The 144,179-nt window shown below is 34.2% G+C and overlaps 1 protein-coding gene across 7 annotated transcripts; it reads left to right on the top strand.

Moving 5' to 3' along the window:
• The first annotated feature begins 41,724 nt into the window (after window positions 1-41,724).
• TRIQK (triple QxxK/R motif containing) lies at window positions 41,725-135,360 on the top strand. Of its 7 annotated transcripts, none has more exons than XM_053559277.1 (6): window positions 41,725-41,838; window positions 46,824-46,907; window positions 54,088-54,246; window positions 99,456-99,537; window positions 124,174-124,259; window positions 131,814-135,360. In XM_053559277.1, the coding sequence occupies exons 4-6, from the start codon at window positions 99,477-99,479 to the stop codon at window positions 131,925-131,927; spliced, it is 261 nt and encodes an 86-aa protein (XP_053415252.1). In that variant the 5' UTR covers window positions 41,725-41,838; window positions 46,824-46,907; window positions 54,088-54,246; window positions 99,456-99,476; the 3' UTR covers window positions 131,928-135,360. The 7 variants fall into 7 exon arrangements, with proteins under 7 accessions (XP_053415252.1, XP_053415254.1, XP_053415253.1 ...); XM_053559279.1 differs by lacking the exon at window positions 41,725-41,838 and adding an exon at window positions 42,639-42,692; XM_053559278.1 differs by lacking the exon at window positions 41,725-41,838 and adding an exon at window positions 42,825-42,844.
• The last annotated feature ends 8,819 nt before the right edge of the window (window positions 135,361-144,179 follow it).

Here is a 144,179-nt window from a genome sequence, read left to right as displayed (position 1 = left end):
TTTGATGTCCTAGGCAACTCACATACAGGGAGAAAATGTGCTTGGTTAAGAAGAGAAATGTATCTAGTGCCCTTAACAATTTTTTTTTTTTTTTTTTGAGGCAGAGTCTCCCTTTGTTGCCTGGGCCAGAGTGCAACCTCAAATTCCTGGGCTCAAACAATCTTGTGCCCTAGCCTCCCCAGTAACTGGTATTACAGGCTGCTGCCAGCTACCATGCCTGGAGAATTTTTAAGATTTTTTGTAGAATGTGGGTCTCACTATTGCCCAAGATGCTCGTGACCCTTGGTTTAAAGTATCTTCCCACCTTGGCCTCTTACATTACTAAGATTACAGATATGAGCCACCATACCTGGTCAACAATTTAAATAAGTCATTATAAATTAAGTTCATGCTTTTGGCTTTATTTATCAGTATTTATTATAGCTGTGACAGTATGTGGGAGAATATTGGATATTTCATGATATTAGTAAAAAGACACATCAAGTTTCTTAGCCTGTAATTATGAAGGGTTTTAACCTGGCTACCTCAATGTTTTTTTCTTAGCCAGAGATCGGACACAGAATCTGTAACACAGTTCCTTAACAACTACGACAACTCATTTACAAATATTTCCTTGAGTACCAAGCATGTTTTTGGCCAAGTTTGCCAGAGCATTTCATGATGACTAGGCTTGTTGAATATGTCAGATATGCACAAACAGTAAGAACAGAGATTAAATGTCAGTTGTTGGCTTCCTACAGGAGATGCCAATGAAAAATATAGTGAAGCTAAATTTCTTGTAATGTCTCTTAATTAGGCTATCCCCCTAGTTGTTTTTTTTTGTACCAGAAATAAAAATGATCGCTAATTTTACCTACAACTTATTGTATAGTAGCTAAGTAATCAAAAAGAAAAGTGGAAGAAGAAACAGTGGATAGAATCTAAAAGTGACGAGGAGCACATATCATGAGGAATGGAGACATTTTCACGGCTACTAGCTAAATTCTCTTTCGCTCTGTCTTTCTCACACACACACACCAAACCTCACTTTTAAGATAAAAAAGGTATATATTTAAGCTATGTATTCAAGAAATGGTCTCAAACAAGCTTTATGAACAACAACGGTCATTTAAAATCAATCACAGGGTCAGTTCACTTTGAAACAAAGAAAGCTGAAACAAACATATAGAAGTATCTGACTTGAGTCTAGGAAAAAAATTAAGAAAATGAATTTATTATCCTTTTAATACATCATAGGCTACAAGAAAATTGTCATGATAATTCTAAAGTAACACATTTATTTAGATAGAATTTAGCTCAACTAGAGGTAACAAATGCTGCATTATACATAAGAGTCGAATATTCCTTTTTGTAGTTTCCAGATTTTGCAGAATATAAAAATATACAAAATGTGTACATAGCCAAGAAAACTTGCAGAAAAATAATGAAGAAAATGGGGCAAAAGGAGAGAAAAAATCAAAATGGAAAATAAAAGAGAAGAGAGAAATAAAATAATGATTTTCAGCCTACCCAGTTCCTCATAGAACTGGCACATCTTCTGTTTTACATGAAAAACTATTTGATCTTAAATTTCCATTTAGATAATTAAGAATGGGGTTTTAAATGTTAAGTGATGACTTACTGCAAAGGAAATATGTTTGAAAGGTAGACAAATGTCTGTGACAAAACAAAAAGCAAACTAAGTAATTAAGTTCTCTTTTAAGTTATTTGATAAAGAATTAGCTTAAGTAAGATGCTACCTTTAGCATTTTTATTCTCATACCTAAATACTGTTCATGACCAATTAAACTCTCTAATTTCAGATTCCTTCCCAACCTGGCCTCTGAAAACCATTTTTCTACCTTCATATAATCTTAATCTTTATCTTCCAAATTCTTGGTACAAATGTATTGGTAGGATCCTGTCCACTGTGATGACTTCTTTTTTATATCATAACCTATTTGGACACTGTCAGTATAAGAAAGTGTTAACTAAACATAGATTACAGGTGTATAACACATGTGAAAGGCAAATATATATCTGAAATTTAAACAGGATTATTTGCACAGAGATGCTAATAGATTTGATGAAGACAAGACAGAGTGGTAATGGGACGTCAAGTCACTATTATAATACTTTTTCAGCCAATCTTTCATTAGTAAAAAAAAATGCCTCATTTTCCTAAATTACAAAAATATTTTCATGTAATATCTCAATTAAAATTTTTATTTTTTTTCTGATTTAGATGAATAGACATTTTTCAGATACTTGAAACTTGGACAAGTCCATCACTAAACTCAGATTTGCTGATGTGAATTGATTAGTAAATTGTAAACAATTCTCATGTTTATACTTCACTTTAAGCAAAAAGTGGATATTTATTTTAAAGACCACAGGAGAGGAGAGCAATAAAACTTAAGTCAGGAAACTGAAAAGTTCAGTAGATTTCCATCCCTTTTCCAGGCATCTGATCAAACTGCATCTGTGGAGGAAAAAATGCTACGTGTTTACCAAACAGTTTTCTTTTCACCCTGAGCACTCAGATCACATCTCCATACCTTCTCTCCCCCAGCAGACAAGACCATGTTACTGAGTTTGTTTGTTTTTTTATTTTTTATTTTTGACATAGAGTCTCACTTTGTCCCCCTGGGTAGAAGGCTGTGGCATCATAGCTCACAGCAACCTCAAACTCTTGGCTCAAGCGGTCTCCTTTCCTCAGCTTCCCAGGTAGCTGGGCATACAGGCCCCCTGCCACAATACCCATCTATTTTTAGAAATTGGGTCTTGCTCTAGCTCAAACTGGTCTCAAACTCCTGAGCTCAAGCAATCTACCCACTTTGGCCTCCCAGAGTGTTAGGATTACAGGTGTGAGCCACTGCACCTGCCCTTAATTTATGTATTTCTGGATATTTTGAAAATGAGGCTTCATTAAATTGTCCATAATAGACAATCTAAGTTGTTATTTTCATATGGAAAAAGAATGCCTTTGCAATGTCACAATAAGTGTATTAATAAGCTACAGAGTCTAAAAACACCAGTATGCACTAGGATCAACATGGTATACCAGACACACTGAACCTTCCTTCTGTTCCCATCTCCTGGGGTTGATATTAAAAATATATATTTTAAATATTCATGATTGCACTGGAAAAGAAGAAAGGATATCTCTTTTTGGTCTAGAAAATAAGATACTTTAAGAGACCCAAATCAAACTGAATTCAACGGCAGTAGAAAAGGTTACCTTAATCAAAGTGATGCAGAAATATTGGAGTAGAAAAACAAATTAAAACATAAGCCAGAAGACTGCTTTAAAAAATATAGTAATATTGGGGGAGGGAGCAAGATGGCAACTGAGTAACAGCTTCTTTGCAACTGGGCGCAGTGAGATTGGGGAGAGAGGACTTCAGGTGTCTCTGGCTTGTGGGCTTTGCCCAGAAACATCCCTTTGCGGATGCAGGGAGAGAGCAAGAGACTTCTGGACCCTAGAAGGAGAACAAAAGCAGTGGAGAAGTGGCAAGAGATTGCGTTCATTCCATCTGAGGCTGTGGCTGCTGCAGCTGTAACTGCTGCCACAGCTATAACAGCAGTGAGATTACAAACAGGGAAGGCCTTCACTGTGAGTGTTTTGTTTTTTGGACTTGGACACTCAGTTGAACTACCTTGGGAGAACTTGGGTGAGAATGCGGATGACTTTAAGTGTTGTCTAGGGCCCTGGACTGAGCCCATGAGCCTTAACGGAGCTAATATTGTTTGGCTGTGGGCCTCGCACAGTCAATATAGGAGAACTGCCCCTGTAGGCTCCACCCTCAGGGTCTCCTCCCAGAGACCTTGGGCAAGTGAGCTAGTGACTGAGCAGTGCCAAAGGCAGGGACTGAGATACTGGGGAAGAATGGAGCTTTCACTGTTTGGCAGTAGAAGGGCTGCCTTGCAGCCTTGGCCCTTGGGGGCATAGAGTGAGACTGATTTGGTACACTGGATAAGCCAGTAGCCACTTCAGGAGTCATCCTAGTGACAAGTGCTTTCCTGAGAAAGCATCTGCGTAGCCAACGTTAACAATGTCTTTTAAGCGGTTGAGGAGAGATTTAGGCTCTCAACCCTATGGAACTTGAGAAATAAGCAGAGGCCTCCAGTATACATCTCATACAGCTATATCAGCATTGTGATTAACACCTCATACCCCAGAAGATCCACCTGTTGCCCAAACAATATTTAGCAAGATATATATATATTGCTTTTTTTTTTTGTTTGTTTTGTTTTTTTGTAGAGACAGAGTCTCACTGTACTGCCCTCGGGTAGAGTGCCGTGGCGTCACACGGCTCACAGCAACCTCTAGCTCTTGGGCTTCAGCGATTCTCTTGCCTCAGCCTCCCGAGCAGCTGGGACTACAGAATCCCGCCACCAAGCCTGGCTATTTTTTTTTTTTTTGTTGCAGTTTGGCTGGGGCTGGGTTTGAACCCGCCACCCTCGGCATATGGGGCCGGCGCCCTACTCACTGAGCCACAGGCGCCGCCCTATATTGCTTTTTTTAATTTCAACATTTTCCCTCTAGATTTTCTATCTTTTTTCTTCTTTTCTTTCTTCATTTTTCTAGTTTTTAATATAATTTTCCATTGTTGCCTTCTTTAATAATAAGAACTTCATTTTTGCTAGTGTTTCTGCCCCTATTATTTGGTTTATTCCTCAATTTTATCCCCTAAGGTTTTTTGTTTACTTGTTTTGGTATGCATTATAGTATTTTTGTCTTTCCTCTCTATTTGGTGGAGGTGGGGTACCGTGTCTGCTCAGGCTGGCAAAGAGCTGCTGACCTCAAGGGAACCACCCAACTCAATACCCCCAGAGGTTAGGGGTTTTTAAGGTTGGATCAAGGTACCCTGCTGTACACCTTTATTATTCCTGTCTCCCTCTTTCTGTGCCTCTTTTCTTTTTGTCAATACTCCTTTTTACTCACCCCCTTTTCTCCTTTTTCTTTCTTTTTAAATCTTTTTTTCCTCTTCTTGCTCTTCAATCTTTTCATCCTTTTGGTCTTGTACCAAAAGGACTCATCAAAACCTTAGGACAGAGGCAGGGTAACTTAAAGAGCAAAAGGAAGTGAATGGTCAATTAGGGCAAGGAAACAGATAAAGGAAACACTCATGACAAAGAATCAGCAAAAAATCCCTGGCAACATGAGAAACCAGTTCAGAGCACCCCCTTCCCCCCACAGGGACTGTGCGGTACCTACTGCAGAGGATTCCACCTATAAAAAAATGTTAAAAATGACAGAAGGGGAATTTAAAATACAGATGATGAAAACAAGGAAGGAAATTGCTGAGAAAGTGGAAAATAAGCAAAAGGAAATGCAAAAAAGGAATCAAATAAAAGATGAATGACATGAAGAATATAGAAAGGATATCGCAGAGCTGAAGGAATTGAAGAAATTCGGGAACTTAAAGATGCAATAGAAAGTATCATCAACAGATTAGACCATGCAGAACAAAAATCTCAGAGGTAGAGGCCAAAGCTCTTGAGATAACTCAGATAGTGAAAGAGGCAGAAAAGAAGAGAGAGAAAGCTGAACATTCACTGACAGAATTATAGGACTTTATGAAGCATTCAAACATATGTGTTATAGGTATCCCAGAACAGAAAGAAGAATGCTCCAGAGGAATGGAAGCCATACTAGAGAATATTTTAAATGAAAATTTCCCAAATATTACCAAATATTCTGACACACTCCTTTCAGTGGGATATCAGACCCCAAGTCACTTTAACTCTAATAGAGCTTCTCCAAGACACCTTGTAATGAACCTGTCCAAAGTCAAGACAAAAGAAACGATTTTGCAAGCTGCTAGGAGTAAGTGCCTATTGACCTACAGGGGCAAATTCATCAGGATGACTGCAGACTTCTCTAATGAAACTTTTCAAGCCAGAAGACAATGGTCATCTACCTTGAATTTCCTTAAACAAAACAATTTTCAACCTGTAATTCTATATCCTGCTAAGCTAAGCTTTAAATTTGATGGAGAAATCAAATCTTTTACTGATATGCAAACATTGAGGAAATTTGCCAGAACACCAGCTCTACAAGAAATACTTCAGCCTGTTCTACACCCTGACCATTACAATGGACCACCAGCAAAGTAAGCACCGGAATTTAAAGGACAGAACCTAGCTTCCACAATGATTCAAAAGACAAAACTAAGCAACGGACTTTCACAAAATAAGATGAATACAATGCTACCACACTTATCAATTATCTCAATAAATGTTAATGGCTTGAATTCCCCACTGAAGTGGCACAGATTGGCTGATTGGATTAAAAAAACACAAACCATCCATTTGCTGTCTACAGGAAACACACATAGCTTCAAAAGACAAAATAAAACTCAGAATTAAGGGTTGGAAGACAATTTTTCAAGCAAACGGAATTCAGAAGAAAAGAGGCATTGTAATCTTATTTTCAGATACATGTGAATTTAAAGCAACTAAAGTCAAAAAAGACAAAGATTGTCACTTCATATTGGTCAAGGGAAAAATACAAAAGGAAGACATTTCAATTCTAAATATTTACGAACCCAACTTAAATGCTCCCAGATTCTTGAAACAGACCTTAATTAGTCTGAGCAATGATATCCTATACCACCATAATAATAGGGGACTTTAACACTCCTCTTACAGAGCTGGACAGATCCTCTAAACAGAAATTTAACAAAGATTTAAGGGATTTAAATCCCTATAACAACTGTGCTTGATAGACATATATAGAAAATTTCATCCCAAAGCTAAAGAACATAAATTCTTCTCATTGGCCAATGGAACATTTTCTAAAATTGATATCCTAGGACACAAACAACCTGAACAGAATTAAAAGAATTGAAATTTTACCTTGTATCTTCTCAGACCACAAGGCACTACAGGTGGAACTCAACTCCAACAAAAACGTTCAACCCCACACAAAGGCATGGGAATTAAACAACCTTATGCTGAATGACGGTTGCAGGAAGAAATAAAAGAGGAAATTATTAACTTCCTTGAGCATAACAACAATGAAGACACAAGCTACCAAAATATGTGGGATATAGCAAAAGCAGTCCTGAGAGGAAAATTTATCACTTGTTGCCTACATTCGAAAAACAGAAAGAGAGCACATCAACAAACTCACAAGCAATGTTATGGAATTGGAAAAAGAAGAACAATCTAAGCTGAAACCCAGCAGAAGAGAAAAATATTCAAAATTAAATCAAAGATTAATGAAATTGAAAACAAAAGAATCATTTAGAAAATTAATGAAAAAAGGAGTTGGTTTTTTAAAAAATAAACAAACTAGATAAGCCTTTGACCAGAATAACTAGAAACAGAAAAATAAAATCTCTAGTAACCTCAATCAGAAATGATAAAGGGGAAATAACAACAGATGCCACAGAGAAATAAGAGATTATCTCTGAATACTACAAGAAACACTTTGCCCAGAAATTTGACAATGTGAAGGAAATGGATCAACATTTGGAATCACACCCTCTCCCTAGACTTAGCCAGGAAGAAATAGATCTTCTGAACAGATCAGTTTCAAGCACTGAGATGAAAGAAACAATAAAAAAATTTCCCAACAAGAAAATGCCCTGGTCCAGATGGCTTCACACCTGAATTCTATCAAACCTTCAAGGAAGAGCTTATTCCTACGCTGCAGAAATTATTCTAAAAAATCGAGGAGAAAGGAATCTTCCCCAACATGGGAGTGCGGTGGGAGAAGGGAAGAGCAGAGAGAGAGGGAAGGAGGGATGGAGGTGGGGTCTTGGTGTGTGACACACCTTTTGGGGGCAAGACACAATTATAAGAGGGACTTTACCTAACAAATATAATCAGTGTATCCTGGTTTTTTGTACTGTCAATGAATCCCCCAACAATAAAAAAAGAAGGAAAAAAATATAGTAATATTGATATTCAACAAAATAGAATTTATAGTAAGCAGCATTAAAAGGAGCAAAATTGATGTTTCCTATTAATTTAGTATCATATAGGAATTTTAATAATGTATAGTAGTTATGGTTCTTCATGCAACCATCAGCATACTTACAATATGTATAATGTGAAACTAAAAGATACACAAAAATTGATAAATCCACAATCCTAATGAAAACCTTTAATATGTACTTTTAGAAATAGTGGATTTGTTGATATATAAAATATATAACACATAAAATATTTATGTTTGAATAAAACACAATTGATTTAATAAATACACATAGAATTTTATAGAAGTTTATTATAACTGAGAATTTAGTACAAACGGGAGAGCAGAAGAAAAAAGAAATGGTTTGCTAAACCACACACACACACACACACACACACACAAAAACACTCAAAAAGCTATCCAAGACTGATCTCATACAGGCCATATTCACTGAAGGTGTTGCAAGAAAATAAAAAATTAACCACAAAAATAAGCACTTCTCCAAGGCTCCTTTCAAATTCATAAACCAGTCAATTAAAGAAAATGATTCTAAATAATGATTTGTTAAAAAAAAAAGAGATACATTAATTGCATACTATATTAAAAGCATAAAAAGTGATTCTGGTTATTAAACCTTTATTAGATGCATGGCAGGCAAATATTTTCTTCTATTCTGTCGGTTGTGTATTTGCCCTGATGATTGTTTCCTTGGCTGTGCAGAAGCTTTTTAATTTAATCAAGCACTACTTACTTATTTCTATTGTTGATCTGACTGTCTTTAGGGTGTTCTTCATAAATTCTTTGCCTGAGCTAATATCTACAAGAGTTTTCCAACATTTTTTCCCCCTAGAATTCTTAGGGTTTCATGTCTTAGATTTAAGTCCATAATCTGTCTTGAATTAATTTTAGATATAGGCCCCATTTCAATCTTCTACAAGTGGCTATCCAATTTTCCCAGCACCATTTATGGAATAGGAATTCTTTTCCCCATCGTATATTGCTCTCTACTTTTTCAAAGGTCAGATGGCAATATGTGGTTGGTTTTATATTAAAATATCTATATTCTCTGTCCTGACTCTATTTTTATGCTTGCACTATGCTGTTCTTTTACTATAGCCTTATAGTTTGAATTCTAGTAATGGGTTGCCTCCCAGTTTGTTACTTTTGCTTAAGGTCGTATGTGCTATTCAGGCTTTTTTATTATTTCGGACAAAGTGTAGAATTATTTGTCTAGATCTGTGAAAAAATGACATTGTATTTTGAGGGGTAATGCATTGAATCTGTAAATCACTTTGGGTAGTATGGACTTTTGAAACAGCTAAGAAATTAAAGAAAGTTAAATTGGTGAATAAAAGATGAAAAAACAAAAATCAGTAAGTTTTCCACAAACCAGTAATAACCAATTAGAAGATTTTATAGAATGTAGTAGATGTCATTCATGAACTATGAATACTGTGATATTAAAAAAAAAACTTAAAAAGAAATATACATGACCTGAATGGAAAAAAATATGGAACTTTAGTTAATGAGATAGGAAAAGACTAGTAATGTGTATATTTAAGAATAAGAACACTCAATATTGCAAAAAAAATTTAAAAATCAATAATGAATGCCGGTACAATACCCATCAATAATACAAATTTTAACAGAAACTTAAAAACTGATTCTAAAATACATACATATATATACATATATATATAGTTCATGAAGAACCATAACTACTATACATTATTAAAGTTCCTATATGATACTAAATTAATAGGAAACATCACTTTTACTCCTTTTAATGTTGCTTACTATAGATTCTATTTGGTCGAATATCAATATTAGTATATTTTTTTCCTTATTTTTTTATTGTTAGGGGAATTCATTGAGGGTACATGAAACCAGGATACACTGTTGATGCTCTCTCTTTATAAAGTTGAGAGTTCCACATCTGGTAATATTATTAAGCCTAAATATCCAGATTGATCTTTGTAATTCTACACAGTGAATTCTTCATGGTGAAGACAACTAAAAATGTTGAATATATGAAAAAATATGAGAGAATATGATAAACTATTTTCCAAACATTGCCACAGCAATTTCTTCCACTTCACAGATCTTATATAATGTGACCTTATTAATGTTGCAAGAATTCCAAGCCACACTGAGAAGTTATGTACAGGCCCTCCTGTTAACAGTCTCAGCTAAGCACAACTAAGCTTTCACCTCATACCCAAGGTACCAGACATTTGTGTGAAAGAGCTTGGAGATGATTCCAACTTCCAGCCATTTGAGTCATTCCCCAGCAGTTCAGACTTGCCAGATAAGATGAGGGATATTGTGGAACAGACAAGCACTTTGTGTTGAGACCTGCCCAAATTTCTAACCCACAAGATTTTCTATCAAAGTAAAATTATTATCATTTTATACCACTAGATTTGTGGTGGTGTTTTGCAGTAATAGTTAATTGGAAAAGCTGTATTTCAACAAGTAGTAGGAATATTGAATCTTCTTATGCTCTGGGGGTGTATGTCAAAGCTGGTAACTTCAGTGGTTTTCACAGCTGTTAGAGACCAGAGCCCCCTCAAGTTGGGAAATTTAGTAAGAAATGCTCAAACATTCATCTGGGAACCTCAATGTCAGGGGGAACTAAAAAATAAAAAATAAATATATTCACGCTTCTATTATTAAAGGACTATGGTTGCACTGACTCTGAAAGGAAAAATAAAAATGCCCGAGAAATAGTAACTGCAAGTTAGAGTTTGCCAATGTTTTCAGTCAAAATCTGAGATCCTGGGCCAGGAGTGCTGGCTCACACCTATAATCTTAGCACTCTGAGATGCTTACGCAGGTGGATTACCTGAGCTCAGGAGCTGGAGACCAACTTAAACAAGAGTAAGACCCTGTTTCTAAAAATAGCTGGGTGTTGTGGCAGGCACCAATAGTCTCAGCTAAAGGGAGGCTGAGGCAAGAAGATTGCTTGAGCCGAAGAGTTTGAGGTTGCTGTGAGCCATGACATTACAGCACTCTATCCTGGGGTGAGAGAGTGAGACTCTGTTTGAAAAAACAAAACAAAACATTGAGGTCCTTAGACTTTAATTTCAAAGTGATTCTTCATTCTTGCTGCTGTCATGTGATTATAGTGGTAACACAAATCATCGGGTTATACATGAGCATACCTCCTAAACCCCAAAATTTAGATAAAAACTTTCAAATAAAATTGAGAAGCTCAAAACTTCCACTCTCAGCCACAATGAAATTACAAACATCAGCTCTAACCTTCACTTGAAATCACTAAAAATTTAGACAGCATTTATTGATGTTTTTGAGATGCTGAATATACCTCATTCCTAAGGTAAGAAAACAAATGATGTGAACACTCTGAATGCCTCAACCTAAAGGCTGGACAAAGTTTCCTGGCCACAGAACATGTAGAGGAATGCCAGGCAGAGCCTGCTGGTGTCCCAGAGTTAAGAAGCTGTAGTTGGAAGTCCAGCAAGTCAAAGCAGTTATGATTCGCAGGGAAAGATGACAGGAGAGAACTGCAGATTCCCTCTTGATAGGTTAACTGAGTCTTGATCAGTGAATATTCAGAAATAATCTGAGTTCAAGAAATGAATCACCTGGAAGGAGCAGAGTGAAAAATTTGTGGGACTAACACTGGGTCAGGAATAATTTGTGTTTACAACACCACAAATGAAAATACATCATAATTTAAAGGGAATTGATTAGAATAACTCTAACTGTATTAGGTCAGTATTGAAGAAAAATTAATAGACTAAAGGCTGTTTTGGACTTGCCTAACAAACTTTTTAAGCCTCAAAAGGATTAAATTGTTTCTAGTTAACAACTAACTGCATTCCAGAACAAAGCTCAAGAACATTTCTAAGAATTTGCAAATATCCAATACCAAATAAGGTAAAATTCAAAATGTCTGGCATTCAACATACCCCACAAATGCATAAATGTATTCATGATCTATGTGTATATGCAAAATAAAATAAAATAAAATAAAATCCACATCAGAAAAAAATTTTTTACAGGCATGAAAAGACATAGGAAAATATTGCCTGCATGATGAAAACAAAATTCAATCAGTGGTAAGAGACCTAGAGATGACAAAGATGATAGAATTAGTACATAAGTATGATGAACAATTATAACTATCGCCCAAATATTCAAGAAGGTAGAAAAAAAGGATAAATATGTTAAAGAAAGACATGGATGATATTAAAAAAGTCTCAATTCAAATTTCTACTTATAGGAAAACTGACATAAAAAATACACTCTATAGAATAAACAGCACAAAACATTAAGTGAACTTGAAAATAATGTATATAGCAATAAAGCAATGAAAACTATGTAAAATTATATATCAATGGAAAAAATAGAAAAATATGGATATGCCAAGTAGACCAATGAATATGTACTTGGATCCCAAATGAGATGAAAGGGGGAAGGTAGAAAAAAATATATGAAAATTTTTCCAATTTCATGAGAACTATAAACCCATATATCTAAGAAAGTCAACAAACCCCAAACAGAAGAGAAATGAAGAAATCTACACCATGCCATAAAATAAGAAAAATTATAAAAGTGACTGATAAAGGGAAAAATCTTAAAAGCAACCAGAGGAAAAAGATTACTTACAGAGAAATAAACATACAAAATGGCAGGCATATTGTTGGGAAAAATGGAAAGCAGAAAGGAGGTGGAGTACCTATAATAGTACTAAAATAAAAACTGTCAACCTAGAATTCTATACCCTGTATAGAAATAATGATTTATTCAGACATAAAATGAGTGAAAAAATTCAACACTAGTAGCTATATAGTATATGAATGTTCAAGGAAGTCTTTTAAGCAGAAGAAAAATAATACTAGATGACAATGCAGATCTACACAAAGGAACAAAAAGCAATACACATAGTAAATATGTGTGTTAATTTTTTTTCATATTTTAAGAAATCTCCTTAAAACAAAACTGAATTTTTAAGGCAAAAGTAACCACATATCTTGGGGTTATGAAATGTTGAAATAAAATACATGGCAATAGCACAAAAATTAGAGAAATGGAAGTACACTATGTCAAATTATGAAATGTATATGATATTGTACAATGAAATAATACTGCTTAAAGATAGATAGTTGTAAGTTAAACATGTATACTATAATCCATAAAAAACCCAATCATTAAAAATTTTAACTACTAATCAAAGGAAATAAAATAGATTTGTAAAACTATTCTGTAATACAAAAATAAGCATAACAAGAAAGAAGAGAACAAAGAAGAGACTGAACCTATAGATCACAAATAGCAAGGTGGCACATTTAAATCCAACCATATCAATAATCAAAATAAATGGTCTAACATCTCAACTATAAAGCACATATTGTCAAATTAGATTTGTTTTATTATTAAACCATAGCTGTGTACATTAATGCAATCATGGGGAACCATGTGCTGATTTTAGATACAATTTGACATATTTTCATCACACCAGTTAACATAGCCATCCTGGCATTTTGCTAGTTTTTGTGTTAAGACATTTATATTTTACATTTAGTAAGTTTCACAAGTACTGTTGTCAGATGCACCATAGGTGTGGTCGCACCAATCACCCTCCCTCCACCCTCCCTCCACACCTTGTCCTCACCTCCCTTTATAATCTTGGGCTATAATTGAATTATAGCTTTCATACAAAAGCTATAAATTAGTTTCATAGTAGGGCTGAGTACATTGGATACTTTTTCTTCCATTCTTGAGATACTTTGCTAAGAATATGTTCCAGCTCCATCCATGTAAATGTGAAAGAGGTAAAGTCTCCATCATTCTTTAAGGCTGCATAATATTCCATGGTGTACAACATATATCAAAATTTATTAATCCATTTGTGGGTCAATGGGCACTTGGGCTTCTTCCATGATTTAGCAAGTATGAATTGGGCTGCAATACACATTCTGGTACAAATATCTTTGTTATAATGTGATTTTTGGTCTTCTGGATATATACCTAGTAGAGGAATTGTAGGATCAAATGGCAGGTCTATTTTTAGATCTCTAAGTGTTCTCCAAACATCTTTCCAAAAAGAATGTATTACTTTGCATTCCACCAGCAGTGTAGAAGTGTGCCTTTTTCTCCACATCCTCGCCAACATCTCTGGTTTTGTGATTTTGTGATATGGGCTAATCTTACTGGAGTTAGATGATATCTCAAAGTAGTTTTAATTTGCATTTCTCTGATGATTAAGGATGATGAGCATTTGTTTCATGTGTCTGTAGGCTGTGCACCTGTCTTCTTCAGAGAAGTTTCTCTTCAAGTCCCTTGCCCAGTCTGAGATAGGATCACCTCTTCTTTTCTTGCTAATAAATTTGAGTTCTCTGTAGATTCTGGTTATTAAACTTCTGTCAGAGACATAAGCCGCAAATATCTTCTCCCATTCTGAGGACTGTCTGCTTGCTTTACTTACTGTGTTCTTGGCTGTGCAGAAGCTTTTTAGTTTGGTCAGGTCCCAGTAGTGTATATTTGATGCTGCTTCAATTGTGCAGGGGGTCCTCCTGATAAAATAGTCTACCAGGGCGATTTCTTCAAGAGTTTTCCCTGCACTTACTTATAGCATTTTTTTTATTATTTTAACTCATAGCTGTGTACATTAATGCAATCATAGGGCACCATACATTGGTTGTATAAACAGTTTGACACATTTTCATCACACCGGTTAATATAGCCTTCCTGGAATTTTCTTAGTTACTGTGTTAAGACAGTCATATTCTACATTTACTAAGTTTCACGTGTACCCTTGTAAGATGCACTGCAGGTGTAATCCCACCTATCACCCTCCCTCCGCCCATCCTCCCCCTCCCACGGTTCCCTCTTCCCATTCCCCAAATTCTTAGGTTATAACTGGGTTATAGCTTTCATATGAAAGCCAAAAATTAGTTTCATAGTAGGCCTGAGTACATTGGATACTTTTTCTTCCATTCTTGAGATACTTTACTAAGAATATGTTCAACCTCCATCCATGTAAACATGAACGAGGTAAAGTTTCCATCTTTCTTTATGGCTCCATAATATTCCATGGTGTACATATGCCACAATTTATTAATCCATTCATGGATTGATAGGCACTTGGGCTTTTTCTATGACTTAGCAATTATGAATAGGGCTGCAGTAAACATTCTGGTACAAATATCTTTGTTATGATGTAATTTTTGGTCTTCTGGCTATGTACCTAGTAGAGGAATTATAGGATTGAATGGCAGATCTATTTTTAGATCTCTACGTGTTCTCCAAACATATTTCCAAAAGGAATGTATTAATTTGCAATCCCACCAGCAGTGCCAAAGTGTTCCTTATTCTCTACATCCATGCCAACATCTCTGGTCTTGGGATTTTGTGATATGGGCTAATCTTACTGGAGTTTGATGATATCTCAAAGTAGTTTTGATTCGCATTTCTCTGGTGATTAAAGATGATGAGCATTTTTTCATATGTCTGTAGGCTGTGTACCTGTCTTCTTCAGAGAAGTTTCTCTTCAAGTCCCTTGCCCAGCCTGCGATGGGATCACTTGTTTTTCTTTTGCTTATACGTTTCAGTTCTCTGTGGATTCTGGTTATTAAAACTGTGTCAGAGACATAACCTGCAAATATCTTCTCCCATTCAGAGGGCTGTCTGCTTGCTTTACTTACTGTGTTCTTGGCTGTGCAGAAGCTTTTTAGTTTGATCAAGTCCCAGTAGTGTATTTTTGAAGCTGCTTCAATTGCCCGGGGGATCCTCTTCATAAAATACTCGCCCAGACCAATTTCTTCAAGGGTTTTCCCTGCACTCTCTTCTAGTATTTTTATAGTCTCATGTCTTAAGTTTAAATCTTTAATCCAGTGAGAGTCTATGTTAGTTAATGGTGAAAGGTGTGGGTCCAGTTTCAGTCTTCTACAAGTTGCCAGCCAGTTCACCCAGCACCATTTGTTCAATAGGGAATCTTTTCCCCACTGAATGTTTTTAATTGGCTTGTCAAAGATTAAATAATGGTAAGTAGCTGGATTCATCTCTTGGTTCTCTATTCTGTTCCAGACATCTACTTCTCTGTTTTTGTGCCAGTACCATGCTGTTTTGATCACTATCGATTTATAGTATAGTAGGAGGTCTGGTAGCGTAATTCCTCCTGCTTTGTTTTTATTTCTGAGTAATGTCTTGGCTATTCGAGGTTTTTTCTGATTCCATATAAAACTAAGTATTATTTTTACAAGATCTTTAAAGTATGACAGTGGGGCTTTAATAGGGATTGCATTAAAATTGTATATTGCTTTGGGCAGTATGGACATTTTAACAATGTCGATTCTTCCCAGCCATGAGCATGGTATGTTTTTCGATTTGTTGACCTTTTCAGCTATTTCTGTTCTTAGAGTTTCATAGATCTCTTTATAGAGATCTTTCACGTCCTTTGTTAGATAAACTCCCAAATATTTCATCTTCTTTGGCACTACTGTGAATGGAATAGAATCCTTAACTGTTTTTTCAGCTTGACTATTGTTGGTGTATATATAAAGGCTACCAATTTATGAATGTTGATTTTGTAACGTGAGACACTGCTGTATTCCTTGATCACTTCTAAGAGTTTTGTAGTAGAATCCCTGGTGTTTTCCAGATATATAATCATATCATCTGCGTAGAGTGAAAGTTTGATCTCTTCTGACCCTATATGGATACCCTTGATCGCCTTTTCTTCCCTAATTGTGATGGCTAAAACTTCCATCACAGTGTTAAAGAGCAATAGAGACTATGGACAGCCTTGTCTAGTTCCTGATCTGAGTGAAAATGATTTTAGTTTAACTCCATTCAACACAATATTGGTCGTGGCTTTGCTGTAGATGGACTCCATCAGTTTAAGAAATGTCCCTTCTATACCAATTTTCTTAAGTGTTCTGATCATGAAGGGATGCTGGATATTATCAAAAGCTTTTTCTGCATCAATTGAGAGAATCACATGGTCTTTGTTTTTTAATTTGTTTATGTGCTGAATTATACTTACAGATTTACATATATTAAACAAGACCCTGGAATAAAACCGACTTGGTCATGATGTATAATTTGTTTGATATGTTGCTGGATTCTGTTTGTTAGGATCTTGTTGAATATTTTTGCATCTATATTCATTAGTGATATTGGTCTATAATTTTCTTTTCTTATTGGGTCTTTTCCTGGTTTGGGGATGAGGGTGATGTTTGCTTAATAGAAACTGTTGGGTAGTCTTCCATCTTTTTCTACATTTTGGAACAAGTTGAGTAATATAGGAATTAGTTCCTCTTTAAAGGTTTGGTAGAATTCTGATGTGAAGCCATCTGGTCCCTGGCTTTTCTTTTTAGGGAGATCTCGTATGGTTGATGCTATTTCAGAACTTGATATTACATGTTCAACATTTCCACTTGATTCTGGCTAAGTCTTGGAAGGTGACGTACTTCCAAGTATTGGTCAATTTTTTTCAGATTTTCATATTTCTGAGAATAAAGTTTCTTATATATTCATTAAGGATTTTTTGAATTTCTAAGGAGTCTGTTGTTATTTTGTCTTTGTCATTTCTGATTGATGAAATTAGAGATTTTACTCTTTTTTTACTGGTTAGGTTAGCCAAAGGTTTATCTATTTTTTTGAGTTTTTCAAAAACCAACTTTTTGATTTATTGATCTGTTGTATAGTTCTTGTTTTCAATTTCATTTAATTCTACTCTCATTTTGGTTATTTCTTTTCTTCTACTGGGTTTGGCTCTGGAATGTTCTTCCTTTTCCAGTTGCTTGAGATGTCCCATTAAGTTGTTAACTTCCTCTCTTTCCGTTCTCTTGAGGAAGGCTTGGAGTGCTATAAATTTCCCTCTTAGGACTGCCTTTGCGGTATCCCTGAGCATCTGATAATTCGTGTCTTCATTGTCGTTTTGTTGCAAAAATTTGTCGATTTCCTTCTTAATCTCATCTCTGACCCAGCTATGATTCAGCATAAGGTTATTTAACTTCCATGTTTCTGTATGAGTGTGAAGATTCCTGATGTTACTGAGTTCTACTTTTATTCCATGGTGGTACGAGAGGATGCATGGAATAATTTATTTAAATTTACTGAGGTTAGACTTATGACCTAAGATGTGATTAATTTTGGAGTATGTTCCATGGGCTGATGAGAAGTATGTGTATTCAGTTTTGTTGGGGTGAAATGTTCTGTAGATATCTACTAAATCCAAATGTTGGATGGTTAGGTTTAAATCTAAAGTTTCTTTGCTCAGCTTCTTATTGGAGGATCTATCCAACACTGCCAGAAGTGTGTTGAAATCTCTGACTATTATGGAGCTAGAGGAATTCAAGTTTTTCATGTCTGTTAGAGTTTCTTTTATAAATTGAGGCACATTCTGGTTGGGTGCATAAATATTCATAATTCAAATCTCATCATATTGAGTATTACCCTTAACAAATATTTAGTGACCATTCTTATCTTTTTTTACTTTTGTTGGTTTAAAGCCTATTGTGTCAGCAAATAAAATTGTAACATTTGCTTTTTTCTGATTGTCATTTGCCTGAAATATGGACCACCATCCTTTCACCAGAAGTCTATATTTATCTTTTAAGGTAAGATGTGATTCTTGTATGCAGCAGATATCTAGCCTGAGCTTTTGTATCCAGTCAGCTAACCTGTGCCTCTTTAGAGGACAGTTTAACCTGTTGACATTAATGGAGAATATTGATAGATATGGTAAAATTTTGGGTATCGGGTTTTTCAAAAGTCCATTGGACAATTTTAAAATCCTTTCGCCATTGTGGAAGTTGGAGTTTGATCAAAAGTTTCTGAGTGAGTTTATTTTGTGGTAGTGGATTGTTGTGGTCATTATGGAGGATAGGTCTGAGAATATCCTGGAGAACTGGTTTGGTTATGGCAAATTTCTTCAACATATGAATGTCATTAAAGTATTGAATTTCTCCATCATAAATAAAACTCAGTTTAGCTGAATACAGGATCCAGGGTTGAAAGTTATTTTGCTTTAGGGCATTAAAAGTCTATGACCACCCTCTTCTGGCTTGAAATATTTCAGCAGAGAGATCTGCAGTCATTCTAATGTTCTTCCCTTCGTAGGTAATAGATTTCTTGTGTCTAGCTGCTTTCAAGGTTTCTCCTTCATATTGACACTGGTGAAGTTAATTATGATATGCCTGGGGGATGTCTTATTCAGATTGAGTCATTCTGGGGTTCTGAAACTGTCTGCTACCTGGATTTCAGAATCTCTTGATATATCTGGAAAATTTTCTTTCATAATTTCATGTAGAAGGGCCTCTGTGCCTTGCGAGGGCACTTCATCACTTTCAGGGATTCCAATGAGGCAGATATTAACCTTCTTCGATTTATTCCAGAGCTCTCTGAGAGAATGATCCGTTTTCCTTTCCATTTCTCTTCTTCTTTGAGTGTTTGGGAACGTTCAAACGCCTTGTCTTCAATGTCAGAAATACTTTCTTCTGCCTGCTCCACTCTGTTACTGAGGGATTCTACTGTGTTTTTCAAATCTTTGAGGGCTTCAAATTCTTGTTTCAGTGCATCAAAATCTTTGGTGGTTTTGTCTTTAAATTTTTTTTTTTTTATGGCCCTCGGTAGAGTGCCGTGGCCTCACACAGCTCACAGCAACCTCCAACTCCTCTGCTTAAGCAATTCTCTTGCCTCAGCCTCCCGAGTAGCTGGGACTACAGGCGCCCGCCACAACGCCCGGCTATTTTTTGGTTGCAGTTCTGCCGGGGCTGGGTTTGAACCCGCCACCCTCGGTATATGGGGCCAGCACCTTACCGACTGAGCCACAGGCGCCTCCCTGTCTTTAAATTTGTTAAATTCTTGAGACAATTTTTGAATTTCTCCTCGAATTTCTAATTCTGACTTTTTAAATGCTCTTTGGATTTCTAATTCCAAATTTTCCTCCATTCTGTTAATCTTGTTTGCAATCCAAATTCTGAATTCGATTTCTGACATCTCAGCCAGAAGTTTATGAATGGGATCTTTAGTTACATCTGCCATATTTTTCCTTGTGGGGGTTTACCTAATCTGGTTATTTGTGTTACCAGAGTTTTTTCGCTGATTGTGCCCCATGATTACTTTACAACGTTTGATTTTTCCCCTGGAGACTTGTCGAGGACCTGTACATTGCTACGGCCTGAGATGTTTGGGACCTATTTGATATGCTGGGGCTAAGTGGTTCTGTCTTGTTTTCAGCTGGTCTCTGTTCACCCCTAATGAAACAGTTACTCTGGGTTGAAGTATCAGCTGTGGAGAAATACCAGCAATTAAGTCTCCCAGCCCCCACAGGCAACAATTGGAAAAGGAAAATCAAACCTTCCTACAACTACACACCCAGGGCAGCATTTGAATTGTCCTTAGGCGATTGGCTCAGTTTGAAAGGTCCAAGTCAATTGTCTCAGTCAGCACCTGTCTCAGGTGGGAAAGTTTAAAATGTCTCTGGCAACTGGAATGCAGGGGTCTGGTGACAACTCGAATATGACATACTCTGGGGCTCTGTGAAATCCGGGGGACCCACCCAGCAAATAGATTAGTCTGGGAAGGTTGATGCCTCCTTCACCACCTTGGAGCTCTGTCACACCCAGTCACCGCTAGCCCCACAGGGCTGTGATTCAGTCAGTTGTCTCCAGTCAGCAGATACTCCAGAAGTTTGCACCTGCCTAAATCACAAGGAGGTCTGGATCTGCTCATCCAGGCTGCTACTCTCTGCCCCTTTCTAGCAGGGGGCGGTTAGGCCTGTGTACCTTGGGTGCTTGAATGAGGGTAGGGTGGTATTCACTCAGTCCTAGCCCTGCCCTTGATTGATGTCACTGGCAGAACAGAACAACCCTGTGGGAGTTTGTTTCTGATCCTGCTAAATTCATCTGCAGAAGAGGGGCTGCTTTGAGTTCCCAGAACCTGTGCCTCAGGCCCTGTCTTTACTCCTGCAGGTTTGTATACGCAGCATGGTTATTTGTCAGCTCTAGACTCCTATCCTTTTTTGTCTAAAGGCTGACTATCCCCTGAGGGCTGGGTGCGTCTTTGACTCAATAAAGCAGTTCTCTGGGTCAGCCCCACCCTGGGAGTTTCCCGGCTCTGCTCGTGCGTTTTCTAGTCCCTGTGTTCCAACCAGGCCAGTACCGCCTCAGGAAAACCCTTTACTCACGGGGCCTGTGTTTCAGTCCCAGGTCTGTTCCTCAGTGGTTGCCATCTGAGAAGATGCCGGCCTCCTCTGGTTGCCCAGGGAGACAGGGGGAATGGCTTCAGGATATCGGGGGTGGACCTTGTTATTGCTAAAGTTGGCTGCTGCTCTGCACCTTGGGGTACTGCCACTCTGGCATGATTCCCTGTCAGCCGACCGTCGTCTCCTCACTCCCGTGCTGCAGAATCAGCATTGTCCAGCTGAAGTTCAGGTCTTGTCTATAGCTCTTGAGAAATCACCCAAGAATCTGGACTCCTGGGGGAAAGGCCTCCAGACCTCAGAGTGATAGTGGAGGGGAGTGCTGGGAGCTCAGAATTGCAGGTTGTAACACCAAGCTCATTGAGACCAAATGAGCAAATAAACATATACAAAGGCTACCAGACACACAAGCCCATAGATGCACGGACGGAGACACATAGACATATAGAAAACACCCACGACAACAACAACGAAAAACAACTACAATAAAAATAGGGATAATCGTCAAATAATTGAAAAAAAGAAAAAATAGGGTGTTCATAAAAAAGTTAAAAGAGAAGAAAGGAGAAATTAAAAATAGAAGAAAATGGAAATAAAAAAAATCTAAAAAAATAATAAAAAATAAACCATAGATCCTCCAAGAAAATGGTGAGGAAAAAACAGAAAAAAAAAAAAAGAAAGAAAGAAAAAAGAAAAAGAGAAAAGAAAAAAAAGGCACCAACCATAAAAATATAATTTTTGTATATATGTATAAATGTACATCTGTATGTATGACGTAGAGATCAATTTTCGTAGGAATATATTTATAATGCAATATACTTTCTGGACACTAGGTGGTCCTGTGAGTGATTCCCAGGCTTATACCTGATTCACAGTTTATACTGTTACCATGGTAACCACCCTCCTTAGCCCATCACCATTTTGGAGTTTCTGTAAAAGTTTGTCACTTAACTATTGTGCAACCTCAGGTATTCTACTCCAGACAGTCTACTCAGTCTTCGTCTGACCTCCCCCCTTAGTGCAGGGGTCCACGCTTCACAAATCTTTCCACTCTGCTCCCACATTCTCCTGCAAACTGGCAACTGCAATCGGCTGTGTGGGAGGGTGCTGCTGCCGGCTCACTTGGTTGCTGGTGGCTCGCGTGGTTGCTGGCGGGTCCTGCGGCTGCAGTCGGTTCCTGCGGCTGGAGCGCTCGGGGACCTTATTCTGAGTTTTATGGTTTAGAGTTTCCCTTTTGAATGGGGACCCACCAGTTCACCACGCAGCCTGAACCACCAACCCCCTCCAACATTCCCTTCCAGGAAAGCTCCTGTCTATTCAATCACTCCTGTTGTTCTGGGGGAAGGTGCCCGCCATTGCTGATAGTTCAAAATGTCTTTTCCTGGGCAGGATCCCCTCCCTTCAATTTTCCATAGGGTGCCCAGCTCCCCATGATTTTGAGTGGCTCTCCTTTCGAATGCCACCCTTGGTTCAGGAATAAATACTTGTCAATTGGGTTTTGTCAGCATTTGCAAGCTGCTGTCGGCCTTGCTGAGGGTCCTGTCTGCCAGCATGGCCAAGCAGGGAAAAATCTCTATAACAGAGTCCGTGGTTTTAAATTACCCCTCATATACAGCAACCCGCCAATTCGCTGAGCATCTCCAGCTGTCCGTTCACACCAATAATCCACGCATGGGAAAGGTCCAGACCCCTTTTCCTCTCACCTGATGACTTGGGAGAGGTGGGCTGCACATCCATCCTGTCTGCCATCATGGTCAGCCTCTCTTCTAGTATTTTTATAGTTTTATGTCTTAAGTTTAAATCTATAATCCAGTGAGAGTCTATCTTAGTTAATGGTGAAAGGCATGGGTCCAATTTCAGTCTTCTACAGGTCGCCAGCCAGTTCACCCAGCACCATTTGTTCAATAGGGAATCTTTTCCCCACTGAATGTTTTTAATTGGCTTGTCAAAGATCAAATAATGGTAAGTAGCTGGATTCATCTCTTGGTTCTCTATTCTATTCCATACATCTACCTCTCTGTTTTTGTGCCAGTACCATGCTGTTTTGTTTGCTATTGATTTATAGTATAGTCTGAGGTCTGGTAGTGTGATTCCTCCTGCTTTGTTTTTATTTCTGAGGTATGTCTTGGCTATTCAAGTTTTTTCTGCTTCCATATAAAACAAAGCATTATTTTTTTGAGATCTTTGAAGTATGACAGTGGAGCTTTAGTAGGGATTGCATTAAAATTGTATATTGCTTTGGGTAGTATGGACATTTTAACAATGTTGATTCTTCCCAGCCATGAATATGGTATGTTTTTCGATTTGTTGACCTTTTCAGCTATTTCTTTTCTTAGAGTTTCATAGTTCTCTTTATAGAGATCTTTCACGTGCTTTGTTAGATAAACTCCCAAATATTTCATCTTCTTTGGCGCTACTGTGAATGGAATAGAGTCCTTGATTGTTTTTTCAGCTTGACCATTGTTGGTATATATAAAGGCTACCGATTTATGAATGTTGATTTTGTAACATGAGACACTGCTGTATTCCTTGATCACTTCTAAGAGTTTTGTAGTAGAATCCCTGGTATTTTCCAGATAAACAATCATATCATTTGTGAAGAGTGAAAGTTTGATCTCTTCTGACTCTATATGGATATCCTTGATCACCTTTTCTTCCCTAATTGTGATGGCTAAAACTTCCATTACAATGTTAAAGAGCAGTGGAGACAAGGGGCAACCTTGCCTGGTTCCTGATCTGAGTAGAAATGATTTCAATTTACCTTCATTCAACATGATATTGGCTGTGGGTTTACTGTAGATGGCCTCTATCAGTTTAAGAAATGTCCCTTCTATACCATTTTCCTTGAGTGTTCTGATCATGAAGGGATGCTGGATATTATCAAAAGCTTTTTCTGTATCCATTGAGAGAATCATATGGTCTTTGTTTTTTAATTTGTTTATGTGCTGAATTATATTTATAGATTTATATATATTGAACCAGACTTGAGACTCTGGGATAAGACTCACTTGGTCATGGTGTATAATTTGTTTGATATGTTGCTGGATTCTGTTCATTAGGATCTTGTTGAATATTTTGTGTCAGTATTCATTAGTGATATTGGTCTATAATTTTCTTTTCTTGTTGGGTCTTTTCCTGGTTTGGGGATCTAGGTGATGTTTGTTTCTTAGAATGTGTTGGGTAGTATTGCTTTTTTTTTTTTTATATTTTGGAAAAGGTTGAGTAATATAGGTACTAGTTCCTCTTTAAAGTTTTGGTAGAATTCTGACATGAAGCCATCTGTTCCCAGGCTTTGCTTTTTAGGGAGATTTTGTATAGCTGATCCTATTTTAGAACTTGATATGGGCCTGTTCAAAATTTCCATTTCATTCTGATTAAGTCTTGGAAGGTGGTGCACTTCCAAGTATTGGTCAATGTCCTTCTGATTTTTATATTTCTGAGAATAAATTTTTTTGTTCTATTCATTAAGGATTTTTTTCCTGAGGAGTCTGTTGTTATTTTGTCTTTATCATTTCTGATTCATGAAATTAGAGATTTTACTCTTTTTTTCCTGGTTAGATTAGCCAATGGTTTATCTATTTTATTGACTTTTCAGAAAAGCAACCTTTTGATTCATTGATCTGTTGTATAATCCTTTTGTTTTCAATTTCATTTAATTCTGCTCCAATTTTGGTTATTTCTTTTTTTCTACTGGGTTTGGGGTTGGAATGTTCTTCCTTTTCTAGTTGCTTGAGATATCCCATTAAGTTGTTAACTTCTTCTTTTTCCATTTTCTTGAGGAAGGCTTGCAGTATTGTAAATTTCTCTTAGAAGTGCCTTTGTAGTATCCCAGAGGTTCTGGTAATTTTTGTCTTCATTATTATTTTGTTCCAAAATTTGGTAATATCCTTCTTAATCTCATCTATGACCCAGCTATCATTCAACATAAGGTCATTTAACTTCCATGTTTTTGTATGAGTATGCAGATTTCTGTTTGTGCTGAGTTCAACTTTTATTCCATGGTGGTCTGAGAAGATGCAAGGAATAATTTATTCCTTTAAATTTACTGAGGTTATACTTGTGACCTAAGATGTGATCATTTTGGAGTATGTTCTGTGAGCTGATGAAAAGAATGTATATTCAGTTTTGTTGGGATGAAATGTTTTATAGATGTCTGTTAAATCCAAATGTGGAATGGTTAAGATTAAATCTAATATTCTTTGCTCAGCTTCGTATTGGAAGATCTATCCAACACTGCCAAAGGAGTGTTAAAATCTCCAACTATATGGAGCTGGAGGAAATGAAGTTACTCTTGTCTGTTAGCGTTTCTCTTATAAATTGAGGTAGATTCTGGTTGGGTGCATAAATATTAATAATTGAAATCACATCTTATTATTACCCTTAAGTAATATGTAGTGACCATCCTAATCCTTCCTTACTTTTGTTGGTTTAAAGCTTATCGTATCTGTGAATAGAATTGCAATACCTGTTTTTTTCTCCTTTCCATTTGCCTGGAATACAGATGACCATCCCTTCATCCTGAGTCTTTATTTACCTTTTAAGGTAAGACAAGATTCTTGTATGAAGCAGATGTCTGGCCTGAGTTATTGTATCCAGTCAGCCAACCTGTGCTTCTTTAGATGACGATTTAAGCATTCTCATAAATTGAGAGTATTGATAGGCCTGGTAGAATTTTGGGTATCAAGTTTTTTGAAAGTCCATTGGAAATTATTAATCTTTTCACCACTGTAGAAGTTGGAATTTGATCAAAAGTTTCTGAATAAGTTTACTTTTGTGGTGGAGAATTGTGCAGTTCATTTTGGAGGATAGGTCTGGGAATATCCTGGAGAGGTGGTTTAGTTATGGCAAATTTGTTCAACATGTGAATATCATTCAAGTATTCAATTTGTCCATCATAAATAAAACTCAGTTTCGCTGGGTACAGGATCTTGGTTGAAAGTAATATTTTTTTTAGGAGATTAAATGTTGATGTCCACCCTGTTCTAGCTTGAAAGGTTTCAGCAGAGAGATCTGCAGTCATTCTAATATTTTTCCCCTTGTAAGTTATGGTTTTCTTATGTTGGGCTGCTTTCAGAATTTTCTCCTTCATATTAACTTTAGTGAAGTTAGTTATGATGTGCCTGGGGGAATGTCTTCGGGTTGAATTGTGCTGGGGTTCTGTAACTGTCTGCTATCTGAATTTCAGAATCTCTTGGCTTTTCAGGAAAGTTCTCTTTCATAATCTCATGAAAATAGTCTGTGTGCCTTGTGAATCAACTTCGTCGCCTTCAGGGATTCCTATGAGGCGAATATTCATTTTCGTTGAATTATCCCAGAGCTCTCTAAGGGAATGATCTGTTTTTGCTCTCCATTTCTCTTCCTCTTTGAGAGTTTGGCAGCATTCTAAAGGTTTGTCTTCAATGTCAGAAATTCTTTCTTCGGCTTACTCCATTCTGTTACGTAGGGTTTCTACTGTATTTTTCATATCGTGGAGGGCTGCAAATTCTTTTCTTAATGTGTCAAAATCTTTGGTGATTTTGTCTTTGAATTCATTGAATCTTGAGGCAACTTTTGAATTGCTCCTTGAATTTCTAATTCCAACTTTTCCTCTATTCTATTTATCTTGTTTGCAATCCAAGTTCTGAATTCGATTTCTGACATCTCAGCCATCTGTTTATTAATGGGATCTTCAGTTATGTCTGCATATATTTCCTTGGGTATGGGGGATTGATCTACTCTAGTTATTCATGTTACCGAAGTTTTTCTGCTGATTCCACCCCCTGATTATTTTACACCATGTGACTAGATGAGCAGATAAAGAGAAGCTGGGTTGGGGCCTTCAGGAGTAGTGATTAACCAGCACTTTGCCCAAAATCTGGGACTGGTGTTTATACCTTTTCCTCTAGAGCTTTTTCAAGGACCTGTACGGTGCTACAACTTGAGAAAATGGGGACCTGCTTGGTATGGTGGGGTTATGTGGCTCTGTCTTGTTTTCAGCTGGTCTCTGTCCTACCCTAGTGAATCAGTTACTCTGGGTTGAAGTCTCAGCTGTAGAGAAATACCAGAAATTAAGTCACCCTGCCCCCCACAGGCAACAATCGGAAAAGGAAAATCAAACCTTCTTACAACCACACACCCAGGGTACCACTTGGATAGTCCTCAGGTGATGGCCCAGTTTAAGAGTTCCAAATCAATTGTCTCAGTCAGCCCTGGTCTCAGGTGGGAGAGTTCAAAAGGTCTCTGGCAAGTAGATAGCAAGGGTCTGCTGGCAGCTCAATTGTGATTCGCTCGGGTGCTCCATGAGGTCAGATGGATCCACCCAGCAAATAGATTAGTCTGGGAATGTTGATGCCTCCTTCCCCATCTTGTACCTCTGTCACAACCAGTCACTGGTTATCCCACAGGTCTGTGACCTAGTTCCCTCCAATGAGCAGACACTCCAGGAGTTTGCACCTGCCCGAATCAAAGAAGATCTATGTCTCCTCAGCCAGGCCACTGCTCTCTGCCACTATCCGGAAGGGGCAGGTGAGGCCTGACAACCTCAGGTGCTTAAAGAAGGCTGGGGTGGTTAACTCAGTTCTAGCCCCGTCCCTGATTAATGTTGCTGACAGAACAGAATAACTTTGCAGAATTAGTTTCTGTCCTGGCTATGTTCCCCTGCAGATCAGATGCTGTTTGAATTCACAGAAGTGCAACTCCAGCCCCTGTCGGTGCCACTTCCCGGTCTTGGCTGCAGTTTTGTGTTGGTTTGGGCAGGTTAGAGCTCACACTTAGCTGTCAGTTCCAGCCTCTGCCTGCCCTCCTTTGACTTAGCTATGATCCCCTGAGGGCCAGTTGCATCTTTGGCTCAGTAAAGTGGTCCTCTGTATGAGCCCTACCCTGGGAGTCTGCTGCCTCTGCACATGTGTATTCTATTCCCTGGGCTCCACCCAAGCAGGTACTACTTCAGGCATACCCTTAACTCATGGGGCCTGAGTTTGTGTCCCAGATGTGTTCTTCCAGTGGCTAACACAGAAAATCCCCAGTCTCCTCTGGTTGCCCAGAGAGACAGGGGATGTGACTCTGGAATATCTCCAGGGGTGTGAACTCTATTATTCCTGCAGCTGCGGCTGCTGCTCTGTGCCTTGGGGGACCACCTCTCCTGTATGGTTCCCTCTCAGTTGACCATCGTCTCCTAATTCCCGTGCTGCAGAATGAGCACTGACCAGTAGCAGTACATGCCCTGTCCATACATCTTAAGAAAATACCCCCAAATCTGGACTCCATGGGGGACAGGCTTCCAGACCTCGGGGTGAGAGTGGAGGAGAGTGCTGGGAGTTCAGAATTGCACATAGTGAATATATACAGTTTTATACTGTATTATGCCCATCAGGAGAGTGCCATGGCACCCTAGTAGGAGAAAGAGGTCCGGTTTTTAGAGGGTCTCTCTCATGGGATAAAATAGGAGGATATTTGAACTCTGCTCACTTGTTTGTAGAAAGTGTGCTGCAAGCCATTCTCATGGGGGAGGGGACATACGTCTGCTTGGCAATGGATTTTGTATCTTTTGTTTGTATCCTTGGGGTCGCAGCTTGCCTTAGCAGGGTTGATGTGTGTTCTTCAACCTTCTCTCTTGGCTCAGCTCCAAGCCACTTGCTTACTTGCTTAACTTCTGTCCTTTTCTTCTTCTTCTGGATGGGAGCCTCTATGGAAAGCTGGCTCCAGTCAGTCATCTTGCGTCCGCCCTGTCAAATTAGATTTTTAAAAAGCAAGACTCAACTGTACGTTGTCTATAAAAACAACACTTTAAAACATAAAGACAAAAAATTTATTACAATTTTGGAAAATAAAACAATGTTAACATAGATCAAAAGAAAGCTGACATTATGTTATATCAGCCCAAGTATATTTCAGAGCAAAGAATACCATCAGGGATAAAGAACATCACTTCATAAGGATAAAGGAGTCCTTTAATCTCAGAAGACATAACATATGCATATAATGACAGAGCTTTAAAATACATGGACCAAAAATTTGAAAAAAAACTTCAAGAAGAAATAGACAAATCCATAATTTTTGTAGGACAGCTAAACACCTGTCTCATAACTAATTGTTAAAACAAGTGGTTGAATAATCAGTAAAGATATACAAAATATGAACCACTCTATTAACCAAATAGACAAAGTACTTCAGAGTATGTATTCTTTACAAATGCATATGGAATATTTACCAATATAACCTGTATACTTGGCCATAAATTAAGTTTCTATTAAATTAATTTAAATGCAAGGATAACTTTCTTTTAAATTTCAGACTATTGGGGGTACACATGTTTTGTTTACATACTTTGGTTTTGTACAGATTGGGTCAAAATTACAAGTGTGCCCTTCAACCAGATAGTGTGCACTCTACCATATAGGTGTTAATTTGCCCATCCATTTCCCCTCCCATCTCTCAGGTTTATTTTCATTGAGATTTACTTCCATAAATGCACATAAGTGTTTATCAATTAGTTCCAATTTAGTATTGAGTACATGTGTTTGTTTCTCCATTCTTGTGATGTTTCACTTAGTGAAGCTAGATGTTTCCATTTCTACCTAGGTTGTCACAAAAAATACTAGATCATAATTTTATATGGCTAAGTAGTACTCCATGGTATGCACATTTTAAATCCATTCTTGTAGTGCTAGGCACTTGGGTTGTTTCTACGTCTTTGAGATTGTGAATTGCTCTGCTACAAATATTTGAGTGCAGGTGTCCTTTATATTAAATGACCTTTCTTCCTCTGGGTATACTTGTATACCCAGTAGTGAGATTGCTGGATCAAATTATAGGTCTTCTTTAAGTTTTTTGAGATGTCTACATAAAACTTTTCTTAGAGGCTCTACACACACTAGTTTGTAGTCCCATCAACAGTATGTAAGTGGTCCTTTCTCTCCACATTCACACCAACAATTGTTTATTTGAAACTTTTTGACAGGAGCCATTCTCACTGGAGTTAAGTGATATCTCATTGTGGTTTTGATTTGCATTTCCCTAATGATTAGAGATATTGAGCATTTTTCATGTATTTCTTGGGCATTAGACTACCTTTCTTTGAAAAGCTTCTGTTCATGCCTTTTTGCCTACTTTTGAAAGGGGTTGTTTGATTTTTTTCTTGCTGATTTGCTTGAGTTCTTTGTAGATTCTGGTTATCAGACCTTTATCAAATATATAGCATGCAAATATTTTCATCCCATTCTGTGAGCTATTTACTTACTTGATTGTGTCCTTGGCTGTGCAGAATCTTTTTAATTTGATCAGGTACACTTCTTTATTTTCGTTTTTGCTATGATTGTTTTTGAGGTCTTCTTCATAAAATCTTTCCCAAGGAACTATCTGTAAATATTTTTCCAGTATTTTCTTCTAGAATTCTTATAGTTTCATACCTTAGGCTTAAGTCTTTTATCCATGGAGAATTAATTTTTGTGAGTGGAAAGACATATGGATCCTGTTTCAGTCTTTTACATTTGGCTATACAGTTTTCCCAGCACTATTTATTGAATAAGGATTTTTTTCCTCAGTGTACACTTTTATCTGCTTTGTCAAAAATCAGATGGGAATATGGTATAATCTCTGGGTTCTCTGTTCTGATCTATAGATCTATCTTCCTGTTTTTGTGCCAGTACCATGCTGTTTTGGTTACCATAGCCTTGTAGTATAGCTTGAAATCTGGTAAAGTGATATCCTATGCTTTGTTCTTATGATATATGGTTGCATAGGCTATTAGGGTCTTTTCTGGTTCTCTAGGAGGTACATGATCTAGATCTGTGAAAAATAGCATTGGGATTTTATTGGAGATTTCATTGAATCCATTAAACATTTTGGGTTGTAGGGCCTTTTTAAGAATGTTGATTCTACTGATCCACGAATATAATATATTTTTCCATATGTTTATGTCCTCTGCAATTTGTTCTTCAGTGTTTCATAGCCTGAGAAAATTTACTGAGTTTTTATTCCAAATCCAGCAGTCTCTTGGTTGAATCTTTTGGATTTTCTAGACATAGCATTATGTTGTCAGCAAAAAGCAATAATTTGGTCTCTTCTTTCTCCATTTGGATATATTTGATATCCTGCTCTTACTTGATTTCTCTAGCTGGGACTTCTAGAACTATGTTGAACAGAAGTGGAGATGGGAGAGAATCTCGTCTGGTTCCAGTTAAGCAGAGATACTTTCAATTATTCCCTGTTCAATATGATGTTGGCTGTCAGTTTGTCCTATGACTCATATATGGCCATTATAATTTTGAGGTAAGTCCCATCTGTACCTATTTTACTAAGCATTCTTTTCATAAAAGGCTGCTGAACTTTGTCAAATGCTTTTTCTGTGTCTATTGAAAGGATCATATGGTCCCGATCAATTATTTCTCTTTGATGTGCAGCTGAATTTAGTTTGCTAAGTTTGCTAAGATTTTATTGATAATTTTTGCATCTATAGTCATAAGGAATATTGGTGTACAGTTTTCTTTCTTAGATGTATCCTTTGACTTTGGTTTCAAAGTGATACTGGCTTTATAGAACTAATTATCTATTAATTTTAAATTAAAAAAATCATATTAAATGTATACTTTAGTCAATCACAGATCAATAACAGAAAAATTTCTGGCAAAACCACAAATATTTGAAAAGTAAATGTATAAATGATATGTTCTAAGTAATCCATTAGTCATACTAGAAATCCCTTTTTCACAATTTTTGTGAAATTGACAAATTATTCAAAAGGCATACAGTAGGAAAATATCTTTAGGAAGAAACAATGTGATTGTCTGTACAGGACAAGTTGGAAGCCAGCAGCAGGATATGGAGGGAACAGCTTCCCAACCAGTGATATCATAAGATAAATATACCACAGTGGTGTGGCTTTGAGCAAGGCTTATACATAGTGGTGGTCATTTGAGTTCCTCTTTGGGTAAAGAACAGAGTGCTTTAGGGGAACAAAATGTACTGTGAGACTCAACTCTGTAGCATTCTCCCGAACTATTTCTCTTCCTTCTCCTTCTCCCCTCTTGCTCCAGAAATATTATCCTTACTTAGTTGGGACTTTAGAAACTGTATCATTGGAGTTAACTTTATAAGGTTAACTTTATAAATCTTTCTTTTTCTTTTTATTAAATCACAGCTGTGTAAATTAATGAAATCATGGGGTACAATGTGCTGGTTTTATATACAATGTGAAATATTTGCATCAAACTGGTTAACATAGCATTCATGGCATTTTCTTAGTTATTGTGTTAAGACATTTATATTCTACATTTAATAAATTTCACATGTACCCTTGGTCCCACCAATAACCCCTCCACCCATATTCCCCATATTCTTGAGCTATAATTGTGTTATATCTTTCGCATGAAAGCTATAAATTAGTTTAGGGAGGGCTGAGTACATTGGATACTTTTTCATCCATTCCTGAGATACTTTGCTAAGAAGAATATGTTCCAGCTCTATCCATGTAAACATGAAAGAGGTAAAGTCTCCATCTTTCTTTAAGGCTTATAGTATTAAAATGGTGTCAGGGCAAGCTACATATTTTATAGAGCCCAGAGCAAAATGAGAATGTGTAGCCCATTATAAAAGAAAAAGTACCACTGAAGGTAATAAAAAACTTTTTGCTTTTCTTCCATGATCTCAACTTATCATGGTGTTTTATATTTGCCATTTAATAGCATTCTAAATAAAGAAACAAGTACAAATTTGCATTATTAGCAGGATGTTATCATTCATCTTGATATTGTGTGATGCCAATTTTAAATGAAAATATAAAAGAATTTACTAATATGTAGAATCACTGAAATTATACAATTCATATATCTCATATATACATATTTCATAGCTCACATATATGTAGCTCTTAAAAATGTTTCCACTGTTTCATGGTTCTTACTAAAATCACTTTATTCACAATTTGCGTTATTTGCATTATTTGCATTTAATCTAAGAATGAATTCAATTGTTCCTATTTCACTAATTGATATGCAGACATTCTACCAATACTATATGGAAGCTAGTGACTTCCATTGCACATCTACCTCACTTTTGCATTGAGTATCATGGAACTCCCTTGCATCATGAATCCACCAGAATTCTTTGCTCACGGATCATCATGAACTCTATATGTAAGTAGGATAACAAGGAATGGTAGTGAATGTGCATCTATTATGCATCTATCTCTTCTCTGTGCATGCACGTGCTCCATCATCCCATTAGACTTCATGTAAAAAAGACAAGTTCAAAGATAAAATTATTAAAAGTTTCAAGACGCCAATAGTGGAGTATTAACCAAACATGGGGGACCTTCTGAGTATGGAGTCCTGTGTGCCTGGAGAGTTTTCACACCCTGTGAGGCAGGTCCTGGGAGCCACTAAAGATCAGGTGGGAAGTTTTGCATTTTAAGGGGTCAGCATTATTTACATTTTCACTTGGCGGGAACAGCCTTATCTGCTCCAATACTTCACTTTCATGTTTCCTTGGCTCAGATATATAAAATGATGTTGTCAGCCTCCTAGTTAGTGTTATGCTATGTGGCTTAATGCTGAGGTTATAGAAAATAGTCTAGATCCCAATGACCCACTGAAGCCCAGTATACTGGCAACTGTTCACCTGGGTCTCCAGCCAGAGATTCAATAGCACCTGGTGAGATTGTGGAAGAATGCCGGGCATATTTTACCATTGGAAAAATATTAATCTAATTTGTCATATTGATAGAATAAAGTAAAAAAAGATCATTTTCAAATATGCAGAAAAAGACTTGATAAAACTTACATTCACTAAAATTAAAAAAAATCTTTGAAAACAAAATACAAAGAATACCAATTACATGTAAATATCTACTATCAAATATCTACAGATCCTTAACCTAGTAAAGAATATCATCAAAAAATTCACTGCCAAGAAATTCTTAATAATAAACATTTAAGGCTTTTCCTTTAAGAATAAATAAAAGATAAGAATGCCTGTCATCAAGACTTCTATTCATTATTGTACAGAAGTTTGTAGCATGAAAATAAAATGTTGAAAGGCAAAAATATATATCATTATGTATAGATGACCTGACTGTGTAGAAAGTAAAATAATATTTTAAAAAGCTTAGCAGAATTGTGAGACACAAAACAAAAATTCAAATATAAATATGGACTTCTGCTTTATGCTGTGATAGGGTAGTTGGTACCACATTAGCTTTTCTACCTAAAGTACTAGACAAGATAAAAGAGGCAATATTTTTCAGGCATTGAATAATAGCACATAACTGTGATCCCTGAGAGGAGAGAAACACTTGACATGAGCCCCAGGTTCATTGTGCCTCTCTGTCTGGGAAAGACAGCTCTTTCCTGGTCACAGCATAAAGAGCTAGAAAACAAGCAAAGTACATTAATCCCACAGATCTGTGGAGGCAGATTTCAGAGTTCGAAGCTATCAAAATAGCTAGAGTCTGCCAGGTAAATTGTTGAAGAGAAGAAAAATACATGTAACAGGGAGTCCAAAATTTTGTTTACAAGTGCCCTACAACTCCTTGGCCTAGGCTGTGCACTTAAGAACAAAGAGACTTTGCAAACCTTACCAAAGACTGGCTGCTACAAGACTGGAATAATAATAATAATAATAAAAAAAAATTGGCCAAGATCAAGAGATCAAACTCCAGCCCAGGCAGAGCAAAGAAACCAGAGTAACACTTCACGAATAAAACTTAGACACCAGAAAAGACATAGCTTAGGTGCAAGGACCACACCCTAGCATAAGATCTACTCTCTAGACATATACTAACAAAGCTTAAAATCAAGAACAGAAGGGAAAACAGAGTTTGGAATTTGAGTATAACACATGTAAATGGTTTTGGAAACACTCTGGAATTTTCACAAATCCACCTTGTAACAGCATAAAATCAAGCTTTACAGAAATGCAAAGGATACTGACATAATCGAATTTGTCATTAGGGAAAAAATATCCCACCATCAATTATTAGAAGAATACAGCATAATTAAGTTCCTTCAACATGTCATTCATAATATACAATATATAACAATAGATTGTCAGACATGTAAAAAAAAAAAAAAGAATAAAAACATGATTAATAGCCCAGAAACATAGCAGTCAATGGAAACTGGCCTTAAGAAAGCCTCTATGTTTTAATTATCAAGTGAAATGTTTAAACTGGCTACAATAAACATGTTTGAAGACTTAAAGAGAAATTTGCCTTGAGAAATGAAGAATTGGAGAATCTCAGTGGGGAATGAGAAATAAACACTTAAATGGAAATCCTAGAAATTTACAGTAATTGTATTGAAACGTTTACCAAATAAGGCTAAAAGCAGATTAAAGAGAGCTGAAGTAGGGATCCAATCTGAAGAAAAGAAAACGAAAACTTGAAAAGAAAACAGAAAACTCCTCAGTTATCTGGGAGAAACATTATCATTCGAATAATAGGAATTCCAGAATGAGATGAAAATTATAATGAGCCAGAAAAATTATTTGAAAAAAAAAAAATAACCAAACAAATAAAAACATCACAAATAATATAAATAAAGCATTGGCTCATAAACTGAATTCAGCAAAATCAAAGTAATATAAACAAAAGGAAAAACACACACATAGTCACTTGATAATCACACTGCTGAAAACTAAAGATAAAATCTTGAAAACACTCAGATGTGGAAAGAAAAATAGAGTACAGAGAAACAGAAAGATAAATGATGATAAAATTTACAATAGAAACATGGATCAAAAAAACAATTACACGACATATTTAAAGTACTCAAAAAAGAACTTTTAACTATGAATTCTAAGTAACTTTCAAAGAAGAGAGGGAATAGAGACATTTTCAGCCAAATGGAAACTGACAGAAAATATCACCAACACACCAGGACTCTTATTGTACCCTCAATGAATCCCCAACAATTAAAAAAAAAAACAACTACTAACTTGGCAATATGAAGGAAAGTGATACCATTGAAATGCAGAGGAACAAAATGCAGAGGAAATGGTAAATATAAAAGATAATTCTTTCAATTTCCTTTAAAAAGCTGACCATTTAAGTCAAAATTACTTGCATTTTAGTTGAGGTTTCATAATTTAAAACAGACATACACTCCAAATAATACAAGACAAAGGAGCAAAAAAATGGAATTATACATACAAGATTCTTAGATTTGTGAAGTTTGACATACGTAAGGGAAGTTCAAAGTGTTGTGTGTGAAATGTGAAACTATGATTTCCAGCTTTGGATGTTGGAGTTGGGAGGAAAAGTTGAGGGGTGGTATGAAGGAGCAGTATAGGTAGATTATTTTTATCAATGTAATATTAAATGGTTAAAGCACTGATGAATCTCAGCAATGATTTAAGAATACACATTGTTAATCCGATTTTTATTAGTGTTTATTAAACTAAACAAATACAGCTAAAAGGCCATTAGAAGAAAAGAAAAACTGGAAGACTAAACATAAAATGAAAGCAAGAAAAAAAATAGAGGAGAAATATTAGAACTGAAAAATAGAAACAACATAGAAAGATGGTGAATTTAAACCTTCTATATTAATAATTATATAAAATATAAATGAAACAAACATTTTTATAAAAAATCAAAGATTGTCAAACTGGATAAAAAAAGCAAACTCAATATGTTGTCTATATGAGATAGGTTGAAAATATAAGACAGTTTAAAAGTAAAGGTATAGAAAAGGATCTAGTAGAAGCAATAAGCATAATAAACCTAGTTTTACTTTATCAGTTTTAGGAAAAGTTGATTTCAAGACAAAAAGTGTTATCAGAGGTTAAAAAAAAAAAAAGAGAAGAAGTCATATTGATAAAGGGTTGATTCATTGGTAAGCCCCAATAATCCTAAATGTGTATTAGCCTAACAACTGCTTCAAAATACATGACAAAATTAACATAATTAAAAAATAAACAAATGCAGAAGCACAGTTGAACATTTAACACTTGTGTTTCAGTAGGTGATAGAATATGTTAAAACATCAGGAAAAATATAGACTATAGTTGAACACTGCGTCTAACAAATGCACAATACACAATTTTTTTTTTCAAGTACTCTGAGAACAATCATCAATATAAAACATATGCTGGGCTATAAAGTAAGTCTCAGTAATCTTCAAAAGTTTGAAATCTTGTAGAGTGTGTTTTCTAACCACAATGGAATTAAATAAAAAGTCAATAATAATATTAGAAGATCTTCAAGTACTTGGAAACTAAAAAACAGATTGTAAATATATAAGCAAATGATAAAAGAAGAAAGAAATTGAAGCACATTTCCAAAGGAATGCTAATTAAAATAACATATTAACATTTATGAGATAACACCAAAGCAATTCTTAGAGGTAGTTTCCTAGCTTTAAATGCCTATATTAGAAATGAATAAAAGTTTAAATTAGCTATTTTAGCTTCTACCTTAAGGACATAACAAAATAAGGACATCAAGTTATTAGGAAAAAAAGGAATAACAACATACGACCATAAATCAATGAAATAAAGAGCAACAAAGTTAGCAAAGCCAAAGTTTGGTTTCTGAAGCTATTAATATGTATGTATCTCATAAACATTTCCATTAGGAGGGTAAAATGGTATAACACTTTGGTAAAACAATTTGGTACTATGTTTTTATTTAAAATATTCACCACTCTGCAAATTTGTAATTCTAATCCTAATTATAAACCAGAGGAAGTCTCAAAATCTTAGAGGAAAGTTAGTAATAAATAGCCCCAAAGCCCTACAACATAGCCCAAAAGCCTGATACCAGAATAGATACATGAACTGAAGTATATGCAAGCACTAGAATATTATAGGGAATTAAAATGAATCAATTATAACTATGCACAATTAATTCATTAAAAAAATCTTTCTTAAGTGTTTATTAGGTGTTCTGCACTGTTCTTGGAACTTGGAATACATCAATTAATAAAATTGACAAGGATCGCCACCCTTAAACATCTTAGATCCTTGAGGTGGAGACACATACCAAGAAATGCACATAATAAATTATTTATTAAGTACTCTAAAAAGAGGTGAATTATTATGCACAGAAGAACAAGTGAAGTATAGAATGCTGGAGTTGGGAAGAAACTCAGGTATAAATATAATGGGGAGCATAGGCATTTAATGTAATTAATGTTGGTGAATCTTAGCAATAATATCAAATGAAGAAAGTACATCTCTGATGATATTCCTCAATTCTTACCTTTGACAGAGGAAAAACCTTATCAGATCCTGTAGTTGCTCTTTTTCACTGACTTGAAGAATGCAAAGGCTTTGTTTTGAGATGGACAAGGCACAAAATCCAAGCAGCTTAGATGACTGAGTCACCACTTGCACATCAGGAGGCTGTCAATTGTAAAACCCATTATTCCTATGTGGACACTAAGGAAGAAAAAGCCATTTCTGAATTATTTGTAAACGGCATCATGATTTTAGAAACATTTTAGAGACACTGAGATATATTAAATGTTCAATATATTGAAAAAACTTAATATTTTCAAGTGGTTACAAGATATGCCTTTTAGCTACATGTCATTTGTTAAAGAAATGGCTGGCAGATACACATTTGAAATTAATATTTGCAGTATGTGACTCCATCTTTCACGTACATGAAATCATTCTCTGTATATGTTCTTACCTCATGTGAAAAATATTTTGAGATAATTTTTTTCAGAGACAATTTTGAATTCAATTAATCAAGAAGCAAATAAACATTGAATTATGCAGTTAATAATGTAGGTTCATTTTTTTCCATGGAGTTCATTCTATACATGTGCCATGGCTACCTGCAAAGTACTATAGTTAAAACAAAGACATTCAAACATAGACTTTGGTGATCCTAAGAATTTCTTAAATGAACTCACATGAAATGCATTTCCTTATATGTTTTGAACAAAATTTGCCCTAATGACTCCTTAAGGTTGTCCTAGAATAATTGCGCAGAAACAGCACCATGTTTGATCTGTAACAAACGATACCAGCTACTTAGAGAGCTAAACTGGATAATTCTTTTGTCTTAAAATTTAAAGCCTAGGACTACTGAAAAGGATTAAGCAATTCTATATTACAATTTTAATTTTAAAATTTTTAATAGACTTCATACATTTTTGATAGATTCATAATTTTTAAAAAATATTTGAGCTTCATGATTACTAAAACTTATTTCTGCAAAGGATTCAAACTGATTCTTTCCAGTTTCAAGTTATATACATAGTCACTTCAGGCCAAACATGTTAGCACATATAATTATTAGATTCTAATTTATATTTCAGCTTACTACAAACAGAAGTAAATATATGTCATGATATGCTAAAGAAATAAGCATATTCATAACAAAGATATGGAAGTTTTGATTTCAGATTAAGCCATTTATTTTTTGTCCAATGTTCCAAAACACATTTATTTATTTTGAAAGTTATGTTCGTTCTTCATGAAGTTTTTTTTTTTTTTTTTTTTTGAGGTTCAGGATGGGCTTATTGAAAGGGACAGTGACTGCCTGTGCAGGGCAAAGATGGTGTCTGCCTCTTCATGATTTTTTCTAATATACATTTGTGCCAATGAGGGAATTTCAAATTATACATGTTGCAAGTTTGGGAGCAGAACATGGAAGTGAAAAATTTATAACCAAAGTGTGAATAGCATGAAACTCTCATACCCCACAAGTTATAAGACATGCCTTGTATATACATGTCATTTTTTGAAGAAATTGCTAGCAGCTACACATAGAAATTATATCCTACTTGGGAGATTAACATTAATTAAAAACTTTAGTTTTTGGTGTTTAATTATTTTAAAAAACACTTGTAAGATTATTTTGCAATAGTTATATTCATGTACTCTATGTTGGTTAGTGCTCATTTTATAGATCAGTAAATTTCTCATAAGGATATATTCATAGAAAATGTAGTGGTAGCGACTCATTATTTGTTGTCGTAACTTTTTTCCTCACAGCAGATACAATTTTAACATGTATTTCTGTGCATATGTAGCACAGCATTTTTTATTGGAAGTTTAATTAGATAACTAAGGTATAGTGTTCCAGGAATTTGAATGTATGCTTCAAACATCTGGAGTCATGTGTAGTACATATGGGGCATATACAGCTGTGTTTATTTCAATGATTACACATTTACACGCATACAATACATTTATCTAAATGTATAATATTCAAACAAATACATTTGCTGTATTTATTTGAATATGCAATTGAAAAGAATTCAAATAAATACATTCACCACTTTTATTTAAATCTTATACTGTTTATTTATATAATATACTTATTAATATATAATCATAACTCCTTCTTTTTAGCCTAAAACCAAATATTTTTAAAAGCTTAAAGAAAATGTGAGTCACACAAATCAAGAAAGTTTTGTAGAGAGTTACTCTTAACAAGCTTTCAGAAGAATTTGGAAATTCAGCGATCAAAGAAAATAAAATCATTTGCAATTGGAATGTGTTTATTTTATTCCAACAATTGTATCACAGTATGGTGGACGTTTTAATTGAATCTCAAAGCACTTTTCTTGAGGTATTTTTTTTTTCCTTGCTACCACTGAATCTGACAAGATAAATACTTCTGGGTTTTGGGTTAATATAGACAGAAAAAGAGTTCCACTATTTTAAAGACACACACACACACACACACATACACACACACAATCTGGTTAAGAGTATTAATATAATCTCTTTTAACTATACCTTTATTTCAGGGAAAGGAACTGGAAACCAGAAAATGATTTAGGAGGACAGAAATAAAATTACATTTTGGATTCAATTCCTGGCCATGATATCTTGGGAGACTTTAGAGAACCTTCTGGTAAGTCTATTTATACTTGTCTCAGTTTTTTTGTATGCTACTTTCTTTTCAAGGACTTTTTTAAAAAGATAGGATGGAGTGGCTTAGAGGAAGGTGACTTATTCCAAAGTAAAGGAAAAATTAATCTGGACGTTGTATAATTTTTTGAAGGAACTGACTTTAAGTAATTAGATTTGTTGACAGACTGAAGAAACTTAATCTAACTTGTGTTTCATTGTTCACAGGCAGTGGATAATAATAACCCTCACTGGGATTTGTAAAGATGACATGAATATAATGTATAAAACATTCAATAGTCAAATGCTTTCCGAATAACTAACATGTTAATATTTCATTCTCCATCTTGCAGATGTGAAAACTGAGTATCTGAACATAGACCTCTAAACCTTGGTTCTTGGTTATGTTGCAACAAACAACTCCCTTTCTTAAATTGATAAATCTCCTGTTAAAAGTTAAAATTAATATAAAAAGGATTTTTTTGTTTTTTGCTGCTTTAGTAGGCAATACATACATTTTGTTTGCACACACCATACTTTCACCTAGGGATGCTTCACTGAGAATGTGGATTGGGAGTGTGTGTTAGGTGGGAACAGTTTAGTAATGAAAATAAGATATATCTGTGTTTTATGTTTATAAAACAAATAACAGTCCTTACTTTTAATACTTTTAATTTCTACCGTTACCTTGGCAGACACATCTCAGAGGTTTGGCAGGCCCCAGGGCCAGTGCTTTCGCGTCCAGGACAGACGCAGAGGCGGGAGAAACTGACCAATCGGAGAGCGTGCTGAGAACTGGTCCCGCCCCTGTCCTTCCAGCCCCGCTTCTGATCCGTCCCGCCCTTCGGGAGCTGGGGTGTGTGGCTGGCTCGTCCCGCCCCTGCCTCTTGAGTGACAGGACCGTGGACATCAACATTTCCAGCCGGACACGAAGTTTGTCGGCCTTTGCCTTGGCAGAGCTGAGGTGTGTGTGTGTGTGTCCGGCGAGTGCGAGGAGGCTGGGGAGACCCTGCCTAGGAATCTCGGGGCCCGGGACTCAAAACGGGCTCACCTCCACAGGGAGCCCCTACATCATTTATGAGACAATCGTTCAGTACCCGGGAGCGGCACTGGGGCGGGCTGGGCGGAGGGAGGCTCTGCAAGAGGAACACGGAGCCGGGGAGACCCAGTAGGTACCAGGATCACTTACCAGCCCCCCTCCAGAGGTGCAGGGCGCTCGCGGTGGGGGAGGGCGACGGCAGGCTAGGGAGTGCGAGGAGGGGGGCGTGGCCGCGGGGTTGCTAAGGAACGCGAGGTTCCCGCCCTGCCAGCGTGTCCGGCGGGCTCTGGGCTTGGAAGCTTTAGTCCCGCCCACCTCCCGAGGCCTTGGTTCCGCTAGGGTTTGGCTCCTTTGTGTAGTCAGATCGTTCCGGGGTGTTTCTTTCACTGTGCAGCGCCTTGGGTTTTGTTGTCCATATTGTATTACGGCCTCCATTTCCTATATTACTCTTCACCGTTTCTCCTGCCTCCTCTTATTAATGAACAAGTATCTGCAGAGCCAAACATTGGTAGAGAAGACCTTCAGACAGCACGGGGCCGCTTTATTGGTGGTGGTGGGGAGGGGCTTGGTGAATCTCTGAACCCTTTTGATATTGGTGTCCACATGGGAAAAGGGAGATTAAGGACCTTGTTTCTTCTACCTAGAATTCTTTTTCTCACTGCTGCCTGTTTGGGTTTAATGAGCTTCCTCAGGACGTTGAAGCAATTTGTTACTGGAGGGACCACAGTAAATGACTCCTCCCCACTTTCAGGCCCTGTTATGGAGAAGTGAGCAAAACTGTAAGCTCTTTTGCTTCCTTGGCCCATATTTAATTATCAACTAGGAGATGGTAACAGTAGATAACCATTTCAAATCTACTCTTGTTTGTTTCTATAATCTAGCCCCAAATGATTCAGCAGAACAAACATTGCAGAGAGAACACGCAAAGGAGGTAAAAATCTTTTACTTCCCTCTGCCAGGTTTGCAGTGTAAATCCCCCGTAAGAAAGCTTGTACTGCTTGTTAACATTGGGAAGAGCATTGGCCTACAAGGCAGAAACCTGGCAGGGTTAGGAAATGGTTGTCGTTGGAAAAAGTAATCTTCATTAACTATTTTCTTATCTGTAAATTGGAGATAATTGTATGTACCCTTCCTTCCTAAAAAGGAAGAGTAATTGTGAAAGTATTAAAATAATGATCTATGCAAATACAAGGTGTTATTGATTACACTTGTAATCTTTGTCTATCTGATCTGAATTTGTAAACACATATAAATATTAACATTCAGCTTAAGGTATTTTTGCATTTCGCTTTTGATTTCATTGGGTTATTTAGAAATGTAGAAGAAACCCACTCATCTATTTCATTATTGATTCTGTGTTGGTTCTGGTTAGGTAGTATCTGAAATGTCTTCTGTTCCCCTCCTCCCCCATTTTGATAACACTAGATTTTTTCGTGTTTGTTCATAGCTTCAAAGGATTGGGAAACATTACCTTTTAATCCAATGATGACTAACTTTTTTGGTGTTATATACCACTTTGAGAAGCCAAAGAAAACTGAACTATTTCCTTCAGAAAGAGGCACAATTAGAAGCATTAGTGGATCCTGGATTAAGACACCTGGTTTCATTCAACTTATGTAGGGATAAGAAAATTATTCTTTCCTCATTGCTTTATCACAAAAAGAGACTAAATTTTACCCAAAGCTACATAGCTGGGAGCTGAGTTGAGTCTTTTTCCTTTCTTCCCGCCTTACGTATTTCAGAATCTTTAGTTGGTCTATCCCTAACCCCCTTGCTTTCATTAACTTTTTAACAAACAGAAACTAACAATGCTTTATAAATTGTTGCTGTTTTACAAAACCATGCAAGCTGTGTTTTTCTCCAAATGCCCTTTGACAATTGTTTCTTAAAGCATATTCTAATATTTAAACAAGTTAAAAGAGAATTTATTGTCAAATATTTTTGAAAAATGTTAAATTGTAATTGGAGATAAACATTAAATACTTAATTTTTCTATCAAAATCTGTTTTGGACAAAGGAAAGCTGATTATCTTTAGTATATGCCACTAGAATATCATTATTTACCTGATTGCTAGAGCTATTTTTTTCACACTAAATTATCTTTTATGGCATTTTAATTTCCTGTGGCTAAAAAATATTGTGGTTGATTTCACTGTGGCTCTTTTTCTGATTTCTATATTCAGATAGAAGTCTGTGAATAGAAGAATTTACTTTCTTTGCTCAAATTACTTACTTAGCTTTCTCAATAAAAGTGGGCATCAGTAGTAGATATAAAAAGTTATCATTAGATAAGGAAAAATTGGAAAGGGAAAGACCTGCTGTTGTAATAAAAGGGAAAGTATGTAGGCGTACCTGTTATTTCTTTAGCACTTACGATTTTAAGTGTTTAGTATTTGAATATTCCCTTACTCCACTCTCTTCATTTCTGATAGAGAAACAGGGATAATGACAAATGGATTAGAAAAGGCATTAAAATGGACTTATAATAAGTCTTTCCTTATTCTTTTGAGTTTGTAAACAGACCTGTAGAATTTGCAATTATGAGCTTCATTACTAATGAGTTGATTGGGGCTAGGACTTTAGATGTGAAACCTAAAATGTGTACTTTTTAACCCCCTTTTCCTCCCAATCTCTTTCTCAGAAGCTGGACTTTAATTCAGCTGAGAGAAAAATTTCACTTTGTAGAACAGACACACTTATACATATTTACTCCTCTGTATGGTCCAGGGCAGAGAGAGAAGTAAAAAAGGGCAAATCTCTAATGTACACTGTCTATAATAGGTTAGTTCTACCCAATGGAATGATGCGGACCAGTGGATTTTAGCCACCAATTAATAATTCTGCTATTGAGAAACTGTGAAAAAGGATGGGATCTGAGGCCAAGACTATTAGTCTGGTGCTCTGGTTTTCCATTCTATGCAATACCTCAGGGCCATTTGTAATATGTGGGGGTGTTTTTAAATTATTACAATGTCTTTAATAATGGTTCTACTTGCTATTGAAACCCTGAAGTTCAGGGATAATAAATATTGTGTAATGTGGAGGTCCACCAGCTCAATGAAAAATTTCCTTCTGTCCAATGCCAAATTCATGTCCTTTGGAATTTCCTTCAAGTAGAAACATGAAACTTAGGCCAAATTTTCTCCTAGTCTATGTTTATGTACATCCATGTTTTTGATATCAGTAGATATGGCTGTAAGTGTGAAGATCTTAACAAGTACTGCTTAAAATACAATATTCTTTTAGGTATTCTTCCAGAATATCTAAAATTATAACCAAGGGAAAATAGTGGTACATATTTCATCATATTTGATATCCTTAAATTTCTTATTGAGCAGATAAAGATCAGACAGTCCTAGAGCTACTTCTTTTTTATGCCTATTACATACATTTGTTCCTCTCTTATAGAGCAAGAAACATTAAGCAACAGTTAAATGAGATAGGTATATATTTTTATGAAAAAGAAATGATTTCTTACCTCACAATTTTGAAATGTTAAACAACAATAAAATTATAAGCACTACAAAGATAAATACTCTGTACTCAGTGGTTTGATAATCTGTTTTGTTGAATCACTAGGTGAATATAGTTCCAGAATTGAGTGACTCCTGTCAATTGCTTGGCTCTTAAGCCACCGAACATGGAGACTGACAGGAGGAATAAAGTAGCTTAACTCTTCTGTAGACATATTATGTAGTGACAGTAGCAAAAATAACAGACCAATTATACTAAACAATTTAAAATTTTCGTAAAAAAAGATGATTTAATCCCAATAACACTTCTTTTACCTACTTTGAATGTTGAAAATGTTGAAATATTACAGGGCATAGAATAACAGATTATATCGTTACTTACGGCAAAGTCCTAATTATAGGAAACAGTTTATAACCTATAGCAAGTGAAAGGTGGGGACGCTGCGCTGAAAGTTTTAGACTTGGCTTCAGCAGAGGTATACTTTGTTGAGTTTTATAACATTTCCAGTTATCAAGTTTATTATCTATGCAGAAATGGTTGAAGATTTGTCATTCTCTACTAGTTTTTTAGGCAATAGGCTTGTGTATTATAACACATAGCCATTATTCACAGTAATTCGGTATAGCGCTGTCTCCAGACAGGGGCATATTAGACTTTTTTTTTTTCAGGATAAGAATGTGTAATTTTAAAAAAGAAACTCCCAGTTTCTGATTCTGCTTTATCCGTGTTTCCAGGGAGTCCGTTTTCTGTCTTCTCTCCTACCATTAACTCCTGTACCCCCTACTCAGAGTTGGAAAATTCTGGACTACGTAGATATGATTTATATAGTTTCTCCCAGTGCCAAAATATTCTGGATTAATTTGGCATTTGAAAATGAATGAGGTAAAACAAAATGTCACACAAAATCAAGGCAAAACAACAACAACAACAACTACAACCAGAAGACTAAGAGGCATACCTGTGAAACTCTAAGAAAAATTCTAAGCTCAGGAAGACTATTTCAGGGAATTCTTTGATATCTAAAACATTCAAGAATACGTGGCCTCTGAGGATAGGAGAACTCTATATAAAAAGAAAAGATAGTGGTCAAGTGACAGTGGAAAATACTAAGGGGAAACAAACAAACAAACAAAAAAGACAAAGAAACCAGAACTGTGAGTATTAGATTGTTTTCTATTACCGTCGTAACACATCACTTTGTGGCTCAAAACAACATATTTATTGTCTTACAGTTCTGTAGTTTAGTAGTTCAACATAGGTCACATTAGGTTTGAATTAAGGTTTGGGCAGAATTATATTCCTTTCCTGAGGTTCTAGGAGAGAATCCTGCTTTCCTTGTCTTTTCTGGTTTTTAAGGCTGCCCATGTTCCTGGGTTTAAGGCCTCTTCCTTCTCTATTCAAAGCCAGTAACATTGCATCTCTCTGTTTTTCTCTAGTTACGTCTCCTGACCACACTTGGGAAAGGCTATCAACGTTTAAAGATCCGTCCAGATAACCCAGGATAATCTCTCCATTTCATGGTTTGTCACTTAGTAATGTCTGTGAAGTCTCTTTTGCCATGTAAGGTAACTTCTTTGCATGTTCTGGAAATTAGGCTTTGTCCATCTTTGGGTTGAGGTGGTATTATTCTGGCCCACCGCAAAAACATTAAAAACCCATATCTGAGGCAGTAACAAGCAGAATTTATATTGTTATAGAAGGTATAGTTAGTATGGAATAGACTTGAAAAGTTCTCCTGGCCAAAAAGTGGAACATTAAAAAAAAAAAAAAAGATATTTGGAGGAGAATGAATTAAGGCTACTATATGGATATTTGGAGTTTCTGAAGAATTACATGAATATATAGATAATTTTTTCCTAAAGAAAAGAAATGAGCACTTGAATGAAAAGTAATAAAAATATAACAGGAAATAAGCTTTTCCTGAGCTGAAAAAGACATATGAAGGGAAAAAGGGCCATTTTTTTATATAATACGTGATACAGTGTTACAAGTTTTTCTAATTATAATGATAAATTATAATCTATAATAAATCCCCTTTCACATAGCTAAGAAGAAAGGGGAAAAAAGCATGTTACTCTCAGGAAATGAAAAGTAGGCTGGCCTCAGACTTCTTTTCTTTAGTATTAAAAGCCAGAAAACAACAGAGCAACATTTTAGAGTTTGAAAATAGTTCCCATGCAGTTTGTATTTCTGATGTAATAGAAAGAGAAAACCACTCAGGGATACAGACAGTCCCCAGTTTATGATGGTTTGGCTTACAGTTTTTCAGCTTTACGATGAGTTTCTTGGTACGGAACCTCTTCGCAAATTGAGGATTCGAGACTTATGATGGTTTGATTACAATCTTTCAACTATACGCTAAACTTATTAGTGTATTACATGCTTTTTGACTTATAATACTTTGACTTACAATATGTTCAACTTGTGATGGATTTATAAAGGTACATTTGAATAACTTTGTGTTGGCTTCTGAGGAAAAAACCCTTGGATACCAGCTTAATATAAGACAATGCAATATGAACACAAAGCCATGTTGTGTATATACATGTGGATGTATATGTATGTGTGTATAAAATTGATGATATGCTCTAAGTTGGTAGAATAGATAAGTGGCTCTAAATAATTATGTTACATCTAGTTAAAAAATGTTAATGTAAAATACTTTTTGCAGGAGATGATATATGTTGTAAAAATTAATTCCAATGGCAATAACCTAGATTTAAACAAAATTTTGTGATTTTTCTGATTTGTCTATACCAGAGGTAAAATTTGGCAATCCAAGAGTATGAATAGATTTTTTTAAATATATCTAAATTATTGATCAAAAACTATGATTGGCAAAATGTGGCTCACTATGTATATCATGACCTGTAAACTTAGAATGGTTTTTACATTTTTAAATGGTGAAAAAAATCAAAAGTATAATGATATTTGTGACATGAAAATTATTTGACATGCAAATCTCATTGTTTATAAATGAAGATTTATTGGAACACGGCCATGCTCATATGTTTACTATTCTTTGTAGCTTCTTCTGCACTATTCTGCAGAATGGAGTAATTGCCACAGAAATGCATGTGTCGTATTTTCATTTTTTTTGGACTGCTTCTCAGTGCACTATAAATGATAACGACCCTAATAAAATTTCATTTTGCCTCTTGGCTTTGAAAGCCTGAAATATTTGTATCTGGAAGATAGAAGTTTTCCAGTTCCCGGCCTGAACTATAAACATTAGTGTATAAGGTAAAACTTTCCTTTCCACTTCAAGCGACCTACGTTTTCCCTATTATTGCCCTTCAGTGTTCTACTTGCCCCATCATCTCTTTGGTCTTACATAGGTAGGGGTTACAGTCAAGAATCTATTTAATGCATTTAATAATTCATCTATTCACATCTCTGTAACTTAAATGAAACACAATTCATGTAAAGATTCTGGAAATTTGTTTCCCAAGACAGAAATTGTTTCATTAATATCCCCATATAATAAGAAATTATGACTACTATTGTATGTCAAAATTCAAAGTGATTATAGAGATAAATATATGTAGTATTTAATAAGTGAGTTATATGTCAATCATATAACCACAGATTTGTTTGGTACTTATAGTTGAATTCTACGGACAAAGTACATAATTGAAACAGGGTCTTGAAGAATGCCTATGAATTCAGGGTACACATGGCTAGGGCTGGGGTAATGTTGAAAGGAGAACAAGATATGTAAAGCTGTTAAGCTGTTAATGGGATCTTGTGGTTGGGAATTGGAAATTTCAGTGGTCAAAATGTAATTTGGAGAAAAGTGGCTGAAGTTGAGGCAATATAAATTTGCTGGCCCAGGTTATGAAGGCTCTTGTATGCCAGGCAAAGCTATTTTGATCTTATAGGCAATTAAGCATCTATTTTAGACATATAGATGGTAAAGCAACATGATGAAGTTGGTGTTTAGCGTAATGGTTGTCAAACTTTATCAAATACTGTACAACACATCCTTGAGGTCTTTAGTTGTATGACTGTACTTTTATAGAATAAAAGTTATTTGGGGGTATTCCTACCTATGTCCTATTTATAACAAAATTTTTCTTGAGGGAAAATATACAAATAATCCCCTAGTTGCTCTAAGTTATGTGGTATGCAAATTTATATGAGCAGGCTGTTACATAGGCTGAAATCATTTTACATTTTGAGAATATTAAGAATTTACTTGTAAGATAAAAAAGGTAATCCATTCTGGTTTCTCCTAGAGAGATAGAACTCCTTAAGAACAAAACTGTATTGTATGTTTACACACTGTGCTACTTCTATGTATGGTTTCTGAAAACTTTCTGAAAGTTCAAGATGAGAGAAGTTTAGTTATGGTTCACTTGAACATATTAGCATTTTTTTCTTTGATAGTTTTAAGATAATGTTTAAACTAATGCTTATTTAATAACATTTATATATTTGTTTTGAATCTGCATAGAATCTGACTCAAACCATATCTCATTTTGAACTTGATTTGCTATAGAATGAAAATAGTTTTTCACAAAGCATTGTCTCACATTTACATAGATGTTTATATTTGACACATTATCTTTATAAAGTGATCTCACTTCATTCTTATTATTTTGCATATGCTTTATATGGATATACCACATCTTGCTTTGCTTACCTGTTCATCTTGAGTTGTTTTCATTTTTTGGCTATTAGAATAATACTGCTATGAACATCTATTACAAGTTTTTGTGTGGAGATAATTTTTCATTTTTCTTGGGTTAATTATGGGGAACCTGTAGGCTTAAGGCTGCATGTAGCCTTGCAGGTCCTTAAGTGCAGCTTTCTGACTAAATCCAAATTTTACAGAACAAATTCTATAATTTTTATTAATACATTTTAATTTGACTTTTATATTTTTATTTTATTTTTTAAATACTGAAGAATAAAATAAGTTTCAATGAAATAATCCTCCCATACTGACCAGCACAATGAGAACATTAGTAAGCCAGAAGGGCTAAATTGACAGCAGCCATGCTCATGATACAGTTCTGACTGTCCGGATTTAACTGGGGACCACTATTACCTGAGGCTGGTTGGTAAGAGTTTCTGGGTATTGAGTATGCTAATATGTTATCAGCTTTTGAAAGTGGTACAGTGTGTTTCTTTTGGAATGAAATTTGTGCATAATTGCACAGCTCGGCAGTATTTTTAATTTTGTCTGCTTAACAGTCCTTCATGTCAAAGAAGACCAAGAGAACACTGAAAGAAGAAAACAGATTTCTTAATAAGGATTCGGAATTGCAATGTTATCTTGTCTACTAATAAGATGATTTGCTTGCTTTGTGATACTGCAATATCAACATCAAAGCTCATTAACATTATAAAGACCACAAATATTTTAAATTGGAGGGAGAGGCACAAAAGGTTGTATTGGAGAAATTAAAAGAAGAAAAGCAAAAGCAATTCTTTCAAGCATCAATAAGAAATGGAAATAATTTCACTGAAGCAGCTTATATACTTGGGGGGAAAAGGGAAGCCATTCAGTGATGTAGAAATTGTGAAAGAATGCACAGTCGAAGTTGTAGGATGCTCAAACTATGATACTTTTAAAAAGTACAAACAACTACCTCTTTCAGAGAGATCCGTAACTTATTAGCAGAGTGAATTGGCCTTCAACTTAATAGAATGAAATATTTAATGGAATATTTCAAAAGGAAAATACATATTATTCAATTGCTTTACAGGGACCGAATGATACTACTGATTCAGTGCACATTTTATACTTCATCTGGGTCATAACAGAAGGTTTTCTTTGCTACCAAGAGTTATTTTGAGCCCTCTTGGGAACAGAATATAGGGAATAGATATCTTCAACAATTTTCAAGATAAATGTTGTGAAGTTGGACTGCATATGGTAAATTTAGTATATATACAGATGGTGCCCTTCCATGACAGGAAAACATGAAGGATTTATTACACACACACAAAAACATAATAACAGATCCACATGCTCTCATTTCTTATCATTGTATCTTGTATCAGCAAAATCTTTGTGGCACAGCTGCTGTTTTAAATGACACTTTGAAACAAGTTAAAAGTATTGGCAACTGTTGATACATTTGTGCAAAGGCAAGGTAGAATCATTAGTTTTGTAAAATATAAAAGTTGAGCAGTGAGGAATTCAGTTAAGATTTGTCATATCATTCTAAAGTGTGTTGGGCATCGCAGGGACAGATATTAGCCAAAATTCTATATCTGTGAGAACATATACCTAAATTTTATGAAGAACAGAATCAGCAATGTGAATTATTAAAAGATGTCTATAGAAATGCAGCATTTCAGTGTGATACCACATCAAATCAAATGACATGAATATTTCTTTGCAAGGTAAAAACTAAGTCTATATATGTTCTGCAAGCATTTCATAAAAGCTATCTTTTTTCAAAACACTTCTTCAAAAGAAAGTTCAGATGAACATTTTCCCCATTTAGAAAATGTCATTGATGAACAGGATGATACACAGGGTGGACATAAAGTTTGTGTGCAATTTAAAATAGTTTAACATAGTAAATTGCACACGAACTTTATGTCTACCGTGTATGTGAATCATTTGAAGAATGTGCAGCTGTTACAGACCTATTATTTGGAGAATACAATGAAAGCTTTCCTGACTTTGAGAATCATAATATCACAGTAAATTAGCATTTCAGCCTCACCTGGTTGATACCACGAAGCCACCTAATTACAGATGGGATTAATTAAGCTCTCAGTAGATGATATTTTAAAGTCATTGTTTATGCTAGGAAAGATCCATTTGAAATGTGGAAAAATGTAGTAGAATACACATACTGTCAGCAACATCCCTCCCCCCCCTTTTTTCTTGCTTTTCAACCACTTAATTGCTGTGAATCTACATTCTCCTATTTAACCGTAATTAAGACATCCTTTAGGTCACAAATGACTGATACCCATCTAGAGAATAAATGGAAACTGCAGACCTCCATGCTGCAGCCAAATTTCAAATGCTTTCCAACAAAAAGTAGACACAAAAAGTCATTAAAAGGTTAATTAACTTTAAAATTAATAAAACTTTTTATTTTTTGAAATTATTACTTGCAAATTAGATTTTTACATGATAATATATATTTTTATGTAACTAAATTAATGTAGCCTTCCACATGAAAAGGTTCCCCATCCCTGTCTTAGGTGTATACCTAGGAATGTTTGGATATTTGAAGAAGTGCCAAGTAGTTTTCCAAAGTGTGACCGCACGATTTTACTTTCCCACCAACAATGTGTGAAAGGTTATGGTTTCTCCACATGTTCTTACCTAGTTTGGTATTATCTCTCCTCCGCTATGGCAGTCCTGGTGGAAGTGAAGAGTGGCAGCTCATTATGGTTTTGATTTGATTTTCCCCAGTGACTGATGATGTTGAGCACTTTTCTTTTTTTTTTCTTTTCTTTTTTTTTTTGTAGAGACAGAGTCTCACTGTACTGCCCTCGGTTAGAGTGCCATGGCGTCATACAGCTCACAGCAACCTCTAACTCTTGGGCTTATGCAATTCTCTTGCCTCAGCCTCCCGAGCAGCTGGGACTACAGGCGCCCGCCACAACGCCCGGCTAGATGTTGAGCACTTTTCACTTGCTTATTGGTAATTTGTATATTTTCTTTGGAAAAATTTCTGTTCAAATACTGTGCCCATTTTGATTATTGAACTTTTTTGTTCTTGAGCTATGAGAATTCTTCAGATATTCTGGGTATAAAACAATTTTCATATATATGATTTACAAATATTTTCTCTGGACAATCTGTGGATTGTCTTCTCACTTTTTTTGATCACGTTCTTTAAAGCACAAGAGTTTTTATTTTGATGAAGTCCAATTATCTCTTTTGTATTTTATTGCTTATACTTTTTGCATTGTATCTAAGAAACTATTATCTAACTCAAAGTCACAAAGTTTTGCTCTTATGTTTTATATAATAGTTTTAGCCTCCATTGACTTCTGTGATATATTTTGAGTTAATTTTTGTTTACGGTGTGAGGTAATGGTCCAACTTTATTCTTTTGCAGCACCATTTGCTAAAAAAGACTTATTTAATTTTATGCGTATTGACTTAGGACTAGACAATGGCTTGGAACCATTTAAATGTGATAATCTTATCTTTATGAAAGCAATTGCAGTGTAAAACTCCAGATAAAATTGGTCCCTGGGGTATATAGTAGATATTCAGTAAATCTTCATTGTAAAAAAATGAATAAATTATGAAATATTTGATTATTGTTCCTTGTTGGTTTTTTAATGGACATTTAGAAGGTAATATATGCTTAAAATTTATGACTGAATAAATAGTTTTTATAAGTCAACTCTATACAAACTAAATAACAGAAAATAATTTCAAATCAATCTTTTTATACTTGCACTTCAGAATAGATGGAACTATTGCCTTTTACTTTTCAGGTCAGTGTTTGGGACACCCAATGGTCAAATAAACTTAAATAGGCTTTTCTGTGATAAGATTTCTCAGAGCCAATATCATGAAAATGTGCCTTGTTAGAGAGGGGCATAATATTAAATATTGCCCCAATATATTTGAGTTGAATGGATAATAGAATTGACAAACTAAGAAACACCTTTTGGAAATGCTCTCATTGTTATTTTATTTTGTGGACAATTGGGACCTTGAGATCATTCATTTACTATTTCCTTATGTTCTATTTTGAATTCTAGTAAGAAAAAACAACGAAGAATTTTATTTTTGGTATCTGGGATTGAGTTTGCCAGTAAACGAGCACAGTTTCCTCAGTAAAAACTGTGCCTTTGGAAACATCCTGCCCCTTGGCAGCTCTCCAGAGTTCAGACTTGGCAGCATCAAGGACACAGCGCAAGGTGTGTTTATTTGATTTAACATTTGGCAAAAGGTGTTTTGATTTGTGGTTTGTTTTCTTTCTCCTTGTTTGTCTTGTTTTGGGTTGTTTGCTTCTGATAATGAACCTGGGTTCCAAACATAGTTGTTCTTACATTGAGGACATGTTTTTCCTTGTATCTATTTTGTGGTATTTGGGCAAATGCAAGTAAATGAAGCAAGACTTATAGAGCTATAAATAGCATATAAATCATATCTGATTTATATGTTAAATTGCTTAGTAGTATTAATTGTCCACTAAGATTAATACATTATTATACTTTGGCACATTGCAATATTTTGGTAATTACATATTGGTTTTAATCACTATTTCTGCATAGTAGTTAGTGAACAGATTAGCATCATCTTAAATATGAGTTATTCAGCATTATTTTTAATAATTCTTGGTTAATTGATATATCCACACTTCTCAGGTATCATGGAGAGAGATGGCATAAAATGAGAGACTATGGACCCTCTATCTCTGACCTCATCCGGTGTGTCCTCTCCCACCCTCATTCTACTCAGAGCCCTTCAGTGGTTTTTCATTCTACACAAGATAAAAACTGAATAAAGCTCATAAACTGGTCTAAATGTCTCCACATATTTGGGCCTTTGCTATTTCTCTAATTTCATCTTTAACTCTTCACATCCTTATTTATTTGCATACTGGTCCCCTTGTTCTTTGAACATGCCAGGCATTTTCCCATCTCAGGATTTGTGTACTTACTGTTCTTTCTGCTGAATTACTTTTTTCCTCAGTATCTGTTTGGCCAATTTCCTTACACTGATTTAGATCTTTATTAAAAGGTCACCTTCTAAATAAGGTGTTATCTAGCCATTATCCCATGCTTTAAATTATTTCTCTACTATATAGCATTTATCACTATCTAATAAACTATATATTTTCTAATTGGCTGATTGTCAGTATCCTTCCTAAGTATATAAGGAATATGAGGGCAGGAATTTTTGTTTTCTCTGTTTTTTTTACTCTCTGTAGCAACTGGAGTAGCCTCTAGCCCTTGTTGAGTGACTATATGAATGAATGTTTAATTCAGTAAACATTTCTAAGCACTTACTATAAGCTGAGCATGATGCTCGGAGGTGAAAATCCAGGGTTAAAGTGCACAGTTGCTGCCTTCACGAGTACAGTGTAAGAAGGGAAATAAATAATTGCAGCAGACGGGTGGCGCCTGTGGCTCAGTCGGTAAGGCACCGGCCCCATATACCGAGGGTGGCGGGTTCAAACCCGGCCCCGGCCGAACTGCAACCAAAAAATAGCCGGGCGTTGTGGCGGGCGCCTGTAGTCCCGGCTGCTCGGGAGGCTGAGACAAGAGAATCGCTTAAGCCCAGGAGTTGGAGGTTGCTGTGAGCTGTGTGAGGCCACGGCACTCTACCGAGGGCCATAAAGTGAGACTCTGTCTCTACAAAAAAAAAAAATAAATAATAAAAAAAAATAAACAATAATAATTGCAGCAGCCATTTTGTTACAGTGTTATGTTATGTTATAATAAAAGCATGAATAGAATGCTATCATCACTGGGGCAATGAATCAGACTATGTTGATCTCATGAAAGGCTTCCTGAAAAAGTAACCCTCTGTATAAGTCAGAATAGTCTAGGTTATGCTAAGAATAAATATTCCCAAATCTTGACGTTGGTTAATATTTGTCACACAAACTACATGCCCAAAATGAGTTAGTAAGAAAGCTCATGGACTCAAGACATCAAAGGACATCGAAGGCTCTTCCCGGGTGCACTTCCATGATCACTTTGGCAGTGGGAAGGGAGTGGTTCATTATGCACTGGCATTTAGAGCTTTATTGGTCAAGGCGAATTGCTTAATTTCAAATGGGGGACTATGATTTGCAATACTGCCTTCAACCCAGAGGGAGAGAGGAATTAATGTTATAATTAATGAGTTGAATTAATGACAGTCATATCTCTCTACTGATTTAAAGGTAGAGTATAAGATATTCAGGTAAAGAATTATTTGAAAGCATTTTCAGAGAAAGGAAGGGCCTGGGCAAAGACAATAAGATGTTATGTGTCATTGTAATTTCAGGGAATTACGTATTATTCAAAATAGTTGGAGAATTGTTTGTGTATGTGGGATAAAGATGGGTAAAAAGATTGGAGAAAAAGCATTTGCTAGGTTATACCAAACTATGGGGTTAGAACTAGAGCTTAAAGGAAACAGGGAGACATTGAATGATGTAATACACTTCAGAGGACTTTCTCTATTAAATTTGAATTGTGAGAGATTACTTATTCTGGAAGCAGTATGGGGTTGGATTTAAGAGGAGAAAGTCTGAAAATAATGAGATCTATTATAATACTAATGCGGTAATGTAAGTGAGGCCCCAGATGGAGGCAAAGGCAAAGGAGAAAGAAAGGAGGAGAGCAAAATGGAAAAAGACAGGGAGATTGCATATGGGTCTAGTCTCCTGTGTACAGAATGCAGGACCCTTACAATACTGAGATCAAAGTGGGGGTACTGATACCAGCAGTATTCGTGTCTGTGGATGTGTGCATGGATTTGTGTGTGTGTATGTTGCTGTGTGTGAGAGAGTGAGTTAGAGCAAGCTTGCTAAGTGTCTGATTCTTCCCTGGTGACCTGTATTCTCTTTGTGACTTGGGAAATAAGCTCATGTACCCAGACTAAAATAAAGGTGGATGAGGAGAGCTGCGTAAGTTGGAATATCTAATTAGTCAAATGGGGAACATAGTAGATTTGGGGCAGAGGGATTATTGGGCAGTGGTAGATGCTTGTAAAAAAACAGATTACTTATTTTACTGCGAAAATTGCTTTGGGACACTCAGTTGCTTTTTCCCTTAAATTGTTTAGAATTCAGTAATAATTTGAAAATATATACCTTGTAAGCATTTTTATATGCCATTTCCATTAGAAGGGCTCATGAGATACAATTTAGCTCCTGGCCAAGAATTTTGGTTAATATGATAATGAAATCTCAATCATTTCATAAAACACAAAAATTTTCTAAAACTAGTAATTATCCCGTACTTTTATAAAATCATTTTTTATAATAGACTTTTAAAAAAGACATTTTAAAGAGCAGTTTTAAATTTACAGTAAAATTGAGAGGACAGTCCAGATATTTCCCACAAACCTTACACCTCGATATATACATAGCTTCACACATTATTAACATCTTCCACCAAAGTAGTTCATTTATTACAGTTTATGAAGCTACACTGCCATCATTAACACCCAAAGTCCATAGATTGCATTAGGGTCCAATGGTGGACCCTGGTGTTGTGTATTCTGTGGGACAAATGTATGATGATAACATGTCTCTACCATTATAGTGTTACAGAGTATTTTCACTGCCCTAAAAGTCTTTTGTGTTCTGTCTATTCATTGTTTTTCTATCTCTTAAACCCTTACAATCCCTGATCTTTTTATTCTCTCCATAGCATTGCCTTTTCCAGAGTGTCATATAGTTGGAATAATACAGTGTGTAGCTTTTCAGACTAGATTCTTTCTCTTGGTAAAATGCATTTCACTTTCTACCGTGTCTCACAGCTTGATACCTCTTTTTTTTTTTTAAGTAGTGAATTTATACTCCATTATTTGTAGGTACCATTGTTCTTTTATTCATTCATCTGCTGAAGGACATCTTGGTTGTTTCCAGGTTTGGGAAATTATGAATAAAGATGCTATAAATATCCATGTGTATGTTTTAGTGTAGACGTAAGTTTTCAGTACCTTTGGGTAACTACCAAAAAGCACAATTACTGTATCATATGGTAAGAATATCGTTAGTTTTGTAAGAACTCTCTAAACTGTCTTCCATAATGGCTTTACAATTTTGCATTCCCACCAACAGTGAACGACAGTTCCTGTTGCTCCATGCCTTTGACAGCATTTGACGTTGTCAGTATTCTGGATTTTGGCCATTCTAACATTTTGGTGTGTAGTGGTATCTCAGTGGTATTTGCACTTTTCCAATGACATAATGATGTGGGACATTTTTTCGCATGACATTTTCCATCAGTATGTTTTAATGTTTACCAAATCTGTTACTACTTTTTATTTTTTGCCATTGTCTTTGTTCTAACTTTTGTCTTCCATTCTTTTTCTGCCTTTTAAATTTTTAATTGAGCATTTTACAGGATTTCATTTTCTCTCCTTTCTTATCATATTCATTGTACTTGTTTTTTTACCTTTTTAGTGGTTTCCCTGGGATTTTTATTATACATTTGCAAATAATCCAACTCCACATTCAAATAACACTGTACCACTTCACAGGTAGTATGAGTCTCTCAAAGTAATACAAAACCCCCATTCCTCCCTTTCTGTCCCTGAATCATTACTGTCACTTATTTCCTTTATACATAATTATATAAATATAAGCTTAGATATTAATATAATATATGAATGTATTGTTGCCATTATTATTTTGAACAAACCATTAATCTCTTAGATGAATTATCTTTAAGAAAAATAAAAGTTTTTGTGTTTTCTGTTGTTTCTTTTTCTTTGATGCTCCTCATTTCTATATGTAGATCCAAAGTTTTGATATAGTATTTTCCTTTTCTCTAGAGAATTTCTTCTAATATTTCTTGTAGGCATGACTATTGGTAGCACATTCTTTCAGTTTTTGCTTTTCTGAAAAATTATTCTTCACTTTTGGAGGGAATAAAATTTTAAGTTGGTGAATTTTTTCCTCTCAGTATTTTAAATATTTCACTTCACCGTCTTTTTGCTTATGTGGTTTCTAAGGAAAAGTCAGATGTAATACTTATCTTTGTTCTTCTATTGGTGGCTCTACTTCAGGAATTTTTTCTTTATTTTTGATTTTCTGTAGTTTGAAAATGATAAGCCAAGTATGGGTTTCCTGGCATTTATCCTCTTTGGGGTTCTCTGAAATGCTTGGATATCTGATTTGGGGTCTGCCATTAATATTAGGGAAATTCTTAGTAATCCTTGTTTTGAATACTTCCATTGTTTTCTCACTTATTCTTCTGATATTCCCTTTGTGCCTGGGTTACATTTTTTATAATTGTCCCCCAATCCTTAGATATTATGTTCTGGATTTTTGGAGTTTTCTATTGGTTTATCCTTATACTCAGACATTCTCTGTATGGCCAGCATTCAATTTACTAATAAACTCATGTAAGGCATTTCTTATTTACAGTAAAAGTGTTTTTAATCTGTAACATTTATTTTTGATTCTTTCTCAGAATTTTCACCTTTCTGCTTACGTTGTCCATCTGTCCTTGCATGCTACTTTATCTGTTAGAGCCTTAAGCATTTTAATCATACATGTTTTAAATCCCAAGTCTAAAAACTTCAGTGTCACTAATATGTCTGGTTCTGATGCTTACTTGTCTCTTCAGATTGTGGGTTTTTAAAAATCTTTTAGTAGCCTTGTAATTGTTTTCTTGATAGCTAGATATGATGTACTAGATAAAAAGAACTGCTATAATACAGAATTTCCAACACTTGTTAGCAATAAGGAAACGTACAAGGTTGGACAATTAAGTTTGCAAACTCATGGGTAGAAGAAGTGCTACATATTTCAATGCTTAATGAAGTCACCTTTGAAGTCATCTGGTGACCATAGTGATAATCAGCAATGAAGTTTGTAGAACTTTTTCTAGGAGGAGTTTGCAAACTTAATTGTCCAACCTCGTACATAATGTGTCAACCTTAATGTTATCCAAAAATACTTTTGTTGAAGCTTGTTAGCTGATGCTAGAAGAAGAAAAGATAAAATAATAGGAGAAACTGTAAAATTTAAATGTAATTAAGTTGTTATAAGCATAGTACATTCTAAGACCATTCTTGCTTTCTAAGAACCTTAAATATGATGGAACTTACTGATGTTTAATGAGTGTGAGATTGTCAGGTTCAGGTTGTTTACATCTGAAACACTATTTGGGCTGTGCAGTGCCTCAGTAGTATCTGATTAAACCTGCATGATGTGATGATATTAATATTTATTGAGCACTTACTATTTTATTGTAAGAAACACTTTTATGATTTATTTATTTAATTTAATCATTACAACAGCTATGTGAGATAAGTATTCTTTACCCATTTTAGGAATAGAAAATGAGCTCACCTTGGTTAACAGCTAAAAGGGGACAAAAGCAGAAAAGAAAAAAGTAGGAAAGAGTTAACCTACCCTTTATGAGGCTCATGTTCTCATAAAAGAGAGATAGCTTATAATATTTTATACTCAAAATGTATTTTTAATTAGGTTTGCAATAATTGAGCATCAAATATATTTTTTAAGCAAACATAATTTTCTGTTGTAGAATATTTACTCAAAAATCTATATAGACTATGTGCCAGACATTGTCATTATTCTTTAAGATTCTTTGGCATAAAAGACAAAAATTCTTGTTTTAGTGATACCATATTCTAGTCAAGGGAAGTCAGAAAATAAACAGCAGACAAAATTTAATATTAAAAAAACTTCCTTTCCAATATTTTTAAATGAATAGTTGTTAGGTATAAGGCAAAATAACTTTTCTGTTGCTCCACCAATAACGTAATTGTTCATATCATTTGGTAGTGTCACATTAAGTCATGAAAATAATGAATTATTGATTGTTGTAAAATGGTTATTTATTTTAAATAATTAATTTGAGATTAAATATTATTGACCATTACTGCGGAGAATCTCTCCTTATCCTCTCTCTTAAAATACTGAAGAGGCAGCATTCCAAGGAAGCAATTAAATGTCATTTACCAATTGTAAAGGAACTTTGTTTTCTATAATCATAGGCCAAAGTGGTCCATGGCAAAAATAGAATGAAAGTGAATAAAAAAATAAAGGTCCTAGGATGTATTTTTGCTCTGAAGTATACATTTAAGCAGTTTTTGCACTGTAATTGCAAATGTTCGTGATTAAAGATTCGATTTTATTCTATTTGTTTTCTGTACATGGGTATGTCTTATGTGGGTATGAGAAAAAGAAAAGTGAAAATGAGAGTGAATTATGCCAGCAATCCCTATGTACCTTTGTTTCAGTAGCTTTTCAGAACCCTACCACTGTAATTCAGGGAATTGACTAAATGTTTATATCAAGGGCTGTCCAGAAAGAATTCAGCTGCATAGGCCTCTATATGTCATAGTACATGGCTGGATCCTTTCTAGACAACCTTCATATTTTTAAAATAGAAGATTCTGATTTTCTGTCTTCGGTTTCTTCCATTAATACTGTCACTCCTGCAATCTCAGTATTACTATACTGAATAGTCTCTGTGTGAGTGTATCCAGCACATCACGGTGAACAGCTCCATTTGGTAGACCATCTTGCATTTTTTTCTTGTGAATACTTTAAAGAGTTAAATAATACGGATATGGTTTGTGGACTTAATTATTGAAGTAGTAATGATGTGCTACAGTGAACAATTAAAGTGTCCAATCACAAGGTCATTAAAAAAGAGTGAAAAATAATTAAAGGCAAAAAAAGAAAGAAAGCTTTAAGATAAAATCCAAATACACCTCAAGTATAAAAGGAGTACTGTATTGAGAGAGACATCGGAAGGGTTTTTGCAGGGATTTGAATCTGTATTAAAGGAAAAGTCTAGTTCTGTTGGAAAGTAGATTTTTGTACTGGGAGAGATAACATGAAAGTCTTTAGAATAGGTCAAAATATTTTAGAAAAAGTCTTTAGAATAGGTCAAAATATTTTAGAAAAAGTAGAGTTAAGTGACAGAGATCATTAAAAAAATAAATGGTAGGGAGTCTGGCCCATTAAGGACAAATATAGTCCAATCAGAGATTATCATTATGGTCAATAAGGTGAAAAAGTTGGAAAATGATAGTTTTAAATACTTAATAGTTTAGGCAGTTTATATGTGGAATAAAGTTGTTTGCTTTCACAAAAATCCCATTTTCTGATCAATAGGGCAAGTTTAAAGACAGATGTACAGAATAGTTCATAGCCTTTTTACTACAGTCGTTTTTACATGCTTTATTTAAATGAGGATGTCCTGGTTTATGAGTTTCATATTTTTTCCTTTTAGAAAGAGGCAGATGGTATGAAAACTGGACTCTCTTATTTAAAGGGAATGTTGATATTTATAACTAAGCTTATCTCCAGCAAGATTTGTTTTTTGCAGCTGTTCCAGGTTGGAAAAAAATATTATATTAAAGCTCTGGCTTGTTTTTCTTTCCATATTTGAGGAGAAAATCTTCAAAATGTGAAAAAGTGATGTTTGATTTTAAACATGCATGCAATGTAAACTGTGATTTTTTTTTTTGTCTATATGTGAATTTTCTGTTTGTATGCTGTGATATTACTCTTTTTGTTTCACTGATCTTTTCCTAGACACATCACACTTGAAAAATAATTTACTCATCATTTTTTATATTTCATCAAAGTATTCTAAGAAATGTAGTAGATTTTCATTAAGAGTTAGCCTATGTTATTAAGTAAACTGCATTCTGATTTTCTGTTTTGATATTTTAGTCTGTTTTCTTTCTTCCCAGAGCATTTTTATCACTCTGAAAATAACTTTTTTTAGTGCTTATATTATTTACTAGAAGATATATTTGGTCCTTTTATTTTCTAGTCTTTGCTTCTATTTTTAATTCTAAATGCTCCTTTTTAAACATATTTTTGATTCTTTGATAATTTATTTGAGAATTAACTATTTTATACCCTAAATTTAACACATAGAGCTATCTCTTTGGGCACATGTTAATTCTACAATAAATATCCATGCCTGCACATATGTGTAATCTTTGAACAATGTATATCTGTATATGTCCCCACACATATTATAATATTACATAAAGAAGAGTGCTTCTGTAATAAATATATTGATTTATTATGAATAAATTCATTGATTCTGGATTAATGTGGACCTAATTTACAAAGCATACTTATCAAATTAGAGCAATGCCCACTGTGTAAGGATTAATTTCTTGAATATAAAACATTATGCAAATTGTGATTATATCACACTGGTATATTTTTTGTTTAGTAATTGAAACTAATTGGCCAGGTGTGATGGCTCATGCCTGTAATCTTAGCATTCTGGGAAGCTGAGGCAGGAAGATCTATGAGCTCAGGAGTTGGAGACCAGCTTGAGGAAGAGCAAGACTCTATGTCTGCTAAAAATAGAAAAATTAGCTTGACATTATGGTGGGCACCTGAAGTCCCAGCTACTCAGGAGGCTGAGGCAGGATGATCACTTGAACCTAGGACTTTGAGGTTGCTATAACCTATGCTGACACCATGGCATGCCAGCCTAGGCATTAGAGTGAGAATCTGTCTCAGAAAAGAAAAAAAAAAATGAAGCCAAAACTTTTATTTATAAGTTTCTGTTGCCTTTATGTGCTTTTCTATTAACACTCACATTTCAACCATTTACTTTGACATCATGAAGACCAGCATATTGCTTAAATCTATGAAAACAACCATTATTAATAGCAAACAATTTTAATTATCTCCAGAGAAATTTCTTGCCATTTGCTGAATAAACCTTAATTTCCAATCTTCAGTGCCAAAGAATCTCTCTTTCTTTCTTTAATTACAAAGAATGTGAGTACTTTCAGTAGGTTTTGTAGTTCATTCTATTCCACATCTTTTATCCTTTCTTTTTCTTTAAAATGATCTTCATAGTTGGATGTGTTAAGTGAAGAGTATTGTTGTATCATCTCTCTTTCGTCTTACATGGAATGCTTTTCACTCTAGTGTAATACTTCATTACACAAATGTCATTCTTGCGTTGCATGAGTATTTGCCTCTGTGAATTTAGGAAAATGTCAATGGAATTCTCAAAATTGAGAAAAAAATGGACTTGGAACAATTAGTGAAAACTTCTATCATTCTATCACTCTGTACACTCACCATTACAAAGCAAGTGATTCTGCAATAAAGTATGAAACCATGAAAATAAAAATGTTGCACATCATTATTCCTGGTTTCGTTATTGCTGCATGTTTTTCTTTTTTGTAATGGATATGTGAGTGAGCATTAAAGGACCATGTGACCTGGGGTTCTTGATATTCATATTCTGCTTCTTTACCCAGGAGATCCAAAGTATATATTTCTCAAATTCTTTGAAGATAATAAAGATTATTCTTTCAATCAATATTTTATATATCTGGTTGGTTCATGAGTTCAAATAGAGCTAAGGCAGTAATAAATATATTCTTTTCTTATATAACACAACTGAAGAAGATGCTACTTTAGTAATAGAAATATTGCAGTAACAATGTATTAAAAAAATAAATAAAATATATTTATAAACTATATTAAAATAATTAGATTTTGACTCTGAAAGCATTTATGTATTTCTTACACTTTCAGCTTTTAATTATGACCATAAGTGATCATTATTTTGTTAATTGACTGGGGTAAATTGCAAACTGCTGAAAATCACTCTCTTTTGGAAATATTTTTCACTAAGGCCCAATTCAGAGGGAAAATTTTAGCTTGTCTGCAAGAGGACTTGATCAACATTGGTCTTGTCCAACAGTGGAGAGTATTTCCAGAGTCAAATTCTCTTTTCCTTTGAATCTTTCTGACTTCTCTGACTCTGACTGAGATTTAAAACATGCAAGCGATGGCTCATTCCCACTTGGATAATATGTACATGTTTTAAAGTCAACTGATAGTGAACCTTAATTACATCTGTGAAGCCTCTTTTGCTATTTAATATACCAATCACAGAAATAATATCTCATCGTATTTATAAGTTCTATCCATACTCAAGGAGGGGAGGTTGTATAAGGATAAGAATCATTAGACTCATCTTAGAATTCTAGCTACTATATTCGATAGAGTTAATATCTATCAATATGAGTATGTGGATAACTTTGAATATGTGCTCAAGGTTATACTGTTATTTTTGTGGTTAGTTCCAGCTCTTTTTTGCTTTATTCACTCAAAATTTTTGTATTTGTATGGACATTCTATTTCCTGTATTTCTACTGATGTTATCATTATTTTCTTTTTATGTGGATTTTGAATAGGATAGCTATTGGGACCCCACATGTTGAGGTTTCTATTTTTAATAAGCAGTTTATGAATTCCTGGGAGAGTTATTTGAGTCTACATTTGGACATTCAAAACTGTTTTGAGAAAGCAGAAATTAACCCAGTGATTTGAAAAAATAATTGTGTCTGGTGCTATCCATTGGACAAGTGACTGAAGACCAGTAGATAGTGAATCTGGGGAGATACATAAATTGAATTCAGTTTAGGATGATGTGTGATGATTGCATGGTCAACTTCTTTAAGGATTCTTTATTATGTGTAAATGTATTGCTGACATTACTTATGCTATAGTTAGCTCTCATTGTTAAGTTTTTTTCTGACACATAATATTTGTACATATTTATGGGGTAGAGTGCAGTATTTCAATAAATATACATTATGTAAAAATCAAATTGAGATATTTAATATACCATCACCTCATATTTATCATTTATTTGTGGTGAGAACCTTCAAAATCTTCTCTTTCTAGCTATTTTGCAATAGAACACCATTACTCACTTCTTTGGTTTGCCTGTTGCTTTTTACCATTGGCCAAACACTTCCTATACCCTAACTGTAACTGTAACCCTAATCTTAAACTTAGCCTTCTACAGCCTCTGATGACCATTATTCTATACCCTACTTTTATGAGATGAACTTCTTTGGATTCCACATATGGATTCTTTGGATTCCACATATTTTGTCTTGTGTGCTTGGGTTATTTCACTTAACAAAAATGTCCTCCACAATGTTCTTCATCTATGTTTCTGTAAATAGTAGGATGTCATTATTTTTATGGCTGAATAGTATTCCCTGTGTATATATGCCAGATATTCTTTATCCATTCCTCTGTTGATGGACACCTAAATTGATTCCATCTTTTGGCTATTTTGTATAGTGCTGTAATGAACATGGAAATTCAGATATTTCTTTGATGTATTGATTTTATTACTTTGGATACATACCCAGTAGTGGCATTGCTGCAACATATAGTAGTTCTATCTTTATTTTCTAAGAACATTCATACTATTTTCCATAATGACTGTACTAATTCACATTCCCACAAAACGGTGTATAAGAGCACGCCTTTTTCCATATTGATGCCAATATTTTTTATTTTTCATTATCTTTTTGGTAATAGTTGTTTTAATGGGAGTGGGGGTATTAGAGTTTTGATTTGTATTTCTCTAATGGTTATGATATTGAACTTGTTTTATATACTGTTGCCTATTTGTATGGCTTCTTTTGAGAAATGTCTATTCTGGTCTTTTTTCCATTTTAAAATTAGATTATTTGCTCCCCTGCCCCTTTTCTTGCTGTTGAGTTGTATCACTTTCTTGTATATTCTGAATATTAATGCTTTGTTACATAAGTAGTTTGCAAATATTTTCTCTCATTCTATAGGTTATTTCTTCATTTTATCAATTGTTTCCTTTGCTATGAAGAAACATTTTAGTTTGCCTATTTTTGTTTTGTTGTCTGGGCTTTTAGAATCTATCATGAAAAATTGGTGTCTCATGCAATGTCATGTGGTGGTTTTCCTATTTTCTTATATTATTTTGTCATTTCAAATTTTACATTTAAGTCTTTTATTTATTTTGAGTTGATTTTTTTTTTATTGTGAGAGATGTCTAGTTTCATTTTTCCTGATGTGAACATCATATTTCCCCAGCACCATTTTCTGATGAAAATGTCTTTTTTCCATTTTGGATTCTTGGCACCTGTGTTAAAAATCAATTTGCTGTAAATGTGTAGATTTATTTTTGTCTTCTGTAATCTGTTTCATTGGTCCACACATCTTTTTAAAAATGCCAGTACCATGTTGTTTTGGTTACTGTAGGTTTGTATTATATTTTGAAGTTAGGTAACATAATGTCTCTGGCTTTTTTTGCTTAATTATTACTTCAGCTGTCTATACTTCCCAAAGCAATCTACAGATTCAATGCCATCCCTGTTAAAATACCAAAATTGTACTTTCAAGACTTGGAAAAAATAATTCTTTGTTTGTTTTGTATGGAACCAGAAAAAACCCTATAGCTAAGGCAGTTCTTAGTAATAAAAACAAAGCTGGGGTATCACCCTACTAGACTTTATGCTGGCTGTACTATAAGCCATAGTGGTCAAAACAGCATGGCTATTGGTACAAAAATAGAGACATAGACATCTGGAACTGAATAAAAAACCAGGAAATGAAACTAACATCTTACAGCCACCTAATCTTTGATAAACCAAACAAGAACATACACTGGAGAAAAGAATCCCTATTCAATAAATGGTGCTGGGAGAACTGGGTGTCCAGATGTAAAAGACTGAAACTGGAACTGCACCTTTCTCTACTCACAAAAATTGATTCAAGATGGATAAAAGACCTAAATTTAAGACATGAAATGACAAAAATCCTCAAAGAAGGCATAGGAAAAACACTGGAAGATATTGGCCTGGCAAAAGACTTTATGAAGAAGACTTCCCTGGCAATTGCAGCAACAACAAAAATAAACAAATGGGACTTAATTAAACTGAAAAGCTTTTATACAGCTAAGGAGACAACAACCAAAGGAAATACACAACCTACACAATGGGAAAGGATATTTAATGTTTAAATATTTTGAATGAGACAAAATATTTACATATTTTGAATGAGACAAAAGCTTGATAACTAGGATCTACAGAGAACTCAAATTAAGCAACATGAAAAAAGCCAACAATCCCTTATATCAATGGGCAAGAGAAATGAAAAGAATCTTCTCTGAAGAAGACAGATGAATGGCTCATCAACCCTGATTATTAGAGAAATGCAAATCAAAACCACCCTGAGATATCATCTAAGCTCAGTGAGAATGGCCCAAATCACAAAATCTCAAAACTGCAGGTGCTGGTGTGGATGTGGAAAGAAGGGGACACTTTTACCCTGCTGGTGGGACTGTAGACTAATACAACCTTTTTGGAAAGAAGTAAGGAGAATCCTCAAAGAACTCAAACTAGACCTCCCATTTGATCCTGCAATGCCATTGCTAGGTATCTACCCAGAAGGAAATAAATCTTGTTACCTACCATAAGGACACTTGCACGAGACTGCAGCTCAATTTACAATCGCCAAAGTGTGGAAATGCCCACTAACCCAGCAGTGGATTAACAAGTTGTGGTATATTTATACCATGGATTACTATTCAGCCAATAAAAGAAATGAAGACTTTACATCTTTTGTATTAACCTTGATTGAAGTGGAACACATTATTCTTAGTAAAGCATCACAAGAATAGGGAAGCAAGAATCTTGTGTACTCAATTCTGATATGAGGACAATTAATGACCTAGTATGGTGGGGGGGGGGAGAGCAAACAGAGGGAAAGAGGGAGAAGGGTGGAGGGTCATGGTGTGTGACACACCTTTTAAGGGTGGGATAGAATTATAAGAGGGACTTTACCTAAAAAATGCAATCAATGTAATCTGGTTCTTTGTACCCCCAATGAATCCCCAACAATAAAAGAAAAAAATTACTTTGGCTATTAAGGTCTTTTCTGGTTACTTATGAATTTTAGGATTTTTTTTCTATGAAGAATGTCATTGATATTTTAATAGAGATTGCATTGACTCTATAGATCACTTTGGGTTACCTAGATATTTGAACAATATTAAATATTCCAATTTATTAATATGGAATATCTTTCCATTTATTTGTATCTTCTTCTATTTCTTCCATCGGCATTTTGTAGTTTTTTATATGGTGATTTTTCATCTCCTTGTTTACATTTATTACTAAGTGTTCTTTTTTGTAGCTACTATAAATAGTATTGTTTCCTTGATTACTATTTTGGATAGTTTGCTATTAGTATATAGAAACATTGCGGACTTTTGTATATTGATTTTGTATCCTGCAACTTACTGAATTTGTTTATTAGGTCTAAAGTATTTAGGGACCTCTTAAGTGGTTTCTATATGGAAGATTATGTCATCTTCAAAGAGGGACAATTTAACTTCTTCCTTTCCAATTTGGAGGCCTTTTAGTTCTTTCTTTTGCGTAATTGATTTGGCTAGGGATTCTAGTACTATGTTGAATAGAAATGGTGAGAGTAGGCATCCTTGTCTTTGAAATGTTTTCAGATTTTCCCCATTAAATGACATTAACTGCAACATCATGGCTATTATAACACATGGCTATTATTGCATTGAGGTGTGTACCTTCTATACCTAATTCAATGGGAGTTTTTATCATGAAGGGATGGTGAATTTTGTCAAATACTTTTTTTCTGTGTCTATTGAACTGATCATACTGTTTTTGTCTTTCATTCTAATAATGTGTACTGTGATTATTAATTTGCATATGTTGAACCTTCCCTGTATCCCTGGGTGAATTCCGTTTGATAATTGTGGTTGATCTCTATAATGAGATTTGCCATTATTTTGCTGAGGATTTTTTACATCTATCATCTTCAGGCACATTGACTTCTACTTTTTTTTTTTTATGCCCTTGTTTGGTTTCAGTATCCAGGGTACTGTTGGCCTTGTAGGATGCATTTGGAAGTATTCCCTCCTTCTGAATTTCTTGAATAGTTTGAGTGGAATTGTATTGGTTCTTCTTTAAATGCTTGATAGACTTTAGCAGTGAAGCCATAAGATGCTGAGTTTTTCTTTAATCAGAGACTTTTTATTACTAGTTTAATCTGGTTACTTATTATCAGTCTTTTTGGGTTTTCTTTTTCTTCATGATTTAATCTGGGCAGGTGGTATCTTTCTAGGAATGTATCCATTTCTTCTTGGTTATCCAATTTGTTGTTGTATAATTATTCATTGTGGTCTCTTATGATACTTTGTATTTCTGTGCTTTTAGTTGTAATGTCTCCTTTGTTATCACTAATTTTATTTATTTAAGTCTTTTATCTTTTTATCTTAATCTGGCTAAGAAATTGTCAGTTTTACTTATCTTTTAAAAAAAATCTGATCTTTATTATTTCTTTCCTTATATAAATTGTGGATTTCATTTATTTTTTTTCTCTAGGTACTTGAGTTACAGTTTTGTTTATTTTAGATCTTTTTTATGCTGTAGGCATTTATAGGTATAAACTCATCTCTTAGAATTGATTTTTTTGTATGTCATGGGTTTTGGTATGTTATGTTTCCATTTTTGTCTCAAGAAACTTTAAAATTTCTCTTTTAATTTATTCATTTACCCTGCAGTTTGTTCAGGGGAATATTATTTAACTTTCATGTATTTGTAAAGTTTTTCAAGTTCTCTTTTGATTAAATTCTAGTTTTATATCATGTGATCAGGAGTATAGTTGATATGATTTCAATCTTCTTAAATTTGTTAAGATTTGCTTTGTGGCTTAACATATGATCTGTCCTGGAGAATGTTCTATGTGTAATTGAGAAGAATGTATTCTCAATTCTTCTGTTCTTGGATAGAGTATTCTGTACTTGTCTGTTAGGTGTTAAGTGTTTTGTAAATAAATACTTGTAAGAGTCTTTTGGTCTAGACTGCAGATTTAATCCAGTATTTCTTTGTTGTTTTTTTGTATGAGTTATCTTTACATTACTGTAAATGTTGTATTGAAATCCTCTGGTATAATTGTGTTGCACTCAATTTCTCCCTTTGACTCTATTAATATTTACTTATTTTATTTTTTAATATTTAATTTGTATACTGGGTGCTTCAACGTTGAGCACATACGTAATTATGATTGTTAGTGCCTCTTGCTGGATTGACCTCTTTATCATCATGAAATGATCTTCTCTATCTTTTTTATGGTTTTTAATTTAAGCTCTATTTTATCTGGTATGAATGTAGCTACTCCTCTCTTTTCTCATTTTCATTTACATGGAATATTTTTTTACTATCACTATCACTATCTATTCACTATCTGTCTGTTTTTTCTTATCAATGAAGAGATCTTAATGTTCACAGTCTGTGTTTTTCCTTATCAATGAAGAGATCTTATTGTTGTTATAGTTGATCTCATTTTTTTTAATCTGTGCAGTAATTATGTATCTTTTAATTTGGAAATTTAATACATTTATATTTAAGGTGAATTTTGATACATCAGAACTTATTACTACCATTTTGTTAGTTTTTTTAAAGATTTTTTTTCTATTCTATTTCTTTCTTCCCTTGTCAAGTGATTTCTCTAGTAGTATGTTTTGATTCTTTACTTTTTAATTTTATCCTATTAAAGGTTTTTGTTTTGTAGTTGCTAAGAGGCTTACAAAAATCACCTCCTTAAATGTGAAGTTATTAAAAGCTGACAACAACTTAATTTAGAACACAATGAAAAGAAACCACTATGCATTTTAATCTTAGTCCCCTCGTTTTTTTTTTTTTTTTTTTGAGACAGCGTCTCAAGCTGTCACCCTTAGTAGAGTTCTGTGGCATCACAGCTCACAGCAACCTCAAACTCTTGGGCTTAAGTGATTCTCTTGCCTCAGCCTCCTAAGTAGATGAGACTACAGGCACCCATCACAACACCTGGCTATTTTTTGGTTGCAGTTGTCATTGTTGTTTTAGCTGGCCCGGGCCGGGTTTGAACCCACCAGCCTCAGTGTATGTGGTCGGTGCCCTACCTACTTAGCTACAGGTGCTGCCCTAATCCTCCCATTTTTAATCACTGATGTCACAACTTACATTTTTATATTGCATATTTCTTAACAAATTATTTATTATATGATATATAGTTTTGTCCCTTAGCTTTCATGCTAAAAATATTAGTAATTTATACACCATCATTATAGTATTACAGTATTTCAAATTTAATCTGTGTACTTAAACTTTTAGTAGTGAGTTTTATACTTGCACATGTTTTTTTTTTTTATTCATTACAGTCCTTGTCTTTCAGACTAAAGAACTCCTTTTAATATTTCTTTAAAGGTAGGTCTGGTGGTGATGAACTTCCTCAGCTTTTGTATCTCTGGTTAAGTCCTTTTCTTCAATTGCTGGGTAATGTATTCTTGGTTGGCAGTTTTATTTGTTTTTCTATCACGTTGAATATATTTGCATTGTCCCCTGGCTTATATGATTTCTGTTGAGAAATATGCCGATAGCTGTATTTGCACACCGTTCAGGTGATGTGTTTTTTATCTCTTGCTGCCTTCAAAACTTTGTCTTTGATTTTGATTGTTTGGTTATTATATATCTTGGTATACTCCTCTTTGAGTTGAATTTGATTCAAGTTCGCTATGCTTTCACTATATAGATATTGTCATATATTCCCAGATTAGAGAATTTTTCAGCCAGTATTTCTTTGAATATGCTTTCTGGTCCTTTTTCACTTTCTTCTGCTTCTTCAATTTCTGCTATGAAAGTGTTTTGTCTCTTGATGGCGTACCATAAATTACGTAGGCTTTCTTCATTCTTTTGTCCTTTGCTCCTTCCACTGGGTAATTCAAATGTTCTATCTGTCATCTCACTAATTCTTTCCACTGCTCAATCATCTCTATAATTGAAGCTTTCTTTTGAATGTTTAAATGTAGTCATTGTATTTTTTATATGTAGGATTTCTATTTGGATCTTTTTATTGGGTAGACTTTTAAAAATGGATTGACTTTTGGAATGGATATAGCTCTTTTAAATTTTGTTAGACATCTACCTTCATGAGCTGCTTTTGGTAAATTCATTTTCTAAAAAATGTATATTTTATTTTAATTTTCATTATTGACAGAAAGTTTTTATAATATTCTCTTGTGTACACTCACACACAGGGTGTCTATAAAGTTTGTATGAAGTTTAAAAAATAGATAATTATTTTAAATTGCACATGAACTTTATGGACACTTTGTATATAATGTTGCTCTCTATTGAGTATTTATCCATGTTCCCCTTTCATTACTAATACTATTTATTTGTATTTTTGTCCTATGTTGACAAGATTTTGTTTTCTATAATTATTTTTCAAAGGATCAGCTTTTGTCTATGTTGATCATCTCTTTTGAATCTTTGTTTTATATTTCATTTTAATGCTTTTGTTTATTGTATTACTGTTTGTAATCGGAGGGACTTTACTCTCCTTTCTTTTTAGTTTTTTTTAGTTTATTATTTTTCAATCTTTTTAATTTTCTGATTTGTTTATCTTAAACATCACTTTAGCTAATTACTCATTTTTAACTTTCATTGATGTATAATACTTTACATACAGCAATATGCACATAACACAATAGTGTAGCTGATAGAGGTTCACAAAATGAACAATCCTCTAACTCAAACCCTAATAATTTTATTGTAGCCATCATTTCTAGACATTTTTCAGTTGAAATGTGTTAATATCTGCAGTTCACAATATTGGTGAAGTAGTGGCCTTTTACTATAATACTATAAAAGTATTATACAAAAGTATAATACTTTTGGACAGTTTATTTCAAACCTATATTTTTCATTTATTGGCTTTTAAAAAATTTTTGTGAAACCAAAAAAGTCAGTAATCAGCTACCAAGCAGCGATTTAACATGTTTTTTAAGTGAGTTGCCTTATGAAAGCCATTGTACATTTGATAGAGTAGAAATTAGGGAATAGGAGATGAAAGATAGGAAACCCAGTACAAAGGAGAATTTCTTTCTTATTTGCATTCTGGTTTATAGTTCGGAAATTCTTTTCTCTATTAATCTGTTGTAATGGATATATCTCATTATGCTTTTTAACATTGTACTTTTCCCCTCTATTTTGTTTGTTTCTACATTGTAACTTATATTAGTTAATAATCCAGTGTTTCTCCTCATTAACCTTTTCCACATTGTTTTCTTAATTTTTTAAAATCAATAATGTTTAGTGTATTTCCCTGCTAGGATAATTTTGTGGTCTTATAAATGTGTAATTTGCCTCATAGCTGGTAAACATGAGTTTTAGTACTGCAATCTGTTTGAAAACTACCATTCTGCAAATATTATATTAGTAGAATAGTAATGATATAATCACATGAGACCTCAATATAATGAATCTATTTAATGCGACTTCTATGAAATTGGATATATACCAGTTGTTTTTATACTTTTGACTTCAAATTAGTAATAAAGCCATTTTTTAATAAGTCCTACAGAATTATGAAATTACTAGTGTCAAAATACCCATAAATAGCATTCTGATGGTTGCCTTGAGCTCTTTGTTTCCCCTTATATACTTAGACTAAGCTTACTTCAGTAAACATATCTTTCATTCATTTTTGAGTGTAAATGTTAAAAATTATGCAGTAGTTATTATTAGACCTACCCTAAATTGCAAGGATGCATTTCTTGAAATGAAAATAATTATCCTTAGTGTGATAGATATGCTGATATATACTATATTTGTAAATTTGAACAGAATTTAGGAATAGTGTAAGAAGGGAAACTGCCTGATTTTGTCAAGGTCATCTAACATATGATTAAGAACAGAAATGGTTAAACTTAGGTTTTATTCCTTAGTTTGTTTGGTATGTTTTGTCTGGTATGTTTTCCTACTATTCTTTATTCCTACTTTTCTATATCATCAGGGGAAAACTTTGACTGTCTTTTGGAAACTATACATGTACCAAACTAGAACTTTATTTTTAAAGTTCCTCAAGTAGTTAGCCATTGAAAGATAGTGAAAGAAAGGCACACAGAAAAATGTGTTGTATTTTTACTCTTTTTGCATGGACTTACGTGCTTTTTACTAGTATATTTTTGTTAAATTTAGAAACCTAATTACTTGAAATAGATAACACATATTGAAATGACTAACAATTAGCATAAGTGATGCTTACTGTTAAAACAGATCAAGGAAGTTCAGTGCCTGATGTGCTGTCTGTATGTTTTACATTAAGAAGTGTGACAATCATTGTGTTTAAACCTTAGATTTCTGATGAATCAATATACATACACATAATTTTACAATATATATCAAGTGTTGGCAATCTGATATATTCAATCCAAATTTTTTTAATGTATGACTACTTATGTATATGTAGCATATGACTGGTTATCTATTGAAATCACACTTTTAGTTTCCTGTTTAGAATCTTTATCCCACATTGTCAAAGAACCCTGATTTTACTCTGTTATCTACCCCTCCTGCAGACAACTATCTAGTATGCAATTAGGGGAAACAGGCCAGTCCCCATTTCCTTCTAATGGCCAGCTTCATTACCAGGTATAATTGGCCTAAGAGTCATCATCTCATTTTCCTTGCCATAAAGTAAAGTGGAGCATTATGTCTGTAAAGTGTAAAATAATGTAATTGGCCTCTGTGTTGTATTTAGTATTTGATATTGCCATAATCCTCAAGTTGGTTTCTATCACCACAGATTAGTTAGTTGGGAGATTTAGTTCAAGTGGGATCTTATCCTTTGTTTTATAGACTATCCATAATGTAAAAACATTTTTTTTTTTACAAAATATTATACAAAAAATTAACCATGAAAACTTTACCTTGATAACAATGTCTAACAGGTTTCCTGATGTCAGAGAAGAAAGCTACAAAATAAGTATGGAAAGGGCAAAACTAGAATGATGTTGGATTAGAAATCGGAAGTTTCGAGTTCATACTAGTATATATATTCCCTAACTCTGCCCACTTAGAAGGCCTGTGAACAGTATCATTCCATTAGCAGTGAGGATATCTTGTCCCCTGATCCTGCTTTTTAAATACCATTCCCCACTAAAAGGGATCTGGGCCCTCTAGAGAAGTGGCTGATACCAGGGCAGGAGCAAGGAAAGCACATGATGAATTGAGAATACGTGTCAGTAAATGAGGAGATGCTCATAAAAGGATGGTGATGTGTCAAAAGGACACAAACTATCTTGAAGGACCAGCCAAATCAAGGCAATTTGAACTTGAAAATAAACTAATGATATACGTGCATTCTAACCCATTGAATAAAACAATAATTTATGTGTACATACTGCTATAAACACATAAATGAATAGATGTCAAGAAGAAAATACTTTTTCATATAGTAGAATACCAAGTAATAAATGTAGAAGAAATGATGAAATTAGAAAATCATTATTTGGCAACTGTCAAAGTATAATTAGTTCAACTAAGAAACATCAATAAATGCTAAACTAGTCATTTCACATTTGATGAAGAACAGGTTATTTGCATAGTTACAAAACACCTCCACACCAAATACTTATTAATTACAAAGAAGAAAAGACTAAATTCACAGGGGAGAAATTAGGCAGGTACCATCTTAATCAGTGATGAAAGTTAATACACAGATGAGGACATTGTGCGAGGAGAATAACAAAATGAAGTAGAAAACAGGAAAAACAAGCTAGTAAAAAGCAGAAATGAGAAAATCAGTTTGATCATCCAGCATGATGCTGGATGTTATGATTGAAGATGTCAGGGCTAGGGACATAGGTCCTCGTTTGAAGAAAGAGGCAGCCAAGGGAGAGGATACTACATGAAGTGGAACTCGTATTATCTGTACTAGGGGGAACACCAACCACCAGAGTTTCACAGGAAGGTAGAAGAGTGCGTCTGTGGAAGGTACAGAAGAAATAGAGATGTAGAAGGAAAATCAGGAGAGTGCTGCCTTGAAAACCAAGGACTTAAAGGTTGAGGATGGAGTATTTTGGGACCTTGTATTGTTTGTGTTTCAATGTAAAATATATGAAAAAGGAAAAATAAAAAGGTTAACTTTGTTTGAATAAACCAAACTTGCTTATAAACAGTGATTTTGTTAGACTTAGAATAAAGCAGAACATTTCATCTATACCAAACACAGATATATATTTAGAAATTCTCGGTCAAATGTGTTTAACATTTGGGCTAAATATTAAAAAGATGTATTTTTTTTTTTACTAGTAAATATTTATTTCAGAGAAATTTATTGAAAATTCTGAATCATAAGAATTCACTAATTTTTCCTTAGAATTAAGAAAAGAGAGTTCACATAGAGGAATTACGATAGAATGAATATATGTCTGTTCACCCAGAGGAATTACAGTGATAAGAGCAGATGTCGGGCGGTGCCTGTGGCTCAGTGGGTAGGGTGCCGGCCCCATATACCGAGGGTGGCAGGTTCAAACTCGGCCCTGGCCAAACTGCAAAAAAATAGCCAGGCGTCGTGGCGGGTGCCTGTAGTCCCAGCTGCTCGGGAGGCTGAGGCAAGAGCATCACCTAAGCCCAGGAGTTGGAGGTTGCTGTGAGCTGTGTGACACCAGGGCACTCTACTGAGGGCAATAAAGTGAGACTCTGTCTCTACAAAAAAAAAAAAAATAAGAGTAGATGTTATCTCAGATGTTTGCATCTACAGCTCATTGTTTTCCTTCATCTTTTAGCCATCAGTTTTTGGTACCAGCTGAATGAAATAAAGTTTTTTATAATCAATATGTAATAGAAACAGTCTTAGGTTTCATATAATTCTCTTAAAATAACCTAGTTTACAGGAATTATAAGTATTGCAGCCTCAAGGTTTGTAACCTTTAGATGCATAACCCTATTTTTAATTATACTTTGTCCCATAGGAAAGGCAGTCTGAAGGTGTGTTGGGTCACACAGTCCAAGTGGATATGAAACTGCCCTTTCTAATCCTCAGCGTCCCCAAAGCCACTTGTACCCTTGCTGCTTCTCATTTCTTGTGTCTGATTAAGCTCTTAATGTGCAGTGGTACAAGCTGCCTGCCTTGCTGGCTTTATGCCAGAACTATAGATATTTGCTCCTTTTATACGTTTGTATATGTGTCTTTTCACGTATCAAAATTTTGTAATAGTAAAAGGAAGGTCTTTAGTTTTTGTTTGTTTGATACAATATTCTTGCAGCCTTTGGGAACTTATAGAAAGAACTGTTTGCATAAAAATTATCTTGATATATAGGATAGTAGTGTGATTAATGACATTTTAAATTGTTACTACAAGTTATATAATAGACCAATTCTAGTTTTACTACCCTATCTCTTATTGCAAATGTAATATAGAAGTTGATAGACATGTGTTTCCCATTTTGTTGAAATTAAAACCCAGTGAATCCATAACAATCATTTTCTTCTTTGGGAAAATTGTCACTTACTCAATAGAAATTCTCTTCCTTAAGTGGCCTTTGAGATTTGAAGTGCCTGTCCCTTTTATATTGTGGAAGTTAAGAATTAAAAAAAAAAAAAAAACTTCTATGACACTCAGCTATTTCCATGCAGCATCCCCCACCCCCTCCACCAATGATGAACATTGTTGATGGTACATCAAGGCGGCTTTTTGTCTATTCTGGGCAGTATAAATTTAATGTGTTGTTTTCAAGTATGTCATGTGTCCAGATGCTACAACAATCTGTGCATTAAAAAGGCATAAAAATAAAAGTAAATAAAATATTTGTGGGTATTTTTTGGTGGGGGTAGGGGTATTTGTGATACAATTATGTTTGGATTAATTAATTCTACTAAGTTTTAGGAAAAACAAGTGTATTGTTTTCTTATAGCACTTTAAAACATTTCACAATCTAGATTTCTAACACTCCCCCACCGTCATCACCCACCTCATCCTTACTTCTTCCATATTACCCATTTTTGTTATTGATATTACCATCTGTCCAACTCAATATTTTGCCAAGTATGGTCCATGAACCACCTGAGTTTGAAAACTCTGGCGGGGAGTTTGTGCTTGTTAAAAATTTTGCTTCCTTCACCCCTCCCCAACCTTACTGATCGAGTGTTTATGAAGGGCGAGATCTGGGACTTTGTCTTTTAATTAACTAGAAGTGAAAGGTGAAAAGCACCATTATCTTTATTTTTTCTCTGCCTCATGCCCCCTGTCCAAGCTGTTCCAAAGTCTAAAAAGTGAAACACAAAATATCACTTTCTTTCTACTTGCTGCATTTCTCCCTTTAGTGCATTGTTTTTGAAACTTAGCTAGATTTTTTTTTTCCTAGTTATTAATTATCTTCACATTTCCTAGTCTTGCTAATCTTAAAATGTGTCTGACTTTGTTACTTCATTGCATAGAGCCCCTGGATAGCTTCCTGTTCAATTCAGAAAAAGTTTAAAGTTTCAGGTGATCGTTAAAAGCTTTCACAATTTAGGCATGTGGCCCTAATCATACCTTACTGTCCACTAGAAACTGAGGGACCTCACAGTCCCTGCTCACACTTTACATCTACTGTCAGTGTTTCTCAGATGTTACCATACAGAAAACTTGCCTCTGAGGTTGCTAAAAAGATAAGCAGTGGTTCTCAAACTTTAATGGTCGCAGCCATTACATGGGAAATCTAAAAACAAAACAAAACCAAACTGAAGATTTGTGGCCTTTGCCCATCCCCTGAGATTGTGATTTGGAAGGACTGTACTGGGCCCTACGAATCTGTATTTTAATGAGCATTTCAGATATCTTTAAGCGAGTTATGGATGGAAGACATTGTGACAAACATTGACCTAAAACCTTGAGTTGCTCCCAGTGAGTAAGCGTGCTAACTGTACTCTCGAGAGCTGAGGTTTCTTCTCAGGTGCTGAATTCCAGCCAGCTAATTTTTCTTGGAGGGATTGGGATTGCCCCATTTTACCCAGGTCACTGCTGACTTGGAGAGGACTAAGTACCCAATGTGCTTTTAGTGTAAAGTTCGTTCAAGATAGTATACATTCCTGCACACAGAATGTGGACTAATAGACATTGGATACTCAGAGGGCGGGCCAGTGGAAGGAGGGTGAGGGATGAGAAAGTCCGTACTGGGTACAATGTACATTTATTGAGGCGACGATTACACTAAAAGCCCAGACTTTACCACTACCTGATATATCCACATAACAAAACTGCACTTCTACCCCTTAAATTCATACGTTTTTTAAAAAGATAGATGCTACACATTCTTATTAACTTTACTCACTGTCCAAAATGACCCATTTGGTCATATGTCCTCCACTAATACCATGTGCTCATATTATTCTGTGCTTGGTTTGTTTTTCATGAACCAATCTCTTATTATTCCCTTCCCTCCCTATATTTTTATTTATTTCTCCCTCAAACCCCATCCGTCCTTAAACATTTCATTGATCATTTATTTTATCCTTTGACATTCATTGAAACTTGATTAATAGAGACTATTCTTCCTTTAACTCTACATACCTATGGATCAAGAGGTTGGCTGTTATTTTTTGATTTTCTCTTTGCCTTTTCCATATCATTTACATTTTCATACATATGAAAACAAATAAGGCAAACTGAATTAAAAGCCAGGCTCCATTATGGTTCAGTTCGTTTGGGTGTATTGCCTGGTGCTGTTTTCCTATTTATCTAAGAGCACGCAGGTCCCTCCTCAGTCTTCCTAACTTAGAGTCTTTCTTTGCACATGCATCTAAATCCTGCTATCAGCTTAGGTGCCTTAATTATTCACCTGTCTGATGTATGCATTATCTCTGGTTTTCTTAATATATAACTGCCAAAATGTTTTTCTACCACTTTAGGTATCTTGGACCAAAACATGCTCCATCTCTAAAATAACATCACTCACCTCACACTCCTTATTAATAGACTTTGAAAACTTTTCTTCTCTAGTGAAAAAAAACCTCTAATTTTTTTTCTCCAAGGATTTGGTTATTTGGCTATTTTTTGCTCCAAAATGTTATTATTTTAATCACATCTAAACCTTGAAGTCTAAAAATTGATCTACTTTCTGCTTAATTCTAAAGTCTTATGTTTTCACTTTCTTTTCTCTAGCTTTAGACACCATGGTACATCACATCATCCACTTTTTTGGTACCCTAAACTTTTTCTTATTGCCTTTCTGTCTTGCCTTATCTGAGACAACTTAAATTTTGCTTAATCTATGCCAGTGCTGAGTAGCTGAGCACTCAAAGAAATACAGTATTTGCAGTCTTACAGCCTCATGCTGCAAATATTCATGGTTCCCAAATTTATTTGGTCTCTAGTGTTGCCCAACTATTCCATTTTCTTTAGACAACACTTTCCACACCACAGCATTAATTTCAGTCTGCACTCTCAAATCTTCAAACTTTCAACCTTCCCTTTCACCCTTGGGAGAGGATCTTGTTTCCTATTTTACAGTGAAAGCAGACTACCAGATAGAGCTCCTTCTACTTTTGGTTACCAAACAACAAGGCTTATGTGTATTTTTGTACATTCATTTTTTCTTCTTGTTAAAATGAAAAAGGTAGTCTTGTTTTGATTATTCCTTTAAATGGACATTGGATTCTATCCCTTCCTTCATACTTGGAATTCCCAGTAATTGTTAATTTTTTCCTGTATCTTCACACACTTTCTCTCTACTCCCTTCTTATAGATATTATTTAGATTGACTCAAATGTTATCTTTATTCAGAAATGAGCCTTCAAGAGTAAAAATAAAGCATAGAAAACAACTTTTGGCTTGGCTCCTGTAGCTCAGTGGCTAGGATGCCACCCACATACACTGGAGCTTGTGTGTTCGAACCCAGCCCGAACCTGCCAAATGACAATGACAACTACAACCAAAAAATACCTGGGCATTGTAGTGGGCGCCTGTAGTCCCCACTACTTGGGAGGCTGAGGCAAGAGAATCACTTGGGCCCAGGAGTTGGAGTTTGCTGTGAGCAGTGAAGCCATTGCACTCTACCCAGGGTGACAGCTTGAGACTCTGTATCAAACAAAAACAAAAACAAAAACACCCCCAACACTTTCAACCTCAGTTCCTCTATATTTTATCCTCCAATCTTTCTCTTTTCTTGCATTCGTTTTGTAATAGTTTGTGTATACTTTCTGTCTCTACTTTCTAATCTCTTTCTTATTCATTAGCCCACAGAAAGTATTTCAAGTATTTTTAAGTGGACAGAGATCACCAAAATGATGTCAAATGATGCTACTAGAACAACTAAAAGGGACAAATGCCCAGTTACGTTCAAAAGCCATTTCTTCTTTTACTCAGGAAAATATTTTTGAGATTTATCTCCATTGTTGCATGTTCCCAATAGATCATTTTTTGCTGAGTAGTATTACCCTGTAGGAATAAGCCAGTTTATTAGTTCTTCTGTTGATTAGCGTTGGGGCTGTTCCCTATTTCTGACTATTATGAATAAAGCTGCTCAGATCATTCTTTTCTTTTTATTGTTTTTTTTATTAAATCATAACTGTATACATTTATATGATCATGGGGCATCATACACTCGCTTCATAGACCATTTGACACATTTTCATCACAGTGGTTAACATAGCCTTCCTGGCATTATCTCAGTTACTGTGCCAAAACATTTACATTCTACATTTACCAAGTTTTGCAAATACCCCTGTAAGATGCACCACAGTTATGATCCCACTGATCCCCCTCCCTCTACCCACAACCCCCGCTTTCCCACTTCCCCCTATTGTTAGGTTGTAACTGGGTTATAGCTTTCACGTGAGAGCCCCAAATTAGTTTCATAGTAGGGCTGAGTACATTGGGTACTTTGTCTTCCATTCTTGAGATACTTTACTAAGAAGAATATGTTCCAGCTCCATCCATGTAAACATGAAAGAGGTAAAGTCTCCATCTTTCTTTAAGGCTGCATAATATTCCATGGTGTACATATACCACAATTTATTAATCCATTTGTGGATCGCTGGGCACTTGGGCTTTTTCCATGACTTAGCAGTTATGAATTGGGCTGCAATAAACATTCTGGTACAAATATCTTTGTTATGTTGTGATTTTTGGTCTTCTGGGTATATGCCCAGCAGAGGAATTACAGGATTGAATGGCAGATCTATTTTTAGATCTCTGAGTGTTCTCCATATATCTTTCCAAAAGGAATGTATTAATTTGCATTCCCACCAGCAGTGCAGAAGTGTTCCCTTTTCTCCACATCCACGCCAACATCTCTGGTCTTGAGATTTTGTGATATAGGCTAGTCTCACTGGAGATAGATGATATCTCAAAGTAGTTTTGATTTGCATTTCTCTGATGATTAAAGATAATGAGCATTTTTTGATATGTCTGAAGGCCATGCGCCTGTCTTCTTCAGAGAAGTTTCTCTTCAAATCCCTTGCCCAGCCTGCGATGGGATCCCTTGTTTTTTTCTTGCTGATGCGTTTGAGTTCTCTGTGGAGTCTGGTTATTAAACCTTTGTCAGAGGTATACCCTGCAAATATCTTCTCCCATTCTGAGGGCTGTTTGTTTTCTTTACTTACTGTGTTCTTGGCTGTGCAGAAGCTTTTTAGTTTGATCAAGTCCCAGTAGTGTATTTTTGAAGCTACTTCAGTTGCCCGGGGGGTTCTCCTCATAAAATACTCACCCAGACCAATTTCTTCAAGGGTTTTCCCTGCACTCTCCTCTAGTATTTTTATAGTTCATGTCTTAAGTTTAAATCTTTAATCCAATGAGAGTCTATCTTAGTTAATGGTGAAAGGTGTGGGTCCAATTTCAGTCTTCTGCAGGTGCCAGCCAGTTCAGCCAGCACCATTTGTTAAATAGGGAATCTTTTCCCTACTGAATGTTTTTAATTGGCTTGTCAAAGATCAAATAGCGGTAAGTAGCTGGTTTCATCTCTTGGTTCTCTATTCTGTTCCACATATTTACTTCTCTGTTTTTGTGCCAGTACCATGCTGTTTTGATCACTATCGATTTGTAGTAAAGTCTGAGGTCTGGTAGTGTGATTCCTCCTGTTTTGTTTTTATTTCTGAGTAATGCCTTGGCTATTCGAGGTTTTTTCTGATTCCATATAAAACGAAGTATTGTTTTTTCAAGATCTTTAAAATATGACAGTGGAGCTTTAATAGGGAGTGCATTGAAATTATATATTGCTTTGGGTAGTATGGACATTTTGATAATGTTGATTCTTCCCAGCCATGAGCATGGTATGTTTTTTTTCCATTTGTTAACATTTTCAGCTATTTCTTTTCTTAGAGTTTGATAGTTCTCTTTATAGAGATCTTTCACGTCTTTTGTTAGGTAAATTCCCAAATATTTCATCTTCTTTGGCACTACTGTGAATGGGATAGAGTCCTTAACTGCTTTTTCAACTTGACTGTTGTTGGTGTATATAAAGGCTACCGATTTATGGATGTTGATTTTGTAACCTGAGACGCTGCTGTATTCCTTGATCACTTCTAGGAGTTTTGTAGTAGAGTCCCTAGTGTTTTCCAGATACACAATCATATCATCTGCGAAGAGTGAAAGTTTGATCTCTTCTGACCCTATATGGATACCCTTGATGGCCTTTTCTTCCCTAATTGCGGTGGCTAAAACTTCCATTACAATGTTGAAAAGCAATGGAGGCAATGGGCAGCCTTGTCTGGTTCCTGATCTGAGTGGAAATGATTCCAATTTAACTCCATTCAATATGATATTGGCTGTAGGTTTGCTGTAGATGGCCTCTATCAGTTTAAGAAAAGTCCCTTCTAGACCAATTTTCTTGAGTGTTCTGATCATGAAGGGATGCTGGATATTATCAAAAGCTTTTTCTGCATCAATTGAGAGAATCATATGGTCTTTGCTTTTTAATTTGTTTATGTGCTGAATTACATTTATAGATTTACGTATATTGAACCAGCCTTGAGACCCTGGGATAAAACCAACTTGGTCATGATGTATAATTTGTTTGATGTGTTGCTGGATTCTGTTTGTTAGGATCTTGTTGAATATTTTTGCATCTATATTCATTAGTGATATTGGTCTATAATTTTCTTTTCTTGTTGTGTCTTTTCCTGGTTTGGGGATCAGGGTGATGTTTGCTTCATAGAACGTGTTAGGTAGTCTTCCTTCTTTTTCTACCATTTGGAACAGGTTGAATAATATAGGTACTAATTCCTCTGTAAAGGTTTGGTAGAATTGTGGTGTAAAACTATCTGGTCCCGGGCTTTTCTTTTCAGGGAGGTTTTGTATAGTTGATGCTATTTCCAAACTTGATATGGGTCTGTTCAACATTTCCACTTGATTCTGGCTAAGTCTTGGAAGGTGGCGTGCTACCAAGTATTGGTCAATTTCCTTCAGATTTTCATATTCCTGAGAATAAAGTTTCTTGTAATATTCATTAAGGATTTTTTTGGTTTCTGATGAGTCTGTTGTTATTTCATCTTTGTTGTTTCTGATTGATGATATTACAGATTTTACTCTTTTTTTTTCTGATTAGGTTGGCCAGAGGTTTATCTATTTTGTTGACCTTTTCAAAAAACCAACTTTTTGATTTATTGATCTGTTGTATTATTCTTTTGTTTTCAATTTCATTTAATTCTGCTCTAATTTTGGTTATTTCTTTTCTTCTACTGGGTTTGGGGTTGGAATGTTCTTCCTTTTCCAGTTGCGTGAGATGTCCCATTAAGTTGTTAACTTCCTCTCTTTCCGTTCTCTTGAGGAAGGCTTGCAGTGCTATAAATTTCCCTCTTAGAACTGCCTTTGCGGTGTCCCAGAGGTTCTGATAGTTTGTGTCTTCATTGTCGTTTTTTTCCAAAAAATTGGTGATTTCTTTCTTAATCTCATCTCTGACCCAGCTATCATTTAGCTTAAGGTTATTTAACTTTCATGTTTTTGTATGAGTATGCAGATTCCTGTTGTTACTCAATTCAAGTTTTATTCCATGATGGTCCGAGAAGATGCAAGGAATAATTTCTATTCCTTTAAATTTACTAGGTTAGACTTGTGACCTAAAATGTGGTCAATTTTGGAGTAAGTTCCATGGGCTGATGAGAAGTATGTGTGTTCAGTTTTGTTGGGATGAAATGTTCTGTAGATGTCTGCTAAATCTAAATGTTGGATGGTTAGGTTTAAATCTAAGATTTCTTTGCTCAGCTTCTTGCTGGAGGATCGATCCAACACTGCCAAAGGAGTGTTGAAATCTCCGACGATTATGGAGCTGAAGGAAATCAAGTTACTCATGTCTGTTAGAGTTTCTCTTATAAATTGAGGTGCATTCTGGTTGGGTGCATAGATATTAATAATTGAGATCTCATCATATTGAGTATTACCCTTGACAAATATGAAGTGACCATTCTTGTCCTTTCTTAGTTTTGATGGTTCAAAGCCTACTGTATCTGCAAGTAAAATTATAACACCTGCTTTTTTCTGATTACCGTTTGCCTGAAATATGGATGACCATCCTTTCACCCTGAGTCTGTATTTGTCTTTTAAGTTAAGATGTGACTCTTGTATGCAACAAATATCTGGCTTGAGTTTTTGTATCCAGTCAGCTAACCTATGCCTCTTTAGAGGACAGTTTAAGCCATTCACATTAATGAAGAGTATTGATAAGTCTGGTGGAATTTTGGGTATCGAGTTTTTCAAAGGTCCAGTGGACATTTTTAATCCTTTTGCCAGTGTAGAAGTTGGAGTTTGATCCGAAGTTTCTGAGTGAGTTTACTTTTGTGGTATAGGATTGGGTTGGTCATTGTGGAGGATGGGTCTGAGAATATCCTGAAGAGCTGGTTTACTTATGGCAATTTTTTTCAACACATGAATGTCATTGAAGTATTTAATTTCTCCATCATAAATGAAACTCAGCTTAGCTGGATACAAGATCCTGGGTTGAAAGTTATTTTGCTTTAGGAGATTAAAAGTTCATGACCACCCTCTTCTGTCTTGAAAAGTTTCAGCAGAGAGATCTGCAGTTATTCTAATATTCGTACCTTTGTACGTAATAGTTTTCTTTCGCCGGGCTGCTTGAGAATCTTCTCTTTCATGTTAACTTTAGTGAAGCCTATTATGATATACCTGGGGGATGACTTATTGGGGTTGAATTGTGCTGGGGTTCTGAAGCTGTCTGCTATCTGAATTTCAGATTCTCTAGGCATGTCTGGAAAATTTTCTTTCATAATTTCATGCAGAAAGGCCTCTGTGCCTTTCGAGGCCACTTCATCATTCTCCGAAATCCCAATTATTCGTATATTGCTTTTCTTCGAATTATCTGAGAGTTCTCTGAGTGAGTGATCCGTTTTTGCTCTCCATTTCTCTTCCTCTTTGAGAGATTGCGAGCGTTCAAAGATTTTATCTTCAATGTCAGAAATCCTTTCTTCTGCTTGCTCCATTCTGTTGCTGAGGGATTCTACTGTATTTTTCATATCTTTGAGGGCTGTAAATTCTTGCTTCAGTGTGTCTAAGTCTTTGGTGGTTTTGTCTTTAAATTCGTTAAATTCTTGAGACAACTTTTGAATTTCTCCTCGAATTCCTAATTCCATTTTATTAATCTTGTCTGCGATCCAAATTCTGAATTCGACTTCTGACATCTCAGCCAGTTGTTTATGAATGGGATCTTCAATCACATCTGCCGTATCTTTTCTTGGGGGGGTTGATCTATTCTGGTTATTCATGTTACCAGAGTTTTTCCACTGATTCTGCCCCAAGCTTATTTTACTCCCTTTGATTTTTCCCCTGGGGCTTTGTCGAGGGCCCGTACAGTGTTGTGGCCTGAGAAACTGGGGCCCTGTCTTGTGTGGTGGGGCTAAGTGGTTCTGTCTTGTTTTCAGCTGGTTTCTGTTCGATCCTATTGTAACGTTTACTCTGGCTTGAAGTCTCAGTTGTTGGAAAAAACAGCAATTAAGTCACCCCGCCTGCCCACCTCTGGCACCAGTTGGAAAAGGAAAATCAAACCTTCCTACAACCGCATACCCAGGGCACCGCCTGAAATGTCCTCGGTTTATTAGTTCAGTTCAAAAGGTCCAAATCGATTGTCTCAATCGGCACCTGTCTCGGGTGGGTGAGTTCAAGAGGTCTCTGGGAACTGGATCACAGGGGTCTGGTGACTCCTCTGATATGGCTTACTCCAGTGCTGCGTGGAGTCAGGAGGAGCCACCTAGCAAATCGATCAGTCTGGGAAGGTTGATGTCTCCTTCCCCACTTTGCCCCTCCATCGGACCCAGTCACTGGTATCTCTGCAGATGGCTAACCCAGTTGCCTGTAGTGAACAGATACTCCAGGGGCTTGCACCTGCCTGAATTGCAAGGAAATCTGCCAGGCCCCTGCAGTCTGCCGCTATCTAGCAGGAGGAGATGGGGCCTGACATCTTTGAGTGCTTGATGCAGGTGGTGGGAGGGAGGTGTTCACTCAGGCTTAGCCCCGTCCCTGATTGATGTTGCTAACAGAACAGAACAGAACAGACAACTTTGTCTGGTTCTATCTCTGTTTCTGCTGAAATCGCCTACAGAAGACGGGCTGTTCTGAATTCAAACATCTTTGCTGCTGGAGGTTTGTGTCCAATTACCTCTCTGTGTTGGCCCTGCCCTGGAAGCTTCCCGGATTTGTGAGCAGCGTCAGGCAAATCCTTTGCTCACTGGTGGCCTCCTCTGGTTGCCCAGGGAGACAGGAGGTGTGGCTTCAGAATATCCAGAAGTGAGCTGTTTTGCTTTTGTTTGCGTCCTTGTGATCACAGCTTGCCTCAGCGGTGTTGATGTGCGTTCTTCAACCTTCTCTCTTGGTGTGGCTCAAATCCACCAGGATACTTACTAAATTCCTGTCCCTTAACTCTCCTTCTGGACGGGAGCCTCTGTTGAAAGCTGGCTTCAGTCCGCCATCTTGTCTCTCCCCCTCAGATCATTCTTATACAAAGCATTTTTTTATTTTGACATATGTGTCTCTCTCTCTTGGATAAATATCTATGAGTAGTATTGCTGGTAGTTAACTTTGTAAGGAACTGCCAAACAATTTCTCAAAGTGGTTGTGTGGTCTTACACTCCCACCAGCAGTTTTAGTTGCTCCATGTTCTGTCCAATACTTGTGCATGAAATATTTTTATTTGAATTATTCTGGTGGGTATCTAAGGATAGCTCAGTTATGATTTTCAACTTGCATTTTGTTGGTAAATAATGGTATTAAAAACTTTTGCATGTGGTGTTTGTCGTTTGTAAATATTCTTTGCTGAAGTGTCCCTATTTCTTTTCAAGTGATACCTTTTTTTTTTTTAATTGGTTACATTCCTTATATTATTGAGTAGGACTTTTTACATTCTGGATGTAAATTATTTTGCCAGACACATGTATTATGAATGCTTTCTGCCTGTAATATACCTGTTTATTTTCATATTGGTGTCTTTTGATGAGTAAAAATTAATTTTGATATAGTCACCTCATCTTTATTTATTTTTTTTTCTTTTGTGGTCCATACTATCTGTGTTTTCTCCAAGAAATACTGGTCTCCCCAAAATTATGAATCACTTTGTAGCTTTACTAGCTTTCTTCTAGAAGCTTTATTGTTTTAGCTCTTTTGTTTATGTCTATGATCTGTCTTCAGTTGACCTCTGTATATTATGTGAGATGAAGTCAAGTATTTTGGTTGTTTTGTTTTGTCTTTCATGAGGAAATATAGTTGGTCCAGGGCTATTTGTTGATACTGCATTTGTTTTCCTTTTATAGTTTGGCTGAAAGGTGAATCCCAGGAACTAAGGTTTCTTTCCTAGAGCATGACTTCTTGGGTTTACGCACAAAACTGTCCTGTTGTTAATTTTCTTGTAATTTTTTATATTAATATTGGCAAATGATCAGGATTGTAGAAATCATCCCTTCACATATTTAAATTTCTAGACACTTCTTATATACCCATAATGGAAATTAATTTGGCAAAGTCAAGGTGAACTGGTCTCTGTGATCTCTGAAAGCATTGGAAGGACCAGTGTTTTGCTCTCCAGTTTTATACAATAAGAATTGTTCCTCATCAAATTTACTTGTGTTAATATTATTTATTATAATATTATGTATGTAAATATTAATAAATATAATTATTTAATTGAAGTAGTTAATATTATTTATATAATGCTAATTTTGTATTAAATATAATAGTATACATTGTCTCCTTTACACTGTGATAGTTTTTCAAATTACCTACTTTTTTTTATTTCCTTAAGTGTGGAGAATTATTTCTAGAGATTTGAATTACAAATCATGCCTCTTAGGTAGGTTCTGGATAATTACTCAGTGGAAATAACCCAGTGTATAGTAGTAAAATATAGGTTCTATAAGTGAGGATGTACTAAAAGGACATTTAAAACAAATTGTGCAACATGAGTAAATTCATGAAAATGTGAATGAGCTTGTAAAAATCATGAACTAAAAGCTGAATTTGATGGTGCATTGGAATATGAGATGGGAACAAATAACAAACTCAACCTTAATAATTCTTTATGCTAAGGATTTTGCTTTATCTAGAAAAGCACCATCTGAGTGACTAAAGTATGCTATTTGCATGAACAACTTTGAATTTTTAATACTCTGGAAATAGTGAATGTGCCCTCAGATGAGAAACAAATGTCTCTTCTGTTTACTATTATATCCCAGCAACTATAATAACATGAGGTAGTATTACCATCATTGTTTCTCAGTTTTAATCTAGACATACATAAATATCTTTTCTGCTTGATTTTAACTTTATGCTTATTTAAGAGTTTCTCAGGGAGAGTTCCTTCTTTTAGCCTTAAAAACAATAATTTTATTTATAAAATTTTATTTATAAAAAATTATATTTTTGGTGGTCATGGGTTGGATTTTTTAATAACCCATGTTTTGATATATATTTAAATGTCACTGTCTGGATTTAATGCTTTTTCTGGAAGCATTAGAGACCTATGTGAAGGTTTCAAGTTTCTTATTTCTTTATGTGTTTTTTCTGGATTTCATAAAAAGATATAAATGAACAATAAAATAACTTGGTCGGAATGTAATAAATATAATACTACCTTTGTTTTTTTTAGAGGTCAAATATTATGCTTAAAAATGCAGGTGGCAAAATTACTGTGCAAAATTTAGGTTAAGAACACACATTAAAAATGCTATCTTTAATCTTAAAAGCTCTAAATAGTGTAAAGTTTTAATTAGATGGAAAATTAACTATGAATTATTTTAATATGCAATTTAGGTATTAAATAAAATTAGCATTTTTTCTTCCTTAAATATGTGTTATCAAGTTTCAAGAATGTTGAAAACTTCTCTGATGATTTAATCTGAAATCATTCCTACAGCAAAATTTATAAATAATAAATATTATCTTATTAATCCATATTTTAGTTTAGCTGGGTCTCAGAGCAAGTTAATTCCTCAGGGATTGCAATGTTCTTTATAAAAGAAGGTGATGAGACATAATCTCCAAGGAATTAAATTGTGAAAACAATCTTGGTATTGTACATGCTAATATAAATCTGTTATTCCCTTTCCGCATCTATCAAAACACATTTTAAATTGTGGCTGATCTTGTATGCAAATAGCTGTCTTATTAGAAATTGCAACTGGATGTGCTGATGTCTCCCTGGATTTCTTAGGAGTTTGTTTCTAACCATCAAAGCAATAGATATGAATGATGATTACTGCGAGGCTTTGAAGAACAAAGAAAAGTCAGAATGTTTTAAAGGTTCTAGATGTCTGAAGCATTGGCAATTTGCACTGTACAGATGAATATGTATCTCTTTTGATTATTTAAAATGAGTTCAATGTGTTTTTTACTAAGGTAAAATATTTTCTACCTTTTTGTGTTAGTTACAGCTAATAAAATGTAAAAAATTTGTGTAAGTGTGTGTTCTATAGGCAGTTTTTTTGTTTCATTATTTGGTAAAATGCCATTTTGCGTAAAGAATAGAATATGATAATTTTCAAGATAAGAATGAAGTTTAAATTTTTGAATTTTTTGATTAACTATTAAATCATTAAAATGATAAGACACAAATTTAGAACCATTTCTCTTTAAAGTATTTCTGTGGTTGAAATTCTTTTAAGTTTTTTTTTTTTTTTTTTTTTTTTTTTTTATTGTTGGGGATTCATTGAGGGTACAATAAACCAGTTACACTGATTGCAATTGTTAGGTAAAGTCCCTCTTGCAATCATGTCTTGCCCCCATAAAGTGTGACACGCACTAAGGCCCCACCCTCCTCCCTCCATCCCTCTTTCTGCTTCCCCCCCCCATAAACTTAATTGTCATTAATTGGCCTCATATCAAGATTGAGTACATAGGATTCATGCTTCTCCATTTTTGTGATGCTTTACTAAGAATAATGTCTTCCACTTCCATCCAGGTTAATACGAAGGATGTAAAGTCTCCATTTTTTTTAATAGCTGAATAGTATTCCATGGTATACATATACCACAGCTTGTTAATCCATTCCTGGGCTGGTGGGCAGTTAGGCTGTTTCCACATTGTGGCAATGATAAATTGAGCTGCCATAAACAGTCTAGTACAAGTGTCCTTATGATAAAAGGATTTTTTTCCTTCTGGGTAGATGCCCAGTAATGGGATTGCAGGATCGAATGGGAGGTCTAGCTTGAGTGCTTTGAGGTTTCTCCATACTTCCTTCCAGAAACGTTGTACTAGTTTGCAGTCCCACCAGCAGTGTAAAAGTGTTCCCTTCTCTCCACATCCACTCCAGCATCTGCAGTTTTGAGATTTTGTGATGTGGGCCATTCTCACTGGGGTTAGATGATATCTCAGGGTTGTTTTGATTTGCATTTCTCTAATATATAGAGATGATGAACATTTTTTCATGTGTTTGTTAGCCATTCGTCTGTCATCTTTAGAGAAAGTTCTATTCATGTCTCTTGCCCATTGATATAAGGGATTGTTGGCTTTTTTTATGTGGATTAATTTGAGTTCTCTATAGATCCTGGTTATCAAGCTTTTGTCTGATTGAAAATATGCAAATATCCTTTCCCATTGTGTAGGTTGTCTCTTTGCTTTGGTTATTGTCTCCTTAGCTGTACAGAAGCTTTTCAGTTTAATGAAGTCCCATTTGTTTATTTTTGTTGTTGTTGCAATTGCCATGGCAGTCTTCTTCATGAAGTCTTCCCCCAGGCCAATATCTTCCAGTGTTTTTCCTATGCTTTCTTGGAGGATTTTTATTGTTTCATGCCTTAAATTTAAGTCCTTTATCCATCTTGAATCAATTTTTGTGAGTGGGGAAAGGTGTGGGTCCAGTTTCAGTCTTTTACACGTAGACATCCAGTTCTCCCAACACCATTTATTGAATAGGGTGTCTTTCCCCCAAGGTAAGTTCTTGTTTGGTTTATCAAAGATTAGGTGGTTATAAGATGTTAGTTTCATTTCTTGGTGTCCAATTCGATTCCAAGTGTCTATGTCTCTGTTTTTGTGCCAGTACCATGCTGTCTTGAGCACTATGGCTTTGTAGTACAGACTAAAATCTGGAATGCTGATGCCCCCAGCTTTATTTTTGTTACTAAGAACTGCCTTAGCTATACGGGGGTTTTTCCGGTTCCATACAAAACGCAGAATCATTTTTTCCAAATCTTGAAAGTACGATGTAGGTACTTTGATAGGAATGGCATTGAATAGGTAGATAGCTTTGGGAAGTATAGACATTTTAACAATGTTGATTCTTCCCATCCATGAGCATGGTATGTTCTTCCATTTGTTAATATCCTCTGCTATTTCCTTTCTGAGGATTTCATAGTTTTCTTTATAGAGGTCCTTCACCTCCTTCGTTAGGTATATTCCTAGGTATTTCATTTTATTTGAAACTATGGTGAAGGGAGTTGTGTCCTTAATTAGCTTCTCATCTTGACTGTTATTGGTATATACAAAGGCTACTGACTTGTGGACATTGATTTTATATCCTGAAACATTACTGTATTTTTTGATGACTTCTAGGAGTCTTGTGGTTGAGTCTTTGGGGTTCTCTAAGTATAAGATCATGTCGTCAGCAAAGAGGGAGAGTTTGACCTCCTCTGCTCCCATTTGGATTCCCTTTATTTCCTTGTCTTGCCTAATTGTATTGGCTAGAACTTCCAGCACTACGTTGAATAGTAAAGGTGACAGAGGACAACCTTGTCTGGTTCCAGTTCTAAGAGGAAAAGCTTTCAGTTTTACTCCATTCAGTAAAATATTGGCTGTGGGTTTGTCATAGATAGCTTCAATCAGTTTTAGAAATGTGCCACCTATGCCTATACTCTTCAGAGTTCTAATTAGAAAAGGATGCTGGATTTTATCAAATGCTTTTTCTGCATCTATTGAGAGGATCATGTGATCTTTATTTTTGCCTCTGTTAATATGGTGGATAACGTTTATAGACTTGCGTATGTTAAACCAGCCTTGCATCCCTGGGATGAAGCCTACTTGATCATGATGAATGACTTTTTTGATGATAAGCTGTAATCTATTGGCTAGGATTTTGTTGAGAATTTTTGCGTCTATGTTCATGAGTGAGATTGGTCTGAAATTCTCCTTTTTGTTTGGGTCTTTTCCTGGTTTTGGTATCAGGGTGATGTTTGCTTCATAGAATGTGTTGGGGAAGATTCCTTCTTCCTTAGTTTTTTGGAATAATTTCTGCAGTACAGGAATAAGCTCTTCCTTGAAGGTTTGATAGAATTCTGGAGTGAAGCCATCTGGACCAGGGCATTTTTTAGTTGGAAGCTTTTTTATTGTTTCTTTGATCTCAGTGCTTGAAATTGGTCTGTTCAGGAGGTCTATTTCATCCTGGCTAAGTCTAGGGAGAGGGTGTGATTCCAAATATTGATCCATTTCCTTCACATTGTCAAATTTCTGGGCATAGAGTTTCTGGTAGTATTCAGAGATGATCTCTTGTATCTCTGTGGGATCAGTTGTTATTTCCCCTTTATCGTTTCTGATTGAGGTTATTAGAGATTTTACTTTTCTATTTCTAGTTAGTGTGGCTAATGGTTTTTCTATTTTATTTATTTTTTCAAAAAACCAACTCCTTGTTTCATTAATTTTCTGAATGATTCTTTTGTTTTCAATTTCATTGATCTCTGATTTGATTTTGGATATTTCTTTTCTTCTACTGAGTTTAGGCTTAGATTGTTCTTCTTTTTCCAATTCCATAAGATCTCTTGTGAGATTGTTGATGTGCTCTCTTTCTGTTTTTCGAATGTAGGCATCTAAAGCAATGAATTTTCCTCTCAAAACTGCTTTTGCAGTATCCCACAGGTTTTGGTAGCTTGTGTCTTCATTGTTGTTATGCTCAAGGAAGTTAATGATTTCCTGTTTTATTTCTTCCTTCGCCCATCTGTTATTCAACAGAAGATTGTTTAATTTCCATGCCTTTGGGTGGGCTTGAGCATTTTTGTTAGAGTTGAGTTCCACCTTTAGTGCCTTATGGTCTGAAAAGATACAAGGTAAAATTTCAATTCTTTTGATTCTGTTGATATTTGTCTTGTGTCCCAGGATATGATCAATTTTGGAGAATGTTCCATGGGGTGATGAGAAGAATGTATATTCTTTATCTTTGGGGTGGAGTGTTCTATATGCATCTATCAAGCATAGTTGTTCTAGGGTCTCATTTAAATCTCTTACATCTTTGTTTAATTTCTGTTTAGAGGATCTGTCCAGCTCTGTAAGAGGTGTGTTAAAGTCCCCTGTTATGATGGTATTATCAGATATCATATTGCTCAGACTGAGTAAGGTGTGCTTCAAGAATCTGGGAGCATTTAAATTGGGTGCATAAATATTTAGAATGGAAATGTCTTCTTGTTGTAGTTTTCCCTTGACCAATATAAAGTGACCATCTTTGTCTTTTTTGACTTTAGTTGCTTTAAATCCACATGTATCTGAAAATAAGATTGCAACTCCTCTTTTCTTCTGAATTCCATTTGCCTGAAAAATTGTCTTCCAACCCTTGTCTCGGAGCTTTAATTTGTCTTTTGAGGCCAGGTGTGTTTCTTGCAGACAGCAAATGGATGGCTTGTGTTTTTTAATCCAGTCAGCCAATCTATGTCTCTTCAGTGGGGAATTCAAGCCATTAACATTTATTGAGATAATTGATAAGTGTGGTAGTATTCTATTCGTCTTATTTGGTGAGAGTCCATTGCTTAGTTTTATCTTTTGCATCAGTGTGGAGGTTAGGTTATGTCCTTTGATTTCTGAGTTCTTACTTTGCTGCTGATCCATTGTGGTGGTCAGTGTGCAGAACAGGTTGAAGTATTTCTTGTAGAGCTGGTCTTGTTGTGGCGAATTTCCTCAATGTTTGTATATCCGTAAATGATTTGATTTCTCCGTCAATTTTGAAGCTTAGCTTAGCAGGGTACAGAATTCTGGGTTGAAAATTGTTCTGTTTAAGTAGATTAAAGGTAGATGACCATTGTCTTCTTGCTTGGAAAGTTTCATTAGAGAAGTCTGCGGTCACTCTGATGGATTTGCCCCTGTAGGTCAACTGGCCCTTACTCCTGGCAGCTTGCAGAATCTTTTCTTTTGTCTTGACTTTGGACAGGTTCATCACAATGTGTCTTGGAGAAGCTTGGTTAGAGTTGAGGTGACCTGGGGTCCGATATCCCTCTGAAAGCAGTGTGTCAGACTCTTTGGTGATGTTTGGGAAATTTTCTTTTATAATATTCTCTAGTATGGCTTCCATTCCTCTGGGGCATTCTTCTTCCCCTTCTGGAATTCCTATAACTCGTATGTTGGAACGCTTCATAAAGTCCCATAATTCTGACAGTGAACGTTCTGCTTTCTCTCTCTTCTTTTCTGCCTCTTTTACTGTCTGCGTTATCTCAAGAACTTTGTCTTCTACCTCTGAAATTCTTTCTTCTGCATGGTCTAACCTGTTGCTGATACTTTCCATTGCATCTTTAAGTTCCCTGATTGACTGTTTCAGTTCCTTCAGGTCTGCTATATCCTTTTTATATTCTTCATATCGTTCATCTCTTATTTGATTCTGTTTTTGGATTTCCTTTTGGTTATTTTCCACTTTATTAGCAATTTCCTTTATTGTTTCCATCATTTCTTTCATTGTTTTCAACATGTGTATTCTAAATTCCCTTTCTGTCATTCCTAACATTTCTATACTGGTGGAATCATCTGCAGTAGCTACCTCATGGTCCCTTGGTGGGGTTGTTCTAGACTGGTTCTTCATGTTGCCTGGAGTTTTCTGCTGATTCTTCCTCATGAGTGATTTCTTTTATCTGTTTCCTTGCCCTAATTTTCCTTTCACTTCCTCTTGCTCTTTAAGTTCTTGTGCCTGTGGAAGTTGTGGGCGGGTTTAGACGGATTGAACACACGTGACCACTTGCCGGTTTTCCACTGCTTTAGTCCTCCTCTTGGGGTCCAGAAGTCTCTCGCTGACTCCCTGTATCTTCATAGGAATGATGATAGGCAGTTCCCACCAGCCAGAGATGCCTTGAGTCCTATCTCCCCAGACTCACGGTGCCCAGATGCAAGGAAGGTGTTACTCGGCTGCCATCTTGCTCCGCCTCCTCTCTTTTAAGTTTTTTTATTTTCAGAGATTATTATACATATAAAATGTGTTTATTCAAAAAATTAGGCTCTTTTAAAAACTTCACTTTTTAAGTATAATTTTGTTATGTAAAACACATGTATAAATAAGTGAAATTCATTTTACTTTGGTGATAAGATATTCTTCATAGATCCCTTATTTTTTTATTTGCTACAGATAATGAATGAATAAAATATCTGTGTTGGAATATTGATCTGAATGACCAGGAAGGAACTGGGAGAGGCATAGCAACCATGTTGGGAAATAGCCTTAGTGATTTGCTTTTTACATTTTTTAAGCTTATTAGAGAAAGTTAAAGAACAAAACTAAATTAAGCAGGGACTATTTTGTATTTTTATTCATTTTAACTTCTCTCCTAATATGAAGTGATTTTTCCTAGACCCACACAAGTGACATTAAAATAACTTGACTCTTTACAATTAATAAATACAAAGCACTATGCAAATGGAATTTCTATATGAATATATCATTGATTTTTTATTATACTTGTCGTGACAGAATTATTTTTATTTTATTATTTGTTCTGAATTATAGCAAGTAAGACTGTAGAATTAGGTGAGGTCTTGGTTTTATTTCTAAAATTTTTCAAGATGTGCTATCCTATACATAATAACTATGTTGGTTTATGTATAATAACTACATGGTTTATTAGAAATGAAGACTTAATTTATTTGTCATTTTTTTAAGTTAAAAATATTCAGACATAGGCAAATATTACATAGTCACCCACAAGAGCTAGAAAAGTAGATCACCTGGAGGATGATGGTTACCAGAGCTTGGGAAGAGAATTATGGAGGAAGGAAAGAATAAAGTTGGATAAGGGATACAAAAATACAGTTAGGTGCAAGGAATAAGCAATAGTATTTGATAGCACCATAGAAAAATTATAGTTAGTAATTTATTCTGTATTTAAAAATAGCTAGAAACGATTTGTAAAGTTCCTAATATGAAGTACAAAGAAAATATAGATGGTGGATATCCCAATTACTCTAATTTGGTCATTACACATTCTATAAAGTACCAAAATATCACATGTATTCTGGAAATATTCACAATATTGTATAGGCATCCCAAAAGTCACCATGCACATGGAATTGGGAATTAGTAGTTAAATGTATCTTCATTTACAAAATATTCATTACAGATTTTTACAGATGTTGGCTACCTGTTTATAAAATCTGGTAATGATTATTCTGAAAATGAAAAAGATACATTTAGCTACAATTTTCAATTTTCCTTATGTATTATGACTTTTGCAGTGACTTTTGGGCTACCCAGTATATCAATTTAAAAAATAGGTTATGAAGAAGCAATATGGCACCTGCTGTCTCATCTCAGGTCTACGTTGATGGGAAGTGACCCTGTGCAAGGGCTGGCAGCTTGGTGCTTTGTAATTACTTAATAATTGATACCAAAAGATGGAATATTATTATTATTATAATTTTGAGACAGTCCCACTATGTTGCCCTCGGTAGAGTGCTCTGGTGTCAAAGCTCACCGCAACCTCAGCTTAAGCTATTCTCTTGCCTCAACTTCCCAAGTAGCTGGGACTACAGGCACCCCCCACAATGCCTGGCTATTTTTTTGCTGTTGTTGCCATTATTGTTTAGCAGGCCTGGGCTGGATTCTAACCTGCCAGCCTCAGTGTATGAGCCTGGCGCCATAACCGCTGTGTTACGGGCAACGAGCCAAGATAGAATATTATTAAGTGGTACTTAATGTTTACAGTTTACATTAAGTGGGGAAGAATTAGAACTCAAATCCATTGACACTGTTTCCATATGTCAGGCTTTTTAAAACAAAATGCAAAATGATGAGGTTCAAACTTTAGCTTTACATTTTCTATAACATAGTAGGTAATTGGAAAGATGCATGCCCCCAGTGGCTTGCCTATAGCCCCAACCTAGCTGAATAACTAGTACATGATTTTCAAATTTACAGATAATGTTCTCTAACAGGCTGGTTTAATTGGGCATTGATTGTACTTGATAAAATGAATGTTACCAAGAACAAATGATTAGGATATTTAATTACCAGCAAGTGTATCCTTGGTAATTTATTTGAAATAATTGTGCATTCTTTATGGGTATGTAATGGGAATAAGTCGAAGTTGGTTTTTATCTGTTATTTTAAAAATGAATATTATGGAATAATTCCTGAAGTTTATAGATAGTCTTTTTTTTATTTTTATTTTTTTTAAGGATTTCATAATTGTTTTCTCTCCTTTCAGCAAAGATTTTGGAGATCAAAGATGGGTAAAAAAGATGCTTCCACTATCAAACTTCCTGTTGATCAGTACAGAAAGCAAATTGGTAAGGAATAAATTCTCTGAAGTATAGGCCTATGAATTAAGACAAAGAAAAAAGCAATTATGCATGATATTAAGAAAACAAATTTTCTCTAATGCATATGAGACACAGAAATACATGAGTAAAGAAAAACTTTATAAAGTTTTATTGGGGCAAAAGGTAAATGCAGCCTTGCTTACCAGTGAAGATATAAACTTCATGTGCTTGTGATTTTTCAATACTTTTATATTTTTATTAATATTAAAAAACAAAAACTATTTTATTCTTGAGGTTAGGTACTTTTATACAGTATTTTTGGATATTATCATCTATTAATTTCATTTTATCCATGTACAGACTTTTAATTCTATTGACTCTTAATGGAAATAATTTGATAACCTTACAATTCTCTTTTAATGTAACTATGCTAAATAAAATGGAACAAGTGTTCTTTCAAATGGAGACATGAGCTGAGAAAATAGTGAGAGACCTCTCTGGGGGTCATAAGTGAAGGTTTGTGGGAGACACAGACAAAGCTTTGGAGATGAAATTAAGACTCCCAATTATACGTGGACCTTGAAGAAGTATTACCTTAGTAAAATGGTGGGCTGGAGGGGAGACCCTCCTCAACACAGAAGGTAATAGGAAGCTTACCTGTTTTACATTATGCCTTCTGTGCAGGGTTTCCTTTCCACAGACATATGGAGTATATGTAAAACATTACCTATATATGTGCACTACATCACAAATGCACTTCCCCAATTTATAAAAAGTCAATATCCTACTACCACATTTTTTGATAAAAATGTAGTAAATTAGAAATTAAAAGCAAAAGGGTAACTTCCCCTTCCCTATCCCCACCCTCTCCTATTGTGTGCTCTCTCATCTTTACTATTCCTTTGGAAATGAAAAAGTAATAAATTAATAAAAAATAACTTCTAAGTAACTGATAAAGAAGTTACAATAGAAGTCAGAAAATAGAAACAATTGATATTAAAAGAGAATATAGATTTAGTTCGTAACTATGGCACCGAAGTGCATTCTATAAAGACAAAGACTTTTTGCAAAAGTCATTCAAACAATGTGAAAAATATATGGAATATATAGAGCCAATTACGAATTTTTATTATATATTTAAGGTATGTGGCATGATGTTTATATATATATATGCACACACACATACACATGTATACAGAAGTGATGAAATGATTACTGTAGTTAGACCAATTAAAATATCCACCATCTCACATTGCACCTTTTTGTGTCTGTGGTAAGAGCCCCTACAGTCTACTTTCAGTAAATATCTACTGTCCAATAGAATATTATTAGCATCCTCATGTTGTACATTAGATATACAGGTTTATCTACCTTTGTATCCTGTGACCTACATCTCCCCATTACTTCCTCCCCTTCACCTCTGGTACCTACCATTCTACTCTCTTTTTCTATATATTTCTATGTATTTTTAAGATTCCAAATGTAAGGGAGATCAGGCAGTATTTTTTATTCTGTGGCTGGCCTATTAAACTTAGCATAATGTCCTCCAGATTCATCCATGTTCTCTGAAATGTCAGGATCTCCTTTTTTAGGGCTGCATAACATTCACAATTTCTTGATTCTGTCATCCATCAGCGGATGCTTAGGTTGTTTCCCTATCTTGGCTATTATGAGTAATGCTGCTGTGAACATGGAAGTGGAGATATTGCTACAAAGTCCTAATTTCATTTCTGTTGAATGTATGCCCATAAGAGAGATTATTGTTGGTATAGTAGTTCTACTTGAAATTATTTTAGGAACCTCCCTACTGTTTTCTATAATGTCTATACCTCTTTTGTTTCTACCAACAGTATATACAAGGGTTTCCTCTTTTATACATCTTACCCAACACTTGTTTTTTTGATAATGGCCATCCAACAGGTTTGAAATGATACCTCATTTCATTTTGGTATGCATTTCTCTGATACTTAGGAATGTTGAGCACTGTTTCATATAATTGTTGGTTATTTTTATATCTTCTTTGGAGAAAATTCCATTCAGGTCTTTTGCCCATTTTTTAAAAAAATTCAGGCTGCTTTCTTGCTATTGATTCGTATGTATATTTTGTATAGTAGCCCTTATCAGGTATAGTAGTCCCCTTTTATCCCCGTCATTTGGCTTTTGGTGGTTTCAGTTACCTGTGATCTGAAGATAAGAAATGGACAATTCTTTAAGAAAGTGATTTATAAGTTTTAAATTTTATGCTGTTCTAAGTAGTGTGATGAAATCTAGCACAGTACCACTCTGTACTCATGCATGTAGTACCACCCAGGATATATACCTTCACCATTTACACTACATAACCACTGGACACTTAATACCTATCTTGGTTATCAGGTGAAAGAACATAGTATACCAAGCGTTCAGTACATCCATGTTTCAGGATAGAACTTGGAACTTTATCTCCCATAGTTAAAGAAGGACTGCTATATATGATTTGCAAATACTATCTCCCAATCTGTGGATTGCGCTGTCATTTTAGTTCCTTCTTAATTTGATGTAGTCTCTCACTTGTTTATTTTTGTTGCCTGTACTTTAGGTATCTTCTCCGAAAAGTCATTGCCAAGATCAAAGTCTAAGATTTCCTTTTGTGTATTCTTTCAGGAGGTTTACCAGTTTCCAGTCTTATGTTTAGGTCTTTAATCCATTGAGTTAATTTTTGAGGATAGTATAATATAAGGGTCTAAAAACATTCTTTTGTATGTGGATAACTAGTTTTTTTCTAACACTATTTATTGATGAGACTATTTTTACCCTGTGTATCTTCTTGGTGCCCTTATTGAAACCAACTAAGAATTTATATGCAGAAAATTAATCCTATTATAAATAAATCAAATCGTCTAGAAACCCAACAGCAAAATGGACAAGTAGTAAGAAGAAGCAATTAAAAAAGAAGGACTCTAAATAGTCAAATAAAAACAAACAGTACAATTAAAAATAAAATACAAATTCATGAAAAGATCTAAACTCAGATAAATACAATGCAAATTGAAAACAATATTTATAACTGGATTAATTTTTTGAAACAGCTTATCATATTTATCTCTTTTATGTATCCCTCCTTCCCTGATTATAGGATGCATTATGAATGAATAGTGTGGGTTTGTGTTATTTAAATTAGGTTACTTAAGTGTTTGTTTAAACAGAAGGGCTGATTTACTATTGATATACCGATCTAATGGAATGTGCTAACCCCATAAATAAAGAATAATCATGTGTAGATCATTCCACTTTGAACTCTTACATATGTAATTATTAAAAAGTTGACAAGAGCATATACCCATGTAACCATTTATCCCAACGAAAATATAGAAGAATACTTACATCTTCCCATATAGTTTCTTATATTTGCTTCCAGTCAGTCCCTACACAACCCTCATTTGCAATACTGTTCTGATGGCTATTACCATTATTGAATTTATTTCTACAAAGAAAGGCTGTTAAGATTTTTCTTAAATTTAATTTTATCTAACCGTCAATTTTGGAGAATAAATATATATTACACATCTATAATCTTCTGTTCTATAAACATGGTATATCTTTATGTTTATTTAGTCCTTCTCATATTTACTGGAGTCCAAGAAGAATGAGGCAGAGAAAGTAATTAATTGTGAAGTCTGAGCTTTCTCTTTACCATAAATTACTCTGTGAGTTCAAAGAGTACTGTTGTTTGCATATGTTCCTATCCAAATTTCTATTTCCTGTTTGACTTTTTCTTGAAAATAAAAGGAGCCACAAGAACATCTGTTTCACAGGGTTTTTGTGATTGCCCTAAGTGTTATAGCCATTTCTAAACTAGGTTGCTGCATGGATATGAGTTATCCCATGTGCACTTTGCAAATGTAGTAATCACACTCAAACTAAATGTATGAAGTAAAAATTGTGAAGGTATGCATTTGTTTAGTCCTTTTGTAATGTACTATCTTCTTAAGATTCTCATGCATGTAGTATAGAAATTTATATATAAAGTTTTTATAAAGACTGAAAAATAAAGGAAATAGAAAACATAGTATTAGATAAGAAAATATCTAATTCAAAGTTTTTTTTTTTTTTTTTTCCAAAGAAGAATTTTCTGTGTTAAAGTAAGAAAGTACCATTAGTCTGAACTTGGACTGATGATGACAGATCTTTTATCATTAACACTCTGATTTAAGTAGACTCTTACACACGTTTCCCAGATATGATGCAAAATGTGAGGAAGGAATAAAGAAGGTAGAATTATTTTGTGGTGATACTACTATATTTGTGGTTTTAAAAATCATAAACAGTTGATTAACTGAAAATCATAGTTTTTTATTATTAAAGTTATTAGTAAGCTAATTTAGTTTGCTAATAAACTTTCTCAAAGAGTAGTGGCATTGTATGTATGTAATATCCCCTTGCTACTAAATCTTATTTATATAAATTTAGTATGGTCAGTCAGTAACTGTATTTGTCAAACCAAAGCCATTTTTAGAATGAAGACTTTTAAATTGATTTTAATATTTATCTTCTACTAAAAGTTTTGCTTTTCAACTGTGTACTAAATGACAGTGATTTATTTCACAAAAGTCTTTCTTTACAAATATTCTTTGCTAAGGTGAGAATCAAATGGACTTACATTGTGACTGAAAACACCTTGTAGACATAGAATTTTCACATTTAACTGACACTGTTTTATTATTGTAATATGGTCTTGAAATGTGTAGTAAATAAAGATAAAATACTTTTTCACCTTCAAGGCAGTGAACTAAGGAAAATGAATATTCTGAAATATTACTGAGTATAAAGGAAAATAAATTGGTTTGAGTCTCATCATTTTTACAGAAATACTTTTTAAATGATAGTGTGAGATTAGCTAATATTACATGTATTATTCTAGACATAAATTATTTCAAAATAGGAAGCAAAAATAATTAAAAAGTTTTAACAATTGAAATATTTTATACATAGATGTTATTAAGCATGTCAAACCAAATAATATTTATATGTGCTATGTAAATCATATAAAGATGCAGTCAATTTTCTTGTAAACCTATATTTCTTACATAATAGAAGAAGATAACAATTATTAAGCATCTTGTGCCAGGCATGTGGTATTTAGTCATCACAGTAGTCCTGTGGTATAGGAGGTATTAGTATTTCCATTACTATAGATCAGGAAACCTTAGCAAAGATGGTTTATAGAACTTTTTAAAGGTTCTACAATTGAAAAGAGGTACAGCAGGACTGGATTCCAAAAAATTGACCACAGAATGATTTCACTACATTACTTTCTTGTGGCCCACAACTATAGTAGGTATTCAAAGGTGCACTGGTAAGTCTTAACGTCTAAGTTCATGGAGCTGGCAGTGTAAGAGCACTATGCTTTCATGAGTGTGTCAGGTACTCCTACTTTTAATCTAGGAATACAAAGGGTAAAAGAGGATTTTTATGTATCTTAATTCTATTTTTAACTCTCCTCAGATGCTATTATAGTTTCTTCAGTCAAAATTCATTTGTACTTATATACATATTTACCACTTTCTTCCTTTTACATTGAAGACTTTCTATGTAAAATTACTTTTTGTGTACTTGTGAGTATTTTTTAGAATTTGCTTTTGGTACATTCTTATTTATTTTTCTTTTACATCATTGAATTTATTTACCTTTATTACTGAAACATGCTTTTCCTTTTTATAGGGTTCTCATTTGGCAGGCTTTGTTATTTTCATTCTGTATTCTTTCAACACATAACGATTCCACTACATTTGGCTTTTATTTTTGCTGCTGGTAAATGTCTAAATGAAGACAATTCAGTCTTTTCTTTCCTACCCCCTTGTAAGATTTTCTGTGTCTTTGAATTTCTGAAGTTTACTATAGTGAATCTAGGAATAGATTTCACTTTATTTATACTCCTTGGGATTTGCTGGTCTTCTTATTATAGATTCATTTCCTTAATATGTACTAAGAAAATTCTTAGCCACTGTTCCTTTAAAATATTACCTTAGTTTCATTTTTTTCTTTTCTTTAGGGTGAATACCACAAATTATATTGTTGTATAACTGGATATGTGCATTTTCAGTTTTGCTAGATGTTGCTAAATTGCTCTCTAAAGTGGTTGTCCTGCTATCAGTGAATAAAGGTTTCTGTTTCTCCATATCTTTTTATTATTCTTAGAATTCATCTTTGCAGTCTCCTACTATTACTGTACTGCTTTCTATTTCTTCCATTCCATGGATGTTTTCTTTACATATTTAAGTACTCTGATGTTGCATGTATACAGATATATTCATAATTATTATGCCTTCCTGTTGAGCTTATTTATCATTATGCATTGTCATGACCTTTTTCTCTAGTGACAGTTTTGACTTAAAAATCTATGTTGTCAGATATAAGCCACATGCATAGCTTATGATTACTGCTTGCATGAAATACCTTTTTCCATCTCTTTACTTTTAGCCTATGTGTGTCATTAAATATAAATTGAGTTTCTTATAGACAGCATATACTTTTCTTTTTAAAATCCATTGAAGCGAGTGTATGATGCCCCATGATCATATCAATGTATACAGTTATGATTTAATAAAAAAAAAATAAAATCCATTGAATCACTCTGTATCTTTTGTTGGTGAGTTTAATCCGTTTACATTTAAGGTAAGTATTGAGGGGTAAGGACCTATTGTTATTTTGTTAATTGTTTTTTGTATGTCTTATAGTTCTTTTGTTCCTATCTTTCTCTCTTCCTGTCTTTTTATTGCAATTTGATGATTTTCTGCAGTAGTATATTTTGATCTTTATCTTTTTTTTTATCTACTATTAGATTTTCTTTGTGGTTATGCTATGAATCTTACATAAAATTAGTTTAAGCTGATAACAACTTAACTAACAAATAAAATATCTATACTTTTACTGCTTTTTATATTGATTTTTAACCTTAAGTTCAGAGAATATTTTTTGTATAATAATAGTTTGTGATATTAAGCTTTCCTCTATGACTTAGTATATGGTTCAGTTTTGTTATCATTCTCTCTGTGCTTGAAAGAAATAGTTATTCTCTAATATTTGTGTGCAGTAATTACTAATGTTAATTATGGTTTTCAGATTTCTGTTGTTTTTTGTATATATCCTAGTTGTCATTTTGTTGAGAAGGTAGAATACAAATTTCCTGATTATGGAGTTTTTAATTCTTGTGATTTTGTTTTATCAGTTTTTGCCTTATACATCTTGAGGCTATATTTTTATTGCTTAGCATTTGTAAATTGATATATGTTTATGATAATACCCCCTTGTACTAAGTAATGACCTTAATAAAGTTTTTGTGAAATTTTTATTTGCATTTTGTTTAAATATTAATATTAGTAAAATATTAGTCTTTAGTATTCTTATTTTTTCCTATTCATTTATTTTCATCTGTAATTCAGCATTTTATTTTAATATAACTTAAGAATATTTGTTTTAATTTAAGCAAGCAAATTTAATCCTATATCTGGTATTATTTACTGTGAATGACGAATTGTTTTTTTTATAACAATTTCATTTGTATTTTTTGTTTGTAGTGACTTTTTCTTGGTAATTTCCATGCTAACTTTTCCTCCTGAAAATTTGGGGCTATCCTTTATTATTATTATTATTATTATTATTATTATTATTATCACTGATGTTTTCCATTCATTCCCTTCTTTCCTTTCTCTTTTTTGTGGGGGAAAGGATTTCGTCACATTTTTGTGGCATATTTAAATTCATTAAATGTAAAAATAAAATAAAATAAAATAAATTCCTTAAATGCAAAGTATATTTAAATTTGTTAAATGAAAGTATATGAATGCCTTTATTTATATTAAGCAATGTAAAAGATTTTTAACTCTTTCATGTATAATTATTTTAAATTACACCTGTTGGAATTTAAATATTTTTAAAGACAGATTTTTTTTTTTAGCATCTCTGATGATATTCATAGAAGGTAAAGTAAATATTTACTTAAGTAATCAATTAAAATTTAACATACCCTTTATTTAATCTAATATGTTAATCATAAGGAATATTCTATTGTTTCTCTTGAAATAATAATAGTATCTTTAACTAACTTGAAAACGTACTGAAATATGTAGTTTAACATTTAAGTTTGTTATTTATCTTCCCTGTTATTCTCTGTTATTTTTCTTTGACTTTACTTTTCTACTTCTCCAAGGGTACCTTGTACATTGCAATTTCCTTAATATTTGTTGATTTTTTTGCTAAGTGTAAATTAACATTTGATTTAATTTATAATGTCTTCTGATTAATTATATTTCCCCTCCATGTATAACATACTGCTTGGTTAGCATTTTAATATAATTTTCTTGGAAATTAATTTGTATCTCATGAAAAACAATAAGCTCATTGGCTTATCTTTGTCTCAGCCCAAAGCTAACTATGTAGTGTTTGTTTCATGGCACTTACAGTGGTGTTAAATCATGATGTGTCCTTTGTAATATAAGATTAGAGTCAAGGTGTTCCATCTAAGCATTGAAAAGTTATTCATTTGAGTTTTCTCTATAGCATAATTTAAAAGCTTGTGTAAGAGTTTCATATTTAAGGATTAATTTACCAACTTGCCGTCCATATTACAGATATCTCTATGTAATTTTGAGAAAAGTATTTTTTTCTATTTTCTTTTTATAGATAATATTTCACTTTTTTTAAAAAAAAGAAATATATGGCAGCATTTGTATGTTTGGTTAAATAAACTGTGCACTATGCTGGTAGTTATCCATTGGATCCATTTTTTATTTTGTTTGTTTTGTTTCTGGTTCTGTACGAATTTTTTTTTTTTTTTTTTTTTTTTTGAGACAAAGCCTCATTTTGTCATCCCAGGTAGAGTGCCATAGCTCACTCTTGGGCTGAAGAGATCCTCTTGCCTCAGCCTTCCAAGTTGCTGGGACTATAGGTGCCCACCACTGTGCCCAGCTATTTTTATTTTTTGTCGTTATTATTGTTGCAGTTTTTATCTGGGGTTGGGTTTGAACCCGCCACTTCTGGCATATGTGGCTTGCACCCCACTCCTTGAACCACAGGCACTGCCCAGCTATTTTTAGAGATGGGGTCTTGTTGTAGCTCAGGCTGGTCTCCACCTCCCGAGCTCAAGCAATCCAGCCACCTCGGCCTCCCAGAGTACAGGCATGAGCCACCACACTCAGCCCTGGTTCTATAATAATTTTTATTGTATCCATTTGATTGATTATTTTTACTTATTTTTCTTTGAGCACTTGTAATTTTGTTCAGCTTGAAGGTATCAAAGTGCAGACCATTTGTTTACCTGCATAGCTACTGGAATTTGCTATAAGATTCCCTAAACAACTCCATTGACCCTAGTTTTATGATAAGCCGAGTACTGTTATTTGTAGTTTGTGGTATAGTAATTAAAGATAGTATAGATATAGTAATTGAACATTTACTTTATAGGATGAATTGTGTTACTTTTGAGTAACTTTGGTAATGCAGGAAAAGTAAGATTCCAAGTAGTGTTTTGCTTTTTGTGGAAGGAAAGGAGGAATTTGAACCAGTTGATGAGAAATTAGTCTAAAATGTTGAAGGAAATATAAAAGTCTTTATTGTTGATTAGCAAAGATTATTTGTTGGTATTTTTGGCATGTTGTAAATAACTCATCTCCCAATAATTCATTTGAGTAATTAAATTTAGAGTGCAAATTTTTCTTTTCAAATATTTTGACTCTTATCTCTCTGCTTTTCTATTGTATCTTAATTGGTATGGTCTATATAAATGGACAATAAATTATATATCTTTGTTATAGAGATCAGACAGTGAATAGAACTTGGTATTCATCCCAGACAGAATTATGATTGAATGTATTTGCAAGATTAAAGCACTAAATTTACTTTTTTCTAATTAAAGGCAATTAAAGATTTCCAGACACAAATACAAGACAATGAATTGAGGAATAAGTGTAGGAGCAAGTCCATTTGCAGGTGAAAAGATGTGCCTTTGAAGCAGAACCAGCTGTATTTTCATTGAAAGAATAACAGTTTAGGAAGCTTTTCCGTGTGTGCTTGCTTGATAGCATAATGTACTCGTAAGAAGCTTATGCAGTATTCAGAAAATAACAGTGCATTAATTTTTAAAGCAGCAAAGGCAGAGGAAGAGCAGTACTGCCACATGATGATAATGAGTGTGGCTAGTGTGAAGTCGGCTGTTGGGAAAGAAAAAAACTGTGAGCTTCTGGAAAATGAACACTTATAAAACAATAACCAGATATTCACATGATAATGAGCTTGGGCAGCAATATCAACAAAGGGCAATATGCAGTCTTGTTTCTGTGCAAGGGTAAGGAATTGAACAGTAAAGAGCCAAAAGCCGTTAAGTAATTTATTCTTTTATTAAACTAAGGAAACTTCCACATAAAACCATGTCATAGTTAAAAATGACTGTTGTTTTAAATATGAAATAATTCTTTACATAAATAGCATTTTATACTCAATTAAATAGAGCATCTGAATTACTGTATCTCTCCCTAAAAAGATATAATATCAAGAATGGTAAATGATAATATTTAGCATTAAAATACTTCTGACCTTTATAAAATATATATTTTATATCTATAAATACTGTTATGTTTTAACAGATTTATTTTGTATCTGACTAGATATATAATTCTTTTTAGGGACATTGGTCATTCCAAAGTTAAATATCTTTATTCATACTGAATATATGAGCAAAAGAATTTATAACTTAAAATTATTTTTTAAATATTTTGCTTAAAAAGTAGAAATTATAGTTTAAATAATTTTTTAAAGTATTTTGTTTAAAAAGTAGATATTATAGATTGTTTATATAGATATGCAAATTGTGAATTTGTGTGCTGCTATTTTGCCACTAGAAATTCCAGGCTTAATTTGAATGTTCTTTTGAATTAATATTTAGTTTTTAATTATGATTTTGCTCTCAATTGATACACATAATCCCTGTTTAAGATATGAAGCAGGCAATTCTGTTGATTATGGGCCACCAGTTTTCAAGTATATCTTTTAAATGTATATTTAACAGAAGCAAGCAGTGATAAACTAGTTTGGTTTGCTAAAGTTGTTTGAATTGAGAGCTATACACATTATTAGGTAATCTTTAGTCTTCTGTACTTGGAAGAAACCAATCACAAAGGTAATCTTTTAGGAGTATGATAAGGATGATTAAAATGAATCCTGGGAAGTATAGTTATTTCGCTTTGGTCTTAATGTCATAAGATGTGAGCCATAGATGGTAAAGAGCCGTGATTCCACGGGAAAACAAGAAATAATAAATAGTGATGGAAAGAGAAACTCCTTCAGGATCAAGACTTCCATTTATGCCAATCCCATCAGAATCATTACTCTTCCCTAATTTCCTATAATCAACTAATCCATCTCAATTTCTCTCCCTCCCATTTTAATGTTATTGCAAGCTGGACTTGCAATTGTCATTTATAATGAAAATAATTCTGAGCAAGATCTAAGGATATCCCCAGCATTCTTAATAGCTTCCAAGATATATGAGATCTGTCTGGAAAGTAATGTCCACCATGTAACATGAAAAATGGAGACATTTATTGAAAATCACAATACAAGAAACATTGCACATAGGACAATGATGCCTCAGTCCACTTCAAAGTAGTCACTTTGGTCCCTCATGCAATTCTACCAGTGTCTCTTCCACGATTCAAAAATGTCTACAAAACTCTGTGTTGGAATTGCCATCAACTGTCCTGTCTTATTTTCCTGAATCTCATCAACTGTCTGAAATCTCTTCCCTTTCAAAGGTAGTTTTAATTTGGGGAAAAGGCAGAAGTCACAGTGTTCTAAATTTGGACTCTGATGGGGCCATGCACCTGGGTAATTGGTGTTTCACAAAAAAAAAAAAAAAAGAAAAAAGAAAAACTGCAGTTTTGATGTTTAATGTCTGAGCAGGTGCTTTGTTGTGAAGCTGCCAATCACCAGTTGCCCATAGCTGCAGAAGTTTTTATTGCATTGCATCTCTCAACCCATTAAGAACATTCAGGTAGTGCTCCTTATTAATTGGCCTAGAGGAGTGTATTCATGATGGACAACACCTTCCCAATCAAAAAACACAGTTAACATGTCTTCATCCTGCTGTGACTTTGCTGCACCTTCTGCAGGTGTGGAGAACCAGACAACTTCCATTGGGATGGCTGAGTCTTCATTTCTGGATCATAGCTCTAGATCCACAACTCATCTCCAGTTATAACCTTCTTGGAAATTGTGTTCATTGGTAGCAGTTTGAAGCAAGTCATTAGCAAATGCAGCGTGATGTTCCACTGGTAGCAGAAGCCATGGCACACATTTTCCCATGATTCCTTTCATGCCAACATCCTGCATCAACATCTCAAACACAGGGTTTTTGGATTCCTCAGATCAGCCTCCAGTTCTTGCACTGTCAGTTGCTGGTCTTTGATGATTGCAGCCCAGTGTTCAACATTCTCAGGAGTTCTGTTTGTTAACAGGCCTTCCAGAACGTGGACCTTTTTCAACAGATTCTCAATCATCTTTGAAGCATTTGTGCCACACCTTTATTTGTGCTGCACCCATTGCATCATCCCCCACAGCCTTGTGAATTATCCAAATAGTTTCCATGGAGGAATATGTAAGCTTCATGCAAAATTTGATGCAGATTCTTCTTGCTTAGTCATGTTGAATGTGTCAGCCACACAGTACACATGCTTACTCAACAGCATCTAGTGCCCCACTGACTAAGTACAGTGGAGTCATCAATGTTCGAGCATGCACGCATTCCAATCCACTCTCCTTGCCTGGCAGGTTATATCAATGTTGTGCAAACCATTCTCATTACATGAACAACAGCTGGATACTTTCTGTACAGACGTCGTATGTCCCAACAAAGCTGGTCTGCTGTTTTCGAAGTCCAAAATTTTAAGGGACATTTAGTTTTCTTTTTGTTTTATGGTGATTCAGGATAAAAAAAAGAGAAAGAAATATATTAAACATTTTGATAATAGTGACTTTACGGGGAAATTGGTTATATAGTGAGAATGAATATTCTATTCAACAAGAAAGCAAAGAAATGTATGTACAGGTTACAATTTATCAGTTCTCTAGTTGGTCAAAATACTTGTAATTTATGAACTCCCTCTTCCAATATTTATTCACGATAGTCTTGTCCCTAGAAAGCATCTTAATTTGCTGAGGGTTTTTGCTTTTAGAGGGTAACCCAAATCTTCACTTCTGAAAACTCTCCTAGTTATAAAGCTTTATGGAATTTTTTATTAAATTTTATGTTGCTTGTAGTAGTACATGAGTTAACCCAGGAGTTCCCTCACATCTTCCCATATTCCTTTTGGCTTTCACTGTATTTTAACAGACCATTTCTACAGACCTGATAACCAGCATAAATTACTGCAGCCAATACTATGATTTCCCAGTTTGCCAATTTGTCTATATGTATGGAGAATCTGAACTGCCTGAGTTGTGGCTCAGCTTCTGATTCAGGAGTACTAGTATTATGTCTTTTTTTAGTTTCTTTAGTATTTTTAGTTTCTTTCCAGGTAAACTGCACAGCACAATATATTACTCAAACAATGGCCACTTAGAAGACTTCCTTTTTTCGTTGTCCTTTAAGTTCACCTCCAAGGATAGTTACAACATAACAATCTACTTCTAGCTGATGTCAAAATATTATAAAGAACAATTTGTAAATTTTAAATGTTAAAATACTGCACATAATGTTATAGTTTATTAAACTAAATAACTTCTAATTCTTGACTGGTGGCTCAGCCAGATGGTTTTTGAATCTCATGACCAGGTAGTCAGTCTTCGTCAGAGTTTGGTAGCAATTCAGGAACTGTTTCTTAGCAGCTATTATTTGCTGAGGTATGGCACTGCCCCAAAACCCTAAGAGACTGCCACTTCTTTTTTTTATTGGGACCTAATAAAGGCATGCTTCTATGTCTCAGTTAGCTAAAAGCACTTCAAGCTCCATTGACTCTGCCATGTCATAAGCTACAAGAGGTAAAGTAGCTTGCACAGCAATCTACTGGAAAACCTTTTGTTTTCTCATATCCTACTCAATATTAGCAATTTTTCAGGTCGTCTACATGTATAAAATATGTAATGGAGATTAAAAAACAACAATTAGCATGAACAACCATGTATCCATCATCCAGGTTAAAAATTGAACATACACCAATAGCTAAGCAGCTCTGAAATATCTCTTCCTGGTGGCAACACCATCTATGTTTCTAAGAAATAACCCTGATCATAGTTTTGTATTAATTCTCTTATATATTTTCCATTTATATTTATATCAAACAATATATTATTTAGTTTTATTAGTTTGTACTAGTAAACTTTATATAAATGAAATTATGTTGCATATATTATGTAATTGACTTTCTACTGAACATCATGGTTTAGAGTTTTATTATTGTTTATGAATGTTGATAGAGTTCATTTATAGTTTGTGCTTCACAACATTTGATTATTTCTGTATACTGGTATTTTTTCAATCTATTCTGGTTTTGAACAATTAGATCTTTCTCAGTTTCTTCTTTTTCTATGGATGCTATAATAGGTAGTGCTTCTGTAAATATTTTTAGACATATTTGTTCATCAATTTACCTGTACAAGAGTTTCTCTACAATGTATACCTAGTAAAAGAAATGTTGTCTTGTAGATAGATGCTTGGCATTATTAAGTAATGCCCATGTCATTCTCATTTTTTTAGAAAGTTAAATCTATCCTTCTTCCTTAATGGTAAATAGAGTATGCAAGTTGTCCTGTACTTCTGGAAGATAATCCTGAGATGCTCTAAATCAGTGGATTTCTATGAGTCAGATTTAGGTAGCAAGTCTCTTTCAACAGAAATGTTCATCCTTCTCCCTTTTATTCACATATCTGAATGCAGCATCTCAGGTGCTGTCTCTGTCTTGCTGAACGCTTTTGTCATATCTTTGTCATTGCGATTTATTGTGGGGTGGTGAAGTAGTTAAATTTTCTGACAATCAGATTGAAACACTGAAATGGAGAATTGATCTACTTCTGCAGGAGGACCATAAGTATATTGCCCTTTCTTCTAGTAAAGTTCCCTCTTGTAGTATCTGTAATCACAACTTAGAAAAATCATTGATTAATTAACTGTGATCATGTGCTAAGGACTTTATTGTTCTGCTGCAATTAGAAAATTCTATTGTAAGTTTTAATTTTTAATAGTATTCAGGTATCATAACCCACTAATCACAGTGAGGAAATAAACAGGTCTTTAAAAATAATCAGTGTGACTGCATATTTAGTTTTTCATGACATTGTCTAATTCTGAAATTTCTCCAGGAGTGTACATGGCCTTTAATTTACCATTTTAGTAAGGAAGAAGAGTAATATTTCTACTTCATTCTTCCTTACAAAAGCTCTTATATCATGTACTAGGGAATCAAGTTGGAAATTCTATTTCCGAGGTCATCATTTGAGACTCTGGACTCAGAAATTGGGAGATGAACATATGGTCTGTTCTGACCTACTGAGACTGCTATTAGGAATTTATTTATATTTATTTATTTATTTATTTTTTGAGACAGAGTCTCACTTTGACACCCTCAGTAGAGTGTTGTGAAGTCATAGCTCATAGCAACCTCCAACTCTCAGGCTCAGGTGATTCTCTTGCTTCAGCCTCCTGAGCAGCTGGGACTATGGGTGCCCAGCACAAGCCCGGCTATTTTTAGAGATGAGTCTCGCTCTAGCTCAGGCTGGTCTCATACCCCTGAGCTCAGGCAAACCTCCTGTCTTGGCCTTCCACCGTGCTAGGATTACAGGCATGAGCCACTGCGCCTGGCCAGGAACTGATTTTTTAGAAACTCTGTTGGCATGTTTAATCTTTATTGCCTTCTAGTAGTAGCTCATGGTTTTTGAATCTCATCACTTTGATACTTCTAGTATTTGAAATGGTTTCTACCTGATATCCATAAAGCTTTCCTTAATTTCATTCAAGATTCTGGTCAAGTGAAAGAAGAATTATGGGAAAACTTTTCTAACCACCCTATGTGAAACTAAATGTCTTTTCCATTTATGGTTTGCCTTTTGCTTTTAGTCACTTAACAAACTGAACAATTTTTGTTTGTTTATTTTCTGTCTTTTTTCAAGGTTTTTAAAAACAGGCACTTAGTCTGCTGTGTTCATACATTAGTTTTCAACCTTAATATACATTTATTTCCATACTTGGTTTTGGTTGCACATATTAAGAAAATTTTGTTAATACAAATAAATAGTTAAAATAATAAATAACATTTTTATTTTTTATTTCAGAATATCACCTTTTTAATATTATACATCAAGCAATTTCAAGATGTCCTTCAATTAAATTGATCACAAAATGTGAGAAAAGAATAATAGGAAATTTTATTTCAGAACTGAATAACAGGCATATGTAAGGATAGACTACAGTTTTTATTAAGGATGAATGTAAAATTTCAGAAGCCAGAGTATAGTAATACCCCTAGTTATGCATTTACTTTTTATATTTTATTACAAAACTGTTAGACCATATGAAGAACATGCATCAAGAAGGCACACCAATGATTTGCCTACTATTTAATTAGGCAAAACACAACTGTGCTACAATAGTATATTCACTTGCATGATTCTTTGGCTGCAGACCTTTAAAGGCCTGAATTATTAAAAATCTACGGTCTAAATAAGACTTCCTTAATCAATGATGCATCTATAAGATGTTTCAAAAATAAGCACGGCAAAGTCAAAATCTGTAAGCAACAATTGGCAAAACCCAATTTTGATAGAGATAGCAATGCGCTGCTTATTTCTATTATACTGAAATGTGAAATGTATTGGGTTGTTAACATCTTAAAAATATGTGAAAATTTTAAACATAATTTAGAACATGTTTAAAAATAGGATAGTGAATAAAAATGAACTAATTTGAATTAGACTCTAGAAAGTTAAGTATGTGTTTTATAATCTCTAAGACAACCATTAAAACATTATTTTAAGAGACATAGTTAAAGTCAAAAACATAATTTAAATGGAATGCTAAAAAATGTTCAAGTATTTCAAAGAAGGCAAGAAAGGTGAAACAGGATTAAAATCAAAGAGAACTAAAAGAAATTACAAAATGGCAGACGTTAATAAAAACATATCAATAGTTTCTTTGGATGTAAATGATTCAATACACTAATAAAAGGATAAAATTTTTGGGTTGAAATTTTCTAAAATGACCCAAATATAGACTGTATATAAGAAATTCACTTCAGGGCGGCACCTATGGCTCAAAGGAATAGGGCACCAGCCCCGTATACCAGAGCTGGTGGGTTCAAACCCAGCCCCGGCCAAAAACTGCAAAAAAAAAAAAGAAAAAGAAAAGAAAGAGAAATTCACTTCAAATATAATGATGTTAAAAGTAGGACCTTTGAAAAAATCTGCTTCCATACAAAGTCAACAAGGAGATTGGTAAAAATCGCCAAAATCAACTTTTTTCAGAAATCTGGAAATTAGCTAAAAGCTTGCAACAGTCTAAGGAATGTTTATTAAAAAAAATGCTGAATCTCAGTAAGAATAGCAATCTTTGTGGTCTTTTAATTTGCCTTAATCCTCTCGTCCTCTTCTAAGCCTTGCAACTCTAATAGTTGCGAAAAACATCAGCCTAGCAGTAACTGGAAAAGGCAAAATGTATTTGGAACTACCCATAATTTTCACCATTTGACCTGTTTGTCAGCTCACTAATAAGCCCCTTTCTCAAAATGTATCTTTATGTGCCTGCTATAGAGGTCACTCTGTGTGAATACCCTTTTCCCCATGTCATTTGACAAAAATAATCAGTGGTAAGTGTTTAATAGCGCAGCTGCCTGAGTCATTATTACTCGTTGGGGCAAAATATGAGTTTATCCATGAAATGTAAAAGCAAAAACTGAGCAATGAGATACCCATAGAATATTTAAAAGATATGATCAAGATTCTTGGGAATCTAGAAGACCATATGCATGAGCTGGGCTATGTCCTGCCCAGTAGAGGTGTGAGAAGATTGTAATCTCTTACCTTTAGCTGACCTTCAGCCTTTATATGAGCAAAACCAAACTGTTCTGACCTCTAGCCATTCATTTCGAAAGCTTTTTCTACATTTCGGTTATTTGTTGTAGCAACAGACTCACTTCTTGGTACCAATTTTTGTTTTAGGACATTTTGTTATTCTGTAACAAATAACTAAGATTTATAAAGATCTATTTTTTGTAATTTAGGAAGTTGATGAGCCTAAGAGTGAGGGGCCCGTATCTGTCTGGGGCCTTCTTAATGCATCATGTCAGCAAGGAAGGTGAAAGGGCAAAAGAGCATGCATAAGAGCACAAGGAAGGGGTCAAATTTATTCTTTTTACATTGAATTTATTCCTGTATTAACTAACCCACTCCTGCAATAATGACATTAATCCATCCATGATTTAATCTCCTATAAAAGGTTTCACTTCTCAACACTCTTGTCATAGGAATTAAATTTCCTCCACATGAACTTAGAGGGACACATTTAAACCATAACAGATGACCACTACTGACCAGAAACTTCACTCAAATCACATAACAAGGAATCCAGGCTTTACAGAATTAGTCCAGAAAAGTCTCTAAACGAAAAAGACTACAAAACAACCAAAGAAGAACAAACAACTTCAGCAAAGGAACCTAAGGGAGATCTGATTTGCAGAGTTGCCACATTGCATTTTTAAATATGTTAAATTTTCAAGGAAAAATTATTCAGTGTGCAAAGAATTAGTAAAGTATGATTCATACACACAAAAATAACCCAATAAAACAAAACTAACTATTCTTAAGGAAGGTCAGACATTTGATTTACTGGACGAAGACTTTAACCATTTGAAATATATTCAAAAACTTAAGAACCAAGTGTAAAAAATTAAATATGCCAATTAAACCTTATCAAATAGAGCATTAGAGAGTTATACATACACATACACTTATATACATATAGATAAATACACACACATATATATGTATGTATAGAGATATTTGTATCTATAAATGTATAAAGTAGAAATTCTGGAGTTGAAAAATACCATAACTGATATAAACATTTTGGAGAGGCTCCACAGCCAATTTCAACTGACAAAAGAAAGAATAAGAGAACAAAAACAGAAAGGTCACTTAATGTTATCTCATCTAAGAAACATGCAAAAGCAAGAATGAATGAAGAAAACGAAAAAAGAACAGAACCGCAAAAACCTTTAGAACACCATCAAGGAAATATATATATTATAGAAGTCCCAGAATAGGAGAGAGAGAAAAGGACAGAAAAATTTTGTTTTTAAATAATCACCAAAAACTTCCAAATTTGATGAAAATATGAATGTATGGTGTTCAAGGAACTTAAATTCCGAGTGGAGAAAACTCAGAAGACTCATACTCAGCTATATCATAGCCAAACTGACTAAAGCATAAAGAGTAAATCTTGAAAACAACAAGAGAAAAGTGGCTCATTGCTTTTGATGTCTGATAGCAAAAGACTGTCATCCAAGTATTTAATATCCAATACTACTATCATTCAAAAACAGAGACATTAAGACATTCTTGGATTAAAAAAAAAAACTGAGATAATTTGTCAATAGGAGACTTGCCCTACAAGAAATACTAAAAGGAATTCTTCAGGTTGAAATGAAAGTCCATTAGGCAATAATTCATATCTATAAATGCACACAATAAAATTAACACTAGTAAAGGTAACTAATAGGTAAATATAAAAGAAGTATATGTGCAATTTTGTGTGTAATTTTTTCTTTTCCTGATTTAAAAGATAACTGCATAAATCAATAATTACAAAACTGTATTGATGGATTAATAATATCTACATATGTAACTTGTATAAAATTGTAGAACTCCCAAGGGCGAGAAAAGGGATCCCGCCTAAGTGGGAGCAATGTTTTATGTACTAATGAACTTAAGTTGGTGTTAATATGAACTAGATTCTTTTAAATCAAGGTATTAACTATAATTTCCAAGAATAACATTAAGAAAATAGTTCAAGACAATGTAGAACAAGGAAATTAATGCAATATACTAGAAAATATTTATTTAAATATTTTTATATTTATAAGAGACAGTATAAGATGAAGAAAATGACATGTGATACAGAAAACAAATAAATTGCAAATATAAATCCTTCTTTATTGTTGACCGCACTAAATGTAAAAAGACTAAACATCCTACTCAAAAGCAGAGATTGGCAGAAAAAGAAAAGAAAACATGGTCTACTCTGTAAGAGACTCACTTTAGTTGTTAAGATCCAAATAGTGTGAAAGTAAAAGTGTGAGGAAAGATACACTAAGAGAACAGAACCCAAAAGTGCTGGGGTGGCTGTATTAAAAGTATTATACAAAATAATCATTAAGACAAAATTTTTTTGCAGCAATGAAGAATATGTCATAATGATAAAAGGGTCAGTCTGGAAGATATAACAAATATAAATCTTTGTACACTTAATAATAGAGGCCTCAAATATATCAAGAAAACACTGACAGAATTGAAGTAAGAAACAGATAACCAGAAAATAATAGTCATATACTTCAAAATTTCTTTTTTTGTTTGTTTGTTTTTTAGTAATAAAACCACTAGGCACAAGATCCAAAAGAAACAGAAAGCTTGAACAACACTATAAACTAGGGAGATCTGTGCAACACTCTACCCAACCACAGCACACTACATATTCATCTCAACTGTACATGGAAGATTATCCAGGACACATCATATTTTAGGCCATAAAATAATTCTCAATAAATTTACAAGAATTTTAATCATATAGAGTCTGTTCTCTAACACAATGGAATAAAATTATAAATTGCTAACATAGGAAATTTAGGTAATAAACAAATTACATGTTTACTAAATAATACTTAGTAAAATGAGTATTTATTTCTTCTAAATAACCAATAGATCAGAGAAGAAATCGCAAGATAAATACTTTGTGGTGAGTGAAAACAAAACATAACATTTCAAAACTTATGAGATATAGCTAAAGTAATACTTAGGTGGAAATTCATACCTATTAATGACTCTATTATCACAAAATAAAGATTTCAAATCAATACCCTAAATTTCCTCCCAAATCAACTAGTGAATAAAGAGCACATTAAACCCAAACCAAGTAAAAGAAAGGAAACAATAAATATTGGGGTAGAAAGACACAAAAGAGAGACTAGAAAAATGAGAAAAAAGTCAAAAAAAATCAAAAGTTTGTTAATTTAGAAAGATCAACAATACTGAAAAAATTTTAGTCTAACTATGAAAAAAAGAATTCTAATTACTAGTGCTAGGAATGAAACACAATTAAAAATTAGATAATCTGGATAAAACAGTACCAAGTTCTAGTGACAATGCACAGTTAACCAGAACTGTCATATATTGCTGGTGAGAATGAAAAATGAGGTAGCTTCTATGGAAAACTATTTGGTTGTTTTTCACAAAATTAAACATATATTTATCACATGACTCGGGAGTTCCACCCTAGTTAGGTGGACTTAGCAGTGAACTTACTTTGACACAAAAATCTGGACACCTATGCTTATAGCAAGTAGCTCTGCTAATACTTACCAGACACCGGAAATAACCCAAATTATACTTTAATGGGTGGATGAATTAATAAATAAACCCTGGTACTTTTATATAATGGAGTACTACTCAGCAATAAAAAAGAATGAGCCTGATATATACAATTTGGAGAAATCTTAAAAGTCTTCTTATGATGAATGAACTACACTGTTGTCACTTTATTGCCACATTACTGAAAGGGCAAAGCTATGATTTGAAATGGCTGCTGGGAATTATGAGTGGGAGAAGGGATAACTACAAAGTAAAGTATATGGAACGTTTAGGGGGTATGGAACTACTTTGTATCAAATTATATAAGGTGGCAGTCACAGGAATTTATACATGCATTAAAATTTATGGAAATGCATACCAAAGAAAGCAAGTCAATTTTACTATTATTTTAATTTTAAAATAATACAATATTATAGAATTATATTGGTAGGAGCATAAATCAGTTGATCACAAACGCGAAGATGAAGAGAAAAGCTGTTTATTAAAGTATATCAGAGGAAATAAAAATACAAAAATTATTAGATGAATCGTGTCACTGTGAATAGAGAAACTAGATGATTGAGGCTCCAGATTGGCTTCTGGGCTTAAATTATGAAATTTTCTTTCCATATGAGATTTAAGAGTCACTATCAAACAGCTACTTTGGTTGTTGAATATTGTTATAACCACAATCAGACCCAGTTGTTTTGAAGAAAAAGTCTACAAATCTAGATTATCTAAGTTTGTATGTGGACTTGGATTTTGGGGAGGAAAGTAGTGGTTATTTTTATGTTAAGTACTCAGAAACCAGGGGCTTCTGTATTTTATATTTTTTACAATCATATGGGCATAGGTATCTTTTTTTGAGTCCATTAAAATTCAAATGTTGAAAACCTCTCTGGGTACAATGAAAAGATCTGGTTTTAGTTGTAAAGAACTTAGCAGATACTCTGGTAAATTTTTCACTTGGTAGACCAAAACCACATTTTGCAATGTATAGTTGTGGATATGATAGTCAGCAAGCAGAATACTAACTTAATGACAGATGCATCGTTTGGAGAAGTACCAGTTGTGCAATAATTTTTAACACTATCTTTTTATCATAAATAAAGTTTCAAATGTGTATATTAACTTTAATATAAATCTAGAAACATTCTCTAAGAGAATATGAGAGTACAATTTAAATAGAATACATTATTTAACCCATGGTTATGTGGCACTTGAAGTAGAGTGATAAATTCGTACTTTAACTTTGACTCATTGAGATATATCTGAGTCTGTTGTTTGGCAGACACATTATTTAATTTAAAAGATTGCATTTTTATATGAAAGCACAGGTTAATATCATATTTTTTCATGTGTTTATTGTTTCCCCATAGCACCCAGACATTATTTAGGGCATTTACACTATAAAACAAGAAATTACTTTTTAGCTTTAAATCCATAATCTTCAACTGTCTTTTTAGATTATCATCAAAAACTTGGTCTATAACCCCAATGAAGGCATTTCATGTGTCACCTTTTTCATTGTTCTGAGCTGTTTATGTCTCAGCAGGAATAATGATATGAATAGTTTGACTATTGAGATGTGAAATCAGAGTGAACACTTGTTGAGATTTTTTTCATCAAAATTAAATGTTGCTAATTTAAAATGGGTCAGAGTAATTTTTTCTGTATTCAAATGATTTAAATTTAGATCATTTGATATACATTTTTAAAATTGGCTCATTTCTGGATCATTAAACCCCATCATCAAATAATATTTATTAAGCTTCTGCATGTTCATAGATACAGAATTAGTGCTGTACAATGGCAGTTAAGGAAAGAACACACGTAAAAAGAAAATACAAAGCTCATCAACCAAACAAATACTTTTATGTGTCTAATAAGCACAAATGCAATGTTTTCTCATTACTCCCATCCATTGACTCACCTCTCTCTGTAATTTCTAATTCTAAAAATCTATATACAATTTTAAAGGTGCTTTTGAACCTTAACAAATACATTAAGAAATATATTCTACATTAAATTTTTATGATTAACTTTACATCAACTGCTTTCTAACTTATTTCAACGTGTGGAAGATGGATAAATTAAAATTAGAATTTGTATTATTTAGATAAAAAAAATGTAAGGTTAAGTTTGGGAAAGGAACTGGACATTATGAGATGAAAACAAGGCAAAATATTAATATAGGATAGATTATACAGTCATATGTTAACTCCCACTCAGAATAACATATACTATTATTTTTAAGGCTCATTTGACTGAATTATTATTTAAGAGTTTGGTTAAAAAAAATGTATATTATTTTAGTGAAGGCTTTTGTTGCTGTTACTGTTGTTAAGTCTATTTTCTGCCCAGGCCGTTTAATACTTCTTTTGTTACTCATTGGTGGGGTTACCAAATGGTACTCACGTGAAGGAAATTCAGTTCTGCTCATTTTGGGGTCTGAAATGTAGTGGAGATGATTGACACTAATATCAAAATGTATCTATCCCACATCTTTTATATAGCCATATTTATTCTGTCCTCTATTAAGTGGGAAAAAGTTGAATACATATTTTTGTAATTAATTTGGGTTACTAAAAGTTGTTTACATATTTGTTCATTAGTTTCTTACCTAGTGAAAACAGGGAGATATTTCTCATTGATTTTTTTGAATAATGTATCTATAATGAAATAAATTTATAATGAGCTGTTACTCTACACTTGTGAAGACGAAGTTAACTTTACCTATTTACAAGATCTTACCCCATACTTATTTATGCATTTGTTTTCAAATGCTTCCAAAAGATTTATTTTCTTAAGCTTCTTATTCTTGAACATAACTACCTGTTTTGATATTCACTGAGTATCAAATAAAAAATGTCTGTCAGTATCTTCTGTAAAAATTAAGGGAAGAAGAAAAGTTGACCACTGGGTGATTGTTTATGAGAAAGTTTGGGTTTACCACACTGAGAATTACTTTGCAACTCTGTGTCTCTGTTTTACTCTATTTAAACATTCCTTGACATTTCAGATGACTGTTAAACTTGAATTGCATATAAGCATTACTCATTGTCTAAAACTATTTCTTTCTAGGTAAACAGGATTATAAAAAAACCAAACCTATTTTACGAGCAACCAAATTAAAAGCAGAAGCAAAGAAAACAGCCATAGGCATAAAGGTAGACCTCTATTGATAACTTCAAAATTTGATATGTGCATGCCAATTTATTTTCTAAAACTATATTGCATAAATGTTATACTCTAAATGTTTTCTGACATTTCAAAATCTAAATATAATGCCAGACTCAAGAGTTTTTGTAAAGAATTGATTTAATGGAAAACATCCTTCCTATCTTGAAATTTTGAAAGGTCTTAAAATAAAACACAGTTTTTTGTTTTTTTTTTTGGCTGGGGCTGGGTTTGAACCCACCACCTCCGGCATATGGGACCGGCGCCCTACTCCTTGAGCCACAGGCACCACCCTAAAACACAGTTTTAAGATAGCCAGTTATGTACTTAAAGTTGTAATTTATTTTCTCTCTAGCTACTAAGTATACTGTTTAAACATTTTAGTGATATATGTGGCCTTAGTCAAAATTTCTCTTGTTTTCAATAAATTTCATTTTATGATTAACTTATAGTTGTAATTATATATACTTAGAGGATTAATGCATGTAATTTTACTCTGTAGACCTTATTGTTGTCAGTACTCTCTGTGATGAAATTCTAATGATGCTTCCAAACTTGTTCTTTTGGTATGTTAATGTTTTATCTGCTTAAGAAGGATAAATGCAATTGATAATGATGTTAGTAGACAATGAATTCAATGTGTCAGCACAATTAAGCTCAACAAAATTACATTTACATTATTTCCCATGTCAGTCTTTTGCCAAGTGTTCAAACTTGAATTAAACTATTAATAGAAAAATTAATCTGGCAACCCTACTATAGGATGTGTAAAATAAAACTGACCAGTACATATATTTTATTTAAATATTAAGATGTTAAAAGGAGATTTTGGTTTTTATCTGGCAGATGAAAAATCAATTTTTCTGAGTTATAGCTTATAGCAAATGCCAAGGTATTACTACCAAGCTGTAACAGCTGTTGAACTGCCAGATGATATATTTGGTTGTCTTCCAGAATTTGCTATTATGATCACGAAACACTGCCTTCTTTTTGCTCCTGATTGCTAATTTTGATCAAGCATTGCCGTGTGATGCTGTATGTTTTCACAACACAATCTCCCCAGTTAGTGCTGTGTGTCAGTTTTTAATGAAAAAAAAGTAAATTGCCTTTCTGTTTAAAAGAGAGATGATTCATCTTTTGAAGCAATTTTTATATTCTTATGAAAGTTTATTCATCTTCACAAACTATTTTGATGACATGACTTTTCTAAAAGCAATGTTTGGTTTTTTATTTTCCATTCAGTTACTTGATGATTGTCTCTTGATGTGAGAGCAGTGTTTGTCATTGTCCTCCAAAGAAATATGACACTTAGATTTATAATGCAGTGGTTTTGTTTTTTTCATTTAATTTTTTATTTCTTTAAGGGAAGTATTAGAATAAGAAAATCTACTTGTGGCACAATACAGTGAGCAGTTTCATAGTAGGATTTGAGAAATAGTGTTGTCATTCATTTATTTATATGATGGTCTTTTACATACTTTTTAATATATTTTATAATCTTTTGTTTTAATTTAAAGAAATAACTATGTTCCAGTATGAGATAAAGCATATTTATAGTGCCATTATCTAATATCTTTTTAAAAACAATGTAGAATTTGCTTAATCTTTTCATGAGAGAAACTTTTCCTTAGGTTTTATGTCATATTTAAAGTGTATACAGAAGAATTTCGAACTGACATCAGAACATAGTTCCTTTTTAATAAGCTAGCTTATTAATTTGGTTTATAAACCTATGGAAAAGAAAAATCTTAACCTTAAATATTGTTTATTTTGCTTGAAATTTTATGAGGAGCCTATTAAGATGTTATGAAACTTTTTAGAATCAGAACCATGGAGGGGTTTTACATTTCAAATCTAGCATACTAATTAGTTTGCCCTGTCAAACTTTGATTGCCTTGTCATTTTGGCATAGGATTTTAAATAACGAAGTTTCTTTCAGGAATTGCCATTTAATGCTTCTTAATTTCCCTAGTGAGTGATTTTATCCATATTGATAATGTCAGAGAAGCAACTAAGGACTAATGATCATCAAACATGTTTGACTCATCTACTTGATACAGAATGACCCTAATATTGTAATACTTTATCACTTTACTACATATTCCTTCAAATGAATTACAATTATGCTCTTCAAATAATTTAAATCTATGGAAAATATGAACAAGTGCATGGATAGAAAAATAACAGCAATGGCGATTAACACTGAACACAAGATAGGGAGGCCTAGGATTACACCCTGTGCCCCTTACTGTTGCCATGATCTAGCGCTGTCTAAGCTGCCACATTTGTAAAATGGAGCTTTTGCTATTTACCTCATAGTATATAGAAGGCATTTATGAATTATTCACTAACTGAGAAAAGATTTATTTGAATTAACCGTTTCTAGTATTTATAAATAAGACTTGCCCTGAATATTTGTCAGGGCTTTGAGATCCCCTACATCAATTAAAGTTGTATTCTATGACTGTAATTATATATAACAAAGTGTTCTCAGTTTGGCTGTGGAGATAGTATTAGGTATATTACTATTGTAAAGTTTTAAAAGCATTATAGAATTTTAATACACCTCATATAAAGATCATATAAATATTACTCAATCCTGCATTATTTATTTAGAAGTTACAGGTATTACATTATAGTAGTACCTATGAAAAGAATGATGAATAAGACAAGATTCTCTTGGAAGAACTTATACAAGAAATCACTTTCAGATTCAATTACCATTCAAGTCAACAGTACTGATTGTAAAATCACAGGCTAAGATTTGAAGAATTGTACAACAGGGTCTTTGCCCTCAAAGACTTCTTAGCGCTTTTTGTAAATGTATGTTTAAAATGTCTATACTTCCCAAAGCAATATACCTATTCAATGCCATTCCTATTAAAATACCAACATTGTACTTTCAAGATTTGGGAAAAAATGATTCTGCATTTTGTATGGAACAGAAAAAACCCTGTATAGCTAAGGCAGTTCTTAGTAATAAAAATAAAGCTGGGGGCATCAGCATACCAGATTTTAGGCTGTACTACAAGGCTATAGTGGTCAAGACAGCATGGTACTGGCACAAAAATAGAGACATAGACACTTGGAATCAAATAGAAAACCAAGAAATGAAACTAACATCTTACAACCACCTAATTTTTGATAAGCCAAATAAGAACATACCTTGGGGGAAAGACTATTCAATAAATGGTGTTGAGAGAATTGGATATCCACATGTAAAAGACTGAAACTGGACCCACACCTTTCCCCACTCACAGAAATTGATTCAGGATGGATAAAGGACTTAAATATAAGGCATGAAACAATAAAAATCCTCAAAGAAAGCATAGGAAAAACACGGGAAGATATTGACCTGAGGAAAGACTTCATGAAGAAGACTGCCATGGCAATTGCAACAACAACAAAAATAAACAAATGGGACTTCATTAAACTGAAAAGCTTCTGTACAGCCAAGGAGACAACAACCAAAGCAAAGAGACAACCTACACAATGGGAAAGGATATTTGCATATTTTCAATCAGACAAAAGCATGATAATTAGGATCTACAGAGAACTCAAATTAATCCACATGAAAAAAGCCAACAATCCCATATATCAATGGGCAAGGGACATGAATAGAACTTCTCTAAAGAAGACAGATGAATGGCTAACAAACATATGAAAAAATGTTCATCATCCCTATCTATTACAGAAATGCAAATCAAAACCACCCTGAGATACCATCTAACCCCAGTGAGAATGGCCCACATCACAAAATCTCAAAACTGCAGATGCTGGCATGGATATGGAGAGAAGAGAACACTTTTACACTGCTGGTGGGGCTGCAAACTAGTACAACCTTTCTGGAAGGAAGTATGGAGAAACCTCAAAGCACTCAAGCTAGACCTCCCATTTGATCCTGCAATCCCATTACTGGGCATCTACCCAGAAGGAAAAAAATCCTTTTATCATAAGGACACTTGTACTAGACTGTTTATTGCAGCTCAATTTACAATCGCCAAAATGTGGAAACAGCCTAAATGTCTACCAACTCAGGAATGGATTAACAAGCTGTGGTATATGTATACCAAGGAATACTATTCAGCTATTAAAAAAGTGGAGACTTTACATCCTTCGTATTAACCTGGATGGAAGTGGAAGACATTCTTAGTAAAGCATCACAAGAATAGAGAAGCATGAATCCTATGTACTCAATTTTGATATGAGGACAATTAACAACAATTAAGGTCATGGGGAGGGAGGAAAAGCAGAGAGAGGGAAGGAGGGGGGGCGGGGCCTTGGTGTGTGCCACACCTTCTGGGGGCAAGACATGATTGCAAGAGGGACTTTACCTAACAAATGCAATCAGTGTAACCTGGCTTATTGTATCCTCATGAATCCCCCCCCCCAAAAAAAAAAAAAGAAAATGTTTTAGATGAGCAGTTATTGATTTCAGCATAAGATATGATTGGATTGTGTTAAGATCTAGAATTAATCTCTACTTAGAAGTTATTTCTCTTTTGTGTGTCTTAAAAATGAAAATAAAATGCCATCATTTGTAGCCTAGTAATTCAGTGAGGGCTACCTAATAAATACTTACACAACTAAGTTTTCTGTTTGGTTGCTGCCCAATTAAAAGAATTATAGCATCAGTAAAATTTTTTTAGAATAAAAATACCCATGCTCCCTAGTATTTAGAAGGAAAAGGATCTAAGTTGTTAATTAATTGATTTGTTTATTTTAAAGGTTTGACAGGCATAATTATAATAAAAGAGTAGGGACCAAAAATTTAGTTTTGCTACATAAAAATAATTATATAAGTGTCAATCAGATCCTGCCAACAATCCCTTAGATTAAGCCAGCTTAAAACATTTTGTTTGTTCATTTTTGTTTTTTTTTCTGATTTAAAGCTAAAAATGGCCAAGGGGCAGGGGAGTCATAAATGCCCATAGGTCTCTAAGGTTATGATAGTGTCACCAACATCCTGCAAGCATTATTTTCAAATTTTGCCACTGTCTTAACCCTGTATGCATTCAGCTTCTACAATGCTGGGCTCCTCAACAAAATAGCTATGATTTGAGGAAAATAACTTCCTACACCTCCCCACCTAATGCTTTGAACAGACATAATTGAATTAATGGGCCCTCTGGAGTTGTTGCAGTCAATGAATACTTTCCACTTCAAGTTCCACTTGAAACTCTTTCTCATGTCTCTGGATATTCTGGAAGTATACAGTGAAAATGATACAGAGTTGTTTTAAGGACGAGAAGGAGTTGAAAAGCAGCAATCAGAGTTGTCTATCAATAAGATGTGAATCCTGGTCTCCAATCAAGACTGAAAAGTTTATTTTTGCATTAAGCTTGGGTGACTGCTACAGAACAGTTTTGTTGTCCACTATACAGAACAGATGGAGTTTGCAGTTGTATGTCACTTGTTTATTACATCCTCTTAAAATTAGTAGCTGTGTAACCAGATGGGTCTGGGAGCACAGCTGTGGATATAAGAAAATAAATGAAACCTGTCTGATGCTGCCATGCCCTTTAGAGATGCCAAAGTGTTCCAACTGCAACAAAGAAAAATTCACTTCAATTTGACATTATATTGATATATTCAATTTAAAAAATGAAATTTTACAAAAATTGCTGACATTGAGTTTTCCAACCCCTGGCTTTTTATTAATATATATTTTCATATTTTGGAAATCTAAATAAATGTAATTATTAAACTAAAAGTCTGTATAAAATATCTACTTGTAATTTCAACATTCAGGCAAAATTCCATGTGGATCATAAACCAGATTTATTTTAATGTTTTTACAGTTTCTTAGGTATATATGTTGAATAACTGATTAGAAATTCTGATGAAATGTAAAATATATTCAAGTAAATTCAAATAAGTTCCTTCTTTATAAAAAATGCCAGGTAAGGAGTATGAAACACAGTGGGAATTTGAAGAGAATATTAGGCCCTGTAGGAGATTGAACTGGCACCGTACTTACTTTCTTTTCTATTTAGCCAAATGGTGTTAATTTTTAGGAAGTTTCTTGATGGTGTGTATATGTGTGTATGTGTGTACATGTGTATAATGTGTGTGTATATATATTTGTATGTATACATACATATACCCTTTTTTGAGAGAATATTTTTACCATAATATACATAGTATATTATTGGCCATTATTTTTTTTTAAAGTGTTATAAATTTTATTAAAGTTAACATTCCACAAGGTTGTACTCATACAAATGCACTGCAAAAAATTCCAGGCATATAAACTATTGTCTGTGTTATTGTGCCATCTTTCTTCTCCAAATGTCAAAAATGTGCTTGTTTTAATGATACAAAAAAAGTCTTTACAAGGTCAAATCCACTGTCCATTTGTGTTGAATAAGAAACCTATATCTTCATTCGTTTCATGGAATCCATGTTAAAAGAACCCTGTCTTGAGTTGCATATTATCACAGGACTCTTGTATTAATCCATTTCCTCAATTCCCCATAGTGGACTGCCATCTTGATTTCTCAGTGGTAGGGTCCATTTGAGACTCTTCAAGCTGACTGGGTATAAATCCTTCCACCAATGTCTATTATGTAGTACAGGTCCTTTAAAGGGTTCAGTCTGGGGATTACGTTTTTGCTTTACAAAATACACACATTCCTAAAGATTTCCTTTATCCTCGAGGTCACAACTGCCATGTCTCAGTCTTCAAAATGGAATACCTCAAATAATTGTATTTTAGAGCCATCAGCAACCAAATTAGTTTTAATCTTGTAAGTCACCAAGACAGAAAGGGGCTCTCCTCGCGCGGTCCCCTTCGGGCTCCCGCCGGCGGTCACCCGCTGCCGCCCCTTTCCTGGCCATTTAATATAGTTGATTGTAATTAATATAGTCCATATCAAATCACCAAGTGAAATATTCAGGACCATCTTTCAGAGTTGTGATAATTTTACTGTATCATGCTATATCATGCTTTCTGAGCTACACATAATTCAGTTTTGTTTCCCATAATATGAACTACATAATTTAGAATGTAAAGATTAAGAGTTTCAGCAAAGCAATATTTAATGAGACTGTATGCAGAGACATAATCTAGAAACCAGTTATAATAACTATTTCCTCCCAATAAAAAGGAATTATAAATTACTGAATTCTGTATACTATTACTAATAATAAATGCATTGAAGCAACAAATAAACATAACCAAATAGAAAACAAGTAAATTGCGTCGCTACAAAATACATTTCTTGTATCCAACATTTCAATATAGAAACTATGAAAATATAGTGAAATGATACATTTTTATTTTACTCGTAGGAAAAAACTAAATGAACAAGAAATAGTAATACCAGTGACTCACCTACTGATGTACTTGTCATTGTATTGGGAATTGTCGAGTACAAGTTAAGTGTCTTAACAGCATAAAGTATTCAACAAAAGGAATGTGATTATTAGGTTTAAATTATTCATTCTCCACTGTGGAATATGATTATTTTATCTGATGAAACTGATAACATTAACCAACCTCTTTTCATCACTTTCAAACCTCCTTTCTTTTTCTTCCCTAGGAAGTTGGCCTTGTACTTGCAGCTATATTGGCACTGCTGCTGGCTTTCTACGCCTTCTTTTGTCTCAGACTGTCCACGGATAGTGACCTTAACCTGAACACAGACGAAGATTAGCTAAGCTTCAATCAATGTATCAAAAGGAAATACTTTTACAAAAGTATCTTTGGGGACCATTACTTCCAATACTAAATTTGTAACATTTTGAATTCTTTCTTCTGGTGTTTTAAGTTTACGGAAATATCTTTTCAAATAGTTGCATAGGCTATCAAAAACAGAACCTCACCTAGCAATGTAGTATAATGTGTGCTACTGGATACTTTCATAAATCTTTTTGCTCTGACAGGCGCCCTATACTTGGTGCATTTAGATAAAATGAAAATCAGATTCTAAATTTTTCAGATGTCATAGTAAATTTATGTCTATTTTTGTTCCATATGTATCATTAGTAAAAGTATATATATTCATTTACAGAAATAGCCAAATCATATTCAGACCCTAATAAGGAATAAAAAGTCAAGGGAAATTTTTTATTTTACAAAGAAGCCCTTCTCCCTTTCCAATGTATTTTATATCAGCAGAGAGACTATCTGCACATACATCTACAGTAATCTTTTTCCTTCTTTGCCAACTGTTCAGTGCACACATGCTCCATCAGAAATGGCACCTGGATGACAGAAGCTCAAAGAGTCACATATGTCTCTAAAATAGAGTTCCTTTCCTCTTGGGCCGTCTGAGCTGGTGTAAATAGAAAGTTCAGTTGATCTTGATTTTAATTAACTTATTACTCTATTAATATAAACTTGGAATTGTATTTTAATTATTTTGTTCTGGCTGCTTGCAATATCAGTTTGCCCCTCTTGTTAGGGAGGGATGGAGAAATCTGTCATTTAATTGTGCAGTCTTTTTCACATAATGATAGTAACAAACGTCCTTTGTACTCAGAATTGTTTTCTTACATTGTCTTCTAAATCTGGACAATATAAAGGTTGAAAATTACTTTTTGTTCTTTCAGAGATAATCAATTAGAATTCTTTAGCGAAAAATGAATAATAGAAAACATATGCTAATATTACTTTCATATGTAATTGTTTATTATTTTTTCAACATATTTTGCATTTTTTGGATCATAATGACCAGTATATTCAATATTGTACTGATAACCAGGTTTTTAAATATATTTTAAAATCACATGAACACATAAAACTTAGAAAATCAGAAGATATCTGTCCACAGAACTGTTTTTAACTACTTGCTGCCTTATTATAAAGATACGTAGAAAATGAATAATTTGAAACATTTGCACAAAATGTTTTATATTATACATTGTATTTATGGAGAATAAATATTAAGATTGTTTACATACTATCCAAGAGAAGAAATCTTTGGAAAATATCCTAGGAATACATAGGGCTTTATAAGCACAGTTTCTACAAAGACAGATATTCTTTGCTACTTTTACAAAAAGTTGAACATGACTGTGTAGCATTATGTTCTGTAGAATTTTTTTTCAAGTAGCATAATTTATTTCATCAGTGTGAAAACAGCCGAAGGTTCCAATATCTTCACAGATCACTTATGCCAAACATCTGAGGGCAAAATTTAGCCAGTGTTATTTACTAGATTCTTCCCCTTGAACTCACAAACTCAAGAAGCAGACTACAAGTTCTTATATACTCACCACGGTGGACCAATCCAAGTGGCATTTTTAGGAAAGGTTGCAGCATTTAATGCCATGTGGTATGTCTGTGCGTGAAGTAGGAGGCAAGGGAATATCCAAGCTGGCATTTTGGATATGATGGGCCTTTTACTTTCGTGAGTGACATGCCACATGTCAAGAAATCCTGCTTCTCCCCTACTCCCATCATATGGACGTGAACAACTTTCAGTTAGTTATTTCCCCTCCCATATGGTGTCAAAAACAGTTGTATTAAATAAAGATTATTTCTAGTTTTCAGTGGTAATTTAAATGACAGGATATGTAATAATGGCTTATTAGGTACCTATCCAAGTGAAATATAAAAGAGTTTACAATATTTAAAATAGATGATTATGCTCTTGGAAATGTTTTTGAAAAATCATCATCCTGAAAGAAAAAAAAAATCTTTCTTTTCTGTTTTAATTTTGAGGTATTCTTTGGGAGAAAACTATTTCAGATATTAATATATATTAATTTAAATCTAGTGTAATTATAGGCAAATTTCATGGCTTAGTCTTATTGCTATCCTGAGTCTACAGCCAGCTGGTCCATTTGTGTGACTGATCAACTTATGATGGCCCCAAAGAATCATAAATCCCAAAGGCTAAACTCTTGGATTTCAGGGAATAGCAGGTAAAGTGACACAGTGTATGTTTACACAACACTCTTTTCATGAAATGCAAATTTTGCAAACTCACATTAACTGGGAAGCAGCCAATCCTCTGTAGGAAAATCCCAGATTGAATGTCTGGTTTGGATCTTTGAAGACAAAAAGGTGATATCCTGCCTGCTGTTTCAGGGGACTACACTTGTGAATAGCGAGTGTTTGGCAAAAATCTGACACTGGCACCCAACACCAATTTTAGGCATGAGTATTTTCCCTCCAATAATTCCCTGCTCAGAGTAATTCAGAAGAGAAAACCAGAAAAATTTATAATGACTTTTCAAAATGTTGCATCCTATTTATTAACATACCCTAAAAAATAAATTTCAACTAATGCAGCAGACTTAAAATAAAGTCTGTGGAATACCGTGACTGAAGTTTGAAGAGTTGCTCATTCTTATTTTGCATGCAAGTTTATATAGGGTAAAGAATATAAATTTATTTGAAATGACATACAGTATTATAAAATATAACCTCATCTTTGTTTCTTTCAAAACAAACAAAGGATTATTTTAACACAAAGATCAAGTGGGCCATTATTTTTAGGTGTCAAGATACTTAAGGATCTTCTATTTTTCTCAATTTTCCATAAAGACAACAGAAGTTCTCTCACTGTCACTAATGATTATAAGATCCTGAGAGTATGTTCTTGTTCATTTCTATAATTCCAAAAATGTAGTAATCTGAATATAAATTTAATAAATGCATGTTAAAATTTAACTTAATGTCTTTTAGTCCTCTCAGAGTCTGGCACAATTACTGCATAGAGTAGATGACCAAAATTTTTTTGAAATCAATAGATAAAGCCTAAAAATCACAATATGGTCAACTCTTAGCATTTAGCATTTGGGTAGTATCAGGATGTATGTGTTCATCTTCATTCTCTTTAAGATCAAGAAAAATGGTATTAAGGTTTCTGTACACTAGAAACATTGCTCTTTTCTAGAAAATAAAACGTGCTATTTTATAATCTCAGGATTTATTAAAAACCGTATGACCATACACAGTGCTTGAATTGAATTTAGCATGCGACTTCGCTCCAAATGAAAAGAGAACTTAATTTTTATTATAATGTTTATGTGAATACTAAAACACTATATTTTCCATGCTCCAAAATTCTATAATCAATGGTAATTCATTAGAGTGAATTGTGCTATACATAAGCTTCAGAAATAAAGTTCTAGAAATTAAACTCATTTGATTTTAATGTACTTCATCCATGACTTAACGTTGTGGCACCAGAGACTGCCTAAGATAATTTTGTATTCTCTCCTGACCAACAATCAGACTTCTTTACACTTACCTGGGGTTTCTTTGGGGAGATTCCTACCACGTCTCCCTTAGCAGCACTGCCTTCTTTTATTAGAATTGCTCCAATGCCGCCTGAATAGAATGATGTTTGCTAGATTTTATTCCACTGACACCATATCTAGAATCAGCGCAACCCACAGTTAAAAAAAAAAAAATTGTAGCAGATGAATTTAGTACCTACAGAAACATTCTTACCCATTTTGTTCAGGTCTTATCTCTACAGGTAAGCATAGAGGGAACTGGGAGAGTCATGTGAAGAGCCGTACCAGAATGGAAATATGCATAGTGGGTCAGTAACTCCTTTAAAACAATTAAGCTGCAGCCGTATTCAGCAAAGCACCTCCTTGTTATACAATCTTTTTTTTTTTTATCCCTAGCAACAGATACGAGATCCTTATTTCAAGAAAAATAAGATACTTTACATGCCAGAAGATTTTTTGATGACAGTAGTCCCTCCTATTCTTCATTTTTTAAAACAACAACCAAATTGGTGGGGAGGCAGCCAAAATTTGAGGTACCAATGCCTCTCGAACAGATGTCGCACCATTATTTTTTAGCTCGTTTAGATGAATAAACATGTTAAACTGTGAAGTATTACATTTTAGATTTTTTCATTAAAAAAAGAGACAATCTGTTTACTGTCCTAATTGAGACAACAATCCTAGTGGTTGCCAGTTTTAGCAGTCATAACAATGAACTATAAATATTTGGACCAATCAAGTAAATGGTGACTATAAAGGCTATAGCATGTGTAAAGTTCTGTTTTCACGGGCACCCATCTTGGTATGGTATTTTTTTTTTCAGACTTCTTCAAATACAATTGTTTGTGTGAAACTGAAGTTTCGTGGTAAGCCTAAAAGAAATTGATTTCAATATCTAATTTCTTCCTAGTTTATCATCCTTTTTAGTGTTCAACTATCCATCTGCTTGTGACAAATTGCTTCTGGAGTTCATTGAATGTGACAAGGCAGGTCTTCCTTGGATTGCCTTCTGTGTATGTCCTAGCGTCACACAAAATTCAGAGGTTTTACTTTTTTTTTTCACATTTATAAAGTGAGACTTAAGACCTTAAGAGAAAGGTCTCTTAAATTGCAGCATTTTGTTTTACACAAGAAGGTTTTATAAATAAACGGTGGTGGATATAACTCTCACTATTGCAGCCATAAAATAAGCTTAGCCCCTGTTAGGATGCTTTCTGTGAAACAACAGAATGAGAGAAGTTGACAGACTACAGAGAAGTCACTCAGACATGAAATATTATTTATGATGCTGGTTCCCAAACATTTGTGATTTAGACAGCAAGTGCCCGTGTAGGTATTTTAGTTTCTAGGCATCTCATTTGAGAGCGTTTGCTCTCTTCTCTAACTCTTTACTTTCTACTCTAACTGCCTCAATTCTCAGTTCCAGACAGTCTCTCACATTCTCTCTTTGTTTTTTTGAACCTCCCTTTTACGTGAGTGGGTTTAGCACTCAATTGTACTCAAATATGCACTTACGCTATGGCTGAGCTCTACTCGTTTACCTAAACTCAACATCGTTCCTTAGTTACTTCTCCTGATCTCTTCCTTCCTGCTTTCCTTTTTATCACGAACCACTTGCATTACACAAAAGTAGAGAGAATAATATAGTAAACCCAATATACTCATCATCTAGTTTCAATAATTATAAATATTTCTTAGCTCTTTTATGTATTTTCCTTACCTTTTCGTAACGCGAGGTGTTCTAAAGTAAACCCCAGATGTGTTGTCATTTTATGTGTAAATATCTCAGTGTGTGTCTCTGACAAAAATGTTGGTTTAGGAAGCCATAATTACAGCTAATAGAATTAAATACTTATTTCTTAATATCATCTAAAAATCAGCATTCAAGTGTCCCTAATTGTTTCCAAGATATCTATTTATAATAGTTACTAAATCAAGGTCCATAATGTATTTAGTTGCATGTCTCTTAAATTTCTTTTCTTCGATAATAAACCTCTCTATCTTTCATGCCATTGATTTGGGGACGAAACCAATTATTTGTCTTTTTAAATGTCAAAAGATTTGGTGTTCTAGATTTGGTCTTTTTCATTGTGCTGTTCATTTCATTCTTCAATTTTTCCTGTTTTCTATAAACTAGTGATTAGATTTTAGGCTAGATTAGATGCAGACTGTTTTTTATTGTTATTGCTTATTTGTTTTTAAGCCAAGAATGTTTCATAGTACTTAATGAGGCACATAATACCTGGTTGTTTCACTAGTTGAAATTTACCAGTGAGTTCATATGCTAGTAACATAATTACCTCCAAAACAAGGTCTTCCATCAACATTTCATATGTAGCTTTTAGCATCTATTTATGATCATTTCCTAAATCTACCATCTCATTAGGCAGTAGGCATTGCAAAGTGGTGATTTTCTGTCATTTTTTTCAGCATTTATTAAGAGGAATTATTGTTCTAAATAGTATTTTCTTTGCTAATTATTTAGTTACCCTAATATCCAGGTCATACAGGAAAAGAAGGAGAAAGACATGGATATTTCCTTTTATGAAATTTCAGAGCAATGGGTTAGTACTCTCTACTGATAACCAATGAAGATAGCAACAATTGCTATTGTTTTAATTATCATTATAAAATCCTAGATTTTTATCTATTTGATGTGTTTCAACCCATTGCCTGCCCATCATCATTATTTTTAGTTCTAAAATGAGAATTTGATTATTATGCTTAATCTTAGAAGTATTCTCATTAAAGTTATGAAAATTTAATGCTTTTACATTATTCTACATTTTTCTGAAAGTAATAATCAGTGCAATCAGATTTTAAAAGCAACAGGAATAAATAGCAAATATGCCTCCCAAAAGGAAAAAGGAAATAAATAATGTTTTCAAATTATATACTTGTCTAAAAAAATCAAACAAAATATTGGAGTAAGATTTATATAACATTTTCATTTAGAAAATAAATATGATAATTAATAGCTTTATATGTTTCTCTCTATGTATACATAAAATAATACAGTAATTATTTGAATATCATAGTAGAAAAGTATCTTTCACAATTGCAGTTAAAATTATGGACTGTATAAAAAACTGGCAAGAAATACAATAAATTTTCACTGAAGAAAAAATCTACAAGGTAACATAATGAAAGTTCACTGAAGAAGAGACCAACTGTCTCCCTGGATGAGAGGATTCAATATTCTATGAATATAAATTTTTCTCTAGTTTGTAATCAGCAATATATTAAAATATATTATAAAATGATAATAATTAAAATCATGTCCTACTCAAGGAATAATAGAAAGTTCAACAGGAAAATGTGTGATTTCCAGAAATAGATATAAATATGTATTTAATCAATCATATATTCATAGAAAGATAGATTTTTTTATTAAACATACTAGAACAATTGATTATCCATTTGGAAATTTAAAAATTCCTGTACCCTGACTTAAAACAAAATTATTCTGACAGAATTTGTGATTCTATATAATAAATGAAACCATAAAAAGAATTAAAAGAAATTATAGACGGTTTTAGAATCTTTTGGTAGGGGAATTATTTCTTAGCCTTGGTTCATAAGTCATAAATCGTGAAGGAAATATTGTTGGATTATAACAAATTAAATTAAAATCTGACATGCAGCCTAGTACTCAGTGTTAATTAAGAATGTGAAAAAACAATCATTTTCATCACTGCTTGGGGAAAATGATGATCTCACACACTTTCTGGAAGACCCTTTTGTAATATGCTTCAAAAGTCTTAAGTTTCATATGTACTTTAGAAATTTATAGATTATAATGATGATAGTGCATAAAAACATATTAACAACAGCAGTACTGATAACATCAAAAAATGAAAGCTGCATAAATTTCCAACATAAAGGAGTCTGTTTAAATGAATTATGCTACATCCATAAAATAAACCTTTTAGATTTATTAAAATGATATATATTTATATTTAATACATCAAAAGAGGCAGGAAAAGCAGTTGTAAAAGATGAGATAAAAATGCTGTTTTGTTTAAGTACACGTCTCTGTGTGTTTATGCACGTATGTCCTTTTCAGCATATTGGTAAAATATTTAGCAAGAAGTAAAGGGTATTTATCTCTGAGTATTGAATTATAAGTGATTTTTACTTTTTTGAGCAAATCTTTCAGTCTTTATTTTGCAAGGAGGATTAGAAGGGAAATATTTTGCTGAGCTACATCATGAGTCCATACATATAGTCAATCTGTCTGTTTTTCCATTATGTCCTTCTATTAATATTTTATATTCACTCAATAGCCATTAAAGACTTAATAGGTGCTAATATGTTATCTTTTGTAACTTCACAAGAAAAGCACAATAGAAAAAGATGCTTATGGGTTTTTCTTCCCCCCAACAGTGAGAAGTTGATGAGCACTTCAGAGAGGTACTGATATTTGAGTTTATTCATCGTTCATTTAAAAAACATGTTGAGAATTTGCTAAATGCCAGCCATTATTCTTTGTGCTTGCAACAAATTAGTGAACAATAAATATGCACACGAACACAGACAAAGCAACACTCTTGTTCCTATGGCATGTGATCTTGAGAATTGGGATTGTTCCATGAAACAGAAAAAAATGAAAAATAGAAAAGGACATGAAAGTATTCCTAGGGAGGGTCAGCCAGTAAAAGAGACACATTAGTGGAAGGCCTATTCCAGCTGGTGTATAGAGTACAGACGGTGTGGGGTGTAGAGGTATAGGAAGGTGGTTAATGCCCTTTTGGGCTCATTGATAACTTTCTTCACTTTCTCTCCTTAAAACCATTTTTTGGTTGTTTAATGTGGAAAATTCTTTATCTTTGAAGACTCATCTGTTCCCAGATTTTCCCTGACTTTCCTGTTCAACCACCCAATCCCTCCCACACAAGACTAAATTAGGTGACTCTTTTCTGTGTCTTCCATATAATTTATTCCATAATAATTATCCTTTTATGTGTTTGATTCTCCTACTAGGCTCCAAGTTCCTTTAGGAGTGAATTCTGGGTTTCATTGCTATTATCTCCAATGCCAAGCACCAGACCTACAGTATATACACAGCTAATACATTTTAATAAATAAATACTGCACCTCATCCCTAAACAGTTTCTTATGTTGACATTAATGGCATTTGGGGCCAGATATTACTTCTTGTGGGTATCCGTCCTGTGCACTGTAGAAATTTTAGCCACATGCTAGATGCTAGTCTGCAGCAAGACACCAGTAGCACCACCTCTGCTCCAGTTATGACACTAAATATGGCTCCAGACATTCCTAAATATCCCCAAGGTCAGGTTTGCCCCTATTTATACCATTAAGAATCACTGCCCTAGAACTATGAAATTCTATGAAAATTATGAACAATTCCGAGAAGTATAATGTGGAAATTGGGAAGGGTGGAATGGTACTCTTTGCCCAGTTACTTCTAGTCTTTCATCAGACACATTGCTTTTTTTATGTGCAAGAGCTCCTAATCCTATGTCTACTGCAGAGTTTGTGGGAGGTGGGAGGCCTCCCATGTCAAAAAGAGAACTGTAAAGGCAAAAAAGAAGTTTTTAAAAAATACTGTGGTCTTCCTGAATTTCACATGTTTATCAGCAAAACATTCCGTGCTACTGGAGAAAATTTATACTCAGGTAGCTATTAATCTCTTATAAACCAGATATTTAATTCTTAGACAGCTTTTTGAAACTTTACTATGTAGCACTTTTTCATGGGTGCCCTGAAATCTCCATTTTTTTCTTATCTTTTAATCTGAAATGATATATATATAAAAGATGTATACATTTTATGTATACCTGCACACAGATATATTACAAAATTAATGCTTACATACCCAGTGCCCAGCTTGCCAACATTTGGTATTGCCTTTTTAAATTTTTGCCAATTTTAAATATATATAATGTTAATTTTTAAAGTTCCATTTTCATGATTATTATTAAAGTTGAACATCTTTACATATGCTTTACTATCCACTTATTTTTTCTCTCTGTGAAAGATCTTTTTATTTTTATTGTCCATTTTCAATTTTTCAGAATTAAAAATATAAACATGAATTCTCTCTTTGTATACTCTGATACTAATCTTTATAAATTTTATGCACGTTTGTGTGTTGCAAATATATTGTTAAAGTTTGTGTCTTATATTTTTACTTTCTTTGGTTTTAATGTAATCAAACATCTTTTTTTTTTTTTTTATAGTTACTGAGATATAAAGCCTTCTTACTCCTGGGTCATGAAAATTCTAATATTTTCTTCTAAATGTTTTATAGTTCTTTTTCTCTTACATTTAAGTCTTTCATCTGAAATTGATTTTTGTCCATGGTGTGGATTTTCATTTTTTTCTTCCATTGGCTCAAATCCCATCTTCTCAGTTGGGACTACCCTCATCAGCAAAGTAGAACAATGATTTCCTCCCACACCCTTGAGACATACCCTCTTACCCTACTTCAACATTCTCTCAAGCACCCCTTACGAACTGTTGTATCCAGTATCCATATGTTTCTTCTACATTTGTTGTCCCAGTTTCACTTACTGAGTTACTCTTTCCTTTCTATACTGACCTCCTTTACCACCTCAGTCAAATATTAAGTATAGAGGCTCTGATCTAGATTCTGTGTTCTATAAATCATTACACTCTTCTGTTTCATGATACATGTATGCCATTGTCCATCACTGTACCAATACTACATTGTCTTAATAACTGTATATTAATAATTGACTTGCTATTACAGGGCTACTCCCCCACCTTGTTCTTCAGAATTGACTTGGTTATTTGTAGTCCTTCCAAGTTCTATGAAATATTAGCAACGGCTTTTCCAGTTACCTGAAAACCCTGCTAAAATTTTTACTGCAAGTCTATTAAATCAACTTGAAAAAAATTGTCACATTAATATATTCAACCTGCAATCCAGCAAACATGGTATCTTTTTTTTTTTTTTTTTTTTTTTGTAGAGATAGAGTTTCACTTTATTGCCCTCGGTAGAGTGCCGTGGCATCACACAGCTCACAGCAACCTCCAACTCCTGGGCTTAGGTGATTCTCTTGCCTCAGCCTCCCAAGCAGCTGGGACTACAGGCGCCCGCCACAACGCCTGGCTATTTTTTTGTTGCAGTTTGGCCGGGGCTGGGTTTGAACCCGCCACCCTCGGTATATGGGGCCGGCGCCCTGCTCACTGAGCCACAGGCGCTGCCCCAAACATGGTATCTTTTTGTTATTTGAGTCCTTTTTCTTATTTCAGTAACATAAGAAAATGTTTTTTTGTAAAAGTTTCATAACTTTTTTGTTGTTATTAATAGATTACTTTTAAACTTTATTTTTTTATTAAATCATAGCTGTGTACATTAATGCAGTCATGGGGTACAATGTGCTGGTTTTATATACAATTTGACATATTTTCATCACACTGGTTAACATAGCCTTCATGGCATTTTCTTAGTTATTGTGGTAAGACATTTATGTTTTACATTTAGTAAGTTTCACATATTCCCTTGTAAGATGTACCATAGGATTATATTATTAGATAATAAAGTTTATTATCTAATTATTGCTAATGTATATAAATGGAAAGGATTTGTATATTGATCTTATATAAAATAATATTACTAAATTAAGCTATTAATTCTAATAATTAGCCTAAGGTTTCCTTTGAATTTTGTATTAGGACATAACATTATATTCAAATAATGATAGCTTCGTTTCTTCCTTTCCAGCTCTAGTACTATTTATTTTTTTCTCATCCTTATAGTTTGGACTGGTACCTTTAGTACCTTGTTGTGTAGAATGATGTTAGTGGATATCTCAGTCTTGTTCTTGGCATATCCTGCAAGTGTTTTATACACATGTCATTTTCTTAGTGAGGCCAACCCTGTTTAACCCTGTTGGTCTCACTGACACATACCAACTTAACCCCAGCTCCATAGTCCCCAGTGATTTTTTTGCATTATTTCACTTATTCATCATTATTTTCCCTTAATTTAAGAATATCTCTTTTCAACAATACTCAAGGTCAGCAATTAAGAAGTAAACCAGTTCACCCGTTTACCAGGATATTAGGATTAAGCCACCATTAATGAATATAGGAAATATAGGAATATAAGACAAGCTCCATAGCATTAATATTGCAAATCTCCACCCATTCTGAGCCCTCCTACCCCTCTTAACTGTTTCCTTATTCTCCATAGCAGTTGTTACCACCTGACACATAGTCATATTTTCCTTATGTGCTAGTTTGTTTGTTAGTTTGTTTGTGAGAGAGTGTCACTGTGTTGCCCTCAGTAGAGTGCTATGGTGTCATACGTCACAGCAACCTCAAACTCTTGAGTTCAAGTGATCCTCTTGCCTTAGCCTCCCAAGCAACTGGGACTACAAGTGACTGCCATGACACAAACCTATTTTTAGAGATGGAGTCTTGCTCTTGTTCAGGTTTGTCTTGAACTCCTGAGCTCAAGCAATCCACCTGCCTCAGCCTCCCAGAATGCTAGGATTACAGGCGTGAGCCACCGCTCCTGGCCTTATATGCTGTTTTTTATCTACTGCCACTATGAAGCATGGCCTGGTTTCTACCTAATCTGTTGGATAAATAAAAGTATAGATATTTATATCCTGTGCTACCAAATTATTTACCATTAATTCTCTAAGGACTTACAACTACACTATCTTGTCATCTGTAAATATAAACAATTTAAGTTATTGTTTTCCATTCTTATA

Source organism: Nycticebus coucang, chromosome 13 (genome assembly GCF_027406575.1).
Source record: "Nycticebus coucang isolate mNycCou1 chromosome 13, mNycCou1.pri, whole genome shotgun sequence".
Classification (NCBI taxonomy): domain Eukaryota; kingdom Metazoa; phylum Chordata; class Mammalia; order Primates; family Lorisidae; genus Nycticebus; species Nycticebus coucang.
Note: the sequence above shows the minus strand (reverse complement) of the source record. Positions and strands in the feature narration are given on the sequence as shown.

Bases quoted from the DNA above. Each gene is read 5' to 3' on its own strand.
- TRIQK (XM_053559277.1), top strand. From the start codon at position 99,477: ATGGGTAAAAAAGATGCTTCCACTATCAAACTTCCTGTTGATCAGTAC. The intron at 99,538-124,173 runs GTAAGGAATAAA...ATTTCTTTCTAG, and splicing joins TCAGTACAGAAAGCAAATTG to GTAAACAGGATTATAAAAAA. The intron at 124,260-131,813 runs GTAGACCTCTAT...TTTCTTCCCTAG, and splicing joins AAACAGCCATAGGCATAAAG to GAAGTTGGCCTTGTACTTGC.